Source organism: Sceloporus undulatus, chromosome 1 (assembly GCF_019175285.1).
Source record: "Sceloporus undulatus isolate JIND9_A2432 ecotype Alabama chromosome 1, SceUnd_v1.1, whole genome shotgun sequence".
In the NCBI taxonomy this organism is placed as follows: domain Eukaryota; kingdom Metazoa; phylum Chordata; class Lepidosauria; order Squamata; family Phrynosomatidae; genus Sceloporus; species Sceloporus undulatus.
The window spans coordinates 259,569,029-259,713,207 of record NC_056522.1 but is presented as its reverse complement, the minus strand read 5'-3'; the positions used below and the strand labels follow the sequence as shown (position 1 = coordinate 259,713,207).

Sequence of the window (144,179 nt, the reverse complement as noted above, 5' to 3'; positions counted from 1 at the left end):
GAGGGAAATGAAAATTGTTGAGCTATCTACATGTCCCCTTCAGATTGTGTGTGACAAACAATTGGTTCAATTTAGGATTCCACCCCCACCACCATCTAGCCCTTAGTTTACTGGAAATATAAACCATAAAGGTTTAGTTACAGGGTTTCAACAGGGGCCTTTCAAGGCGATTCAAACTGCCCCCTAAACTGAACACTGTCATTTCCTCCATCCACCCATCACAGAGTTAAAAAAATAAACACCTTTAACTGATGAAGAAAACTTAGTTTTTGAAAGCAACCACAACTTTTGTTCAATTTTAGTTGACGTAATAGATTAGTACTGTATTACCATGAAAGTCCCATCAGCATCATTTACTTGACTTTGAAATTCCATGGTGAAGGCAGCTACTCCTGCATTTGTATGGCTTTACTACCCACAATGTCAACCTGGTTATTAACACTACGTTTCATAAAACAGATGTTGGTTGCCCTTAAGAAAAATCTTGATATTAAGTAAACCAGTACTCATACACTGGATGAGTACACTTTGGTTTAAAAAGCTCCATTTGGTTAAAAAAGCTCTGTTTGTGACTCTGTGGTGGCTAAGAAAAGAAAAGAGTTTTGTTCTAAGATACAACCGTGTTCATCTGGGGAGTCAAGTCCAAAACACACATGAATATTCTGCAGGAGGCAAGAATTGTGAACTACATAACCAGTAGTCTTTTTAACTTTGGTTTCTTCAAGGTTAGCATCCTGGAAGAATAGAATCATAGAGTTGGAAGAGACCATCCAGTCCAACTCCCTGCCATGCAGGAGCTCTCAGTCAAAGCACCCCTGACACAGGGACGTAGCCAAGTGGGGGTCCAGGGGGTCCGGACCCACCCCTCTTCATTAGATACAATGCCCCAATATAATGGTGGCACTTAGTCTGGACCCCCCCCCCTTCCCAAAATCCTGGCTACGTCCCTGCCTGACAGATGGCAATCCAGCCTCTGTTTAAAGACCTCCAAATGAGGAGACTCCACCACTCTCCAAGGGAATGTGTTCCACTGTGAAACAGCCCTTACTGTCAGGAAGCTTCTCCTAATGTTGAGGTGGAATCTCTTTTCCTGGAGCTTGCATCTATTGTTCTGGGTCCTATTCTCTAAACAACAAGCATAGGCCACGAAGGCTCAAGTAATAATAATTGTATTGTTCCTTAGGGTGCCAGGGGGCTCTTGCCTAATTCTAAGAGAAAACCAGGAAAGGAACCCTTTGGAATGAATAAAACAAACTCCTTTTTCTCTCATGAAGAAAGAACGATAGGATTGTTGCTGTGTGCCTTCAAGTTATTGCTGATTTATGGCAACCCTATCATAGGGTTTTCTTGTCAAGATTTGTGGAGTGTTATGTTGAAGTGTGATTGATTTAGATTAAGAATGAGACATTTGTATTTTAAGAGGGGTGGGATTGAGGTATGTTTACTGCGTATTTTAATGTTGTAAGCCGCCCCAATTGTGCTGTGTAGAAGGGCGGGATAAAAATAAATTTTATTATTTATTAATGTTATAAGGAAAGAGTGGTGTGTTTTTTTCTTTCTGTTTTAATTATAAGATATTAAAATTAAAAGTACAATAAACTGAACACAGGAAACTTATATATGAAAGGAATGGGGAAAGGATTAAGAGATACACTGTCTTGGCAAATGGGAAGTCAATGTGTTATTTTTTTATTTACTGCTTTGTTTTGTTTTGAGAGGGATATATATATAGAGAGAGAGAGGGGGGGAAGGTTGTGGGTTGTAGTGTCTTGCGCTTCTATATGATTTATATGGTTACAAGTGTGTGTGTGTGTTAATATATCATTTAAAATACTGTTTATAAGTCGACCTCATGTATAAGTCGAGGGCAGGTTTTGAGGGCAAAATTATGGATTTTTATATGACTTGTGGATAAGTTGAGGGTAAAACTTAGGTTCATGCAACAAAGGACCTAAATGATGAAGCAAAGGAGAACAATGCCAAAGAACCTACAAAATTATGGCAGGCATAACTGTTTTGTCTCACACTAGAGGCTGGATGGAAGAGAGAGTAGGAGGAGGTCAGTGCTTCCAGGACAGATTGCACTCTTGCCTTTAATCAGGGGGTGGTTCTCTTTTTAATAAGATTTAAAGAATGGTACTGTGGATAAGTCGACCTAGGTTTTTGGGGTCACTTTTTGGACTAAACTTTCTAGACTTATAGATGAGTATATACAATATATATATATTTTAAAAAATTATGCACAGTCCTCTGAACCTGAGTGTGTTTCGATGGCTGAGGCTGGATTATGTGAACAATCATTAAGAGTTATTGGCCACATCTGCACTGCAGAATTAATCCAGTTTGACACCACTTTAACTGCCATGGCTCAGTATTACAGAATCCTGGAATTTGTATTTCTGTGAGACATTTAGCCTTCACTGTCAGAGAGCTCTGGTGCCACAACGAACTACAAACACCAGGATTCCATAGCATTGAGCCATGACAGTTAAAGCGGTGTCAAACTGGATTAATTCTGCAGTGCAGATGTAGCTTGTGTTCAACACTCAAACCACTACACCATGCTGTCAATCTGGATGGTATCATATACACACACACGCGACACACTCCTCCATATTTGTGGCACTGATTATTCACGGATTTGATTAATATGTCCTCTCTAGGAATATCTAATCCTCCAGCGCAATTCTATGATCAACCTTAACTAAAAGTTGCACTGTAAGACCTAGAGATTCCTAGATAGAACCCTCCATTAGGCATTTCTAGCTCCTCCAGTGCAGTTCTCCTTCCCTGGAGGTCTTTAAACAGAGACTGGATGGCCATCTGTCGGGATGCTTTGATTGAGAGCTCCTGCATGGCAGGGGGCTAGACTGGATGGCCCTTGTGGTCTCTTCCAACTCCACGATTCTATTCTATGGTCAATGTCTGGCAGATGTTGACCACAGAGTTGCACTGTAGGACTTAGAGATCCCTAGGGAGGTGTCTGCTCAGGTTAAAAACATGGTTGTTTTTGTTATTTGCAGTTTTCCATATTCACAGAGGTCTTGGGCCCTTAACCCTATCAAATATGGAGGGACAAGTGTGTGTGTGTTTATGATGCTATATGACAGTGATGGCGAACCTATGGCACGCGTGCCAGAGGTGGCACTTAGAGCCCTTTCTGTGGACACATGTGCCATCACCCCAGCACAGAGTTTGCCAGAGTTTGTTACAAGAAGGCCAGAGGGACATGGCACTTTGCAATAAAGAAGTGGGTTTTGGGTTGCAGGTTGGGCACTCGGCCTCGAAAAGGTTCACCATCACTGCTATATGATTTTAAAGTTGCCCACACCTTTTTCTGTTGTTGTGTGTCTTCCAGTCCTTTCCAACTTATGCTGACACTAATATAGTGGGTTTTTCTTGGCAAACTTTCTTCAGAGGAGGTTTGCCATGGCCATCCCGCTCTGAGGAGGCTGAGAGAGTGTGACTCACCCAAGGTCTCCCAATGGGTTTCCTATTACATCAAAAGGTAGTTTTTCTGAAAACTGCACTTTGGGCTTATGGCAACCCTAATAAAACTGTAAAAACATCCTTATAATTATTGGCAAATTTCTGGGGGGGGGGGGGGTTTGCATTGGCCATCCTCTGAGGCTGAGAGAGTGTGATTGCCCAAGGTCACCCAGTGGGTTTACATGGCCTAGATGGGCCCTCTGTTTATTTATTATTTGTTTATTTACTGTATTTATACCCCGCCCTTCAGCCCTAAAGGCTCTCAGAGCGGCTTATTATTATTATTATTATTATTATTAACTAGACGGTTCCCTGTCCTCAGGCCTGCAATCTAAAAAAAATTACAATCTACTGTTATGAGGCTAATGACCTAAACAGGGGGAAGTCCGAATTCCTCCTTAAAACCCCAAAACAGTCCTACCTGCCAGACGCTCACCTGGATGACAGGGATGGTGCTGAAGTGGGACTTCTGTGTGGTGGCTGTTTAAAGCCTTAACAAACGCGGCCTAGAGACAATCAAGGGAACCCTGCCTTGGACTCTTCTCACAGGTGTTGCCTTGAAGATACTGTATTAAAAAATATCCTTAACAGTCCTCTGAAGCTGAGTGGGTTTCCATGGCTGAGGCTGGGCTATGTGAGCAACCACTGTTAAGAGTCATTGGCCACATCTGCACTGCAGAATTAATCCAGTTTGACACCGCTTTAACTGCCAAGGCTCAGTATTACAGAATCCTGGAATTTGTATTTCTGTGAGACATTTAGCCTTCACTCTCAGAGAGCTCTGGTGCCACAATGAACTACAAACACCAGGATTCCCTAGCATTGAGCCATGGCAGTTAAAACGGTGTCAAACTGGATTAATTCTGCAGAGCAGATGTAGCCTGAGTCCAACACCCAAACCACTACACCATGCTGCCTCCCTGATGGGATGATATCATATAATCACTAGGGTTAGGGGCACAAGACCCCTGTGAATATGGAAAAACTGCAAATAACAAAACCACCATGGTTTTACCTGAGAGGACACCTCTCTAGGTATCTCTAGGTCCTATATATATATATATATCTGATAGGACACTATATGATTCTGAAGTTGCCGGTGCCTCCCAGTCCTTTCTGACTTATGTGGACCCTAAGGCCAAGAACCCATTGTGGGTTTTTCTTGGCCAGCGTTCTTCAGAGGGTCTTGCCATGGCCATCCCCTCCGTCCTGAGGGGGCTGAGAGAGTGGCTTCTTGCCCAAGGTCTCCCTAGGTATGGGCTTCCTGTTGTCCCTTTCCACAGTCCCTGTTACCAGGCTAAAATAAGCCAACTCCGGCTTCCTCCTTAGAAACCGCCTCTGTGCGTCCGCCACCAGGACGAGGACGAAGCCCTATCTCTAGCCTTACTTGCAGGAAGCTCCTCAGCTGAATGACAAATATGGTGCTCAGACAGGAGTGGCCCTTTAAGTGAGCCAATCAGCGTCGAGCACGCGAACGTTTGTCCCGCCCACCCCGCTCGCTCACTCTCTCTCTCTCTCATTCTCTTCCTTATTGGAAGAGGCTGTCTAGCTGGGGCTCGCGCGCGGGGCGGGGGCGGCTCTTTTTAGGCAGGCCGCGCTCTCTCTCTCTCTCTCGCGCATGCGCACGCGTTTCTTCAGGCACGAGGCGGGCAACGATTTTATTGTGGGGCGCCCTTTCTTTCTCTCTCTCTCTCTCTGGAGGCTGCTTTGGCTTCATTTCTGTGGCTGATTGATAACAGAGAGTCAGCCTCACTACGGAAGGAAGGAAGAAGGGGGTATTTTAATTGCTTCTATCTTTGGTTTCTCATAGCAGCAGCAGCAGCAGCAGCAGCCTTGGAACAGATTTCATTTATCTGCCTCCTTGCTTTTAGTCTTGACTTCTCCTGTGAAAAGCCACAGTTCTCTCCCCCAAAACCCAGGCTTGTCCTCCTTTTCCAGGACACGGCCCTCCATTCCAGCCTCCTGCCCGGGAGGAGTTCCAGAGTGCCCTCCATTTGGAGCAGGGCTAAGGAGCATGGCTTTATAGTTCTGCTAGTGTTGCTTTTGCTTAAAGAATTTTGGACTGGCCTACATTTTAAAACAGTGTTTTGTTTGGAATGGAGTACCTTTTCCTGGAATGGCTTACATTTTGGGGTGCCTCCTCGCCCTCCTTTGCAGCTCAGTTAAGATTGAACCCAGGTGCCCTCCATTTCAGCCTTCTGTCCAGGAGGAATTCCAAAAGGCCCTCCCTTTGGACCATGATTAACAAGCATCTATCTATCTATCTATCTATCTATATGAGTGTTTTTTAACTGTTATATGGTCATGCCCAACCTTTTTCTTGGATGTCGTCCATTTTGAGCACAACTCAGGAGCATGCATTTATATTTCCATGAATGCATTTTTATGTTCTCTTTTACCAGTCCTACATTTTTCTGAAATGTCCTCCCTTTTGAGCATGACTAAGAAGCATGAATTCACATTTATATGAGTGCTTTTACCTTTTTATTTTGTGGTGCCTTGTCCTCTTTTGTAGCCAGGACATCTGGCCACCCCGAATCCAGGAGGCCAAAGGTCCTCCTTTTCCAAGGCGTGTCCTCCATTTCAGCCTTCTGTACAGGAGGAATTCCAAAAGGTCCTCCATTTGGACCATGACTAAGAATAATATATGAGTGTGTTTTAGCTGTTGTTTGGTCATGTCCTGTCTTTTTCTTGGATGTCATCCATTTGAGCACAATTAAGAAGCAAGTATTCACATTTATATGAATATATATATATCCTCCGTTTTTCTCAAAGGCCCTACGTTTTGTGGCGCCTTGACCTCTTTTACAGTTAGGACATCTGATTATCCTGAACCAAACAGACAGCTAAACTTGGTTATCTGTAAAAGTAATTGTCCTCCGGCTCCTTCTTCTCAAATCACTTGAAAATTATGGCCATTCCCCTTTAGTGCTGCAACCTTGATCTTACTTGCTTTCTACAAGAAGGCCATTTCAGGTGCTGCACTTTGATTTTCTTTTACATTGCAATGCCATTATTTCCCTTGTCTATTCATTGTCTACTTTGCTTCTTCAGCTTTAATTGTTGACCTTTGGCAAGAATATTGGTCAAATGCTGTATTAGTGTTTGTAGGGGATATAAATAATGAATCAGACATAGAATTCAGCCATCAACTGACTTTTCTCCCTGTTTTAATCAGTGCCATGGCAGAGGCAAGAGGCCCCACTCACCTTCTGGAGGTCTGTAACCAGAAGTTCGCAGAATTCCTGTACAATGCTGAGTATAAATGCTTGATGTGGTTGCGGGAGATTGAGGAGGAAGCCCTGAAGATGTTTGAAAGGTAGGGCTTGTCTTTGAAAAGGATCATCCCTGAATTCTTGCAATGGATTGTTTTCTATTGCTGCCAGGGCAACTTTGATTTGTGGCAGCTCTGTGAGTGAAAGACATTCTGTCCTCAGCCTCAACATCCCTGGTCAGTTCTTGCAGCACTGGCTTCCTTGGCTGAGTCTATATACCTGCCTTGCTCTTTCCTCCTACGTGATAGAATTCAAAGAAATAGCCCTGTTAGTCTGTAGAACCAGTATGTAGAGAGATCTTGTAGCACCTTTGAGACTCACTGAAGGAAAGAAGTTGGCAGTATGAGCATCTGTAGACTTAAGTCTACATTCTCAGATGCTCATGTTGCCTACTTCTTTCTTTCAGTGAGTCTCAGGTGCTACAAGATCTCTACATACTCTTTCCTTCTGCTGTCCACTTTATCTATGATTATCACTTTTTCCCAGTGAGTCATAATCATCTCATGGTGTGTCCAACATGACAGTGGCCTCAATTTAGGCATTTTGTCTTCTAGTGAGAGCTCAGGCTTACTGTAGTATGCTCTCAGATTGACTTTTTGTTTGTTTGGCACTCTATGCCAAAAGAACTGTCCTCCCACACAACACTTTAAATGAGCTTATTTTTCTCTCTCTCCAGTTGCTTTGCACATTGGCTTTTTCAGTCCCACAGGACAGCATACCATACACAGTTCATCTTGGGGAGAAAAGCAAACCTGTCTATGTACTATGCATTTCCTATGCTACATCCTGCTCCTGGCCTGAGTTAAGCTTTTACCACAGAAGTAAACAATTATTTGTAACTGAAGGGTGTTTTTTACTTGATCATGTACATTCTATTGCTATCACTGTGATAAATAATTGTGTTTTGATCTTCCGTAACAGACCCATCATAGTTTTTCACTGTAGTCGCTAACTGCAGCTTTTCGGGGATTTTTTGGGGTTCTTTTTTTGTTTTGTTTTATTCTGCAACAGCAATTTCACTACTGAGCCTGAACTGATGCCCAAAACACCATCTCAGAGAAAGCATCGAAAGAAGAAGCGATCATCATCTTTTAAGGATGAAAATAAAGAATTAACTAGAAAAAGGTAGAAATTGTTTGTTTATTTGGGCTTTGTACTTTTGAAAAAGCTATACTGTATGAAAACTTTTGCCAGTATTATATTTTTCTCCTGATAATTATGTTTTAGCTATATACCCTGACCCATTTATACAGCAAAAATACTCCCTTTTTTGTTTTTTAAAGTTTTATGGAATGTCGCGTGTTATTTATACTTGTCACTCAACAAGAGTGTAGTTAATTTTGTCATATTGACGTCATACTGTCATCTGTTTAGTCAAGGGAGCATTCAAGAGCAGCTTATATTTTGAACATTTTCCTTTCCGAAGCCTCTCTAATTGTTCAGAGAACTTGTAGTACATAGAACTGTTTGTGGAGCATGAGGACATATTCAGTCTTGTACATTTTCTTCTGTTTACTAAAAAAATATGTTCTTCCATGTATCCGTTTAATCCATGCAAATCTCCATTTCAAGTAATGCCTATGTGAATTACCAAGCCTTTAACTGGATATAAATTCTGTAGATGGGATATGGGTTGAATTCCATGTACAACTCACGTTGCGTGTGTTGTTGTTGTGTCAAGTCCTTTCTGACTTAAGGCAACCTTAAGGCTAACCAGGGTTTTCTTGACAATAGAGCTACATTCTTATACTACAAGAAAGAAAAGGAATAGCCTTCAACAAATGTTTTATTGAAAACCAGACTATGTTATGAAACAAAACAACCAGGTAGACAAATTAGACAACCAACTAAACAAAAACATTCTGACCCTGAAGCTATTTTAAAAATGCATTCAGGGATGACTCTTTCTTTTACTAGCCTCCACTTTTCTTATGATTTCCATTTTTGTGGTCAAACTGTGCATTTTTAAATACATGTTCAGAATAGCTGGTGAGGAGCCTATCCCCTTTCTCCCATTTAATAATAAGTTTATTATTTGCTTTTCATACTTGATTAGAAAGTGATTCTGGAAGCAACTGCTGTTTACCTTGCCTGTTGTAGGCAGGTACATGCAGCTACAATATGATCAGATAAAGTAGAATCTCCTTCCTTCCCAGTTCAAGCTTTATTGCATTGTTTAGTGCAGAGATGCTGCTCCAAACCAATGCCAAACGTCTACATTTCTCCAGTCCTCTTTCACCATTCTCCCAGTGCTGATGCTATTTTAAAAACATTCCAGTTAGATAGGGGACAAGGAAAAAAGAGGGGGCTGGGACATAAGTTTTGTTTTGTACGCTTCAATAATATGTGCTTCTATATGCTTCTATAATATGCTAGTAATTCAAGTTTGCTCTTTTTTATACCCTGGTTTCTTGGCATACTGGTGTAAGCTTGCATTGAAAAAGCCTGACTATATTGGAATTCCATTGGCCCAGGGCATAATGAGACAGGCTAAAGTTTATAGCAAATGTGTCAATTAATTGGAAATTGATTAATACATCTAAGCCATTGGTGGGGTTAAGTACTGATTAAACAAGTAAAGAATGTATTTAGTAAATCATGCATTTAGAGGATTAGACTAGGGGGGAAATGGTATTTTAAAGTAGCAGGTTATATCAGGTTATGTTGCTGAACTCAGAAAAGAGGGGGAAATGTTTTGATTTGCTTTTATATAGTTTTGGTCAGGGCTCACCAGGATGATGTTATTTTTTCTTATTATTCTCTCATAAAGTATTGGATTGTTTTGACAACTAAAATCCTTTGTCTTGTATCACAAACTCTTTTTTAATAGACGGCCCTTACAGTATATTCTACATTTTAATGGCATCTTCACATTATTTCAGTAAAATACTGTAGATGTTTGTAATTAAATAACCAAAAATGAGGACAAATTAAGTCAAGATTTGTTGTACTTTTTTCATGTATCACTTTTATTTTTGTTCCCCAAAGGTTACATTTCATTAGGGTTACATATTGACCTGACTATGTGAGGCCCATTTCCCTTTTTCATGCTGTAGTTTCTAGACAAATGTATTTACTGCAAATCGAAACAAAACTAGAGCAGAAAAAATTCCAATTAAATACAAAATTACACTTTTGCTATGACATGATATTGCAAGACTGAATCAGTATTAAATTATAACAATGCTGTGATACTCACTTTCTTAAAATCAGTTTTGGCATGCCTTTAAAACACAGATACCGGTAGCTTGATCCTATTCATGATAACTCAAGTCACACTTTACATTGGAGCTTGTTTCAAAACAGGCATGCATAAGATTTCAATCTAAATTTGCTTACTGCATCTATTCACAATATACTCTTAATGTACATTTAGATATACTCTGGGCCCTTTGGATTCACAAATTCAAATGTCCTAGGATTGTCACGCCACATATTGTTAAATGGCAGTGATGTGAACACAGACACACTGAAGTTGTGCATTCATGTTACCACCATTTAATAATGCAAGGCATGCTCATCTGCCCTTTTTTGTATCCATGGAGGGTCTTGGAACTGAACCTTCACAGAGCTGAAGGGCCAGTTGTACATTTCCCTATGAATAAAGAATAGACTAACAACTAGAGAAAATACAGGAATTTGGTGAGGCCATGCTCAGTTGTAATGGAAACATATTAAAGCAGGAAATACCTGCAATTTATACTTGTTGTTGCTAGTGCCACCTTGTGGCTAGAAACAATTGTGTTGTATAGAGATTATTCTAATGTTACAAGTACATTGATTCTTGTTGTCTGATTTTTAAAAAGACTGTCTAAAAGACGAAGTGGTATAAAGACAGCATCTTTTCAAAGACCTTTTCAAAACAAAGAGGGATTGGGAAACTTTGACATGGGGATAATGGATTCCATATCTCATTGTATGACAAGTTCTGTTAAAGAAGCATCAGATGTACAGTGTGACATATCTCCAGAAGGAAGAACACTTGATACTAATTGTGGCAAAAATACTGAAATAAAAGGGAAAGAGCATGAGAGGATGACAGAAAAGACAGAAAAAGAAGGGGATGCATCCAGATTAAGGAATACTCCATCTCCCAAAGCATTCTTAAAAGGGAAACCCTCATGTCGAGTTGAAGAGATTCCAGCCCAAGGATTGATTAACAGTTTGTTGCCAGCAGGAGAGCTTTCCCAGGAAGTAAAGGACAGCCCTGGAACCCCTGCAAATTCCCAGTCAGGACATCACCCTCCAAACAGAGTACACAAGATCAGGAGGGTGTCTCTTGTGGAGAAGTACTCACTAACTAATAAAAGGAAAAGCACCATTCGGAAATCCCTCAGTAGAGCAATGGCCAAGAAGAAATCAGCTCAAGACACCTCATCTACCTGTAGTCACGCCAGCTGTAAGTAAAGACAATTCATTGTATGTCTCATAAGGCAGTTCTGTGTCAATATGTAACTTAATAGTGTCAGTATTTAACCCAAATGTTTGATGTGTGGGAAAGAAGTAGAACTCTCCAATATGTTTGCATGATACGTATCCCTATTACACACAATCCATTTACTGCTTTTCTGTAAAGTAACAACTATCCTGGAGAGAATGCTGATTTTTCTTTTTATAGTATCAGACTCCACAGTCACATTTTCACAGTTGTCTTGACAGCAATATAAAATCTTTTACATATTCTGTACAGACCATGTGCCATTGAGTGGCAGGGGTAGGGTTTGTGTTAGTGTACATACAGTTGAACAGAAAATACACAGATGGAAATCCCATAATGTGCAAATGGAAAAATGGGAGGGAAGCTAGACATATTAAATTTACTAAGTGTTCATTATGTGTATAAATGACAGGGACAGTATGCACACACATTAGCACTTAGTTTCAAAAGAACTTCCCCAACCATCTTATTCTTTTTCTCCTTTTTACCTTAACCTTTATGCGTAGACCTATCTGCACCCTATATTTCTTTATTTGCAACCAGTATAAAACAGCTTCACTGTGATCTCACTTTTCCAGAAGTGGGATCTTAACTGAAAGCCTGTACTGCAAATTTTATTAGCTGCATTATAAAATGAACTGCTTTTACATTGTGTGACAAGCACAATTCACCTCTCAATCTTGATGAAAGGAAGAGGAGCCCACTTCTGGAGAGGGATCAGTTCTTGCAGCACAGATTTGATGAGGCAGCAGGAATGGCTTTTGTATGAGTGTGTCACTGAGGACCCAAGCAGAAGGGCCGGGAAAACATGGGCCTGCACACTGCTCCTTACCTTGCTGTCTGTCTATCTGACTGAGAAGCATCTCAGTGGCCATGTCTGATAAGGGAAGTGGGGTGCTTGGCTGCACCCACATGGCCAGGCTTCCCATTTCCTTGTTTGACACAACAACTAGGGGGCTTCTCAGTCGAATCCATGACTGTTAAGCTAAGCAGTATGGGGGGGGGGGGCTGTCTGAACAGCCTGGTTTTGCTGCAGAGTTTCCTAGAAACTTGGCGCAAAACCAGGAATATCTTGGGTCAAAGGCTCTTTACCCCAGGTCAGGCTGGATCCATGTCTGGAAAGGTCCTGCCCCTGGGGTTTTGGCCTACATCGTCTATGAGCCTGGGGGAAAGCTGGACCTTTTGGCCTATGTGGACGACCTCTGAGTTAGGGTTGCCATCAATACACAATACACATATGCAAATTTAATAATAATAATATAATAATAATAATAATGTTGATCATAGAATTCATGCTGTAGAATCTATTAATGCCTAGAGAAGTGTTCTCTCAGGTAAAAATAATAGTATTGATTATGTATGGTTTTTGTTATATGTGAATAGATGTGGAACATATCCCTCACATTGATAGTCTTAATAGACTAAACAAAGTGCAGTTAAAAATGTAGGAGGACATTAAACAAGCAATCTTATTAAAAAATCTAATTTAAAACAATTTGACACACGTTTAAAACATAGTAAACAAGATAAAAGTATGGCACATCTCATTAAAAGACTCTTCTGCCACAAGTAATTAACAGCCAGACTTTAAAAAGTATTTGCCTACGGTCAAAAAGAGAGCAGAGAGGACCAGCTGAGTGTCCCATGGGAGGGAATTCCAAACCCTCAAATAGGTAGCGGGTTGAAAGAATAACCTTTACGTTTGTGTGGCTCTCTGTACATTTCCACCCAACATATAATAGTATGTCCTACTGAAGTATATTTTCCTCTATCGATCAGCAGTAGCTAATTAATATGAAGCAAGAAAATGTAGTCTCCCCAGGTGAAAATTCTGCATTGAAGAGGTGAGAATTCTACGTGCAGTTTGGAGCAGCACTCCATCTCAGTACATTAGTTCTAACTTTTAAAATGTCTGTTCATATAATTGTTTGCCTTTCTTATTCTTCAGCTCATAGTTCCCTTGAAGTGTTTATGGATGGTGAAACAAGCCAACATAGGTGAGCAAATTCTAGAAACTCATAGAATTTGAAAACTTTTGAAGGATTCTATTTCAAATAACAATTGATTGCACACTTAGTATTTCCCCACAGCAAAACATTACAGGATTTATTTTTGAGTTAACATGCAGAGGATTGTGTTGCCAGACAAATTTTCATTCTGTAATCATAGAGTTGGAAGAGACCACAAGGGCCACCCAGTCCATCCCCCTGCTATGCAGGAATACACAATCTGAAGCTCATTACTAAAGAAACCATGTTTCATGTTTTATATTATTTGTATACTACCTATTAATATGCTTAAAATGTCTAACAAAAGTATAATTGCACAACTTGTTGGAAAAACTCAATTCTGAATTGTAGATCATTAGAATTATCCTATGCAATACATATATATATAAATAATTTCCCATATAAGCTCAAAGTTGGTGAGGGGTTAGTAGAAAGTGTCAGTTGAAGCAGTAATATTTGCATTTTTGAAGAATGATACTAACTTTCAGAACCACTTTGCTTGAGAGAGAAAAATGTTGAGACTTATGCTGAACAAAATCCAAAAAACACTTAATTATTGCTCAAGCAATATATTTGATATTATGGCTCACATTATGATCAAAATTCAGTGAAACTGATTATAATATTAAAATTACTACTGGTAAATTTTTAAAAATTGAAAACAGAAGGAGAGTACAGCACTGTCCATTAAAAATCCCCTTTCTCATCAGCCAGCTGGTTGCTTAAAGCCTGCCTAAGTAAGCAATTCTTTGCCTGATGGCAAAAAGATCAGGGAGGTATCCTGGAAAGAAACTGGAAATTGCATAGCTGTTTCAAAAACCAGTGTTATGTGTCATTAGCAGTCCAGATCAGGCTGCTACATTTTGCATGACTGAAGCTTCTAAGATGTTCATTAAAATCAGCTCCAAAATCCATGGATGCTCATGTCCCATTAAATACAGTGGCATAGTAAAATGGTGTTCCTTATATCAAATGGAAAAACAACGTTTGCTTCTTGGAATTTATACTTTTAAAAAATATTAACAAGCCATGGATGCTTGAATCTGTGGATGAAAAATCCATGTTTAAGGAGAGCCAACTGTAATTGATGCATGAGGTCATTGTGTTTCATGGATGACCCAGTGGCCAGATTTGCACTACAATATTTGTATATACATGTTTTGAAAGATTTGCTAAACTGATAATACTTTTGATTATATTTCTGGCACGCTTGCCATAAAAACTGGCTACTGCTGCCTTGGCGCAAAGGAAAGACTTCATATAAGTGCATAACATGTTCTACATTATGCTGCTTGTTCTGTGGCTTCAGGTCATTTCCAACTTGTGGTGACCCTTATAACTGGTTTATTGTCAAGATTTTTTCAGAAGAGGTTTGCCATTGCTTTCACCTGAGGTTGAGAACGTGTGGCTTACCCAAGGTCACACAGTTGTTTTCCATGCCCGATTGGTGATTCAAACCCTGTTCTCCAAAGCTGTAGTCCAACATTCAAACCTCTACGCCACATTGGCTTTTTATTACATTGCACTACTTTAAGGTTAATAGATTTGCAGAAAGAGCTGACTGTCTCATTCTGTTCTCGATATTAAATTAAATGTCTTCTAAGAGTATTTGTATGCTATACTATGACATAGCCATGTTAGTGGAATATCAGTCTGCAAAGGGATCTTGTAACACATTTCAGACTGACTGTATGAAAGAAGTTGTAGCATAAGTTTTAGACCAAGTTTACCAAAACGTAAGCCACTACTTCTAATATATCTAATTTGGATGATATAATTGGAGTTTTGCTGCAGTACTGCCTCCAGTTTGTTTGAGTGGTTTATCAACTGCTCTTTTGAAATTTCTTAAAGATTAATCAGTCAGACAGCCATAGTCTGAGATGATTAACATTTTATCAAAATGCCTCTCTTCAGGCCTTTACTGACACAGAATGCTGAATCTGGTGAGGTAAGGTAAGGTCTTGGTGAGTTTTCTGCTGGGTTACACTTGGTGAATTTCTTACTGCCTTTCTTACAGCTATTTAATTTTGGTCACTAAGGTCCAAAACAAACTGCAGAAATAATCCATCTTGCGACTGCTTTAACTGCCTTGTCTCAGTGCTAGGGAATCCTGGGAATTGTAGTTTATTGTGGTACCAGAGCTTTCTGACAGAGAAAGCTAAATGTTTCATAAAGCTACAGTTCCCAGAATTCTCTAGCATTGAGTCAGGGCAGTTAAGGTGGTCTCAAACTAGATTATTTCTGCACTGTGTTTTGGACCTAAATTCCCAATCAGTTTGTAAGAATCTGTCATTTGGGATTACTGTTGCAATCATGTCAAAACTGCTAGTGATAATATGAAGAAAATGAAATATTAGAAGGCATGCAGCTCAGGTGTGTATATGTCCAAACCAATTGGACACCTCTAACTGCATAGGATCAGCTGGGTAGAGAAGAAACAAAAGACTTTAGAGGTTCTAGGTTCAACTTTTCTTCTCAACAAACTTTGGGTCTTTTCTTGAGAAAGTGTTTTCTGTTCAACATCTAAATTTTCTGCCTGTTTGTGTCTTTTTAATTAGATGACTCTTGCAAAATTATCTCCTTGCAAGGGTTTATGACTGTAAAGATGAACCATCTGTCACAGTGCAACAGAATTCTCAGTGTCTATCTCAAGCAGGGGTTAAGACTGTAGTAATTATCAATGTGGTAGGAAAGAAATACAAATTTGTATCATTTTATCTTACTTTTATTCCAAGATTTCTGCTCAACAGCGAATTGATTAGTTTTGGACAACTGCAGTTTGTTAGTGAATTTAGTGGTTTGCTGCTGAATTCTGTTAGTAAATCACACTATAGTTGTGCCTCCTTTTTCGCGGGGATCCGTTCTGCACTCTCTAGCGAAAACAGAGTTTCGCTTATATTCAAGCCCCATTGGCTTGAATATAGGTGTGGGGATGCAGGGGGTGCGCCACCCCATTCATTCCCCCTCTGTTCGTCCCTTGTGCATAAGTGAAGGACGTGAGTCTGACGACTGTGAGAACGGAGGGAGGGTTGTACTAATTTCTGGTAACACATCTGGCTTTTCATGTATCCTTTTTCTCTGAGCGGTTTCAAAAAGGAGTTTTGGGGAAGCACACTTTGCCCATCCTAATTAAATATGAGAAGTGTTTGACAATGAGTTCTGACTGCATAAGGCCATCCAATATCTCTCACCATTGCCATCATCATTACCTCTAGCAATAGCTCAATGTAAGAAAAACTTTATTTAATCTTCTGATTATATAATCTGGTTCTGACACTCATGTATAAATTGGTTTGGTGGGGTTACCCCAGTGGGTGCAGTACTGCTCCTTTCTTGGAAGTAGGAAAAAAGCTGTTTGCTACACTTCTTTTCTCTTCAAAAACAATGAGCTTATTCTAGGGGCTCATTCACACTGGCGGCATTGCTCTGGAAGGAACTGGGCAAATTCTGGAGACCCCCTCCCGAATCTCTCCGGAAGCAAGTGCTGACTACCAATCAGGGGCATTTTAACACGAATTACCTCTTGGAGAATTCAGGTTTAAGGTGAAGGTGCCTGTCTGTCAATCAAAGTTAGTTCCGCGATGGTCATAGGTGATGTTTCCAGCACTCATTGGGGCATCAGAAGTGTGCTTTCCACCCCTCCTTTTTTTAAAGGACCAGGCACCACTTGTCAAATTAAAAAACCTCTGGGGTATGTGTGTGTTGTGGGCATTTGGGTCAGTGTTGTAGGTTATGATCTGCCCTTGGCCCCATTTTCAACCCCAAAATGCAAGCTAATGCATCCAGTGTCCCCCACTCCTAGCCACCCCAGAATGCCTCAAACACAGGTAATAATAATATCAATAATATTAATTCCTCACCTCGGAATGCCAGAAAAGGATGCATTTTTTTTTGCTCTCCCTAGGCTACCCCTGAATTCCTAGCAAAAGCTGTATCAATTTGTCAGTTTACATAATTGGAAAGAGAAGCATTACATTCAATTGGTAACATTCATCCAGCAGTCATTCCGTAGGAAATAATAGGCTCCCCTAGCAAAAGCTGTAATTTGCTAAGTTGCAACATTACATTCGATTTGTAACATTCATTCACAATCCAGCAGTCGTTCCAAAGGAAAGTGCATAGACGGAGAAAAATAATTTAAAAAAAATACACATCAAAGGGAAAAGGTCCCTGATGGATAGGAGAGGCTTGTCTTGCTCTGCCCCCCCACCTGCCCTGAAATGACCCTTCTCCTGCTCACCATCTATCTATCTATCTATCTATCTATCTATCTATCTATATTGCCAAGAACATGCACATTTTTTGCCAAAAATAATTTAAAAAGGGGGGGGGGAAGGTGCCTGATGGGAGCTCCGTTCGTGCCCTGCCTTTGACCTGACCTGACCCCTTTCCTCCTGCTTACACTTTGCCATTGCCTTCCACTGAGGCTGAGAGAGAGAGTGACCTGTCTGTTCCAACTGACCCATGGAATCAATTGGGAATAAAAGGGAAATGCAGCGCAGGCATTCTGACTGTAGCATCTGCATATAACACTAATAATAATAATAATCATCATCATCATCCAGGAGCAAGAGGAAATGAAAGTAGAACAAACAAGCACCCAAAAAAATCATGCGCATAAATTGTCAAAAGAGGCTGCTTCTGCTGCATCCATTTCCCTACTTCCCCCAGCTTGGCCCCACAGCCCTATTTCCCTGGGCAATCCTCCTCCTCCTTCCTTCTGACCTTCACTTCCCTCTGCCTTGGCTCCTTCATCTTCCTCCTCCTGCTCCATTATAGGATGCTCTCCATGGCTCCCTTCTTCCCACGGCTCCTTCCACCTCCTCCTCCTCCTCCATCATCACTTTCTCCACTCCCCCCTCCCTCGTACAGCCCTTTGCAGCCCAAAAGTCACACTGATTTCCCCTTTTGCCTCCTCTCAGCCTCCAGTCCTTTGGCTCTTTCCTCCTTCTCCTCTTCCTCCCCCTCCCCTCAGATGAGGGGAGGGAATGCTCTGACCTCTGCCCGCCCTCCAACCCTAATCCCTCCCTGAATTTGCCCCGAACATGATCGAGGGCAAGTTCATATTTTGCGGAACCTGGGTCTTTTGGGAAAAGACGGATTTTAGCCCAATTTTGGATACCCCGGGGTAAGGGGCATTTCCTTGTGCAAGCCTCAACATGGATTGTGACAGAATTGGGCCCAATATGAACTTCATGTGCAAATTTCGAATCCGGAACCGAGTTAAATGGTAGTCTGAATGGCCCCTAGTACTCATGACCGGGATCAGGTATTACAAATGAAAAATTTATAAGCAAAACCATTTCATATAGTTACTTACCAAATAATTTTTTTATTTCTTGCATTTTTCTATAGGTGGGCATTAACACTTTTATTTATTTCTAAATTTTCTATTCAATTACCAGCTTGAAGCCTTGCAGTCATCATAGTATAAGAATCCATAAATGGGAAATTGATAAGAGGAGGGACTTTCAGGGGGGGGAAGGCTATAAACAACAAAGTACTTGTGGCTATGAATATTTTAGCTTTTGAAGTTTTTCTAGTAAGCTTTTAGAAGGAGCTGTTTTCCATCTTCCAGTCACTAATAAAAGATAGGCATGTACCAAAAATGTTAAAATACTTGCCAGTAAATCTTTTATGATTTATTTGACTCAAATATTTGAAAGGACCACCATTAGTGAGCTAAAATGTTGTTTTTCTTTAGACTCCAAACACTCTACAAAAAATGCCTTGTTCTTTGGATACTCCTAGTCCAATTGCTAGTTGTGTTGTGCAGAGTTCACCTAAACATGATATGCAGCAAGAAGTGTGCAGTAAAGGTAAGTAACAATGCAAATTTTGGCCCCATTCCCACTGGCCCATTTACCCTGGATGGAACTGGGCAGATCCGGGTCCCACCGCTCCCAAATCTCTCCGGAAGCAAGTGCCCGCTATAATTTACTTTAATTGGGGTAATTTAACCCTGAACGCCATTGCAGCTCTTTGCGGAGAGTTCACATTTGCAGGTATCGGTTTAAATGTTCTGCCCTCCGCCCTCCCTCTGACCTAAATCCCTCCACTGAACTTGACCTGATCATGATCGGGAACAAGTTCATATTTGCCGGACCTGGTTTTTCTCAAAAGATACGGGGCCAATATGAATTTCCTGTGCTTAATCCGGGTTCTGATCCAGGGTAAAAGGTAGTCTGAATGGCCCCAAATTTACATAGTTGCAGCAAAAGCTTCATAAAGCATAACAAATTTGTAATTGTCTCTACTCTATAATATTGCTATGAATCAGTACCATTGTATTTTCTTTAAAAATGTTATTGATATGGTTGATGTTCTACAATTTTGAAGAAATGTAAGTACAGTGCTCCCTCGGGTTACGAAATTAATTCGTTCTGCCGCGCCGTTCGTAACCCGATGCATTTCGCAAGCCGAAAAGGGCTTTCCGTTAGCGCTGGCAAGCCGCGCGTTTGAATTTTGCGCCGAAAAAAATTCGTAACCCGAAAAAACCTTCGTATCCCGGAACAGTTTTTTCCAATGGAACTTTTTCGTATCCCGGAAATTTCGTAACGCGATCAATTCGTATCCCGGGGTACCACTGTACCTCTTTGTTTATTACTCATGTGAATTAAATTGCTGGCAATAAAAATCCTAAAAATTTTCCATTACACTGGAAAGAAGTTTCCAAAATCTTTATGTAGTTTCTCTACCTGTGTTGGCATTGCTTGGAATACAGGCTGGGCCTCTGGTGTAAGTTTCGTTTAAGCATAGCTGGTACCAATTAGTAGTTTGTTATGATCCTGCAAGATTTGTTGCAGCAAATACACCTGATGGAACTAACTCTCTTTTCTGCAGAGAAACTTGAAACTGAAATTATGGACTTCCAGGTCAGTGGATCTGAAGATTCAGCCCACAACAACTGTATCCATACGCAACTGCAAAACAGCCAGTATGCTTTCTTTATTTCTTGGGACTGGATAATCTAAAGGAGGGTTTTTTTTTTACTTTTTTCCTCCTAGCTATGATTTAATCCACATCTGAATACAGTGCGCCCTTGCTATCCATGGGTGCACTGTACAATGTCAAATCAAGGTTTGCTGTTTGGAATATATACTTTTTTTGAATATTTTCAAGCCATGGATGCTTGAATCTGTGGATAAAAAATCAGTGGATAAGGAGAGCCAACTGTATGAGATATATAGTGGGCCCTTACTTTATGTGAGTATCCATTCCAGACACACACACACACACACACCATGAGGCAGAAAACATGTATGCTTGAGCCCCATTGAATACAATAGGGCTTGTGCTCGCAGCGCAGCACAGTGCGCATGCCATGGGCATACACACCATTCATTTTATTATGGCGCGGCTTTAGCGTAAGATGAAAGCCATATATGGTGCAGGCGCAATGTATATATCACCCCTGAAAGTTGCATTTTTTCCTCTTTGTCTTTGAGTGCATGATTGGAAAAATTATGGGACATCTTGATTTCTTAAGTTTCTGGAAACTTAAGATCTGAGGCAGCAAAGATAATTTATGTAACTGGATTCACTATATATATATATCTTGCTTGTTCTAAGGAAACAAAGTTACAAGCACAAACTTGATCAACCTCCTGTCCAAAGCATACAAGATGAAAAATTTTCTAGTCACAAAACTGCATCATCTCCTGCAAACAAGGTATTGTTCTCTTCTGGCAAATAAAGGCTAAAATATCAAGGACAAAAAAAGTCATCTTTTCTTTCCCATCACTGACAATGCACTAAAAACATTCATACTCTTTTGATAGATCATACGACCAATCAAAAACTTCTTTCAGTCCATGCAGAAAAATAATCTACTCAAACCCTCAGGGTCACCAGGAAAGAATAGTGTCAAACACAGCACACCCATTAGACCTGCCACCAAGGTAAGGACTTCTCTCCATTTAGGAATTATGTCTGGAATCATGTTAAGTCATGAATGCCTAAGTTCTGTGATACACAGTAACTCCCAACCTGATCACCTAAGTCCTTGTTTACTGGGCAGCAGCTGCTACAATTGAAAGGGGTCTGTTCCCTTTTCGATAGGAAGCAGCTAACTGAGAGTCCTGCCTCTCCTTTGAGTGATCTCTGGTGTGACAGGCAAAACCAGGACCCCCACTGCAATTCCTCTTCATACTAGAGCTCACTCATACAAAGGGGATGGGACCATCAGCCAGGTCCACCACCCCATTGAGCACAGCATCTGCTGCCCATAAGCAGGAATTGGGGCACATTCATGGTCCCTACGTATCACCTAAATTAGGGACAATGTAAGGATTGTGAATACAAAAAAGTCAGGAGTACTTAACTCTTGGTCATTCTACATGAGACCCTTTTAATATGAACAACCTCTCTGATATTTTTTTTTTAAAATAGCTGGAATCCTGTTGGGCAATGACAAATGTGTAACCTTGAGTTGCACAGTCGTGACTGTTTTGTATTCACAATCCCTTTGTGTGTATCTTGGAAGTTGTTCAAGTTAAGAGTTACTATAAGAGGACTAAGATGTCTGTATGAGATACTGGAGTACTGCAAGTTAAAGTAGCACCAGGTTATCAGACTAATGGTCTGTCTTTCTCAATGGAAAGTAGCTTTATAGGCTTATTTTATTTTACTTGGTTTATGAGATCAAGATTAATACTGTAAAATGGCAATTTGGTGCCAAGCAGCAAGACCAGTTTCCTTCTCCTGTATATGTGGTCTGATCTGTCAGTCTTGCAACTGTTGGAAACAAAAGGTGGAAGACAGAGGCCAGAGTGAACCAGCAAAAAGTTCTTACCTTGTTCACACTCAATTCTTGTCTGAAACAGAACTAATGAGGTGAAGTGAAGTTCAAAAATGTAATACTGAAGAATATCCTGTCCATTGAACATGGGATCTTGAACATCATAAGACAGTACAGTAATTAGAGGTTTTTCTTCACCCTACTACCTCGTTAAGTTACTATTGCTGAGGTAAAGAGGCCATTTATCTGGGTCCTGTTATATCTTACCACTGTTTGTTGCTTCACCAAGGCAAAAAGCTGTTTTTAAGTATCCGTTAGTTAGCCAGCAAGTAGATTTCTCTAAACTGAATAAACTCATATTTCTTTTTCATATTCATCCAACAAAGGGAGATTTTGTTGTAAGTATCTTTTCTTTTTCTTTGGGTTGCGGAATTTGTATGGTGAATGGTTTCTAAACATGACCTGAACAATACATGTAGACCCTTTCTGGGATGTTTCATGCGGATACTACCACACCACCTGGTCTTCTTTTTAACTCTTGGCATGGACATTGGTGAAAGTATATGTTGTGCTAACTCTTGGGAATGGATTATAACCTACACATGCTACATATTTTAGGAAAAACAGCGACAGCGTCTGGAGAGTCTGAGAAAAAAACAAGAAGCAGAACAGCAGAGGAAGCAGAAAGTGGAGGAAGAAAAGAGACGGCGATTGGAAGAAATAAAATTGTATGTAATTGTATCCAGACTGCAACTACTATGAAGGATTTACTGTAACTATAATGTAGGTGGGCGCAGCTATTATTGGCACTAGATGAATAGATACCTATTTGAAAATATGGCAGGACTTTGATAACACTGAAATTATGTTCCAGCTATGTAAGCTAAGTGGCTTTTGCATATCCTACAGAAAACGTGAAGAAAGGCTGAAAAAGGCACTCCAAGCTCGAGAGCGAGTAGAGCAGATGGAAGAAGAAAAGAAGAAGAGAATTGGACAGAAGCTGTCTCAACTGGAGGAGAAGAATGAAAAGGTAGAAAATAGTCCCATAGACCTATCCACAGATTCCATAGTTCCATCTTTTAATTTGATCTAAAGACAATTGAGTGGAATTCCACATACACAAGAGAGCTTTCCTGATTCCCCTTCACCTCCCCAGAACCATTCAGAACAACTGTAAATTTTCAGAACCATGATTGAAGGATAGGGCACAAATGATTGAAGCAATATGGGGGTGGTGGATTTGGTGGGGCTGCCTTATACAAGCAGATATGCTTGTTTCTTTGGATCCCAGCCTTTGTATACATGTGGTCTGCTAATGTCTTCCTCATACCTCCTAGTTGGTAGCTACTATCCAGCAAGTCAATGATATGAAAAAAAAATGGCAACGATATGAAAAAAAAAGTTTGGTGCTGAGGTTTGTATTTCAAAGGCACGTAGGGAGAATGGCTCCTTCCCTTGGCAGAGTTGCCAAAGGCCATGTCTCTCAGTTAAATTGAGATGAAGTCTAAAAAATTAGGTTTCATTTTTATTTCTCATCCTCTGCTATTGGTCATTAACTCTAAGAATTTTTATGCAATGTACCTTTCTAGACTGAAGTCTGGAAAAAGGAAAAAAGAGAATTTTAAATGATCCTTTGGACAGGTGAGAGAAGAGAAAGCAGCAGAAGAAAAGAACAGGAAAAAGAAGTCAGTTAAGAAAATGGGGGAAGCAGAAGCCCGAAAACAGAAATTGCTGCAGGTAGTAAGTACTCGATTTATTTCAACAAAAACTGTGAACTTAGAATAAAATAGAACTATTCTATGATTCTATGTATGAGGTGAGAGATAGAAATTATTTCTGTGAATAGAAATCCAACTTCTGAATGTTTCATTATTGCACTGGAACTACTTTTGCTGTTGATTGAAGTAGCAGAGCCTACAGGACACACTGGAAAAAAGGAGCTTCATTTAAGTTGCTGATTACTTTGTTCTTTCTGTTAACAATACCATGTCATAAATAGTTTAACAAGTAGAGTATGAAATCGGCAAAATATATTATTCACATTAAGTGATGAAAATGTGTGGCTTTATGTACCAGAATCCTTTTGTACACCAAGCATATTGGTGTTGTGTGGCTAAGAGTTACTGCTGTTTCAGAGACCAATAAATACGGAATCTCTTGGAATAGACATTGCCTCTCTATGTTCAGGAGTGATAAAGGAAACATACAAGCCCCAGTCCTGATTTCATTGCACTAAGGATGAAATTTAAAGAATATTGTCTGAACTGATTTTTTTCTTCTAAAATATTTGATTTTTTTAAAAATAAGCCTGATCATTGCAACAAAACATTTTTTTTGTATAATCTCCTGAGGGTTTAACATCTGTTTACAGTTAGTTTTTGCTTGCTTTGTTTTTTTAAATAAGTCAACTGTTACAAAATGCACTAATCAGAGGAGGAAGCATATAACATGCAGCAATCATACTTGCGTTATGGAAACCTAATAGTGACTGTACATAAGGCAAAGCTAAAAACTGTGGAGTAAACATCCTTGTCACTTTGCTTAGCATTATCAGAAATTTTCTATGGAGGGCCCTAATTTCATCTTTGTTGCAGGAAGAAGAGCCAAAGGTTCAAGAGCAGCCAGAAAAATGGAAGACAGTTGGAGAAATTAGGAAAATGCTAGAGCACAATAAGGTGAAACAGGAAAAAGGGTGAGTGGAAACTGGCAGCTTCCAAAACTTAGATGACCAATTTTGTAGCTTCTTCAGTCTATTGTCTTCAGAGGGCCTACGTGGTATGGAAAAAACCTTCATTTCTAAACACTCCACCAAGCACCATTGAATCCAGTAGGATTCAATTCCAAGTGAAGATACAAAGAACTGCAATGCAAATACGTCATTTGCCACTATTTCCCCTTCTTTTTAGGCATCGTGGACAGGAAGAAAAAGAGAAACTGGTGAAACCTCTGGACCTGGCAGTAGTTACTGAAGAGGAGGAAAATTTCAAGGTTTGGCAAAAAAAAAAAAACAAAACAAAACAAAAAAAACAAAAAACAAAAAAAAAAAGGGCTGGCAAATAGGCAAACAAATCATTCTAACTGGATTAGGTTTATTTTCGATATGCAAGGCTCAGTTTATTCTCTGTATTCTTGAGAGAAAATGAATGGATGTGTATGGGTGGGATTTATTATGATGCATGCTTGCCCATGTGATAATCTCCCCACCATAACAAACCAAGGTGTGTACACTACTTCATACTACAAGGTTGTATCCTGTTGTGCATTATATATTATTCAAGGGAATTCTGAGATTACAGAATGAGAATTCTAAATTGTAATAATAATAATAACAACAACAACTATTATTATTAATATTTATACCCCCTTCTTCAGCCAAGGCTATTAGAGCGGCTTATAATTTGTTAATTAGACATTTCCCTGCCCTCAGGCTTACAATCTAAAAAGACAAAACACAAAAAGAGTAGGGAATGGTAGTAGGGAAGGGGAAAAGTCCAGCAAATCTGTTCTCCCTCGGAGCCCTGTTGGAGCTGGCTTGCTTTTCTCTCCCTGAAGATGGTGGATGGAGGGAGGGCTCATCTTCTTATCAGGCAGGCCTGTTGGAACTGGCTTGCCTTTCTCTCCTACAAGGAATAAAGGAAAAGCCACCAGGAAAAAAGCTGTGATTATATGTCTTTTCAGCAAACATACAGCAATAATGTTAGGGTATAAGCTTAAAGTGTTTCTGTTTCTAGGCATTCAACTGGGTAGCAAATCAGTTTCAGGACTCATCAGTGGAACCCCTCAATTGATTTCTAAAAAGTGGTTCTGAACAACCCCTTTATCTCTAAAAAAAAAATAACTATTCCCTTTGAATGAAAAGGCTTTTGTATAAAAGAGCAGCACAAGATGGTAAATCTGGTCGTTTTTACAGGAGGAACAGAATCCTACCCCAGTAGCACATCAGGAAAAGAAAACCACACATTTGGAAGCAGTTCCTGCTGCCTATAAATGGCTGAGTATAACTGCTCAGGTGAGTAGTAGGTGTTTCGTGGTGGTCTTTAGAAAGATGAAATCACAACTAATGATTTAGGCTTGTAGTTAGGTAGGCTGTGAACAGAAAAGCAGCTGTGGCTGTAGTTGCCTACTGAATAGGGATACTTTTCAGTATCTAAAATTAGAAGCATACATCACTTCGACACTCAAGTGTTTTTTGCTGTGTCTGCTCCTGTGATATGAAGATGGGCTGGCACCTTCCAATATTCTGGGATTTGACACTGTTTTGGGCTGTTGTATAGGAATTTCTGGCACACTATCTTATTTTCTCAGAATGTCATGGTCATTCACTGGAATTAATGAAGTTCAAGAGCAGCTTAGTACTCATTATACTGATTGATAATGAATTCTACCAATCAGATTTTCATCATTTTGCTTTATTTTAAGACACATTCTTGCCTTTCTCTGGCAGTTGCTGAAGTAGGTTTCTTAAGTATGTTTAGTGATCCAAATACCACACTAATCATGTTTTGAAAGTACATACTATATATTTCCTTCTGCCTACCCTTGTTGAAAACAATTTCTAAAGGTCTTGCAGTCCTCACAAATGACCACAAGAGGGCATAAGGATATGAGGAATGAATATGATGAAATCAATAACTTATGTTAAAGGAAGATCCTGAGGGTTTTGTTGATGAGAGCATCTCCATCATTCTAACAATAAAACTGTCAGTACCTTTAAAAAAATCAGTGGATTTCTTTGGGCAGTCAGTATAAGACAGAAGTATGTACTTGGTCACTTGTAGGAAAAGGATTGATTTACTATTAGCCATCAAGGATGCAGTTCAGCATTGTTCTAGAAAGATCTTAAGTGGTGTCAGTGAGTTAAGTTGTGAGCTAGAGTATGAACAAATCAATGCTATATATAGTCTCTAAAGACAATGTCTTCAACATTTTACAGAGGCAGCATGTTGGAACAAGGACAAAACTAATATAGACCAGGATCTAGTGAACTGGTGGTGTTGATAGAACTGGTTTTATTAGCAGAACTGGAAAAGGTTAACTTCCACTTGTTTTTGCAGCTTCCCCCAATGTGGACACCCAAACCAATTCTGGGGGAGCCTTTTAGATCCAGTTTTTGGGCAGCATAGAAAGCTACTGCAGGATAATGCAAGAAAAAGCTTGGTCACACTAATGGATAACTACTACCATGACACTGGATGTAGGCCATAGTGTTTTATATGGTCAATCATTCTTGAATTAAACTCTCCTAAACAGTATTTGGATAAGCAAGCTGTCTCTTACTAACTTTGACTTCTTCACTTTGATTTCAGAGACCTGAATGGCGTATTCTTTTGGATTCTGATAGAGCTATCCTATATCTTTTCTGTATTGTCTCTGTATAATTTGGGCTTACTTGAGCACCTCTTTTCTATACAGACATTTCTGATATTGGGATTGCAAGGTTCCTGTAGTTAGTACTGATACTTAAGTACATAATCACAATGTTCCTTTGCAGTGCTTGTACAATGTAACAGTGAACAGTGACCAAATTATCAATGGGGAATTTAATTAGTCAAGGCACAAGAGGAGGCTGTTACTACACCTCAGGGATGCCCTCGATCTGTATACCAGGAACTAGAAATCACAGAAAGAAGCAGAGGCTCTAAGTACAATCAATGTCTCTTTTATCGGAAACGGGATCAAACACACAGGCACATTGCACATGCATTCATACAGACTCAGGAATAACGTGGTAGATGTGGGAGATATTAGGTTTTCTCTATGAAATACGACCTGATGTAGAGTTTCTATCTTGGGAAGTCCAATTTGTGTGAGGGTTTGTAAGTCTGCTTAATTTAAGGCTTAGCAGACCAAGTCAGAGGACTCTGACTTCAACTGACATAGATGGTGGCTGCAAATGACCTGAGACAGGCCGGTGACTGACCTGGGTGAGGCAAGCACTGAGAGTGGGCTGGCAGCAGCTCATCCCTAAATTTAGGAGACCTTTTAAGGGTTTAACAGGGTCTCTAGACAAAGGGCAATCAAAGGAAACTGTTTGAAGTGTATTTCACATCTTAGGTCCATGTTTGATCTCACCAAATGTTTCTGCCAGAGTAGGGACCCAAATGGCCATGCAAATGCCATTCCCTTTGATTCAAATGGCTCCCTCTCAATCACAAGAGAACACTTCCTTAAGACTTCTGCCTGATAGCATCTTTGAGGCAGCTCCTCCCATGATCTCACCCATCTTAGAGCTGGGAAAGGAAATTCGTTACATTCAAACCATGACTTCCCCTTGTTTCAGTGGGAACTCATATTTAGATCCCATGCTAGGGCCATACAGCTACTCAGGTCAAGATGCACTTTGATATCAAGTGCAGGTCAGAGCTTATCATTTAGATATATTAAAAAGTGCAGATCAATGCCTATCAACAACCGTAAATTAAAGTGAAAGAGTTTTTTAACAGTTAAAAACGCAAGCTTGTGATGCCACTATCCTTCTGACAAATGCTGCACTTACACCACTAATTCTGCGTTGTCTTTCAGAAACTCCTATTGGCAACTCCAACAAAGTAAAGCCCCAAGAGGTTGATGAAAGATATGGCATCCCTCACAATCAATCCAAAGATTATGGCATGGATCTGAACAGTGATGACTCTTACTGATGATGAAAATGAGCCCCGCAAACCTATTCCCAGTGGGCCAGTGTAGTGGATGTGTGATTCTTTAAGTGTGTGCAGGGGCACATACGTGGAAGATCAAAAGCCATTTTCTCTTCTCCCAAACCAGCATGAATTATGCCATTGGTTCAACAAGAGACGATGTTTAGTCATTTCTGACCATTGCTTGGAGTTTTGGGTTTTGGATTAGAGCCTCCTAAACATTGTTTTACTGTGAAACTGCACTCCCCCTCCATTGTTTTACAAAAAATATGTTGTGTTTCTTTAACTGGAGAAATTTCCATGGGTTTGAAGTGCCAAGGCTCACAATTCACACACATTTCACATAGTAAATAGTTAGCACTGAAACTGGGGGACTGTTGAGATTCGAATAGTCCTCTCCGCCTGTTACAGAGCCCAAATAAGTGCTTTGAGTCACAGTGGAGGTATGGTGTTTCATGATGCATTCGTCCTAAGAGTCCAGAAGTTACACCAAAGCCAGGCTCCAACTGGAGCGTGGCTTTGGTGTGGCTTAGGACTCTTAGGACGCATGCATCATTGAAACACCATACCTCCACTGTGACTCGAAGCAGCTTATCTTGGCTGTCCGTAACAGGCTCTTTGCTTGATGGCTCGGCCCCTAGTACATGAACGTGCACTTTTTGGTATTATACTGCATTAGTACATATAGTGGTTCTGGTACTGTATAATGGTACTACAGCTGAAACCTTATAGAAACAGTTCATGCCTCATTGCTCTTTCCACAAAGAGAAATCACCAAAGGGCCTGCTACTCCTTTTGTGTTTATTAGCTTGATACAGTTTTGAGTGTTGCAAGCAAAGCATGCCAGTGGCATGTTTAGAATAATAGAATCATAGAGTTGGAAGAACCACAAGGGCCTCCAGTCCAACCCCCTGCCATGCCGGAAATCACAATCAAAGTGTTTATGCCAAAGAGAAGGAAGGAAGGAAGGTTTGTTTGTTTGTTTGTTTGTTTTTTTATTTATATACCGCTATTCCAAAGACATAGCAGTGAACAGAGTAAGCTAATTAGCAAGTAGCTAATTTGCCCAACAGTCTGGGTACTCATTTAGCAACCTCGGAAGGATGCAAGCCTGAGTCGAGCTTGGCCTTTTGCTGGTCTTGAACTTGCAACCTGTGGTTCAAGTGAATGGCTGCAGTACAGGGCATTTACCACTGCACACACCAGGGCTCAGTGGTGAACTAGAGGGTAGAGGAGAGACAAATGTTTAGGCTGAACATGGAGCATCCATATCTGTACGGTCCTACAGTGCCTCTGTAGGACATCTGGCAGAAAATTTCCTTTAATTTCAGAAACTGTAATTTGTTAAAATATTTATAGAGGGGAAATGCTTGTAAGATGGAACCACTTTTAAAAAATTAAAGTACTTTTATCCCTCTCTACTACCCAAGGACTTTGTGTTTATGTAAAATCTGTAAAACAAGCATGTCCCTGTGCCAGGCTTACAGTTTAAAAGACAAAACAGAAGCAGAAAAGGAAATTAGAGGGGGGAAAGCACTGGTACAGCCCTTCTTTTCCCATCTAATTTCTCTCTGCTCATTCTGATGGTGGCGGTAGCTGAGAGAATATTCTTTGATGGGATTTTGCTTATTATGCCTGAAATATTGTAGATAGTGCCATATTTTGATCTATTACATCAGAAGCAAGAATGGGTGGAAAATAGATCTGTATCTTCTGGGAGAGTCCCAGATTATTTGAAGATCAGAAAGGGCTTCTGATTTCCAGTTGTTTAACAATAGCAGCAACAAAAGGATGCCCTAAATTACACTGCTGGAAAAAAAAGAGGAAAGCTTGATTTAATCAGGAATAGATGTTTGTGTAGAATTACTTGGTAGTACTCAGAACAAATTTTGGTGCTCAGAATTAACAAATGCTAAGTTTTTGGTGCCAGGCTTCAATTGATTGAACTTGGTGTTTTGTAAAAGATGAAGTAGAATACACAAACCTGCCCACCCCTTTGTTAGATATTACAGCTGAATTAATCTCTAACTGTAGTCCATCATAGATGAGGATTTACATTCTCTCCTTCTTAGAAATGCCTCAAGTAGAGACATGTTGTTGCTTGAAGGCTGATTCATGTGATAACTGTTGTTTCCTCAGGGCTTCAGCTTAACGAAGCTGTCACATACCAATACTACAATCCTCCAGACATCACCAGGTTATTTGGACTAATATTGAGCCCTAAGCTAGAGGATATTTTCTACAAAAGTAAGCCAAGGTATTTCAAGCGCACGAGTTCAGCTGTCTGGCAGTCCCCACCTCTTCTTGGTACCAAACCAGCACTGCGTACATCCAATAGCTTGAAAAAGTACTGAGGCTGCATAGGATTGCTTGTCAGCATTTTTGTATATCATATCTTTGTCAGATGCATCTGTAAATCATTTTAATATTTTATATATCCTGTAATAAAGATTTAAATATTGAAATTGTCCTGACTTTCCAGAAGAACATAGCAAAGACAATTTTGCTTCATATCTATCAGCCTAAGATGTTCACTGAATCTTCCAAATTATAATTTTATGGATAAAGTAAACAGTTACTAGAAGTGGATGTTGTAGACTACAGCATTGCAGAACAGAAGTTCTAGTATTTGGTACTGACAGATTCTTTGCATGCTTCACTCAAGTGACACACACTTTTCCTAAATCAAGGGGGAGCAGTGGAGTGGAGAGATACCTCTCTGCATGGATTGAGTAAGGAGTTTGGCAAGAATCATGCAGATTAAGTTCTTGGTTAGAGAACTGCAGAAAGCTGAAATGCTGTGGTAGTCTTGTGACCACCAAGCTTTGAGAGAGAGTAATACAGTTTGGGGAAATAGGAGTATCAATCAGATTATCTTCCCTCACTTCCTATAGGAAGAACTTAGTTTTAAAATATATACTTGATCACAGATCTACAACTTTGGTAGATTTCCCCTAGCTTGTTATTCCAAGCACACAGTCCCCAAAGGGCTTTAATACATTCACAGTATATTGAAAGAATAGGGCATAAAATCTTTCTAACATGAAGAAAGATATCTTTTTCCAAAGAAAATTTCAATTTTAGGGTGATACATAAAGCAGGACATAGATTTAAAATCAAGTAAGAGAGCTGATGTGGTGCAGTGGTTTGAATGTTGGGCTATGACTCTGGAGACCGGGGTCTGAATCATAGCTCGGCCATGTAAACCCCTTTGCTAACCTTGGACAAGTCACACACTCTCAGCCTCTCAGGATGGCAGTGGCAGGCCCTCTCAAAAGAAACTTGCTAAGAAAACCCATTATAGGTTCACTTTAGGGTTGCTGTCAGAGATTATTTGAAGGTGTATAACAACAAATAAAAGGGAAATATTTTTAGCAATAACTTTCCTAGAAAGTCAATATAATGATGGCCTTTACATCTCACATGACTACAGAAAGGGAGAAGGCACGTTATAAATCTTCTGTTCAAAGGAATTCTTCATGAAAGAAGTTGTTTATGGTTTTATTATTTTCCTCTGAAGCCATGCGATATTGGTGGCAAGGACTTCTCTCTGTCTGCATCTGATTGTGAAATTCCTTCCCTAGAGAGGTAGGACACGACCCATGTTTGCTTTAGTTTAAGTAGGCAATACACATGTTTTCATTCCACTTAGCATTTACTGACAGTCATCCTGCCAATTCATTTTGAATTACAGGTATACTTCAGTTAAGAAAGCCTCTGACAAAATGAACTTTTTACATATTCTTGTTAGATTTTTGGAGAGCCAGCATGGTGGTGTGCTTTGAGCATTGGACTATGACTCTGGAGAACAGGGTTTGAATCCCAGCTCAGCCATGAAACCCACTGGGTGACTATGGACAAATCACTCTCTGTCAGACTCAGAGGATGGCAATAGCAAACCTCTCTGAAGAAACTTGCCAAGAAAACTCTATGGCCTGTTACAGACTGCCAAAATAAAGCTGCTTCGGGTCTCTTTGGAGGTATGCTGTTTAAATGATGCATGCATCCTAAGAATCTGGAAGCTGCACCAAAGCTGCACTTCAGTGCTTAGGAATGGAGTGTGGCTTTGGCGCGACCTCCGGACTCTTAGGACCCATGCCTCATTTAAACAGCATACCTCCAAAGAGACCCGAAGCAGCTTTATTTTGGCAGTCTGTAACAGGCCATAGATAGGTTTGCCTTAGGGTCGCCGCAAGTTAGAAATGATTTGAAGGCACACAACAACAGTTCCTCTTTGTCTGCATCGTCTTCTGTCTTGCTCAACATTTTTTAGAACATTAGTATTGGGAGGATGGTGACAAAACAGACTTTTGGTGTAGGGTTGCAGCAGTGTGTCTATAGTAAACAATACCATAAAGCTTGAGCTGGGAAAGAATGGGATTCTGTTCCAGCCAATCCTGCTGTAACTGTGTGCCTGCCTGCAACGGGCAAACTAAATAGCAGCTGTCTCCAGGATGCATTATTGAATATGCATGAACAGCAGTAATAGAAAGAAAAAAGGACAGCAAGATAGGCTTGTCCCACTAGATTCCCTCAGCATGTTAAAAATTATAGATCTGTATGTTTGGCCACCAAAATAAAAATCACAATAAAATGAGGCTGCTAAAAGAAAGAAAAAAACTTCCTAAATGCATGTTGGAAGAAGCTATCAAGTGGTGACTAGAAGGTTCAAAATGTTTTTCTGTTTTTATGCAAGGCCTTCCTGGTCTGGCTGTTTCATTTCACATGTGTGCATCGTTAGCTTTGCATCAAAGGCTTGTTGAAATATGTTGAACTGTCCTTGTAGTAAATAGAAAATAGTAAAGACTTTTGTGGTTTAGGAACCTATCGCTATTTCCATATTTCTGCTGAACTGAACCCCAGCAGATAACAAGGACCCACTGTATAACAAAGAACGGGAAGTGGCAGCCTATTTTGATAACTAGAGATGGTCCTATCTGATTGCTATCCCAAAGAAGTTTTCATGGAAGAAACATATCAAGATGTCTGCTAACAGGTATATTTTATTTCAGAATCCAAAACAGCAGTTTGAAAGAACGATAGCTCACATTGTTCTGATTTGTGTAGACAAACTTTAATAAAAGAGTACCTGTAATAAAAAATTAATGCTCCCTTGTGAAAGTGAGCCTGGGCATTAATAACCCCATTGGTAGAGAATTCTCATTAGTTTATCTATCTAGTTCTGTAGATGTGGGCAAGCTTTTGAATTAATAACTTCTCAGACTTCTGCTATACATGCACCTTTAGCTAGATTGCTTTGAACCAAATTGGGCCAGAGCATCTGAAAGCATTTTAAAAAATAGAGATCAAGGAGGAGGAAGGAAAAAGGAAAAAATGCGGGAGAATCTTAGACTGTTTTTTACTTTCACGTGAGCTTTGATGGATGTAAACTCACTTCTTCTGTACTGTATTTGAAGAAGTAGGTTGATATTCATGAAAGCTCATGTGAAAATAAAAACAAGTTAGTTTTAAATGTCTCACAGGGTTGCCATGGTCAGACTCAAGAGCAGTTAACAACAACAACAAAGTCTTAAAGGTACTGCCACATTTCATTTTCTTTCTATAACAATTTTTACAAAAAATTAGAAAAGAGTTTCAGGAATGTAGAGCACAAAAAATATAGCAATTTGCTTGGGAAGTCTTGTCTTCCCCACTCAAAGACCAAAGGTAATCATAGTCTCCCCTGTCGTAAAGTGCCTTGGGAATCCTCAAAGTAGGTACAACCAAACAACACACCATGGCCACTATTTTCTGCAGTGACTTTGAATGAGACATTTACACTCAAAACTATTGAACCATAGTGGGGAAGGCAGTTGTTAATGGATTTATTCCAGTTTAAAAAATGAATTAGCAATCATGCCATAGCACGTTAACACCAGGCGATCCACAATGTTGTGTGATACATCTAAGGAAAAGGGATTAATCCACTGCTACAATGGTAAAACAATGTAGTGTGATAAGCACCTGAATACAAAGGCACACCAAAACAAAATTTGAGAAAGAAAGAACGAATATCTATATCATGGTTAAATATGATTATTGCATTTTACATATTTTTCCCTTTTACAAGTGTAAATATATGTGAAATATATATTGGCAGCTTGGATGTTTCTACATAGTTCCTAATAATAACCATTTCTGTTTAATCTCTTTTTTCCATAATCTGAGGAAAGAATTTGATAAATATTGCTGCATACATCACTGATTTATGTATAAAATAAGGCCATTCCATACAACATAGCGTTTGCTAATTTAACTTAACCGATACACCCATTTTTCTGCCTTGGCAATTTCCCACAGTTTCCCATACCAAGATTTCCATATTAGAAGCTCTGCAATCTTCTAGCTTTTAGCAATTGCCTGTAAGGTGCCAATAGCACAAATATTATTTCCTCTCATGTCACTTTTATATTTTCCTCTTCCCAAAATGTTAAATAGTGAAAATAATCATGTGATATGTATGACTGGACATGCAACATTTGCTCTTACTACAAATACTGTATTCATCATCCTCCTCCTTGCCAGATACACAGGTAATATACCGTTGGAGTAATAGTTTAATGGCATTTTTTATAAGGATTGTTGGTATGTTGTTTTACTTTAAATTATGAATTGAACAGTGGAAAAAAGTGAAAATAGTAACAAGACTAAGAAATAAAATGGAGGGGGTGGAAGAATAAGTTTGTCCCTGTCACTCACAAGCCTCTGCTTCCCTTTCTATCACTGCTTATCACCTTCAACCTCTTCTTGCATTGTACCTTTTGTAGAACCACAGAAATTGATAAGGCACCATGCCATCAGGCTTTGGATCACAGTTGTTTCCAAGTAGATTCCCACTTTCCAGGGCTGGTACTTGTGTTATTTCTTGTTTTTTTGTTTGTGAGGGAAAGTAGTTTGCAAGATTTTGGTGTTTGAGAAGCAGGAAGTCTTGACCCAAAGCAAAGACACTCTGCCTTGCCTAGATCCCAAGCTTGCTACCATCTGCATCAGCACATGGGCACAGGAAACAGAAGGTAAGACTATTCTCAGTAGTTGCAGCAGTAGCTGCCCACTGCTTAGTGACATCTTGCTTACAGTGGTAATACTTAAAGGTCACACTAATGTCTATAAATCATGCCAGAAGTATATGGGCCTGTCAGCTCAGACTGTCATATGCCCAAATGACAGCTAGAAGGAAGGAAATGGTGTCATCTCTATGGACTTTATCACATAGACAGAAAGGAAGCTGATTTGGTAACAAGGTCACTTAGTGGGTGAACTGTAAATGTACAAGGCTGCTTGTTAATGCCATGAGAAAAATATACCAGTTCCTGACATCTTTGTATTTTGTCTGAATAAAGTGGGCCATGGAGAATCAAATGAAATTAATATTTAATCTGTATTAAGACTGCAGATGTTAGAGCAGAGGTGATGTAATGTGTTTCTACTCCAGTTAGAACATGGTTAGTTCTAACTAGACCAGACACACTCATACAGAGAGAGAGAAAGAGAGGTCATTTCTTAAATTCATCAATTGATTCTATGGGTTTACTTATTGGCAATTTAGGTCAAAGTGCTTGTTTTGACATAAATGAAGTACAGAGAAGTTAGCTATGGTCATATTGGGTCAGGGGGGTGGGAGTCCTGCCCCAGAGAGCAATCCTACTGTCTTCCCAGCTTTGTCCTCTTCAACTAATATTTGTCTTGCCACTACTATTTGACACATATGTGGAATGTAGCAAATGGTGATGAGGATGCTTGGACCTTCATTGTTTGTATGCCTTTCTTTGCTTAGTGTTATAAATAAGTGCCACCAAGGCTTATCAACACTGAAATAAGGCCTGCTCTAGCTCCTACTTAATTTGACCAAGTCCATTTTTTAAATCCAATCTACCATACCAGCTTTTTTTGTTGCTGTTGCTATTTCTAACCCTGTACTCTTGTGAATGGATACTCAGAGTATGTTCTGCACCAGTCCTTCTCAGTTCCATGCCTTCTAGATGCACTGAACTACCATTCCCATAATCCCTGTCACAGCTACATCTGGAGACTATAGCTTTGGGGAAGGCTGTTCTGTATACTAACATTTCCTCTTGAACAAAAAGTTCCTTTTAGAGTAATAAATGAATGGTAAAGGTCTGTAATCTGCAGATTATGCCATAAACCCAAAGGGTGTGTGCACACACATAACTTCTGTGAGCACGTCAACTGAGACAATGCCAGAGTGTTAAGGCTTACCAGCTTTAGTGACCAAGCAAGATGCTAATTATGTCTGTCAGTTCACTAAAGCAACAAATAACTAATACTTCCTGGTTAAAAAAACCCTTAAGTGTCTATGATATATACTGACATGTTAAGCAATGCATATGAAGATACACGTGGATGGAGTAGTCAGTGTAGTGCCTCTGTAGAACCTGCCACATTATAGGTTGGTCAGGTGTACAGTAAGCAGATTTGAATCTCAGCCATATTTTTCTCCAAAATCCAGTAAAGCTACAAATCTTTCTGAAATACTTAAGAATGGAATAATGAGGTCTAATAAAAGTTAGAGAAAATACAGTATATGGACTAATGTTTTCTGGTTTATATTCATGAGAAAACACTATGAAATTCATGGGGTCACCATAAGTTGACAAGCAACTTGAAGACACATACACAAACACTATGACATTCTTCTGAACCTCAGATGTGTTAATGAGAACATCTGTAATGGCTGCTAAACATACTGGAATGAAAAAATGTATTCCTCTTCACATGGCTTCCCTTGCAATGCACTGATATGGGGCAGTTAATTGTAGGCTAAAGTGCCTGTTCAATGGAAACTGGGCCATGTTGAGGTCTATCAGGTGTATTTAGTGGCATGCATATGCAAGGAGGGCATGCATCCCCTATTGATGTAATATATTTCTATCCTGCATTTAAGGGCAAAACCCAACAAAACAGTTCACAATATACTCGTCCCTCCACATTTGCGGCTTTGACTTTTGCGGATTTGGTTCTTCACGGATTTTATTAATATGTTCTCTCTAGGAATATCTAGGTCCTCCAGCACAACTCTATGGTGAACTTTAACCAAAAGTCGCACTGAAGGACCTAGAGATATCTGGAGAGAACACTCCACTAGGCATTTGTCGCTCCTCCAGAGCAATTCTATGGTCAGTGTCTGGCAGATGTTAACCACAGAGTTACACTGGAGGACCTAGGGAATCCTAGAGAGGTGTTCTCTCAGGTAAAAACATAGTGTTTTTGTTATTTGCAGTTCCATATTCACGGGGGCCCTGTGCCCCTAACCCCAGCAAATGTGGAGGGACGAGTGTACAAATGTTAAACAACTATGAAAGACAATATAAACAACCTCAGATTTAACATGTATACAGGAAGCCTACAATAAGATTTAAAAATAGCTTGGCAGAATAAAAAGCCTCGAGGCTCAGTTTAAAGGCTGCTCCAGGGAACTAAAATACCAAGGAAAGATATTTTAAGAGAGTAGAGCCATTTAAATTGCCCTATCCATAGTACCCTACTACCTGACCAGCCTCAGTGGTGAGTCAGAGAACCCAGGACTTCTGAAGTTGATGTTAGAGCCTTGAGGTTTCCAAGGCGAGGGTGGCCAGACCTTCAGATAACCTGGTCCTAAACAATTTAGGTCTTTAAAGCTTAGTGCTAGTGCTTTAAACTGAACCTGGGAATAAATGGGTAAATAGTATAAACTGATGCAAAAGTGTGTCATAGGAAGCTAGCTTAAAAACAATGCACGTAGAAAGGATCTACTTGTCTTAGTAGATCACAATTTAAATGTGAGTCAACAGGGTGATGAAGCAGCCAAAAAGCAATGCAATTCCAGGCTGTATCAACAAGAGTATAGTGTCCAGATCAAGGGAAATAATAATACCACTCTGTTCTACTTTCATCAGGCATCACCTGGAATACAGTATCCAGTTCTGAGCATCACAGTTCAGCAAGAATACTGACCATCTGGAATGTGGTTGAATTGTCCAACCAAGATGGTAAAAGGTCTGGAAATCAAGTCCTATGAGAAACAGCTTGTGGATCTGGATATGTTTGGCCTGCAGAAGAGAGGTAATATCATATCCGTTTGTAAATAGCTGGTGTCATGTGGTGGAGAAGGTCAGAAGGTGGAGAATGCTTGCTCCTTGCTGCTCTAGAGACTAGGGTTCAAAACACACTGCAGAGATAATCCAGTTTGAGACCACTTTAACTGCCCTGGCTCAATGCTAGGGAATTCTGGGAAGTGTAATTTTGTGAGACATTTAGCCTTCTCTGTCAGAGAGCTCTGCTGCCACAACAAGCTACAATTCCCAGGATTCCCTAGCACTGAGCCAGGACAGTTAAAGTGGTCTCAAACTGGATTATTTCTGCTGTGTGTTTTGGACCTAGAATGCAAACTAATGGATTCCTATTTCAAGAAAAGAGATTGCCCCCAGAGATTATGATGTAAACAATTTTAAAAAAATTAAAATTATGCCTTTAAATTACAGTATCATATGCATAGCCTAAATGTATTTACACATACATAGTTTCATATGGTTAACATGAACATTTTGTAAAATGTGATGTTTTTAAAGAAATGTTTTAAAAGATTTTTTTAAACTTTAAAATTTTTAAGATTTTTAAAATGATAAAAAACATAAAAAAAAACCTGGGCCCTCTCCTTTCTCCTCCCATTGTGCTTCATCCCACTCAACCCAACTTCTTCAGCATTTTAATGGGACACAGGTGAATCCTACAGCCCATATCTGTGAAAAGGCAGAAGTTTGAGGAGCAGTGGTGTTCCCCCCCCCTTAGGGTGTCACCTGGTGCAGTCCACACACCCCACACTCCCTTAGTGATGCCACTGCCTCAAGTGCAGCCCCCAGTGAGTATTTCCTAGTACACCCTCTCCTTGCCACCACAATTCCACTTGACCAGGTGCTGGGTTTGTTTGTTTGTTTGGCAGTGGCAGCTGCAACTACTTCTTTTTGTTCTTTGTAAGTTCAATTTATTGTGGCTTTAATAAAATGTCAAAAACTCAATTTTCATATGTGAAACAAAGAGTTCACAGAGGGGACTCAGTCAGCCATTGTGTTAACAAAAGCAGGACACTGCCTATATGTAGGGTTGCCATAACTGTCAACCTCCAAACCGGAACAAATGGGAGAAAATGTAGGACAAAATTTAGCCCCTAATGTAGGACATATTTTTAAAACGGAGGATACGCGAAAAAATTTAATGCTTTAAAAAGTATTGATATAAACGCATGATTCTTAGGCATGCTCAAAATGGAGGACATTTTGGCATTATTCCTAGACAGATGGCAGAAATGTACTTCCCTTTCTGGCCAAACACCCCTCCCCCAAACTCCAAAACACACACAACAGCACAAGTCCAGACATCCTTAGCATTTGAGCTGAGATAGACAGGTAGCCCCTTGAGCTGGCAAACTACATGTTCCAAGCCTTCTTAGCAATTCCCCCCTTCCTCCTTTTCCTTGCCCCCTGCAACCCCCCCCAACCCTCACCCCCTCTTTCCCCCCAGGTATATCTCAACTTACTGTAAGGGGGATTTGTGGGTCAGTCTTTTTTTTTTTTAACATGGAGGCAAAGCCCTGAGAAGCCCTGGATCTCTGAGAAGAGGAGGGGGGCTTAGAGGGGGGTAAATTGATGGAGGATTAGATAGAAGGGGGTTAAATAAGGGGGTTGGAGAAAGGAGGGTTGGAGAAAGAGGGGCTAGAGAAGGGGGGCTAGAGGCTGGGTTGCCATTAGTCATAAAGGAGTTGGGCACACAACAACAACAGCAGCAGCAGTAGCAGCCAAGGAGGAAGGGGGGAGGAGGAGAAAAAGGAATGGGAAGGAGAAAGAAGAAAAGGAGGAGAAAGAAGAAGAACAGGGGAAAATATAGAAGGAGGAGGAGGAGGAGGAGGAGGAAGAGGGGAAGAAAAGAAAAAAGGGGAAGAAAAAGAAGAAGAGTAGGGGGAGGAAAAAGAAGAGAAGGAGGGGAAGAAAACAAAGAGTAGGAGGAGGAGGGGAAAGAGGAAGAAAAAGAGGAAGAAGAGAAGAAAAAACAGGGGAAGAAAAAGGAAAGGAAGAAAATAACTTGCCAGCAAAGCTCTTTCCTGCCCTGGGCCCGCGCGAGGGACCAAAGAGGAGACACTCCTCCTCTTGAGGTTGGTTGGCCAATGGGGAGAGTGGAGCTGGAACAGCCCCACCCCCTGCTAACAGTCACAGGCTCCTGCAGCAGGGGAGGGCTGTCCAGCCATTGGCCAGCCAGACTGAAGGGCAGGAGCTCCTGCAAGAGCACGCAGGGCCAGGGCAAAGCACAGCAAGCAGTGGAAAGGCTGCAGCAGCAACAGCAATGGTGGTGGCGGCTGCAGAGCGGCCGCAGTTGTTGCAGCGGAGGCGGCGGCAACCAGCTCAACCCGGGATAAACCTGGGCAAGGAGCAAAACCAGGGCGGGACCATGCCAACTGGCCAAAAATCGGGTTTGTCCCTCCCCCAGGCGGGTTATGGCAACCCTACCTATATGGGACAGTGGGCTTCATGGAAACTTTGGTTGGCAATTGGAATCCAGCTGGTCCTCCTTCTCCTCCTGTTCTATTTATTTATATCCTGCTTTCATCCCAAAATTGGGACTCAAAATGGCTTAGAATTTAAAAGAATAGTACAATTAAAAGCATACAAAAGTGTGTTCTTACAAGTGTTTCTTAAGAAAGATCCAAAGTCCACAGTCAGACAGTACCTTTGTTAGAATCAAGCAAAAATCAACCAAGTAGCTGGCTAAAACTTTGAGTATTTTTAGTGGTTTCTAACAAAGAGATTGCCTGATTGTGTATCATGGAAGGCATCCTTTCTGAGCCTCTTTAAACCCAAGAGAACAACAGCATTTGTTTTGCAGAAAAAGACAGCACCCTTTATGCCTTGCCTACTGCGTGTTTTACACAGCTGCTACTCTTGTTTTTTCCCTGTGTAGTTTACGGCTGTTTTGATCTTTGCTTAACTCTTTAAAATGCCAAATTACAACACACTGGTTTCCCTATCATTATACAACAAGGAAAAACAACTATTTTCTCAGGTGTAGAAAGCTCCAAATGCCCACTTTGGGCCAAGTTTTTTTTAGGTGGAAGTTAAAATTAGTGGCAGCAATTGTGTGGTGGGAGCCTTATTTGTGAAGACAAATAAAAGAGGCAAAGGGTGAACATGAATTAGCAGGAAGACTATATCGATCTCTTGATACTTGGAACTGTTGATGGGATTCACTAGACAGGAGGTTAAAAATCCTATACTCATGATACTAGTGGAGAATCTCATTGCAAATATTTGCTTTCCAAAAGTGATTTTTAGCAAGACACTACAGGAGAGGAAACAGTTACATTTCTCTTCCCCATCTGCTGCAACCTAGTGCTCCCCCGTACACACACACACACACACACACACCATGTTTACTTTGCAATGAAGAGCATCTCCAGGTTTCCACAGACATTAAATACTACCAGTCAGCCTTTCTGTTTACCTTTGGTATTTGCACAGTATTCTGTAAAGAAACACAACCACTTGGCTACAGCAAGTGGAAACTCTCCGTAATGATGTTTTTCAACAGAGATGCCTTTCCCCTGATTTGCTGAGTCCTCGTGGTTAGAGTATAGAATCTCCTGTCCTCTCTACACACAAGCATTTAATGCCCTTCTTCTGTTTGAAACCTGAGTGGTATTTTCCCCTCTGTTGTGCAGAGTTTTTGGGTTTTTAAATACATGTGTATAATGGTGGCTTAACACTAAGGCAAAGGCAAAGGCAAACCCCCTCTGAACAAATCTCACCAAGAAAATCCTATGATTAGGGTCCTCAACAACAACACTGAAATGCTCTACACAAACATCGTGGACGCAAAGAAGTCCTGAATTACTCTTTGATGAAGCAAGTAACAGGTGTACTTGATGCGATGTCTTCCTTCATAAGGCGACTTTTAAAATGTCTTCAAAATGAGAAGTTACACAACATGCTTGTAAAAATGCAGCATAAACCACACCTTGTTCATACGAGTCTAGATTCCACATGAGTCAATGACACATGAAAGGCAACAGTGGGTGTACAATCCTTTGTGGCCAATGCCATGAAAAGATATTAGATTAAGCACAGTGAGCCAAAGCTCTTAAAATACACAGCAAACAAAATAACATTAAAGTGGCAACCAGAATCATAAACTCATTTAAAGAAAAAGCAACTGGAAACTGCTGCACTTTGCAAATTATTCTGTGTAATTAATTGATTAACTGTATTAAGAAGTGCAGTATACTGCATTGATGCACACATAAAAAAGTTAAACCTAAGATTATGAGGAGTTATTAGAAAAAGGCTGAATGTTAGACTCTTGGAGAAATGCCAATATTGCATTGACTCATACAGAAGATGCAGATGAGACATTAACAAAGAAACATTCATTTCTAAACAATGCTATAAGATATTTACTTCTGTTTTGGCAAGCATATTGAAAAACATATTTCTCAGAATATCCATGAGGATCACAGTGAAGTTTTGTTAAAAAGGCAATTAAGGAATAATATAAGAAATGCTCTAAAAACCATTTAATGTTTGGAATATCATAGTGACAAAAAGGCTGTATTTATTTATTTATTTGGTGCAGAGAAAGTGTGTGATAACATTTCTTGGAATTACTTATTTCAAGTATTGGAAATAATGGACTTTGCCTTTATTGCCTGAATAATATTTTCACCAATCTACTCAGTTCTAAAGATCCAGATTTTGGTAAATGGTAATGAAATAACATCAATTGAAATACAAAAGGGAACGAGATATGGTTGTCCACTCTCACTTTAGCTGTTTATTTGGTATTAGAAACCTTACTGAGAGCAGATAAAATGACAGAATCTGTTGAGTGAGGATTAAAAAAGGAACAGTATAAACTGAGGGCTTATGCAGATGATCTTGCAATCATGACACAAAATCCATTGAATTCAATAAAGACTGTTCTGAAAAAAAAAGGCATGTGTCAAATTTAAAGTGAATTGTGATAAAAAATATTGATTAAAATATGTCTGCAGAAGAGGAAAATATGTTTGCAGAAGAGGGAAAAAAGAGGATTCAGTATTTAGAAGTTACAATGATAGAATGATCATTTACTATTTTAAAACAATTATGAAAAAGTCTGGAAAGAAATTTAAAAAAAAAACTTTAAAAAATTGGGAAAGTTAAATTTTACCCCTTTGGGGAAGAATTGCAGTAATAAAAGCAAATGTTTTAACCAAGGCTTTTATTTTTCTTTAACACAATCCCTATTATAAGAAACAGAGTATCTGTTGTTCAGTGGCAGAAAGAAATCTCCAGATTTCTCTGGCAGGCAAGGAAACCCAGAACACAATATAAAGTAATATATGATATTAAGGAAAAGGGTGGCTTGTGAGTTCTTAATATTAAATTGTATTATGATGAGAGACTCTTGGTACTTGAAGGTCATGATTTAAGATTTGGGTGGCATGCTTATCTTTGGTATGATAAAGTTAAGGTATTATATCTGCTACATTTAAAAATCATATTAGACATGCTCTCTTGCAAGTTTGGCTTAAGTACAATCAAAGGCTTTTCCTTAAGATAGTAAGCTAAGCTAATATTGGCTGTTTCAACTCATGAAGCTTTTTTCAAGAAAGACTGGATTAAAAGTCAAAGTTGATTATTGTATGATGATTTTTTGTATTTTGAACAAGATACTGGAAGCCTAAATTAAGAAAGATTATTATTATTATGCTTTATTTGTATAGCGCTGTAGATTTGCACAGCATTGTACATACAAACAATAAAACAGATAAGAGTAAACTAGCCCATGGCATACAATCTAAGAAATAATAGCATAATACATATAAATAATACATAACAATGCAGGAAAGGGTTCAATAAAACAGGCAATAAATTAAAAACATCAAATAGCAAATAATAGCCACGCAATGCCTGGGAACACTTCTCTGAACAGGATGGTCTTCAACTCAGTTTTGAAATTGGTTAAAGAAGTGATGAGATGTGTTCATGGGAGAAGGAGGTTCCAGGAGTGAGGGGCAGAGAAAATCTTGACCTTAACTGCCAGAACGGAGGACCCGAGCGAGAAGGTGAGGAGAAAGAAGGTCTGATAAATAAGGAGGGGCCAGCCCATGGAAGGCTTTAAAAGTCAACAACAGGAATTTATACTGAATACGGAAAGGGAGGGGGAGCCAGTGAAGGGATGACAGCAAAGGATAGATGTGGTCGGAGTGGTGGGCAGATGTAATCATGCATGCAGCTGAATGCTGGACAGAAATTAAAGGACGGAGGTGAGAAAGAGGAAGCCCAGCCAGGAGGATGTTACAGAAATCAAGTCATGATATCACTAGGGCATGGACCAGAATCTTGTCAGTAGAGGCAGAGACAAATGGTCGGATTTTGGCAATATTGTATAAAAAGAATCTACATGCATTAGCTGTGGTCTGGATCTGGGGGATACATGACAGAGAAGAATCAAAAATAAAACCAAGACTATGGGCTTGCTGGACTGGTCAAATAGAAATGTCACCAACAGAAACAGAACAGGAGTATTGAAGAGTAGACTTAGGTGGAAAAACAAGAACCTCCGTTTTGGACATACTGAGCTTCAAGTGTTGATGCCGCATCCACTGAGAGACAGCTGTAAGACAAGATGAAACTTGCTGTTCAAGACCCGGAGAAAGGTCAGGGATGGAAAGATACAGCTCAGTGTCATCGGCATACAAATGATAGGAAAAGCCAAAACAATTAATGAGTTTTCCTAGGGACAATGTGTAAAGATGTTAAAGAAGGTAAATATTTTAATTGGTTTGCTTATAGGCCACTTATAGAGATATATAATCAAGGCAAGAAAGAGCCAACTTTAGAGGCTGAAGAAAATATGGTTATTTTCATAATTGTGTAAAGTTGAGGATCATGTGATCAGAAAAGTGTATATAGGCATCCTCTACCTTTCAGCAACTCACTTTCTGACAACTTACTCTTTCAAAGATTGCAAATTACAGACAAGTCCCATCAATTCAACTATGGATCCACTCTTTCATCAGTTTTTCCTTCCTATGAAAGATTGCTTGGCGCTGTACTGTCAGGATACAGTATACTTGTCAGCATAGTAAGTTGTGACTGGATGAAGGTGTAGCAAATGGCAGGTGTAACCAGGATAAGGTAAGCCTGCAATTAGTAGTTAAGAAAGCAATTGGCCAATTTGGCCAGGTGGCTATGATAGCCAATCTGCAGACTATAACTGCTTTGGAAGCCTGCTGCAAGTTTGGGAGTATATTGGTATTGTTTGTTCTCCATGCTGCTGGAGCATACAGGGATCTGTAGTGTTCTCCATGAGGGTACATGCTGCTGGGAATGGTAATTCTGTTCATACTGAGTATGCTGATGTACTAGAAGCTATGCTATGTTTATTTTTGTTCTTTTGTACTGAGCTGTTCTATGTTTTTTGCTTTAAGTATTTTATGACTCTGCTGAGTAAAGCTATTTTTTTGTTAATGTATCTCCAAGACTCTGCTGTTATTTTTTTACCTCAACATACACCCCAACATGTACATGCTAAGGGTTACCTACAGAAAGAATGTATCCCTCCTTGAATTAATACAATTTGTGTAGTTTGCAAGTATGGAAACAGCAGAATGTCATAAGTTCTTCTTCCTACTAAGGTTCATTTTGTAGTACTTGCATGTGTGTGTGTGCGCTTGCTGCTTGCAAAGCAAGCTGAAAAGGGAAACAGGTGCCAAGCTGACTACAGAGGCTCACTTGCCCCAAGTGAGTTCTGCTTGGTACCTTCTTTACCCCCCCCCCCCTCTCTGTGCCCACCATCTTTGCTCTTTCAGTCTGTGTTCAGCCCAGCTTTCTAATCTGTAAAGGTCATTTTGAATGCTGATTCTGTTCTCTGGGGTATTGGTTACCTCTCCTAATTTGGTGTCATCTGCAAATTTGATAAGCATGCCCTCTGTTCTGTCATCCAAGTCCTTGATAAAGATGTTGAACAGCACTGAGCCCCATCTACCAAGCTTGTAACCAGATTTTAAAAAAAAATTCTAGCATGACATGTTTTTGAGAAACCCATGTTGCCTTTAGTGATCATGGCATTCCTTTCTAAGTATTCACAGACTGTGTTTCATGATCTGCTCTAGAATCTTTCCTGCTATTGATGTCAGGCTAACTGGATGGTAATTATTTGGGTCCTCCTTTCTCTCTCTATTTTGAAGATTGGGATAACATTTGTCCTCCGTCTTCTGGGACCTCTCCTGTCAGTTCTTTTAATGCTCTTGGATGTAGTTCATCTGGCCCTGGAGACTTGAATTCATTTAGAGAAGCCAGGTATTCCTATATTACCTCTTTACCTTTTCTGTGTTTCATTTGCTCCATCTTCCTCAGGCTGAGCATTGTTCTTCTTTTGGGAAAATACTTAGGCAAAGAAGATGTGGAGTAATTCCACCTTTTCTCCATTCCCTGTTAACATTTTGCAATCTTCTCCATGAAGTGGCTCTACCATTTCCTTGTAAGAAGGCAAAAGTTATTGGTCTAAGATTTATATATTATTTTTGAAAACTTAAGGGTATATTTTGTAATGTTACCATAAATGTTTCTGTTGAGCATTAAGGGTAAAGAACTGGATAATAAATATAGATTACTTTGAATCATAACGTTGGAAGACACCACAAGGGCCATCCAGTCCAACCCCCTGCTAATGCAGGAACTCTCAATCAAAGCATCCCTGACAGATGGCCATCCAGCCTCTGTTTAAAAACCTTCAAAGAATGAGAGACTCCATCACTCTCCAATAGAGTGTCTTCCACTGTCGAATAGCTATTACTGTCAGGAAGTTCCTCCTAATGTTCAGGTGGAAATTCTCTTTTCCTAGAGCTTACGTCCATTGTTCTGGGTCATGTTCTTTGGAGCAGCAGAAAACAAGCTTGCTCCCCCCTCAATATGCACCCCTTCAAATACCCCAAAGGGTGATACTTGATAACAGCAGCAAGACTATTATTTGATCAAACCTGGAAAAGGTTGATCAATAATAGTCTTGCTGCTGTTTCAAGTATCACCCTTTTGGGGTATTTGAAGGGTGTCATATTGAGGGCACCCTGGAAAGGACTGATGCACTGACGATGGAGGAATGGATATAAAGTTGCCAACTTAGCCAAACTGCCAAATGAACATGGGATCTAAAGGATAAGCTAATAAAGATTGGAAACTATTTATGGATTTTTTTCAAGCAAAAGGAAATCTAATGATGTAATAATTTGTGCTTATGGTTATTAGTAACTATGAAATTGTAGACTGACATTCTTCTTCTTCTTCTTTTTACCCCAAGCGAATGCTTTGCATAACTATGGGAAAAGTAGGGGTGTGCTTTGGAAGGCTTACATGCTAGTAAAACTAAGTGCAAGAATGATATTTCCAGCAGTGTAAGAACCTATAATGGCTCTGATGAACGAGTCAATGTGGGTTTTAGAAATAGTAATCACAACAAGTCCAACAAAACTGGTTAAATAAATAAATAAATAAATAAATAAAACAAAATAAAATAATTTTTTTGTATCCCAGCCTCTCTATTCTGGGATCTAGGTGAGTAACAACAGTCCCATAAAACAGATATACAGACAATAATAAAATTTCCCTAATCCCCTTAACCCTCCCTCCTTCTGTTAAAATTACACATAAACATCAAGATACAATACAATATCCTCAGTATAGTGTACTTAGTTACAAATTCTATAATTAAGGATCGACACAGGTTGAATTATTCCAAGAGACCATCAGTAGAGGCGGTGAAAGAGTGAATGGATCAATTTGGTCAATTCAGGTGGAGATTAGTCTGGAAAGGCCCGCTGGAAGAGATCCGTCTTTATCACCTTTTTAAACGCCTCCAAAGATGTAATATGGTGGATCTCTTCCGGCAGGTCATTCCATATTTTAGGAGCGGCAGGTGAAAAGGTCCTGGGGAGTCACCACCAGCCTGGTTTTCTTTGGCTGGAGTAGGTTCATCCCAGAGGACCTGAGTGCGCGGGGAGGATTGTATGGGAGGAGGCGTTCCCTCAAGTATGCTGGACCCAAGCCATGTAGGGCTTTAAAGGTAATAACCAACACCTTGTACTGAGCCCAGAAGCCAATAGGCAGCCAATGAAGAGATTTAATATAGGTGTAATAGGGTCAAATTTAGCTTTACCTACGACCAACCTGGCCGCCATATTCTGAATTAGTTGCAGCTTCCGAACGTGGCGCAAGGGTTGCCCCATGTAGAGTGCATGAAATCAAGATGAGAGATTGCCAGTGAATGTACAATCATTTCTAGGTCCTTCTGCTCCAGGTAGGGTCGCAGCTGGTGTATCAGCCAAAGCTGACAACAGGCACTCCTAGCCATCGCATCAACCTGGGAAGACAGCTGAAGCGACAAATCCAGAAGTACCCCCAAGCTGTGGATACAGTCTTTTAGGGGAAGTGTGACCCCGTCCAGGACTGGTGAACAAATCTCTATACCCGGTGCAGGGTTTCCTATAGCGAGTACCTCAATTTTATTTGGTTTCAACTTAAGTCCATTTTTCCTCATCCAATCCATTACTGACCTCAGTCATTCAGAGAGGAGATAAAATACCCTTCTCTAAGCTTTCTATCTTTTACTATGGCCAAAATACATCAGCCTCAATTTAATAATCTTGGCTTCTAAGGAGATATCTGGCTTGATCAGTTCCAAGGCCCTTCTATTTGTCATTTTGGCTGTCCATGGTATCCTCAGCACTCTTCTCCAGCAACACATCTCAAAATAGTTAGTTTTCCTTCAGTCTGCTTCCTTTACTATCCAACTCTTGCATACATTCATACATGATGATGGGAAATACAATGGCTTTTGTATTCAATTGTATATCTTTACTCTTCAGGAGCCCCTCTAGTACTTTCATAGCTACTCTCTCCATTCCTAATCTTATTTCTGGACTGCAGTCACCACTCTGATCTATGTTTGATCCTAGGTACAGGAATTTTTCAACTACACTCATCCCGCCACATTCACTGGGGTTAGGGGCACAGGACCCCCATGAATGTGGAAAAACCACAAATAACAAAAATACTATGTTTTTACCTGAGAGAGCACAGCTGTCCTCCAGCACAACTCTGTGGTCAGCATCTGCCAGACATTGAGCATAGAATTGTGCTGGAGGAGCTACAAATGGTTACTGTTCTCTCTAGGAATCTCTAGGTTCTTTGGTGTGACTTTTCGTTAAAGTTGACCATAAAGTTGAACTGGAGGACCTAGATATTCCTAGAGAGAACGTATTAATAAAATCCATGAATAATCAAATCTGCAAAAAGCTGCAAATGTGGGAAGAGTGTATTTCGATTGTCTAGGTTGAATTTATCTTTATTTATTTATATGCCAAATATATATATATAATATATATATCTATGTTCAGCATTAATCCTTCCTTTGCACTTTCCTCTTTGGAGGTGTCTCATCCACAGGGATGCCATGAGTCGAAGTCCACTGAAGGGCAGATAACAACAACAACAACAACAAGCTTTCTATTGTATCTTGACCCCAGCCTATAGTACATCATATGCTGTGACCTATAAAGTAGTGGCAACAGTTTTTAATTTCCAGGAGAGAACTGTGGCTTTTCTAGCCTCCACCTGACTTATGTCATGAGAATAACATGCCCATTTTCATCAATACTCCCATGAGTCACTGGACAAATAAATTGCCCAATAAGAGTGTTTCCCCCCTCTTTGCTGCACTTCCCATTCTTGTCTTACATAAATGCTGTGTTGGTGTCTCCATTCAGGTCTCTAACGGGCTCTAACATGGTGTAGCACTTGACTTTACTGTCTTTCACTTTACTGAAAGCCCTTTTTAAAACTTACCCTATGCTGTGCTCCTAGTTCCATAAGTATTTGATCCCAAGTTGATGTTTTCCAACATATCTTTTCTTCTTGTTACTTTTACAGCTCACTGTGTGGTTTCTGTGAAATCATTCCCTATTGCAATTACAGTGTGATTTTTTTCAAAAACAGGAACCCTGGTAAATGGACATTCCATCTAAAGCCATTTCCTGTCTGGTTGACATGATGATGTCAGGGCCAAAACAAATTGTCACACACAAAAAGAAGAAGAAAAAATTTACTTCCCTAACAACACATTGTGTGAAATCAAACCAAGTGTGAACTATTGATCCAAAGCCATAGAGCATATGATTAGTGTACTGTATTTATATTTAGACAAGGAGAGCCAGCCTTAGTATAGTGGTTTGGGTTTAGGAGTTGCACTCTGGATATTGGACTTGGCCATAGAAACCCACTGGCTGATCTTGAGCAAGTCACACATTCTCAGCCTCAGAAAACTGTGATAGAAACTTAGGGTCACCATAAGTCAGAAACAACTTGAAGGCACTCGGCAACAACAAAATTTGGACAAGAGAACTGCAGTATTTTTTATTTTATGTCTCACCTTTCTCCCAGTGTGGGACTCAAGCTGGTTTATAGTATAATATTCAAACAAGAATAATTAAAACAATATATGGTACGTTAAAAAAATAGGTAGACAATTGTATTAAATCATTTAAAATAGTTTAAAATACATATAAAATGTAAATCAAGGCACAGCACCCCCTCCCCCATTAAATAGCGCTTCTGTCACAAGCAGTGAAAGACTGAGGGCTATTTAAACAAACTGGACTTTGCCTGCCATCAAAACGAGATCACAAAGGGAGCCAGTCCTGTGGGAGGGAATTCCACAGTGTGGGAGCAGCCCCAAGATGACTGCGTTCTCATCAAATGTTCATGTGATAGTGGTGGGTCAGAGGAAAAATCCACAGTTCAAATAATTGTATGGCATTCAGCTTTTTTCCCCAATTAGTCTCTCTTGCGTCTCTCACCACTACCCCTTTTGCTTTCTTATCCTTTCCTGTCACCTTATTAGTCTTTCTTTTCAGGTGTCCACACAAACACCCAGCATCTGTTGAGTGTGAGAGAGGGTCATGCTTTATAGTACCAGCCTCCTCCTGCCAATGCATATGCTAGCAACATTTCCTGCCAGCTGCACATTTGCCCATTCGCTTCCGAGCGCAATACAAGGTGTTGGTTATTACCTATAAAGCCCTACATGGCTTGGGCCCGAGTTACTTGAGGGACCGCATCTCCCCATACAATCCGCCCCGCACACTCAGAACATCCGAGAAGAATCTGTTGGAAATTCCATCTTCCAAATATGTCTCCACATCCCAGATGGCCTTTTCAGTGGCGGCCCCACGGATTTGGAACAGTCTCCCCAAAGAGCTCCGTCTCATGACCCCCCCAGAAACAATTAAAAAGAGGCTTAAAACCTTTCTTTTTTGCCAAGCCTCCCCCCTCCGAGGAATGAAGTTGAGCACTCTTGATGCCATCGATTCTCTGCCTTACCCTGTGAATGATTGTGTTTTATATAATTGTATTACTTGTTTTTATCTATTTTTATGAGATGTTTGCAGTAGTTTTATAGTCTGTAAACTGTTTTGGTCTATGGAAAAACGGTATACAAATAAAAATTATTATTATTATATGTACCAGAGGAGGTCTTTACATGTGAGAGCTCTTCCATGTAAGAGGGGGATCAAGACCATCTCCTTACCTGTAGCAAATGTCCATCCCAAATTAAGATGGCACTACCAGCAGAGGCAGAAAATTTCATACAGACTTTCTGCCTTGGTGGTAAAATTAAAAAGGAATAAAGTAAGTAGCTATGGCCCCATACCGACAGGCCAAAATAAAGCTGCTTCGAGTCACTTTGGAGGTATGCTGTTTTAATGATGTATGCGTCCTAAGAGGCCAGAAGCCACACCAAAGCCACACTCCAGTCCTAAGGAGTGCCTTTCAAATAGGTAGCAAGGCTTTCCTGTACTATATGACATCAAAAACACAAGTTTTTGAGGATCAGAAGTGTACTTACCGTCACTTTGGATTTTTTTTCTTTATTTTTCAATAACCCATGCAGCCCCTGGGGCATAAAGTGGACCCTGGACCTGCCACAGTTGTCCACCACAATGTAGGTGCTCTTCTCAAGCTGGAAAGGGTCAATAGCTTGCTCATGTTATGACTAGGGCTGGAGGTGGGTGGCTAGCCCATAGTCAAATGTCTCCCTGATGCAGCTGAAGCACATGGGAGGTTATGTATAGCAAAAGGCATACTCCTCATTCAGTTTATTTATCATGACTTTTCAAATGTCAGCAAAATAAGCAAAAAATTATCCTGACCTTTAGAGCCCTACTTCAGTCAAATTTGTGATAGCTTAGACTATATTCCTGAGGACTATACATTGAGGATCAGTGTAAAATTGGTTAAGATTGAAGCTTCAGTCTTGATACAGAAGTCACTCTGTAATCTCTAGCCAAGAATTTTGGAGTAATGTCTGTGAAACAGTAACAGTAAGCAGAACTTTAAAATCTTAGCAGCCAGCTAAATGCATGGATATTTGTAAGTAACTGTGGGGAAAAAAGTTGCAACCGAATGTGACAATCCAAGACACTTACTAGATAGTAAATACCATCAAACACAGTAGGCCTTACCTCTGAGTAAACATACATAGATCAGAATATGGGCACAGATGTTGCAATAAAACTCAGAGAGACCTTTTTTATTTTTTATTTTATATTTTATTGAATTTTAAAACAAACAAAATAACAACACACCTGATAATGTAAAAGAAATGCAAAAATATGAAGACAAGCAAATATACACAAATTCATTCATACATTGTTTAGTTATCTAATTAATCTACTTAACCTTCTGCTCTACCACAGCTCACTTTCATTACTCTTCCTTTCATTTCCTTTCTCCCTCTAACCTAATTCCTTCCCATTATCTTCTTATCTGACTAAACGTACCTATTCTTATCTTCATCTACTTATTTTACCCTCTTATTTCCTTTGTCGCTTCTACCTAACTATTAATTATTGTTCTTTATTTCAATTTCCCTTGACAAACAGACATTCTCTTCACCCAAAATAAACTCCCTCACTGTCAGTACTGTGCTATATTTGTTTTACAAAATGACTTTCTTTACCTTCCTAAATATAATGCCATAAACCTGATTGATATATTCTTCTATTATCTTTCCCTTAATAGTTCTCATATGTGTGTGTGTGTACACACACACACATCAATGGGATTATAAGAGAGACCTTTTAAAGACTTTCCAAAGATCAGCAGTTTTTAGCCAAGCAGTTATATTGAAAGATTTCACTAAAGAAGAATTCAAACCCAAAACGACTTCAGGTCTGGAAGCAAACAAACAAACCCCTTCAGGTCTGGAAGCCATGCCCTATGAGGATCAGTTTAGGGAGCTGGATTTATTTATCCTGGAGAAGAGAAGGTTAAGAGATGAGATGATAACACTGTTTAAATATTTGAAGGGATGTCATATTTAGGATGGGGCAAGTTTGCTTTCTGACTTGTGTGGTTATGCCCTTTGAGAAGTTGGTACCATAAGCTTTCTCAAGTAGTCTTAAGTCTACAAAAGCTTATGCTACCAACTTTTTGCTCTCAGATAGGAATGGGGAGGGCAGTTATGAAAGAATTAGAAAAGATCCTAAAATGTAAAGATATACAACTGAGCATGAAAGTTAGAATCATACAAGCCACCGTTTCCTTATTACCATGTGCAGTTGTGAGAGCTGGACAGTGAAGAAAATGGATAGAAAGAAAATTAAATCATTTGAGATGTGGTGCTGGAGAAGAGTGTTGAGGATACCATGGGCAGCTAAAAAGACAAACAAATCGGTCCTAAAACAGCCTGGAAGCCACGATGATAAAGTTGAGTTGGTTGTACTTTGGTCATGCCATGAGAAGGAATGACTCATTAGAAAAGACAATAATGCTAGGAAAGGTAGAAAGCAGTAGAAAGAGAAGAAGATGAATAGAGTCTGTTAAGGAACTCATGGGAATGAATCTACAGGACCTAAGCAAAGCAGTGGAGGACATCTTGGAAACGTTCTCATCCAACAAGAAGTCTCAAAGGTGCTACAAATCCCTTTGCATACTGATCTAGACAAACATGGCTATGTCTTTGATTTCTACTGAGTGATGAGCTGCATCCATTCTCTATTCTGTAGCTTTGTTGTCAACCTTATCATTTAGGCTGACAAAAAGCTTACTCACTTGGGAACTTACATTCCATTTCACAACTATGTAAATGTGTGATTTTGAAATTTTAAAAATGCCAAGGAAGATAGAAAAAGCAGCACAGTTGCATAGCACACCAGTCTGAAAATGTGCTTGTGTGTTTAAGTAAATGTATATTTGAAAGTGTATATCTTTAAACATCATTTGGCAGAGCATGTAACTGGACCTCACAGAAGTGCCTTGTTCATTTTGGATTGCTGCCTACAGTATAGACAATGAGGGCAGTGTATGTAGCTACTGTATTTACTCCTGTCAAGCAGCTGGGTAGGTTGCAATCCTATAAATCAATTTGCAAGCCTTTTTTTAAAAGTGGGAAAACTCTGTTACATGATGCGATAGGCTCCAAAACCCCAATCTCCTTGCCTCGCTGCCCTACAAAGTAAGATGCAGTAAAAAGCAATGTATTTAATAGCTGTAAAATTCACATGCATGCATTTGTAATAAGTTCTTTTTTGTTGTTTTTTTGTTATTGTTAACTGCCATCAAGTAAACGTCAACTCATGGTGACCCTATGAATCAAATACATCACCCTATCCTCAACAGCTCTTATCTGGTCTTGCAGACTCAGGGCTAGGTCTTCATTGAGTCTATCCATCTGGAATGCTGTTATATTGCTGTTTTGTTGTTAACTGCCCTGTAATGGTTGTTGGATGAGACTCCTCTAAGACTCCCTGTCCTCCACTACTCTGCTCAGTTCCTGTTAATTCATGCCTATGACCTCCTTAGTAGAGTCCATCCATCTAGCATGCACCCTACCTCTCTACTTCCCTCCACCTTTCCCAGAATTACTGTTTTTTCTAATGAGTCTTCTCTTCTCATGATATGTCCAAAATATGACAGCCTAATTTTTTTTTTCATTTTGACTTCCAGGGAGATTTCTGGCTTCATCTGATCTAGGATCCATTTCTTAGCCTCTTTGGCTGTCCAGGGTATCCTCAGCACGTTTCTCCAGCACGACATCTCAAATGAATTGATTTGCTTCCTATCTTCTTTCTTCACTATCTAGCTATCAAACACAATAATAGGGAATACAATGGTTTGTATGATTCTGACTTCTGGGTTCAATTGTATACCTTTGCATTTTAGAATATTTCCTACAGTCCACATGACCTGAGTAGTGGGGAAAAAATCTGAAATCTTTAGAGGATGCTCATAGGACCCCAATGGTTCAGAAGAATGTGAACTGAAAAACACTGTTAGAAATGTTACATGCTCATGAATCTGTAGCACCTTTGAGATGACCAAAGCATGTTGGAGCATAACTTTTCATTGATGCATCTGAAGAAGTAGACTTAGTCCATGAAAGCTTATGCCACAATGTCTTTTGCCCAGTTAGTCTCAAAAGTGCTACAACATCTTTTTGCAGACTGATATTCCAGACTAATATGGCTATATCACATGAAATTTATGTTGCCCTTGCCCTGTGGACAAATATCAAAACAGAATAGTTTGTTGTTGTTTGTGCAATAATAAAAATCATTTTAGCCGGAGTCTTTTATTTTGCTTGGAATGAGCAGCAGTCCAGCAAGAGATCCACACAAAGTGGTCTGAGGTCAGGTCTTGAGTGAACTTAGCAGGGCCATCACACTTTTGAGAGTAACTAGAGTTGTTGTTGTGTTCCTTGTGGCAACCCTGAGGCACACCTATGGGGGTTTCTTGGCAAGTTTCTTCAGAAGGTACTTGCTATTGCCTTCCCCTAAGGCTGAGAGAGTGTGGCTTGCCCAAGCTCACATAGCAGGGTTTTACACTCCAGCAGGGAATCAAACCCTGATCTTCAGAGTCAAGCCACTCCGCAAAGCCAGCGCTCACTAGAGATTTTGCTGGGTCTAAGATAGGATACAGTTGCGTATCAGTATTTTTCCAGCCTCTGAGCAATAATTTATCACTCATGTCATCTGTAGTTACTTAACACTCCCGACTCCTGAAGTAATGTCATTATTCCTTTAGACTTTGTACAGTATTGTATCAAACATTTCCTCAAAAGGGTGGCAATACAATTGGAGAGCACTACCCCTTCAAAAGCAATAAAGGAGAACTGGATTTGGAAACCGATTTATTCTTTAGCATAGTGAAGGTCCCACATTGACTGCTTTGGTATGTTTTGCTGTCTCCTTTCTCTATAGTGGATTTTATGTGCATGTGCTTTAAGAAAGGATTAAGAATGACCAGTTGTCCTGGTCTTATTATGGATTCCCCCCCCCCCCCCTTTTTTTATGAGCAACTCTTCTCATTTGAAATCTAAGTGATCTTTGGTGTTGTGTGCCTTCATGTCGCTCCAGACTTATGGCAAGCCTAATGTCAGGGTGACCAGATATGTCCTCCTTTTCCAGAACACATCCTACATGGCAACCTTCTGTCCAGGAGGAATTCCAAAATGGCTTCCATTTTAAAGGCATGAATTTACATGTATAGGTTCTTAGGTTGGAAAATAACTTCAAGGCATACAAGACACACATGATCGGTTCACAGACACTAGGGCTAATGGGCAGGGTGACAAAAGCATCCTCCTTTTCCAGGACATGTCCTCCATTTCAGCCTTGCGTCCTGGAGGAATATCTAAATGGCCTCCATTTTGAGCATGACTAAGAAGCATGCATTTATATTTATGGGAGTGTTTGTAGCTTTCATTTGGTCATGTCCTCCATTCTTCTTCAGTGTCCTCCATTTTGCCATGCCTTGGTGGTGGTGGTGGTGTTTGGGACCTCTGCTGACCCTAGTCCTAAGGCAAACCCATCATGCCTTTTTCTTGACCAGTTTCTTCAAGGGCAGGCAGCAGGGTTGCCATTGCCATCCTCTGAGGCTGAGAGTGTGTGACTTGCCCGGAGTCACCTATTAGACCATTTCTTTCTGAGTTTCCATCGAAGCAGTCCCACTATTTTAAATATTAATTTAATATTTAATTATTGTTCTATGTATTGTAATATATATATATATATATATTGCACAGATATCTTAATATGTGTATTTTATGCAGCTTAATATGTGTATTTTATATAACGGTTGTGGTTTAACTGTGTTGTAACCCTCCTCAAGACGTGAGGAGAGGCGGGTAAGAAATAACATTATTATTATTGATAATAACATTTATTTTTACCCTGCCTCTCCTATAAGATTGAGGAGGCAATTTTACAACCATAAAAACCATACAATAAAAATAGTCCCGATATCCCTTCCCTCTTTAAAACAAACAAATCAACACACTATATTTCCAATATAATAATAATTATTATTATTATTATTATAAATAAAAATACAGTTAAAATCAATTAAAACAATAAGTAATAGGAAACAGGAAATTATTATTATTGTTATTATTATGTTTACCCGCCAGAGGAGGCTGCACGTCTCCCAAAACCACCATTCCCAGAATTCCATAGCACTGAGCCAGGGCAGTCTAGGTGTCAAAAGCAGGACGATTTCTGCAGCGTAATGAGTGATCTTACCTTTATGCTTATTTCTAGGGCTATTTGCGGGAGCGGAAAAACGCTGAGTCACGCTTACTCGAGGGAGGGGCAGATCTCGAGGAGGGAATGCGCGCGCGCGCGCGCAAGAACCCCCTCCCGCCCCCTCCCCAAGTTGCGTCACAAGAAGAAAGGGGCGTGGCTTCTCCGATTGTGACGCAGCCTGGGGCTATATATATCCGAGGCGCAAGGGGGCTTGGGTTAGAACGTTGTGCGCGACCCTAAGCGAGGGAGGTTCCTGCTTCAACAGTGATTGGACGGAACCCAACCCGCTCGGGCCTAAGCTCACCATCCTCCTCCTCCGCTGCAGCCTCTGCCTCGGCGCTCCCTCTTTGCCGCCAATAGACCGCTATTAACGCCGCTGCCATGGCCTCCTCTCCTTCCCAGGTGCGCCAGAACTACCACCAGGACTGCGAAGCCGCCATCAACAGGCAGATCAACCTGGAGCTCTACGCCTCCTACGTGTATCTCAGCATGGTGAGCGTTCCCCGGGGGCTGGGAAGAGGGCAGGCAGGCAGGCAGGCCGGCCTCCTCCCCCTCCTTCTGTTGTTGCTGCTCTGTGCCTACGAGCCATTTCATAGGGTCTCCCTATCAAGATTGATCCAGAGGGGGGTTGCCATTGCCATCCTCTGAGGCTGAGAGAGTGTGACTTGCCCAAGGCCACCCTCCCAGTGGGTTTACATGGCCGAGCTGGGATTCGAACCCTGGCCTCCAGAGTCATAGTCTGATAATAATTGTATTAATTATTATTTTATTAATTATATTAATTATATTTATTATTATTATTATTTGTTATTATAAAATAAATACAATAATTTATTTTATTAAATATTATTATTAATAATAATGTTTTATTTTATATAATAAAATCATATAACAATAATATTATTAATTAATATTAATAATAAATAAAATTTGGGAATTCCCCTTGGACGCAAGGCTGAAATTGGAGGACACGTCCTGGAAAGAAGGAAGCTTTTTGTCACCCTGCCCCGTTAGCCCCCCCAGTGTCTATGAACCGACCACGTGTGTCTTGTATGCCTTCATGTTCTTTTTCTAACTTAAGAGCCTATACATGTAAATGCACGCTTCTTAGTCATGCTCAAAACAGAGGACATTTGGGAATTCCTCCTGGACAGAAGGTTGAAATGGAGGATGTGTCACTATGGGACCAGATATGTCCTCCTTTTCCAGGACATGTCTTCCATTTCAATCTTCTGTCCAGGAGGAAATCCCAAATGTCCTCCATTATGAGCATGGCTAAGAAGCATCGTTCTCTGAAGATGCCAGCCACAGATGCCTGCAAAACATCAGGAATAAATTCATCTAGAACAAAACTTTTTTTAACGGTATTTATACCCCGCTCTTCAGCCCTAAAGGCTCTCAGAGCGGCATACAATTATTATTATTATTTTTAGTTAGTTGTTTTCCTTCCCTAATAATAATAGTCCAGGCTCAAACGACTACGCCACTCAAGAGGAAGGCAATGGCAAGCCTCCTCTGAACAGACCTTGCCAAGAAAGCCCCGTTAATAGGTTGATGGCCTTTGGGTCGCTATTAGTTGGGAAGGACTCAAAGAGGCACAGAGGAAGAAGAGGTGCCCTCCAGGGCTTCCTCCCCTCCTCCTCCTGACTGAGAGAGTAGTAAACAACAGCCCCGTCTCCGCCTGCATTTCTCAGGAAACCACGGTGGCGGTGAGCTCTTTTCACCGCATGCCGCCTTGATAGGGAGCCCATAGTTGGGCAAGACTTCCCCATCAAAAACAAGGCACACTTCTGTGGCTTTTTGGGTTAGTCTGGCTTGCCCAACAGGAGCCCTGGTGGCACAGTGGTTAAATGCTTCTACTGCAGCCACTCACTCACAAACACAAGGTTGTGAGTTCAATTCCAGCCAGAGACTCAGGATCAACTGAGCCTTGCATCCTTCTGCATGTTGCTAAAATGAGTACCCAGCTTATTGGTGGCAGTTAGCTTATACATTGTAAACTGCTTAGGGAGTGCTTAAGTGCACTAATAAGTGGAATAGACATGTATTTGCTATTGCTAACTGTGGTTTTTTTTCTCCACCCCATAAACCACTGACACGGCTATCTATCTTCCCATCCTTGTTAAGGATTTAGCTGCCTTTTCGGTGGTTTGAGTGTTGGAGACCACTTGGCCATGAAACCCACTGGGTGACCTTAGTCAAGTCACACTCTCTCTGCCCCAGGGGAAGGCAATAGCAAACCTGCTCTGAACAAAACGATTTAAAGGTGCACAATGCACACACACACACTCTCTCTCCTTGATATTTGCACCCCATGCAGATCCTGATGGGAAGAGGATGTTACTAAAATCCAGCCTTAGAAATGACACGGGACTCCTGGCTTTCTAGCTTACTGGTGGGCTGAGCCGGGATTTGAACCCTGGCCTTTTATAAAATGGCAAAATCAAGGTTTGCTTAATATTATCAAGCCATGGATAGTTGAATCTGTGGATAAAAAAATCTGTGGATTCAGAGTGCTGACTGTACCTTATGCAAAGGGATCTTGTAGCACTGTGCATCTGAGGAAGTAGAACTCGGTCCAAAACACACTGCAGAAATAATCCAGTTTGAGACTGCTTTAACTGCCCTGGCTCAGTGCTAGGGAATTCTGGGAACTGTATTTTTGTAAGACATTTAGCCTTCTCTGTCGGAGAGGTCTGATGCCGCAACAAACTACAGTTCCCAGAATTTCCTAGCTCTGAGCCAGGGCAGTTAAAGCAGCCTCAAAGTGGATTATTTCTACAGATGCTGCAACATCTCTCATACATTTAGTCTCAAAGGTGCTACAAGGTTCCTTGGCCTACTGATATTCCATGCTATCATGGCTGTGTCTCTGAAGACTTATGCTGTAGTGGTTGAGGCTTGATAGAAGGTGGTATTGGCTCCTGTTTGTTGTAGCTCCTTTGTGCGCAGAAGCCCTAGCGCTTATCTTTGTAGCTAAGGGTGATTGCACTTTAACTGACTTTGTACCTTTCCCCAGGATGTTTGTTTGCTGGCATTTGTGCTGGTTTTGAACATAACTAGAAGTTTTCTCAAAGCTGTTACTTGCCACTTCTGTAATCTCTAGTCCGTAACTTTGAGAGGAGGCTGAGAGGGCAGAGTGACCTTGTTGGGAATAGCAACCTTTAGTGGGATATTCAGTTGAAGAACAGCATAAGAAGAGCGCCCTTGGCTCAATCCAAAGGCCTATATGTCTTGTTTTTACTGCCCTCAACTCCACTTTGACTGTCCCTCATGAATGAGAGACTACCAAATCAACCTTCAGATCACACTGTCATCAACAGCGCTCAAGACTTGTGTTAACAGTATGGTTAAGGTATGGTTGTAAACATACCTTAGCAGTTGCATGTTAAAAGATGTTTTTCCAAGTTAGCTGTATGTTAAAAGCACCGCTTCCAAACATTAGAAGAGTTTGCAAATCTTAATTGGAACCAGATGGTTTTAAATACAGATTTTTTTGATACAGATGGTTAGACTTGACTGTCAGGGGACAGTCCAGCTCTTTCAGCCCTAGAGCCTTTTGTGATGTTAACTATTAATTGACATGTAGAATGCAACTTACGACTAACTCTTAATTTGAAGGACATATATAAGAAACTTAAGTAACCAAACTGCATTGTGCAATTAACTCCCAATAGTTCATCAGACAAATGACATCTAAAATGGAAGGTGTTTTCCCAGCACTTTTACACTTTTTTTTTTTTTTTTGCATAAATTGTATATTTTACAAGATCTAAATCTGATAGAGTGACTGGTTAGGAGTTTAAACCTGCTAAGTGAATGCAACAGTTGGATGCTTAGGATAATTTCTCAGACAGAGATGTTTGTTGGTAAATTATTTCCAAGCCACAATATCAGTATTGACCATCCTAACTTACTGAATTCCTAGAATGTAAGAAATTCTTACTTTATAGGCTCTCAGATCTGAGATGACTTTCAACCCTTACTTTTTAATGCATCTGCAAGAAAGAAATTGATTTTTAGACCTTTGGCACCAGTACATCTGAAACAGTGGTGGGCAAAGTGTAATGTCGTTGAACTGCAGCTCCAAGCATTTCTTACCTTTAATGGATAAGATTGCTGTTAGTTACATTCTTAACAACATCTGTAGGGTCACAGTCTGTCCTCTTGGAAGGCTTAGTTTTATATGTTGCACTAGATACAGATCATAGTAAACCCTGTAACACAGCTAGTTTGACAGGGTTGTTGTAAAGAAGTTGTGTGAGACAACAGGTGGTAGGAAAATACATGCACCAGATCAGTAGCAGAAAGTTCTGTTTAGTTAGCAGAAGAAATGGGGACATAGAACCGGGCCTCAGGGTTGATTGATTCCTTGAAAGCCCAAATCGAAACAATCTCTGCTTTCTTTTTCAGTCCTACTATTTTGACCGTGATGATGTGGCCCTAAAGAACTTCGCCAAGTACTTCCTGCATCAGTCCCATGAGGAGCGTGAGCATGCAGAGAAGCTTATGAAACTGCAGAACAATAGGGGTGGTCGCATTTTCCTTCAGGACATCAAGGTGAGGTAAACTGGTGGTGCAGGTGTTGCAATTGAGACATCGTTGTTGGTCTTTGAGTAAAGATCCAATTTTAAACTATGCACTTCATTGTTTACAGTTTCTCAGGAATTAGACATGGAGAGGGTTATGAAGAGAGTTATGTAAAGGATTATGATAATCAAATCTGAGGGAAGCTATACATATCAGTATCCACACTGATGTGCATCTTTCAGTGTGCAGAAAACTGTTAGGAGAGGATTCAAAACTGGATTTGCCTGCAAGGATGAATCTATACCATAGAAATACAGTTTGATACCACTTTAGCTGCCATGGTTCCAACCTACAGAATCCTGGGATTTGTAGTTTTGTGAGGCACCAGCACTCTGGCAGAGACTAAAGATTTTGCAAAACTACAAATCCCAGGATTCCATAGGGTGGAGCTACAGCACTTAAAGTGGTGTCAAATTGTATTAGTTCACAGCATAGATGCTCTTCAAGTCTGATGTGGTATAGTCTGGCAGCACATAATGCCATGTGAAGGTGCTTAAGGTGTCCTGCCTTGATGCTATACTTTATTCCAGGGAATCATGTGTTTGATCAGTATTATTCATTGATGTATAATAACTGGGCAGGCTTGAAATACAGATTGTTCAGCACACTGTTGATTAGTGACCTTGCTTTCCAAAAGAGTGTTGGATCGGTTTACACTAGCCAGCAGCGAGGCTTCTCCTGTACTGTAGACAACAGTGTTTCAGAATCCTTTGCAGTTCACATGGGTTCTTGACAGATAAGCTGACCTTGACAGGATTTCTAGAGAGAAGGAGCTAAAAAAACCCACTGAATTGTTGTTGCCAGATGATATGCTCCCCTCCTACAAGACTAGCATATTCTTATGAAAATGCAGCTTGAGAATGTGGCTGCCATGGAAACTGTAGCACTGGATGATCTCAGGGTAACTACCTAAACAGAAAGCCTTCCTAGTTCAGATACTGATAGTCTGTTGCACTTCAGCGATAAACAAGTGTATTATTTGGAAGGAAAAAAAATACCAGCAGGCTGGGAGAGCAAAAGGGGGATGAAGTTTGGGGAGGTCTGATTATAAGAAGCTTAGCACATATCAAGATTACCTTAAAAATTATTTGGTTTTTGAGCATAAGCTGTTTAGAGTTATGTTTAGCAAGCTGCTCAGCTGTCCTGCTGTTGTAGTTGGTGGCTGCACTTCCTTCCCTGAGTAGATTGTGGTGGAAGCGGAAGCGGAGATGGTTTGAGGCTGCAGTTCTTGGGAGTAGTTGTGGAGCTAGGTGTGTCACAAGGCCCTTGGGGTCAATAGAGCACTTTATCTTGGTACCTAACCTGAGAGTAACAATTCAAAGTTCTTTCTTAGCCGAAAGACTTATCAGGATACTGTCCAATTGTTCTGTAATAGTCGTACACTCTGTTAATTCTTAGTATTGCTATGCCTCAGAATTGATGATGGAAAGAAAATATTCTGATTATTTTATTAGAAACCAGATCGTGATGATTGGGAAAGTGGCCTGACAGCAATGGAATGCGCTTTACACTTGGAAAAGAATGTGAACCAATCACTTCTGGATCTGCACAAATTGGCAACTGAAAAAAATGACCCCCATGTAAGTATTGATTAACATAAGTTACACGCTTGGATATGTCGCTGATCATGCTGTTATTAAGAAATAGCACAGTTTGGAAATGGATTTGTTAAGTGAGGCCACACATGAAAATTGAGCTAGTAGAGAAGTAACATATCAAGCTAACAGGCAGAAATGTTTGTGCTCATTTACTCTGGGTATATAACAGAAGTATGATTAATATAGCTGTCCATTGTTTTAAATGGTCAGTAGACTAATTCAATAAATTGATCTGTGCATCTGTGATCTAATAGAGGTATTCAGATGTTGTACAACTTCAGCTCCCACTATTCTTCACCATTGCATGTGCTAGCTGGATCTCTTGAGGCTTTCAGTACTTCAGCATCTGGAAGGCCATGTGATTATTACTCATAGTGGACAAAGTGTATTGGGGAACACAAAGTTCAGAATCACAATTACTGCTCTGCGTTGATGTTTTAAAACTCAGACTGCCCACATGTTTCAGGATGTATGTACAAAGTGTATGAAGATTTCAGAAACCAAAGATTGTTATAAATAGATATTAATAGATGTGGCTTCAGATTCCTTGTTCTTTTATGATGAACAATATGGAAAAAAACTACCAGCAGAGTTTGCACATGCAGCAAATGTCGGTTCTTTGGTACAGAATGTGGATTGCTTGAGTGCAGAACATTTGCTTCTTAGCATGTATTATACACAGGTCTGTGTACTGTAAATCATGTTGGTTCAGTGGCTGCCATTTAATGGTGCTTGTAAATGTTTTGTACTACATCTGCATGAGGAGAAAAAAAGAACCGGAACAGAAACTGGCAGTTCCTCCTTGGCCTCAGGCTTTGCTCATTACACTTTAAGAAGCTCTTTACTCTTGCTCATGGTGAGGATAAGTCTGGCTTTGGCTGAATCAGTAGCGACATGCCTAATGCATCTTTTCTCTTCCAGTTATGTGACTTCATTGAAACTCACTACCTGGATGAGCAGGTCAAATCCATCAAAGAGCTGGGTGACCATGTGACCAACTTGCGCAAGATGGGAGCACCAAAATCTGGAATGGCAGAGTACCTCTTTGACAAGCACACCCTGGGAGAAAGTGACAATGAGAATTAAATGCTTTCCACGAAAAAGCTTCAGTGAGACTCATTACCATCTTCAGCTGTGCATGTTTATTTGGTTTCTCCCTTAACATTGTCCATAATTGTATAAAAACAACTTTTGTTCTTTTTTGTGTTATATCTTATGCCCAATAAAGTGATTTGGTTCCAATTTTCAGTTGTACTGGAGTATATAAGGAGTAAAAGTGGGAAGGCTGTAAGTTTGTTTGGGGGGGGGGGAGAAACCCTTCTGACTCACAGCACATTGAACTGAGAAGGCACACATAAAACTACTGTGCTTAAACTAGTGTGGAGCATTCTACTCCCACTGCATTCTCAGATGCCATGCCTAGGAGAAATGGCTGCCATACACAGAGACAGCCACAACCTCAGTATCTTGTATAAAGTAAGCTGTAGCCTACAGGATAAATTCTACAATACGTGAGAAGCCCTTAAAAACAACAACTCTGTTTTAGAGTGATGTTACCTGGTCTACAGTCTTTAGATGGCTTTTATTTCTGTGCATAGCTGTCTCCCAAGTGGTAAGCATGACTGATTCTTCATTAAAATGCAGTAGATTAGTTACTACATTATACAGTCATCCCCCCATATTTGCGGCTTTGATATTTGCGGATTTGCTTATTCATGGATTTCATTAATATGTTCTCTCTAGGTCCTCCAGTGCAACTCTGTGGTCAACTTTAACTAAAAGTTGCACTGAAAGACCATTTGTAGCTACACCAGTGTCATTCTATGATCAGTGTATGTTGGACATTGACCACAGAGTTGCACTGGAGGACCTAGAGCAGGGGTAGGTAACCTATGGCCCGTGGGCCGAATCCGGCCCAGCAAGGCCTTGGGACCGGCCCCAGCCTGGTCCTGCTGCTGATTGCCGCCGGGGCTTTTGGCCTCTTGCGCAAGGGGGCAAGGGGGGGCAATTGTCTATAGAAGCCTCAGAAACATGCATTTATATTAACATTTTTTTAAAAATCAACAAATGTTTTCACGTGTCTTCCATTCAAAAAAAAAAAAGTGTCCTCCATTTGAAAATTTTGTCCTACATTTGTCCTGGTTTATTTATTTATTTAATTTTTTAAAAATTATTTATTTTTTGCCTCCGGCCCCCCAGTTGTCTGAGGGACAGCAACCCGGCCCCCGACTCAAAAAGGTTGGCTACCCCTGACCTAGAGATTCCTAGAGAGGTGTCCTCTCAGGTAAAAACAATGTTTTTGTTATTTGCCGTTTTTCCATATTCATGGGGGTCTTGTTCCCCTAACCCTAGTGAATATGGAGGGACAACTGTATATTATCCTGATGGTTTATTGTGGCCTTAAGGGTAGGAATGTTAAGACAAGTAAAAATGGGACCTCTCTGGTACTATATATTGCAATACAGTTATGTAACATCTGGCCCATTTCTGGCAGATAGTACTGTAGCAATTTCTGATGGATAGTACTGACACTTTCATTGGTGGCCTGCATCCGCCCCTTTCCCAGACGGATCGAGGCCTGAGTTGCCACAGTGGCAGCCCCGGAGGCCCCAATCCACCGCTTTTCCTGGCCTTGGGGAAACTGCAAAAGGCCACTTCCCCGCGGCCTGGAAAGGGATGTCCTTGAGGCTTCATGCCCCAAGGACACCCCAACAGCAGTGGGGAGAGAGAGAAAGGGGCCACTTGGCCCCTTTCTATCGCTGGCATGGCAGTTTAAAGGCTGTGCCAGCGATACACACAGCAGAAGGAGCTCCAAAACGGAGCTCCTTCTGGTACCATTGAAAGGGTGCCACAAGTGCCCTTCAGCGGTGCCAAGACGTAACGGCTGTGCTGCGCCGTTTGGCCATGACACGGCCATTTTGTACATACTCCATCCGTACTAAGGTTGCGGGCATCTAAAAGAGACGCCCCCAGGCAATCCTAGTACGTACGGAGTACATACAAAATGGCCTATCTGGACAGGGCCATAGTTAGCTAAGTGGTAGATGTGATCTGTGCTTTAAGAGCTATAGTTTATTGCTGTTATATTCAACTGGATAGCTTTATAATAGCAGTCCGAGCTAGAAGTCAAATAGCTCCCATAAAATGGTGCCTTTCTGTGCCAAACTTTTGAAACAATGATTCATCTGAAAGTCTCATTTTGTTCATGTTTATCTCGCTTTTTTCCTGAAGAGCACTGAAAGAAAGTCCTGTGCTGTACACTAAAACAAATTGAACCACATGCCTGAATTTTTGCTGCCTTACAGAATTGTTAGAAGGTGGTGTAAGGAACTGGGGGGGGGTGGATTATGCTGAGGATCCTTCCTAGGCTTCTCAGTCTTCATCTTGGGTCATTTGTATAATCTCAAAAGTTCCCAATAAAAACAGAAATGGGATTGCTCCCCTTCTCCAAAATGAAACTGCTCTTGTCAGGTGTTGCTAAAATCTCTACTCATGTGGAATATAGACAGCCCTGCCTATACCTAAAGCTTGCCTCTGGCTTCTCCACCCTCAAAACAAATTGCACCCTTTGATATCAAGACTGTTCCATGACTTAAAGCCTCTCTGCACTTTGTTGCTTTCTAAATATTGCTTTCTTAGATTGTATGCCACAGGCAGGCTTTCTTTTATATATTTATGGCTTTAGTACAGTGCTGTGCAAATCTACAGCACTATATAAATAATAATAATAATAATAATAATAATAATAAATTCAGCTATATTCTTTCTGTAACTAGAATTAAGGGAGGAGACCATGCTCTTTCTAGGAGGACAGACTAGCTTTTTTCTTAGCTTGACTCTCTCTTTGTAACCATTGTTTGTGCATTTGCCTGGTGCATACTTGGACCAAAAAAGTATACTGGAAGTAGTAGGGTTTGCTCCCTTGATATCCTGATAACCAGAGCAGGGCCTTTGGTCCTCAGCTGCTAAAAGCTCTGGCTAACATGGCCATTGTGTGTGAAATTCTAGGAGCTGAAACCCCAGACATCTAGAAGTCAAGGGTTTTGAACCCCTACAGAGTCCCCCCCCCCCCCCAAGACTCGCTATGAGGTGATAAGATGCTCCAGATATTGCTACCTAAAATTCTACATTTACAAGTAGCAGTTGCCTGGCTTTAGGCAGCAGTTTGTTCAAGATCATAGATGAAATAAACACAATTCTGCAATTCCAAGTTCTGTATTTTAATGGGAGTGGGCATGCACATCTGATGTCATTTTGAGTTACTAGGAACTGCAACTTCTTCAGTTGGCTTCATTTGTCACTTTGGTTTTAGAAAGTGATAATAGACACATTTACATAAAAGCTTGATATGAGCATGACATTTCCATTGCTAATGCTAGTTTCAGAATGGAATGTAAGTGCAAAAACCCTGGGTATAATGACATCAAGGGGTGTGGGCTGAGTAAAACCTTGTGTATAATCTGCTCTGCAACTGACCTAGGCAGCCAATGTCATTCATGTTTATCCAGCAAAGAATTTATAACTGCTTGAGTCTTAAATCTTCCTACCCATTTATTTGTAATAAATAGTGCTGTGGTGCATACAGAGAAAAGCTTTAAGAAACAAGGCACATTTCCCCTGCAGTCTTAAAACTTAAAGCATATATCATTTGCTTATCCAAAAAGATAATCTATTTCTCAAAGTGCTAAGAAAACAGTGCGTGGGGACCTGTTTGTGGCAAAGGAGGGACTGATCAGTTAAGACTATCCCCCGGCATCTCAACATCTTTTCATGCAGTCAGGTAGGTTATAAGATTAGTTTTCTAGATCCAAAGGGAGGCTTTTTGAGATTCACGCTCGCTCCTGTTATCTGTAGCACACTGCAGAGTAAGAGACCCCATTGTTTCTTTTACTCTCAGGATCCTGTGGAGGCCCACAGAATGGGAGTGAGGGAGATCAGTACTGAACTAGATCTTTCTACTCTGTGGAGCACAGAATGGTGGTAACAGCCAGGCACACTTCAGGCATTGCATCACAGGTTGGGAATCTCTGATATGATCTATGTACTCCAGACAGTAAAGACTGATATGCCCTTGAGACAGGTGAAATTAGCTGGTTGTGTTCCAAGCTGATTCGTTCAATCCATCTCCTCCAGTGTGATAGTTTTTTGTAAATCCTAAGGATCTGTGTTGTGCTTGGCTCTTGCTTGAAGCATTGAACCCAGTTTTTATGCTTCCCAGCCTAGTTCAAAAGTTCAAACGTAGGTTGTGCAAATGGGGGTGGGATGAAAATCATTAACATGGTTGGAGAATTAACCATGCAGTTTGGCCCTTGATCCATATCTAAAACAAGGTTCACAGCACTGGTAATGCACTTCTATTCTTTGGTACATTCAAATGGCAAAACAAAATTTATCACACACTGAAATCAGTTGCTTACTGGAATTAGAGCTATCCTACCTTGTAAGGCTGCAGTACCATGAATGGCTCTTAACATGATTGTTCATGGAAACACATGTGTATTTATGGAAGGAACTATTCAGATTAAGAAAGTGGGTATTCTCAATTGTTTTTTGTTTTTGTAGTTCATAGTGATTCTGGTACCCCCCAAAAGGCTGAGCACCAATGAAGCACCCATTGCCCTAATGAGAAAAAAACCCAGAGAGCCCATTGCACCTAGTTATCCCTATCTCCCTTCCCTTCATCAGCGGTGTTCTCACTGGTTTCCATGATCACTTCCATTAGACCCACAAGGTCTCCTTCTGCTAGAGAGATGCCAGAGTCATTGGGTGAAGGGCTGGCTGCCTTCCTCTGATCCTTGGTGTGATAAGAAGCAGTGGTTCCTCCACTTGCCATATCTCTCATCATGGCCCCGGCTACCACAGGGGAATCCTGCTGTGTGATTCCAGGAGAAGACTCAGAGCTGGGACCAGCATTTGCTTTGCCCAGCTGGGCTCTCTCGAGCACTGGGGAGGTCAGTGGTGTGAATGAAAAGAAAGTAGTTGGGCCATTACTGTTAGGAGTCTTGATGCCATAGCTATGAAGGAAACTGGTGTGCTCTGAGTTTGGCGTTCCTGCATTGTCTGGAGTCCTTCGGAGTTGTTGGAGGCCTTTCATACTGTTCAAACTCTTGGCTTTGGTTTGCATCTCAGAATTGGGAGACTCAGTAAAGAAAGGAAATCTGGGACTTGCTGAGTCTCCTGAGGAGAGAGCTCCTCCTGGGCTTCCGAGAGGCAAAGCCTCTTTCGACCTATTGGTTGTGTTTTTTGCCTCCCCTTCGATGGTCACTGCCAGTGAGTCTGAAACTTGGTTCTTTTCTGCTGGCCAAACAAAGGTTTCTCTGCCTCCTGAGCCAAGGGAGTTCTGACTTTTGTCCATATCACTGGCTCTGCAGGGAGACTGGCTAGCAGAGTTGTCCCTCAAGGAAACTGAACAGGCAGCGATACTGGCAAGAGCAGGAGGCTTCTTGCGGCCTTGACGTCTGGATGGGAAGATCATCGGAATGGAGCTGATGGGCGTTTGAGGAGCACTGTAGAAGCCGGGCCTCTCATAGAATGAGGTTGACATGAAGGCATCAAGCTCTCTCAGTTTACTGGCTGTGTTGTCCCATTGATCTTGGGAACTGAAACCTGGTGGGGAGCAATCTTCCCTTTGCTGGTTAATACTTGTGGGGCTACCAGGTTTCCCCACATCTGGGTAAGCATAATAAGGGGAAGGAGGCACATTTTCATTTCTCCGACGCATCAGGTTCATTCTTGATGACCTGGAGAAACTGGGGGACTGGACATTCAAGAAGCGGCCAATGTGGCCTAACAATGGTGTTGAGTGATTTGCTTCCTCATTCTCTTTAATCTGTTCAAGGGGTTGGAATTCCATCTCTTCTCTCTGCATACTGAAGAAAGAAAAAAAAAAGGCCATGACATATAGTGATTGATATGCAAAACATTTTAAAAGTGAGATGGCTTAAAGCTGGATTTTAGAGAACTTTTGTCCAATCAGATGCTTTGGACTTCAATTCCTAGAAGGCCTAGCCAGCATGGTGATTGTAAAGGATTGTCGGAAATGTAGGCCAAACAATCAGGAGGGCCAAAGTTTCTCCACCCTGCTTTAAATTTTTACAGCTCTATTCAGGGAAGCATTCCCAGTGCATGATTGTTATCTGGTTATTTAAATTGTTGTCTGCCCTATTTTATTGAATGTTAACATTAACTAATATGTATTATTTAATTGTTTTTTGTGGGTTTTTTTTGGGCTATGTGGCCATGTTCTAGAAGAGTTTATTCCGTGTTTCTAGAACATGGCCACATAGTCTCAAAAAACCCACAAAAAACTATGGATGCCGGCCATGAAAGCCTTTGACTTCATTTTTTTTCATTATTTGTGTAGAATGTAAGCCATAGGCAGATTTATTTTATCTATTTTAATTGTATGTACAGTGCTGTGTAAATTTACAGTGCTTTATATATAAAGCTTAATAATAATGGGTCCCTTGACTGTCACTATTGGTGATCCCTCTCTGGAAAGACCACCTTCTCCTTGCAGCTATTGGAAATGCTACTGTTGTAGTGTTCCTACTATTGCTGCCAGTTGCTCACCAATCACAGAGCCAATGATCAAACTGTAGGTAGAAGCAGCTCAATTTAGGAATGTTACTTTTTGGGGATTGATACTCCCAGAATTCTCCAGCTGGCACTAACTGAGGGATTCTGTGACTTGCACTCCCCAAAAGGAACATTTCTAAATTCTTTTAATATAGTTCCCCATTCTTCCTCACTACCATGGCTTCTCATGCATCTATTCATCTACTCTGGGACAACGGGAGAAGTGAGTAAGCAGACAGAGGAGTTTATCAAACGGGAGGAATTTCTCTTAAATTCGAATGAAAAGAAAGTGGGACCAGAACGCATTCACTTAAAGTCGCTAGTTTCGCACAATTACGTGAATACGCATTGCATTCGAACTGGCTCCCCATTGCCCGAAAATAGCATGCCATTGCCCGAATTTGCATGTGGCAGTCTATCATGCAATAACGTGAAATCACATGATTGCATTCGGACTGACTTCCCATTGCCCGAATTTGCGTGTGGCAGTCTATCATGCAATAAAGTGAAATCACATTCGGACTGACTTCCCATTGCCCGAATTTGCATGTAGTGGGTTATCATGCAATAATGTTAAACCCCATGATTGCGTTCAGATTGCCATCGGATTATACTTCCAATTCCCCTTGTCTGATAAACTCCAGAGAAAGCAAGAAGAAGGAGGCACAGAATTAGAGGCCTCTCATCATTGGTCATTAATTGGTCACTGGCTTTGGTAGGATCTGACCGTGCCAATCCATCAAAACATGCCAACCCCTGATTCCGGTGCCCAATATGAATTCAGTGCTCTTTGATTATAACAGGCCCAAATTAATTGTTGCCTATTGCTGTCCAAAATACGTTTTTTGTAATTCAAGGAAAGAGGAACAATGGGGAAAGCAGCAAATGATATCCCTCCCCATTTTTTAAAAATTGAAATTTTGTATCTTGCTTTTTTTTTCTGAGATGAAACTCTGCATGTCTTGAAACTGTAAAATATTTACTGTTATTATGTGCCTTCAAGCTGATTAAGCTTAAGGCAACTTTCTCATAGGGTTTTCTGGGCAACATTGATTTAGAAGGGGTTTGCCATTTCCTTCTTCTGAGGCAGAGTATGTAACTTGCCTAAGATCACCCAGTGGGTTTCCATGGCCAAGATGGGTTTATGAACACTGGCCTCCCAGTTTTCTAGTCCAACCCAAACCACTCCACCACATGGGATCTGAACATTTTGTTTCCATCTGGAATGGAACGGGACCTTTCATATGTGTGGTAAACATAGTAACCAGTACACTCCAGAAACCCAACCTAAACAAACCAAACTGAAATTTTGCATCCAGAAAAGCTGGAGTGCATGAAAATGTTCATCTCTTTCTTAAGACTCAGAGCACCATTCTCATTCTAGTTCCTCAGGGATGATGAGATAAGTGTGTGGCACAACAGCTTATTTCCCAGTCAACGCCTTCATAACTTTGAGCAGTACTAATCCTTTTACTGCCTGTAGACAACAAGGTGAGGTGCTATAAACGTAGAGCAAAGGATAGGGCTTGGCAGCTCATTACACACAATTTAAGTATATGAGGGTTGGATGACTAAGGTTGTACTTGCCAAAAAAAAAAAAAAAATAAGCTTCAGTGTGCATCAAAACAGCCAAACAGAATGTTTTGATAAAGGGTGATCCACAAAGAGGGGCATGAGCTTTAGAAGAATTTTGTCTGTATTGTCAGGGATTGAAAAAATTACCTTTTTTGAACTACAAGTCCCCCAATCCCCCAACCAACATGGCTAGTTTCTGGGACTTATAGTCCAAAAGTCTTCTTTTCAAACTCTGAATCCTGTGTGCTAATAACAAAATCATTCTCCAATGGTAAATTCTTATGTAATTAGAATGCCACCATACAGAGAGAAATGGTTGGTGTCAAGAAACCTCAAAGTACTGTTGTGATGTTGTGTGCTTTCAAATCATTTCCCACTTAATGGTGACCATATCATAGCATTCCCCCTTGCCCAGGATTTATTCAGAGGGAATTTGTGATTGCCTTCTCTAAAGCTGCAAAAGTGTGACTTGCTCAAAATCACCCAGTGGGGTTTACACCATGGTCTCCAGAGTCCTAAACAAGCATTCAAAGCACTAGATCACACTGACTCCCAGCCCAAGTCCAAGTACTGAAGTACAAATTCCAGGCAAGCAGCTGTATCTGTTATAGCAAAACTGGAAAAGCAAAAGCAAAGAAAAAAACATCTATCCAAACCCAAACAGTTTTGTGGCACCTTACATTCTGATTAGTTTACTATGGCATAAGCTCTCGTGGGCTATAGCTCACTTCATCAGAGCCATTCAAAATATTTATTCCATGATTTAAAAAAAATGTCTAGTAATTAAAAAAAATACTAGGGGAGAAAATCCTAAAACTGCTCTGTGAGGACTGGCCATCCTCAGTGCAAATGAAATTCTGCCTGACTGAAGATGTCAGATGATGTGTGTGGTTGTATGTGTGGACGAATGCTGTAATGGGAAGAAGGCGTTGTTGGGTGGAGCAGCAAACAGGAACAATCCAAACAACAGTGTTTTATTGAAGTTTCCACTAATTTTCCCAACTGTTTTTTTAAAAGCTTCTCATGAAACTTTCAAGAGCAACACATTTATTGTGTCATGTATCCATAAGCAAGCGTCTACATCAGATATATTCCCTGTGGCAGGCAGACAATAAGCTCTACATGTTTTAAGCAACTTCACTTGCCTGATGTCAAAGGTTGAGCCAAGGAAAGATGGCCGCTTATAATCTGCTGTTGCTGCTGTATAAGGCGGTTGTGGGTCCGACTCATTCCAATATGGATCCTTCTGCAGGGTGGGCAAATCCCAGTGCATTTCATCCACTGCCATAAGGGAGACCTGCCAAGAGACAGAATGACACATACCATATGAAACATGGTAGCCCTAGCTATGTATGTGCTATGTGCTGTATGGAAGAGCAGTCTCTTCCAGTAGGCTTATCCAGATGATTTTAAATTGTGTTGAGATGCTGAATTTAAAATGTGGACTGTTTTAAAATGTGTATGTCTTGTTTGTCCTTTTAAACTGTTGTGTGTTTTAATTAATGTTGTTCATTGCTGATTTATTATTGCTCCCCACCTCAATCCATGCAGAGAGGTGGGTAAGAAATTAATATATTATTATTATTATTATTGTTGTTGTTGTTGTTGTTGTTGTTGTTGTTGTTGTTAGACTCCCCCCCACCCAACCATTTCTAGGAAAACATCAATTTCTAATAATTTGGAGGTAGTTAGAATGTTGCAAACAAAGACATTGTGAAGATGGGAGAGGTTTTTTTCAGTTGGGTGTGCTGGAGAGCTTACGATAACAAAGCAGCATGTAGATAACCATGTTTTGTGGCTTGCCACCAATATTTCAACAACTTATCCTTTGGGGAAGGTGAGAGTCCCAAGCAGACAACAGAAATGGGAGTTCTATTTCCCCATTGCACAGTGGTTTACAAGTTATGCAGGTTTGCTTGAGGACTCAGAATGGTGGAATGAGTTGCCATTGAAAGCTTAGGAAGCATCATGAGTTTAATAAAGTTCAAAGGGGGTGATTAAAGTGCAGGAAAGGCAGTAGGAGCAGAGACTGCACAGAGGAAGGTGAACATGGGAGACCTCAAGAGTGAATTTTCCAATCTGTGAAAATGATTTTGTTATCAAAGGAAACTCAAAGGTCATATATTGAAATAATGAATTCAGAGACATAGCCGTGTTAGTCTGGAATATCGGTATGCACCTTTGTAGCACCTTTGAGACTATGTGAAAGAAGATGTAGCATAAGATTTCATAGACTTGGTCTACTTACCTAGATGCATAAAGAAGTTAGCATGTGCCAGTCTTTAACGTGTGCATTTCTGGGAGATATGTGCCTTTCTGGGAGAAATATTAGCTAGAGCTAGAAAAGAAGTAACTTTCTGGGGATCCCCCAACCAGTCATTGAGGATTATGTATTCTGGGAGATGTAGTCCAAAAACAACTTTTCTGAGCTCCACTATTAACATTATACAGGTTGAGTCTCTCTTACCCAGAATTCTGAAAGCCAAAATTATCACAAACAAAACCCAAAACGTTTTTCATGGGTGGCGGAGATAGCGACACCTTTGCTTTCTGATGGTTCAGGGTACACAACCTTTGTTTCATGCATAAAGTTATTACAAATATTGTATAAAATTAACTTCAGGCTATAAGGTGTATATGAAACTTAAATGAATTTTGTGTTTAGACTTGTGTCCCATCTCCAAGATTATATACATATATGCAAATAGAAGAATTCCCAAATCCAAAACCATAATATCCAAAACCCAAAACATTTCTGGTCCCAACCATTTCAGAAAAGGGATACTCAATCTGTATGACATTTATTTTCAAAGCCATGTTTGAGGCCACTGAACTGCTAAGAATGAATCTGATAATTAAGAACAATATGACTAGCCCTAAATTCTGTCCTGATATAGTCTCTGCTTATTTTCACAGTATGTATACTGAGAACATCTGTCCCACTCGTCTGAGATGTCCAAAATGGGAAAGAGTTACCCCACAGGAAGATGTTCTTAAGAATAGGCCTCCAATTTACCTGAAGATTCCTGTCAATAAGCCAGTTGGTTTCAAAGTCATCATCATCCTCTCCAAAGGGATTGATGAGCTGTTCAGCTACCTGTGCAATGAGAATGATGAAAGCATGATGCACCAAGATTTAATAGTTGTATGTCCAAATGACACTCAGTCCTAGCTTTGGGACCCTAAGCACAGGCAAATACAGTTTAATCAGTGAACTGCATGATTTCCTGTTTCAAATTACAACAACTAAAATTAAAAAAAATAATTTCCAAATATCCTCGTTTGCATGATCACTTGTGTTTATTTTTAACAATTTGTCTAGGTTTTGGAAAGAGTCTAAAGCTTTTGCTTCTACAGGTGTTTTTTGGCATTGGGCATGATGCTAGGCTATTGGTGTGTGTAAATCTATTTGTATTTCTGTATTGATTTTCTCTTAAAAAAAAAGAACACACACACTTTCAACACAATCCAAATGTGTGTGGTTGTGTATAAGAGAAGCTTTTACTCACAAAACTTTTGAATAGGAGAATGGACGCCTAATTACAATTTATTTAAAAATGCTTTGTGATGTACCTTACATAGGAGGTTTCCTAAAATGATCCATGGTGACAGGAAAATAAATGGCTTTTGAACTGGGATGTGGGAGATCTACTCCTACTAGGTAACCCTGGGCTTGTCTCTTTCTCTGTCTCTCAGCCAGACCTAATTCACAGGTTTGATGTAATGTTAAAGGGGGAGAGCTGTTTCTGTCAACATGAGTTCATTGAAGAGAAGGTAAATATAAATTGAAGTAAAAATTATTTAGCAGTAAAATTTTGTATTTATGGCAATACAATATTTCCTTATCTAGAGAATGAGATAAAAGATTAACCAAGCAAAATGGCCTGGGATGTAGTGGAGAAAAGAGATGTGTGCATACGTGGTTGTGTTCATATTTTTTTTCAAGAAATAAAAGGTCAGCTGAGAATAATCTTGCATATTTCCTATCTTCAGTTCCTTTTTCTTTTCTTAAAAAACAGTCTCACTTCTGGTGAGCCTCTCAAGAAGAAAAGCTCCTTGTGGCATGATCTGCAGAGGCAAGGAACAGGGAGAGGTTAAGTAGATGAGATTATGAGTGAGGGGGAAAGGGAGAGGAAAAGAAAGTGTTTTGGTGGTGTTGATGAGAAATGGGATTTTCAAAAATTAATGTAATTTGTTGCAGTCAGCCCTTGGAATCAAATGCCAATGGATACCAAGGGCCCACTGTACTTCTCTCCCAAATTCAAAATAAAGGTGGTGGTGGTGGTAGTAAAATCATTGATGGCATTCTCCAACATCATTCTTGTGAGGGCTTCAGTGCAGGTTGTTAACTCAAGCATAAACACTAATTAAACATAATCATAAAATGATTAAAAATTTCCCACTTCTAATATAAATCTAATTAGATTTTTTGGCTTATTAATGATTAACAAAAGGCAGCAATCATTTTCTAATGTCTTTCCTATCTTTGGGCAGACCTATATTTGAACCAACAGGACTGCCCATTGTCTGTCATCTACTCTAGTATATCAAACAGGAGAAATTTCTCTTAAATTCGAATGAAAAGTGGGGCCAGAACGCATTCACTTAAAGTCGCAAGTTTCGCGCAATTACATGAATATGCATTGCATTTGAACTGGCTTCCCATTGCCCAAAAATAGCATGCCATTGTCTGAATTTGCATGTGGCAGTCTATCACGCAATAACGTGAAACCACATGATTGCATTCGGACTGACTTCCCATTGCCTGAATTTGTGTGTAGTGGGTTATCATGCAATAATGTTAAACCCCATGATTGCGTTCAAATTGCCATCGGATTATACTTCCAATTCCCCTTGTCTGATAAACTCCTAAGTAATTCCTCTGTGTAATGCACAAAAATGGCTGGGGTCTGGTGGAAATGGAAATCAATGCTTTTGCTTTTGCTACTTGAAAACCAGCTGCCCTAGGAGGTAGAACCTCCCCAGGAATTAATCATTTCCCCTTTGAACTGACCTTTAGCCATCCTGCATAAAAGAAAAACTGCAGGAAGGTGAAGACAGGCACAAAAAGGTCCATCTCATGGCCAGGATACCCCTTTGCTGGGTCCAGGAATTGACGTCCAATTAAGCAAGCCAGGAAAAAGCTGTAAACAGCTACTGTGACCACCTTGGAGAAAGAGACAGTTAGGACCCATCATGGTTTGCAGGAGTTAGGCTGTTGCTGCAAAATGGTTATGAACTGTGACTCATAATAACAATGTTCCTAGAATGGTTATCTACACTTAAGATATAATTCTTTATCCTCAACATATGTATAAATGTATTACATGTCACTTGCTGTACAGTAGGTGATTTTGTGTAATACAAATTTGCATCTAGGGACCAGATGTCATTAGGAATTTGTAGCAAGAAAATAATGCATGTTAACAAATTCAGGGGTAGCTGTGTTGACATAGAGCCAGGAGGTATAGTGGTTTTCGTTTTGGACTGTGACTTTAGAGACCAGGGTTCGATTCCCAGCTTGGCCATGAAACCCACTGGGTGGCCTTGGGCAAGCCATACTCTTTCAGCTGCAGGACAAGGCAATGGTGAACCTCCTCTGAACAAAAGTTGCCATGAAAACCCCATGATAGTTTTGCCTTAGGGTCACCATAAGTCAGAAACAACTTGTAGGCACACAACAACAACACCAGTACACATTACATGCACCCTCATGTTCCCACCAATGCCATGACTGTGAGTCTCTGTTGTGAAACCCATTTCTAGCTTGATTCTTTTTCTTCTTCCTCCAGTACTTTACCACATGCTTCATTCAAGTTATGGGGGAAAATATATCTTGGTATGGTTAGGACTAGTAAAACATCAAGAGGAAGCTGGGTTTTTCCAATGGAAGAAGAAAAGAAAATCCCCAGACGTTTGAAGGCTCACTTCCTTTTTTACTTTGGGCAATTTAGAACATTTGTCCTAAATTATTTACCGATTCGTCAGATCTGGAATTTCAGGGTTTCTATTTCTAATCTTTCTATACTTTTACCTGCCAAATATAGGAATCACTAAGCAATGTGATTGTTAATTATTCCATATAGTATCTGCATCATTTGAAATGTGAATCTTTCTCAGATTTGAGCTTTTGTGAATATCAGTTGTCATTATCCAGGTCCCTAATGACTGCAGAAACCCCCCCCCCCCACATAATTTATATAGTTTGCCTCTACTAGCATACAGGTTTCATTACCAGTTTTTTCAACATTGTTAAGTTAGTAGCCTAACCACCAAATGACATTGTTTGGGAAAGTATTCATTAATTCTTAGGGCTCTTTCACACTACACAGTTATAGCACTATGATTCCACTTCAACTGCCATGGCAGTATCCTATGCAATCTTGGGATTTAGGGAGAAGCATTAAGCATTTAGAGTACTCAGACAGTGTCCCACCAAACTACAGACCCCAGGATGTTGCCATGGCAATTAAAGTGTTCTCATAGTTCTACAACTATGCAGTATAAAAGGGCCTTTAGAAGCAAATCAATCTTCCACTGATCTGGTGCTGGGACTGGCATGTTATGGCAAAACAACCCAATTTGTTTGTCTTTAGCTGACTGAGGCTGCATCTGCACTGCAAAATTAATGCAATTTGACCCTGCTTTAACTGCCATGGCTCAATGCTATTGAATTCTGAAGTTTGAAGTTTTGTGAGATATTTGCCTTTTCTGTCAGAGAACTCTGGTGCCACAACATGCTACAAATCGCAGGATCCCTTAGGATAGAGCTATGGCAATTAAATCAGTGTCAAACTACATTAATTCTACAGTGTGGCAGCAGCCTGAGCTATTTGGTGTTGACTACCTCCTCCACCAGCACTAGCAAGCAGGATTCTAGGTATACAACCCAACAGGTGAAAGAGCAGCATGGAAGGAAGGCTGGAGTGGGAGATGGACAAAACCACTTGTGCCTTACAGGTCTCTTTCACACTAAACAGTTAGAGCACCTTAGAGCACAGTTAGACTTCATCCTATGGAACTGTAGGTCTTGTAGTTTCATGAAGTATTGAGTTATCAGCCAGAAAGTTCTAGTGTCTCACTAAACCAGGGGTAGGCAACCTGCGGCCCGCGGGCCGGATGCGGCCCAGCGAGGCCTTGGGACCGGCCCCAGCCCGGTCCTGCCACCGATTGCCGCCGGGGCCTTTGGCCTCTCATGCGCAGGGGCAAGGGGGGTCCTATAGATGCCGCAGAAAACATGCCAGTTATATTAAAAAAAAATTAAAAATCAGCAAAAATTTTTGCGTGTCCTCCACTTTTTTAAAAAAAGTGTCCACTATTTGACAGTGTTGTCCTACATCTGTCCCAGTTTATTTATTTATTTATTTATTTTAAAAATTATTTAATCATTTATTTTTTGGCTTCGGCCCCCCAGTTGTCTGAGGGACAGCAACCCGGCCCCCGGCTCAAAAAGGTTGCCTACCCCTGCACTAAACTATAAATCCCAGAATTCTGTAGGATGTAGCTGTGGCAGATGAAATATCAGATTGTATAGTATAAAAGAGCACAATGAATTTCAAAGCCCTGAAAGAGAATATGAGTGTTCCCAAACCTGCCCTACATGTACTCTGCTCTTTCTAGACCTTGCTCTAACAGAAAAGCTGTTCTTCTCACTAGTGATGCTTAGATAGATAATTATTCTCCTAGTTGTCCTAGCAAATTGACTACTCAGGAAACGGCAAATGGACAAATGAGTCTGTTCAGTATCCCAGAAAGACTGATTGGGTTCATCATGAAACCAAGGGCTGTTCCATACCATTTTGGTGTCAAAGGCTGAGCAGCAAATGATTCCTACCCCTCTGGTCACCCCACATCAATCCAAGTCAAGATACAGAGTCTCCTCAACCATGATAGGTAGCACATGGGACAGAACTTCCCACAAACATTTCTCCCGATTCCTGATTGTAAAACATAGTAAAAATAAAAGTATGTATTGTAAAAATTTTCTGCTCCCCATCCAAAGAAGCCTCTGTCTTTCTAATGATATTGCTAACTCTCACACTTATCCACAGTTGTCAGGAAAACAGCAAATATTGTTGTTTCTAAGTATGTTCTTATTTTCAGATTATAAACCCATTGGGACAGCTGGAACATCCTTTGTTCTTTTTAATTTTTGTAAAAGCACACAAATAGGATTGATAGGTACAGGAGTATAGATCTTGGACAAGAACTCCCCAGTTCTGCTTGCTCACAGGGCAAGTCATGTAAGATTTACTGATGAATCTGAATTTTGGGCCTCCTTTCTGGCTATCTTTGGCCACACAACTTTCAGTTTCATCTATCAGTTTGAAATTCTACCTTCTCCATCTGCCTGTGCCAAACCAAACCAGGCTTACTGGAACACAGATGTGTGTAAATATGCATATAGAAAGAAAGAAATTGAATGTCAAGGTCTCATCTCTTGCTCTTTTAAGAGAGCACCACATGGTGTATGATAACAATAAGGTCCCAATAGAGTATGGGGGGGGGGGCAATATCCACACTACACAATTATAGCACTTTGCTACTACTTAAGCTACCATGGTTCCATCCTATGGAATCCTGGGATTTATAATTTTGTGAAATAACAGAACTCTTTCCTAGACCACCCTTGTACTGTAATGCAGGGGACTTCAGTAGAGAATTCTTAGCAAAATGACATATCCCAGAATTGTGTAGAATGAAGCCATGGTAATTAAAGTGGTATCAGGCTGCTATAATTGTACATTGTGAATACTGTGTGTATGCATGCTTAAACACACATCTGTTGCTGCATGCATGCTCTTGTGTGTACACTTTCATGTCCATTCTATGTATATGTCCATAACGTTCATCTGTTTTGGATCCTGGCTTTCAGGAGTCTTTCGTTTTCAGAGAAATTTTTATTAACCTTAATGGTCTTCAGGGACAGGAATCCTTTGGTATACAACAGAATCTAACAGAGTACATTATCTAAGTAGCTGAATTTCAGAACACAAAAGTTGGGATGGGCACCATACGGTCTGCCCTGTGGCTGCAGTTTGGGTGGTGCTGAACAGTTAACATGCTTGGTGTCTAAGGCAGACCGTATGGTGCCCATCCCAACTTTTGTGTTCTGAAATTCAGCTACTTAGATAATGTACTCTGTTAGATTCCCCACAAAGTGGTTCATCCCACTGAATGTTGTGCTATGAATATGACAATAGCTAGTTCAAGCTAAAGCAACTGGTAGGTTTGTCATATGTTGATATGCACAGAGAACTGGAAAGGCAGAGTGGATCCTTGTTGGTTCTACTGGACCTTTCAGCAGCTTTCCATAACATCAACCATGGTATCCTTCTGGGCCACCTTACTGGGATGGGTCCTGAAGGCATTGCTTTACTGTGGCTCTGTTCCTTCCTGGAGGGGCAATAAGGTGGTGCTGGGCATTTTTGTATGGCTTCCTGGCTATTAGCCTGTGGGACGATTCAGGGTTCTGTTTTGCCCCCATTCTATTTTATATATACATGAAACTGCTAGGAGAGGCTGTCTAGAGTTTTCGGGTGCAGTGCCATCAATATATGGATGATACCCAACTCTAATACTCTTTTCCACTCCAATCCAAGGAGACTGTCCTGGTCCTAAACCAGTGTTTGTCATCAGCAATGGACTGAATGTGGGCAAAAAAATTGAAGCTTAACCCAGACATGAAAGAGGTGCTCTTCGTCAGTTGGAAGTCAGATGAGAAAATAAGACTTCAGCCTGTCTTACAAGAGGCTACACTCCCTATGAAAACACAGGTTCACAGTTTGGGTGTACTCCTGGGCTCAGTCTTGAAACTGGAGGCCCAGATTTCTGCCATGGCCAGGAATGCTTTTACACATTTAAAGGTTGTGCATCAACTGCACCTGTTCCTTGAGACACCAGATCCGGCCACAATGGTACATGCTTTAGTTATACCCTGTTTGGACTACTGGAACACACTATGCATGGGGCTGTCTTTGAAGGGTGTTTGGAAACTTCAGCTGGCCTAAAGAGCTGCAGCCAGACTGTCAACTGAGGCAGGTTACAAACACAATATTATGCTTCTGTTGAAACAGCTCCACTGGCTGCCAGTTTGTTACCAGGCATAATTGAAAGTGCTGGTTATGACCTAGAAAGCCCCATACGGCTCAGAATCCAGGCTCACTGGCAGACCAGATCTCTCTATATGAATTGGCCTGGAGCTCTGAAATCATCAGGAGAAGCCCTTCTCTCAGTCCCACCACCATTACAAGCACGATTGGTGGGGACACAAGAGAGGTCCTTCTCAGTGGCTGCTTATAGACTCTGGAACTCCCTTTCCAGGGAGGCCAGAATGCCCCCCCCCTCCTTATTGTCCTTTGTCAGCAGGCTAAAATCTTTTGTTCAGAAAGACATTTAAAACAGAAAGTTCTTAAAGAATGGGCTAGGGGGTGCTGTTTTGTTTCAAATGAACTATATTATAGAGCTTTAAAATCTTTATAATTGCACTTTATTCTTTTACTAAAGTGTGAATTGTTTTAATATTGAAAATAGTTTAATTCTATTTTAATCCTCTATTTCTGCATGTTTTATTTGTACAGTGCTCCCTCCGCTTACGTAGGGATCCATTCTGGATCCCTCTGTGTAAGGGGAAATCAGCGTATGCTGAAGCCCCATAGGAACTAATGGGGCTTGTGCCCATAGCACACGGTGGTGTGGTGGTGCGCACGCTCCATTAGTTCTTCCAGGGTGCGCAACGGGCTCTTCCGGCATGACTTTCAGCATATGCTGAAAGCCACGTATGGTGCGCTCGTGTAAAACGCAGGTGCACTGTATTGGTTTTTAAAATTGTGAATTGCTATGAGTTCCAACTTTGGGGGTAAAGAGGGATATAAATAAATTAATTAATTAAATTTGCTCAGATACAAATAAGGAACAAACAGCATTTGTCTTTTAAAATCCCTTCAAATATTTCTGACGAACTATAAGTGTAGGTGGAAAAATGCCCTTTGCATGTATCTACATGTGTGCCTATTGCAATTTGAGTAAATTGTGTTTGGCACACCAGGGATTTATTTATGAGATTCACAAATGAGGGGTTATGCTTGAAGATTATAGAGCTGTGATATGCTTGACACAAGTCAGTTTCTTTGGAATGCACGCTTTACCTTGTTGTTCTGTGCCTTCAAGTAGTTTACAACTTTACATCAGCATTTGTCTTTAAAAACCTCTAAAATCTCTGAGGAACTATAAGCGTAGGTGGAAAAATGTGCTTTGCACATATCTGTAAGTGTACTTATTGCAACTTCAATAAACTGTATTTGGCACACTAGAGATTTATTTATGAGATTTACAAATGAGGGGTTATGCTGGAAGATTATAGAGCTATAGAAACACTTAACACAAATCAGTTTCCCTGAAATGCATGGTTTACCATGCTGTTAAGTGCAGTAACAGTCACCACTTTTGTTTCCAGTTCATGGCAAGCTGTAATACAATAACCTCTGCTTGGAAACAAGGATAATTCATAACAAAATCCATTTCTCACCTGGGTATAGACCAATGGAATGCTGATCCAATCATACCCATAGAGTCGACCACACTGACTGCGCAGAGTGTTCATTTCCTGGAGTCATTGAGGAAGACCAAGTATTACTTGAGGAAAAGAGCATTCAACACAGTGCTCTCATTGTCTTTTGCAGAGTGAGCTATTGCATGTTAAGAGTTGTTTTAGATGCTGCATCATAAATGGAACCCCTGCTTATATCAGTCAATCTTGTCCTGATAGTTCATTCCTATTAATTTAAATCAATATTATTACGCATATTTAATAGCCATGCGTTACACATGGAATGTGGAATCTTGCACAGAAAATGGCTTCCTGAAATCTAACTTGATGCTAAACAATCACATATAAGTTTCTAGCAGTCAGAAGGAAAAACCCAAAAAACCCAAAAAAAAAACAAAACCCACAATCAGAAGGATGGTTAACCAAACATTGAAAATGGATTGTTTCTGTTTTGGAGGATCCAAATGCTAATGGATCTTGAGCAAAAACCCCACTTGTGAATAACACTAGTCCCTCCACAGTAGGCTAAAACATATTTCTCCCCTAGGCTTCAACTTAGTTTGGAGACTTGGTGAAAAGCTTGTGACACTGATCTGCTTTACAAGTTTGTGGTAGGATTTATCAATCTAGTGCATTTGAAGTACTTTGAATGCTATCTATTGCAATATTTAATTAAATCCTGATCTCAGCCCACTCTCAAGCAGAATGGCAGGTAGATCTCAAAAGAGTTTATTTTCTTTTTTATCCGCTTTCTTCACTGTGCAGCTCTCACATCCATACATGATGATGGGGAATACAATGGCCTGGATGCTTCTAACTTTAGTGCTCACTTGTATATCTTCACTCTTGTCTAAGAAAGCACACCATGGCCTAAATTTTGTTGTTAGTCCTCACTAGAGTAGCACCACCGAATCAATGGGATTTACTTATACTGTATATTGGCTCACCAATCAACAATTAATTGAGTGGGTAGATCCTAGTTGGGAGTAAACAACAGGATGCCAGCCACTGTGTTTTTTTCACATCCATTTACAAATATAGAACTCACATTCAAGATGCCTTGGAGAAGAACACTGTCACGGATCCGGCCATCATTACGGGCCTTCACTGCCAAGTTTGAGAACCATACACAGGGAATCCAAAACTTGTTATGTGGTGAATTCACACTGTCAAACTTCTTGTGTTCTTCTGGAGTCATCAGGCCTGTGCAGAAGAGAAGATGGAGGAAAGAGGAAGCAAAAATTACAGGTACCCTGTCCTTATACTTGAAGGGGAAAAATGTATTTGTTAGCTTTCAAAACACTTTGTGGAGACCGCAAAATGCTGATTTTCTACTTTGGGGCAGCACTCAGAAAAGCAACATTTTTGAACTGTGACTCTCAGAAACCCAAGCCCACTTGGCCAATGGGCATTATAGATCATGATTCTGAAAGTTATGGTCCAAAAAGTTATTTTTCCAAGGTGTGATTTGGGGCTGCCAGTCCTGAGCCTGTAAAGCCATATCCATGTCAGGAAACCTAATCAATACAATCAGATTATTGAATAGATTTTTACTACTGGACATGAAATGAGAGGGGAAAACAAGGAGGGAACCGAGTTCAATTAAATAAGCTCTGGGTGTGAATCAAGCCATTTTTAAAAAATAGTTCTACACCCAAATGGACACACTGGTTTCCACTCATCTGATCAATGGAGACAAATGAATGATTCTATGATTCTAACTCATACAGCTTAATCAGTGAAACATATGAGTCCTACCCCTGTTTCAATGCCTTTTGCAAGTTATTGCAAACCAAAAATAAAAATACAATCAGCCCTTGATATCCACAGATTTTTTATCCACAGATTCAACCATTCATAGCTTGAAAATATTCCCAAAAGTTATAAATTCCAAAAAACAAACCTTGATTTTGCTATTTTGTATAAGAAACACTATTTCACTACGCCATTTTGTTTAATGGGACTTAAGAATCCACAGATTTTGGTATTACAGTGGATAGAGGTTCTGGAACCAAACCTCAGAGGATATCAAGGGCTTACTGTAACCTCCAAATATGTATCTTTCCAATCTCTGATCGGTTATATTTTAAAGCAATTTTCTAAGCTTTAATAAGGGGTCTAGAAATTTTTCTGCTTTTAATTCAGGGCTGTATGCAGCTCCCTGCACTAGTTTTTGTAGCCCTTACCTCTTCCAAACTATTATTTGTCTCTGCTGCTCGCCCCCCCCCCCCCAAATAAAAAGGCAAATTTGGAAGCTTTCAGGAGTGGCAATTCACCTTTTAAATAGGTTACAGGATACCCCTCCTCTGTTTCATATTAAAAAGACATTTTTTAAAACCAGAAGTGAAACCTCAGTCAGTTCAAGTAGTTTGTTTTTGGTTTCTTCTTATTATTATAATTTTTGGCCGATTGCAACCCTTGAAAGTCCCTAGGAACATGAAATTGTCCCTGTATCCATCACAGTTTTCACTGTAAGGTTGTGAAAGCCGGACAATTAGGTGGAAAGACAATAAACTAATTTGCAATGTGGTGCTGCAGCTGGAGAAGAGTTCTGTGGGTACTGTGGACTGCTACAAAGAAAATAAATGGGTCCTAGAGCAAAGCAGGCCTGAACTCTCCTTAAAAGCCAGGATGACTAAACTGAAGTTATGGTACTTTGGAGAGGTATGTTTCACTAGAAAAGGTGATAATGCTAGGAAAAGTGAAAGACAGTAGGAAAAGAGGTAAAGTACATTATGGATGGGCAAACCCAGTCAAGGAAATCATGGCCCTGAGTTTGCAAGACCTTTGTAAGGCTGTTCATAATCGGATGTCTTGGAGGGTTCTCATTCATTCTGAACCAAATTTGATGACAATTAGCAATAATAAGAAATCAATTGAATTTGCCCATTCTTTCCTTAATGCCTATTTTTGCCTCCATAAGGAGTTTGATGTTGTTGCTATGTGCCTTAACGTTAACTTCTACTTATGGCAACCCTATCTAAGAGTTTTCTTGGGAAGATTTGGTCGGAGGAGGTTTGCCATTGCCTTCTTTTAAGGCTGCATGTACATTTATGATTTGCCCAAGGTGAAATCTTGGAACCTTGGTTGAAAACCAGTTGGTTTCCATGCCTGAATGTGGATTTGAATCTTCATCTGGCAAAGTCCTGGTCCAACACTCAAACCACGACCACACACTGGCTTTCATTCATAAGGGCTAGAAGGCCTTCTTTTCTTCTTCTTTGAATGGAAAACGAAGTATCTTTAGATTCAGAATTCTAAGCTTGAGGCTAAATCCTATTTTAGCAAAGAATGGTGGAATGCACACTGGCTACTCCTTACCGTGCATGAAAACATGTAATAGTGTAGTCACAGTTTGTGCTTGTTGGAGGGTTAGGCAGATAGCAGTAACTGTAAGCTACACACCATTTCAGTATTTACAAACCCAGTGTTCAGAGATTTAGGGAAATTCAGCTCACACTTGCTCCCAACATGCTCACTGGCAAAAAAGTTTGCAAGCCACAGAAAAAAATGTGTTCTTCAGCTTGCATACAGCTGTTTTAATAACCATCAAATCTGTTAGTCCTCTGTAGCTGGTTTGGACTTTAGAGGAAAGAAATGAAAAGCAGGTTACATGCAAAGGATCTGTTTTATGTCCACCTCCCCTTGCTGAAGAAAGCCATTACAAATGGCTTAAAATCTTTTTAGATGGCTGTCTTTTTATATCCAAATCAAATCTGATTACAAAAGTGCTAGTGCCTTGGTGGCAAAGAACAACATCAGATCTCTTGCATTGCCAGCTGGTGCTCTTTATTTGTCACAGTGCCTGAGTGTCGCCCACAGTGGAATATTCCAGTGCTTTAAAAAAAGAGAGAGAGATTCATACTCCCATGCAAACAGAAAAGTGTAGCAAGCAGAAGGAGAAATGGGCATCAGACTGTGCCACAATGTTAGAAAGAACCAGAAAGAAAGTTTTCACATTTTTGTTTGTTTGTTGCTGTTGTTGTTGATACACATGACTGCAACTTTATAAGTATCATGTCTTCAAGGCCAATGCAAATGTCTGCTTAGATCAATAGCAAGAATGGGCAAATATGGAAGGTTAGGGAAGAGCATTAGTCCTGCAGGAAACCTTGGGGAAAGAAAGAAAGAAAGAAAGACCCTCTAAAGGGCATGGATGACATTTTCACCATGTTTTAGTCATTTCCTGTTCATTTCTTCTTTCAAGAATGGCTTCTCCTGTACCTAAATTGGCCCAGGGATAGGGATGCCATATCCCGGCAGCCCCCGGCACAAATTTGCTTTTGGGGCCCCCCTCCCGGTCCCAGTCCGGTTTGGCCCCCAGCTTGGGGCCCGTGCGGTGCCAACCCACCTTCCCCCGCCTCCCTGCATGGCCGCGCCACCCACCTCCTCCTCCTCCTCCGTTCCAGGCCGCGCGGCCGCGTGGAGGAAGCAAAGGAGGAGGCGAAGGAGGAGGCGGTGTGCCTCCTGCGCGCGGCCGCGTGGCCTGGAATGGAGGAGGAGGTGGGTGGCGTGGCCGTGCGGGGAGGCGGGGGAGGGTGGCAGGGAGGCGGGGAGGGAGGTGCAGGCGCGCGCAGGAGGCGCACTTCCTTCTCCTCCTCCTCCTCCTCCTCCTCCATTCTAGGCTGCGCGGCTGCGTGGAAGAAGCAAAGGAGGAGGTGGTGCGCCTCCTGCGTGCGCCCGTGCCCCCACCTCCTCCTCCTCCTCTGTTCCTTCCAGGCCACCCAGCAAATGAAGGAGGGGGAGAAGGAGGAGGAGGAAAAGGAGGAAGGGGGAGGAGAAGGAGGAGGAGTAAGAAGAAGGAGAAGGAGAAGAAGAAGAGGAGGAGGAGGTGGTGGTGAGTGAGTGGCCAGAGGCCTCAAGGTGGCTTTTTTGGGGGGGTCTTTTAATGCTAACAAGTCTCCCTTATTTTGACAATGATAGTGTGGTGGTGATGATGATATGAGTCAGCTTCAGAGACATGCAGGCACTGTTTCTGAAGCCGAGAGAGTGTCACCTTCCAAAGTGCATTTTCGGTGTGTTTTTGTACTTTAATGGTGATACTGATATCAGCAAGCCTCTGAGGCATGACCAATGTAAGTTGCTGTGATTTTTACAAACTCATGACCAGTGAAGAAAAACCAAAGTCCCTTGACCAAGTACACATTTCAGAGAAGTACAGTTGAATCCGAGGGCAAACCCACTTCTTGTTAAACCACCTTGACATATTCAGTATGAATGCATAGCACGTTCAGTGTGAAACCCAAAGAGTTTGGTTATCGAATAAGCCTCTGAAATATGCAAGGGGCCATGTTACAATAAAGCCATCTTCAATGCCCAAATGTGCTGTTTCGAATGGGGGGAGGGGAGGTTGGCCAAAAAGGAAAGTACATTTCTGTCATCTGTCTAGGAATAATGCCCAAATGTCCCCCATTTTGCTCATGCCTAAGAAACATGAATTTATATTAACATTTTTTTAAAACCATCAATTTTTTTGTGTGTCCTCCATTTTTATAAATGTGCCCTCCATTTGAAAATTTTTGTCCTACATTTGTCCTACATTTGTCCCAGTTTGGAGGTCCAGACTTATGGCAACCCTACCCAGGGAGGCTTCAAAATGTGCACCTTCCTCACTGGATATTTTGGGGCATTTGGGGACAAAATATTATTTTTAAAATTTTGCCTTTTTTTAATCCTATGGGGCCCCGAAGGCCACACTTTGGCCACCTCTGCTCTACAGGTTAAAGAACCATTCATAAACATTTTTTAAAATGCTGAGGTGCTTCCTAAGAGTGGAAAGAAGCCCAAAACATATTTGGGGCATTCAAAAACTACAACAAGGGATTGGTATAGTATGGAGACCATGTTGCCATTGAGGCAGGACTTTGGGGTACACGTCTAAGGCCCCACTCAGCAAGAGGAACCCACAGATATAGCAGGTCTGATTATCCACATTTTGAAGCAAGAAAAGGAATATGCATAAGTTCTCAGAAGATCATTCTCTCCAGAGTCAAGAAAATGATCTTACTGAAAGGCAGTGTGATACTTAAATTAGACTGTTGGGCTGGACTTTTGGAAATTCAAGTTCAAGTCTTCAGTGGATTGTAATAGCTTGGGGGCCAATTTATTCTATATAAGAACAATAGTGAGTAACCTTGGGGCCTAGCTTCTTGCTCTCAGACCAATCTATTGTTTATACTCATGTATAAGTCTAGAAATTTTAGTAAAAAATGACCCCCAAAACCTGGGTCAGCTTATCCACAGGTGACTGTAAGTACTATACACACACATATATAGAACCATCCCCTTCTCTGAGTAGAGTGGTGAAAAGTGAGAGCTTAGTCTGTCCTGGGAGAATCTAAAAGAAGCACTGATCCCCTCTCCTCTCTCCACCATGTTGCCACTTCTGATCCTTTTTGAATGTCTTGGTGGGGAAACAGTGATGGCAGCAGCCCTTTGTCAGTTCCCTTCAAATATTGCTGAGAGGAATTGGGTTTTGAAGGATGTGAATAAGAGATTTGTGTATGTTTGTCAGCTTTTCTGGGTTAAAATCAGAATTATGACATTAAAGTTAAAGGCTGTAATCAGTGCTAACATCATTGACTTTTTTTTTTTGCTTTGTCATTATATCCTTTTTGACATGCTGCATTTTGTTCGCTCTGCTTGCACCTGGTTGCTTCCCCCACATATTGCACAGCCACCATTTACCATAGTTCTCTCTTCATCCATTCAGCCTTTAGGAACGGCACCAACAGTTATTCCTGTCAGAATTTTGTAAGTTCTTTGGCATCATTTTCCTTTGCTTTGCCCTTTACATCTTTTGTTACATGCCCCTAAGTTTTACCCTCGACTTATCCATGGATCATATCAAAAACCCTAATTTTGGCCCCAAAACCTGCCCTTGACTTATACATGAGGATGACTTATAGTCAAGTATATACTGTATTTCATACGTCTATTTTGTAGGTCAAGTGTGAAGGAGGCAACCATCTATGCTATCTTAAGCTCAATGGAGGAAAGACCCTTTAACACCACATACTTGTAGCACTATGAGTTTACATTAACTGTCATGGTAATGTCCCATGGAATCTTGGGATTTCCAATTTGGAGAGGGGCATTTAGAATTTTCAGCCAGAAATAAGGAAGACATGAGACACAATCACAGCAGTATGATTCCACTACCATGATTCTGTCCCATGGAATCTTGGGATTTGCAATATATGGAGGGGCCTTCAGAATTCTCAGTCAGAGAGCTCTTGTGACTCTGACCAAACTAGAAATCCTAAGGCTCCCTAGGAAGCAAGCATGACAATTAAAGTGGAATCATAGCACTATAACAGCATATGTATTTAGGATCTTAAGTACTACCGCTGCTACTACATACTATCACTTCCATACCACAACACTAGGGCTTCTTTTAGGCAGCAAGACACTTATCTGGCTTACCTGCTTACCTCCTAAGAGCCAGCTAGAAAACAAATAAAGGAACAGTCTTTCAGCCAGCAGTGTTCATGGTATTATGACAAACCTCAGCAGAGAAACCATTCTGGCAAAGATGTGCAGATTCAGGTGTTATGGCAGAAAGCACAGGTGTCTACACATTAACAGAGTGTCTCTGTGGTGGATCTTTTGTTGTTGCTATGTCATCTGGACCAGCATTCTTCAATGTGGCACTCTCTAGAGGTGGCTGGGGACAACAAACCGCATCACACTCAGCCATCATATGCTGCTGCTTGTCTGAAGATGGTGAGTTTGTAGTTCATTACATCCAGAAAGCATAATGGAACAAACAATGGTTGTAAAGAGGTTCCATGTCTGCTGTTAGCATCAATGATGATTCCCCATGGAGCACAGAGATAGGACTTCTTACATAATCTATGTTTTGTATGCTTCCTTCCACCTACATGAGGCAGGAATCATGTGGCCCACCAGATATTCCTGGATTGCAGCTCCAAACATTCCTAGCCAGCAAGGCCACTAGTAAGGACTGCTGGAGCTGAAGTTCAATAACATCTGGTGGCTCCTCAATCCTTCCGCCTTCACTAAAAAAGAAAAGAAAGGAAAGGAAAGGAACAACAGCAACAAAACCAATACAGGGTGTAAAGCTCTCAAATTGCACTGAGCTACTAAACGATGACTCCAGCATGGAAACACTCATTGAGCAACAGATATTTCTAAAGGCCTGAATTATTATCCCAGTAAAACTACCTCCTCCCACTCGCTCCAAACTGAAGCATCTACTGGTACTGCTCTTTTGTGTTACCAGTTGTGGAGATATTTGTGTTACATAGCTGGCGGGGAGAGGTTACATGTGCAACCCCCTCACATCAGAAGGGTTTGTACATTTCAAAGGAAAATTGCTCTAACTCTGCTTCATTTTCCATAATCAGCATTTGAGGCAGTGCGTTTTTTATCCAGCAGGTGGCAGGGTGGCCTGGCATCATCTTGTCAGATGAGCAGTGCTGCTGTTGCAACTGCAGTAGTGCTGGCATCTCTTTTCTTTGCTCCTTTGTTGCATGGAAGTTTTATAATATTCAGTTAACATTTAATATGTTCCTTTCATACCATGGAATTTTTTGGGGGTGGGGAGGGAGTGTGCCTCTTTTAGTCCCTACCAGACCACCAGTGCAATCCTGTGCATGTTTACTCAGAAGTACTGTAATTCCTACTGAATTTAGTGGTGGAACATACCCGGCCTAAAGGAAGCAGATCTCATCTGATCATGCAAGCTAAGCCTGGTTAGTACTTAGTCAGCCCTGGTTAGTACTTACTATGAAATTAATGGTGTCACCATAAGTCAACAGGTGACTTGAAGGCACATTCACACACACACCTCCCAGATATGTGTGTATAGGACAAAAGTCTGCCTTGTCACTTTTCTTTTCTTGATGTTTTGTGCTGCAGTCTATGCCCACTTATTTCAGAATAATCCCCATTGAATTCAACAGAGTTTTATCATGAATTTAAGGAGGAGATCAGCATGTGTTTCATAGACTATAGCAAAGCCTTTGACCGCATAGATAATGAAAAACAATGAAAAACTCTTAAAGACACGGGAGTGCCACTACATTTGATGGTCCTGATGAGGAATCTGTATTTAGGACTAAAAGCTAATGTTAGAGAATATGAAGAATAGCTCCAAATTGGCAAAGGGGTCAGACAAGGCTGCATACTATCACACTATTTGTTCAACATGAATGCAGAAAATATCATATGAAGAGCAGGCTTAGACTCAGAAGAAGGTGGAATGAATATAGAAGGAAGGAACATCAACAAACTAAGATATGCTGATGGCATCATACTACTACTGGAAAACATCACAGACTTGGAACAATTACTAAGGAAGGTAAAAGAAGAAAGTGCAAAGGCAGCCTTACTGCTGAGCATAAAGAACACAAAAATTATGACCATGGAGGAACTACATAAATTCAACTTAGATAATGAGAAAATTGAAATAAAGAATTCCCTTACCTTGGTTCAAACATTGATCAGAATGGAGACTGCAGTCAAGAAATCAAAAGAATACTGGGGATAGGAAGAGTAGCCAGGAAAGAACTAGACAAGTTCCTAAAGAATAAAAATACTGAACACTAAGGTTATTAAAACACTAAACACTAAAGATATATAAGAGAATATTAAAGTTAGAATTGTTCAATACATTGTGTTCCCCATCAACATGTACAGATGTGAGAGCTAGACAGTGAAGAAAGATGATAGGAATAAAATCAACTCATTTGAGATGTAGTGCTGGAGAAGAGTGCTAAGGATACCATGGACAGCCAAAAAGACAAACAAATGGGTTCAAGAACAGATCAAGCCTGACCTCTCCCTGGAAGCCAAGATTATGAAACTGAGTCTGTTGTACTTTGGCCACATCATGAGAAGGGAGAACTCATTAGAAAAAATAATAATAATAGGGAAGGTACAAAGCAGCAGAGAGGGAAGAAGACTGCATACCAGGTGGACCTACTCAATTAGGAAAGTCATGGCCCTGAATCTACAGGACCTGAGGGCAAGGGGGCTTGAGGATGTTTCATCCACTGGTTTACCATGAGTTGTGGTCAACTCAAGGGCAGTTAACAACAACAACAATAACATATATGGAAGCAGACTATGGCGGGTTACAGACCGCCATTTAGTACGTATTCTATACGTACTAGGGTTAGGAAGGGGCGGTGCTTCCGCACCCCCCCTAACCCTAGTACGTATAGAATATGTACAAGATGGCGGTGCCCTGTTCATACGGGCGCCACCATCTTTACGTATCGGATGCTGTGCGTCCGAATGTGTCGCGGCGCTAATGACGTCGCAAATGTGCCCCTGGCGCCTCGCGACGTCATTAGGGCGCCACAAGAAGAAGCTCCATTTTGGAGCTTCTTTTTTGCTCCGTAAGGGAGCCGTGCGGTGTGGCTGTGACGGCTCCCTTACGGAGCAAAAGGCGGCGGCGGCAGACCGCCTCAAAGCGGCGGTCTATAACCCACCCCTGTCTACGAAAGCTTATGCTATAACCTACACAGTCTTAAAGGTGTTACAAGATCACATTGTATTGTGCTATTGTTACTGCTTTTGCTGTTAGATTTCTGCGAATAGGATAGGACTATGGCTGCAGCTCTGCCTTAAGAAAATATCTGGCTGAAATGTTTGGACTATTAACAAAAGAATACTAATAGCCCAGGATATTCAGCTGTCTTAGTGGGAGCTTATTGTTAGGACCTGAGCAGAACACTTGATAATAGGGTGACTTGGAGGTCTCTCATTCATAGGGTCGCCATGGGTCAAAGTCAACTGGATGGCAGTTAACATCATGTGGCCCTCAAAATGTTGCTGGGTTGCAACTCCCGGCAGCCTTGGACAACATACTAAATGGTGAAGAATGCTGGGAGATGTGGCCCATCTGGAGTGGCACGCAGTTACCAGAAACACAAGATGATTATGTGTGAAAAATAATAGAAGGTGCAGTTCTTGAGGGTCACAGTGAGAAACTGAGTTTTGGGGGTCCAGTAAGTTAGCAGGATCAAGGCACAAATGAGTGTTTCTCTGCAGATTTGATGTAGAGAAGAAGAGTATTTGGTTGTCTCTTGTAGAGTTTCAGCAGTGCCTCCATCTACATCCATCCTATAGATTTGTAAATCAAGCAAAACACCAGAATATTCTAGTGACCTTCTTCAAAAGGAAATAAAACCTAGGGAAGTGGTGCGGCCCTGTAACTTTTTCATTATGCAAAAAATAGGGAGAGTACAAGTAAGTCCCATAACTGGCTGTAACTTTTAACAAAGGATGAGAGAGAGGCAGGCACTCCCACCCACCCACCTCCCAGTCCTCCTGGTGGGCTGCACTGTTGTATTTGCGAGCACATAAACTCCAAATCTGACATCTTCAATCTGTTCTCCCACAGTTGGAGTACTACTCCCTTCAACCTCACCACTGGATTGGACCTGATGGAAGTTATAATCCAAGACATATGGAAGGCAGCAAATGGGAGAGATCCAGTGAAAGTATTGAAGTCACCATGGATATCTTCACTTGCAACATAAAAGAGTAGACCCACATCTAGTATATTTTGTAGGTCATGACCATGATGTCGTGTACCTGCTGTCACAATATGGTCTATGCTGGGAAACCGCTTGAAGACAGCAGTGCTGACAGAGCGCAAGATGAGCACACTCAGTAGATTGATGTAGCGCATCAGTGTACGTCGCAAAAGGCGCCCATACTCATCCTTCCCATCCACACTACTGGAGACCAGGTTCATAATGCGGTCAGGCCATGGGATGCTCTCATACTGTCCCCACCAGCGGGACACCACTAAGGTAACATAAAAGCCTAGAATGGAAATGTGACAGTCAGTCATAACAAAAGCATTGCCTGTTACCTGTGGGCATCTATCATGTATCCAATTATTCTTTAACTGTCCTGTTTCTGTGGCTGGTTCTCTACCAATGGAATTTAATTTGGGAGAAGGGGTGAAGGCCCCAAATTTCTTCGCAAAGCAAACAATAAAAAGTAGAAGTTTAAATCTATTGTTAACTTCAACTAGAACAGAATCATTTACATAAAAAGAATCATATTATTAGTGATGCTGGCTAATAAATCCTATTATTTTCAATGAGCTGGGACCATCACTGTATTTAGCCTGCACTGTACCTATTTATGTGGACAGAATTTGGCATGAAATGGTAGAAGAAAGGAGAGTAGAAGTAGAGGTAGAAGAAAACACTCTGGGTTTTATTCCAGACTTTAAATGAAATATCCAAAGTGCTCAATCTGTTTTAGAAATAGAGTTCAGCAACTTGGACAGATCCTTTAAAATCTAGAATAAAACATGAAGTAGATTCACTGAATGCTTGACATGGAAGTCACTGGCTTTCATTGAAAGAAATATGCATACACACACACACCCTAGCAACAACAGCAACATCAGACATCTTATTAACAAGACTTTCTCTTTGTTTGTTTTTGAATATTCACAAGATGCTGCCTGTGCATGTTCACGGTTTTTTCTGTGACAACAAAGAGTAGCCACAGGACTAAGCTGCAAATGGTACCCTCTCCCCAGTGGCATCACTGGGTGTCACCCAGTGTGGGTGCCTGGAAAGGCCTGCTGAGGAGGGAGCAGTGGTAGCCTGCCTTGTCCTGCCCTTCCTCTCTCTCCTCCTGTTGCCTTGCTCCACAGCTCCCCTGGCTGCCCACTCAGCCACTCGCCTACTACCCAGCCAGACCTGGAAAGGGCTGCCAAGTGGCAGCAGTGGCCTACCCTGCCCTCCCTCCCCATCTTCTGTTGCACTTGCTTGCCTGCCCATTGCCCAGCCCCCTCCCCAGCCACTGCCCACCCAGAGCCGTAAAAGGCTGCCAGGGCTGAGCAGCTGGGCAAGCAAGACAGTGGGAGAGGCTGGAAGGGATGTGTGTTCACTTCTCCTTCTCTGGTGTCTTGGCTCCCTTGGTTGAGAGACAGGGCAACTGAGAAGCCAGGAGGGGCATGCACTGCCACTCTTTCCCCCCTGCCTTGGCTCCCTTGGCTAAGAAGCAGGGGGCTGCCAGCAGAAGCACTGTGCACCACTCCTGAACAGCAGGAGTAGGGCCTGGCCATGTGTTATCCTCCTCTGAGGTGTCACCTGGTGTGGTATGCAGCCGCTCACCCTCCTAGTGACACCTCTGCTTCTCCCTGCTGCTCATGGAAGACAATCAGTCATTCTGGCCCATGAGGATGTAAAACTCACAAGCACCACTCTCCCATCCTGGCGGTAACAATACAGTAACACAACTAAGTGAGTAGCTAGTGGACTGCTGTCCTCTGAAGACATCCCAAATCTGCTTTCTAGCCCTTATTAATGGTAAGAACAGCCCTGAGTATCCTTTTCAAAGAAAGAAAGCAGAAATTCATTGGAAACCACATTATTTGCTTGGCACTTGATGACTCGTGTGCTAACTCTCGATGTGGTAGTACCTAGATTTGTGAGATCTTCATTTGTGAGGACTGCTGAGAACCTGTTATTGTGAAAGAGATCCCTGCCTTTCTTTTATTTAATGAGACTTGGTTAGAAAGGTCACTGTCATTCTGTGTCATCTTCGCAGACTGGGGATCACTGTGGAAAAGCCCAGAAAAATTCCCCAAAAGAAAGGCAAAACAACTGTTTGTAGGTAGCTACATTTCAAAGAAGTAATGCGGGAAATGCCATACCCTCAGACTGTCCCAGTTTAACGGGGCAATCCTGATGAATTAGCTGCCTTTAAAATATCCCAGGGGCCATTCAGACTACCTTTTGCACCGAACTGCAACCCGGTTTAAAAGTGGGAAGTTCCCCATGGCACTGGGTTTTGCACAACCAGATTGGAGTTTTGCACACCAGATCCAGGGAAAATCCTCCTCAGCATGAGGCTTCTAAAAGCAGGGTATTCCCCGTTTCTTTTCAGAAAACCTGGTGCAAGCAAATGTGAACTTGGCCCCAATCATGATCAGATCAATTTCAGGGGGGAGGGATAAAGGTCAGAGGGTGGGCAGTGGGCAGAACATGCCTCCCCTCTCGCACGTCTTTTTTTTGGGGGGGGGGGTTTAATTTATTTTGACAGATTATGTGAATGCTACATGCTCCAGGGAGGGAACCCCTCAGCTCCCTCTCTAGGCCCCTGGCTCTTACCCATCCTTGGAGGCCTCACTGGCAGGGAGCCTGGGCTGAACAGTCCTGGGCCCTCCTTCTCCTCCTCCTCCTCCTCCTCCTCCCTCTGGCTGAGAGAGTGTGACTTGGTCAGAGAGTGAGCCTTGAATTGACACTGTGTGGTGCAGCGGTCTCTCTTCCTCCTCCTTCTGCTTCCCCTGCCATCTGTCTTCCTTCCCCGGGCCTTGCTTGATCAGCCATGGCAGAGGGGGATCCCGAGAGTCCCCAAAAGACCCCTGCCATGGCTGGATCAAGCAATCCACCCATGTGAGAGGGGAGGGAGATCTCCAAGGGTCCCCAAAAGACCCCTGCCATGGCTGGATTGAGCAAGGCACGAATAAGGGAAGACAGTCGGCAGGGGAATCTGGAAGAGGAAGAGGAGGAGAGGGAAACGGAGTGCTGCCTCACTTCACAGTGCGGGTTCAAGTCTCACTTTCTGGCCAAGTCACACTTTTTCAGCCAAAGGGAGGAGGAGGAGGCATTGGAGGGCCCAGGACTGCCCTGCCTAGGCTCCCCACCAGTGAGACCTCCAAGGGTGGTAGGAGCCAGGGGCCTGAGAGGGAGCTGAGGGCTTCCCCCCATGGAGCATGGAGCATTCGCATAATCGGTCAAAATGACAGAATATGCGAAATTCCCACTAGATTTTTTTTTTTAAAGGAGGAGGCAAAGCCTTTGGCAAATGACTGCACGACACATCACCACTGATGACAGCAGAAGTGAATTTGATTGACAACAAGGACACTCCATCTTGAAGTGCTCTTTCTGGAAATATGAATGTCAAGCGGGGTAAATTGCACTGGGGATCTTCCGTTGGAGTAAAGGTAGTATGAACTTCTTGCCGGAAAGATTCAATGCTGGCTTAGCGAATCTGACCCAGATCTACTGAGGGCAAATGCACAAGTGAGAATGGGGCCCCAGTTTCTTTTTCCTCCTTCCAGTCGGCTTATTTCAATTGCAGCAAACTGAATTCAAATTGCAATAGCAGTTTCCACTCAATTAACACAGCAGGGAGGAGAGGAGAGGAAGAGGCAGAATGTTGTCCTTTTTAATAGACTCCAGCAAAAGCAAACTGCTGCAGCCTGTCTTAGCTTGCTCATTAATATTTTTGCCATCTTGAACACACGCTGATAGCTAATAGCTGCCACCATTGTTTGCAAAGATGCCTGACTTTGTCATTTTAATTTATACATTCTATGGATTAAAATTACAAATTATATAGTCTATAAATTAAAATAGCAATGTCATAGTCTGCCTGTTTTTGTTCCCCCAAGATTTTGTAAACTTAAAGCATGATAGACAACTTTAGGGGGGTCTGAAAGCCATTTTTTCTGGCTCTGGAACTCTTTATCAGCCATCCAGACTACCAAAAAGGGAGTGCGGAAAAGCAAGAGAGAAAAAACAGTGCAAGAAGATAGAGGTCCCTGATGGATTTTGGAAAAACACCTTTTTTGATGTTATAGGAGGGAGAACTGCAGCCTATTTAAAAGGTGAATTGCTGCTATTAAGAGTTAATTCACCCTTTCATCCCATTCCACAAAGCCATAGTAGTGGAGTCGAAGACCACAAAAGCTGCACTGGGAAGTTGAACACAACACCAGGTCCACATTTTGTCTACCTCTAACTTTTTAAATAAAAAGTAATTAATACATTTATCTTCCATACTCTCCAACATTTTGCAGATGAAAACCAAGACTTATGAGAATGCAACATCAGAATGCAATCAAGATAGCAAAAGCTATTAATGAGGAATGTTACACAAGCTGGGAGAGGCTGCAGCAGTTTGCTTTTACCTGAATCCACTGGGAAGGGCAAGACTCTGCCCCCTAATTTCCTCTCGCGCTGGCTCAATTAGCTGAGCACAAGCTACTTTTCTACTTTGAACTTAGGTTTCCATCAACTGAAATAAGCTGAGAACAAAGGGGAAAGTGAGGGGAATAGACAGAAAGCAGAACCTTTCAAAAGTATCTGAAACAGTGCAATAGCATGACAGAGGATTAATCAGGACTGTCCCTGACAAATTGGGACAGTTGGAGGGTATGATATTCAGATTCTGGTGAAGCTAATGTGAAATGAGCCCACAAGAGAGCGTGAGCCAAAAATAAATTCAGCGCAGCACACCTTCCAAGGCAGTCACTACCACTAACTTCATTAAAGGGGATATTATTTAATTATTTAATTTAAAACAAAGTCCAGGGGAGGATGGGAGCCACTTTGGTTTTCCTTCTTCCACAACCCAAGTACTTTGGTTCTGGCTGTTGTTATGAATATGACAAACAGAAACAAAATAAAGGCCAAAGTTTCATACCATTCTCTTAATTTCCCCATTCCTTACCAAGCACAAAGGACACAGGTATCAGTTCAGCATAACTATCGCAGTACAGAGCCAGTTTCTCGAACATCAGCCTTTGGCTCTCATTCAGAATCAACCTGGAATGGAAACACAGGAAAATATTCCCAGTTTCAAAACAGCAAGGGGGATTTCTTGCAAAGGCCAGTGATGAAATCCTCATTAAGGATCTTCCTTCATATCTAGTGGTTTTTTAAATTATTTTTTTAAAAAAACTGTCTTTGCAGAAAGGAAGGCAACAAATGCACATATATTTTGATTTACTATGTGCAGCTGTGGTATCATCTATCAAAGCAAAACCTCTGTTGTAAAAATGTCACCTTTTTATCTGACCCACTCCAAAGGCAAGACTTTGTACCTGAGGAAAAAATGGTAATTTTTATGGCAGCATGTTTATTTGTGGTTTATTATAGGGTATAGTTGTTCACTGATTCCTATCAGCTATTATCCCTGAAGTTCCTAGTGACAACAAGTAATAGGACTGCATTCCTCAATCCCAGTGCTGGCTTTTTGTTTTGTCCTGAGTTTCTTAAACCAATGTTTGATGACTGTGCGAGTACTTATTGTATAGCCTTAGTGCAAGACTGGACATATAACCACACCTTCTGTAATTACTGTGGATCCTTGTTATCCACCGGGGTTTGGTTCCAGGATCCTCTGTGGATACCAAACTCCGTGAATGTTCAAGTCTCATTCAATACAATGGTATCCCTTACATAAAATGGCAAAATCAAGGTTTTCTTTCTAGAATTTATATATTTTTAAAGTATTTTCAAGCTGTGGGTGCTTAAATCTATGGATAAAAAATTCATGGATAAGGAGGGCTGTATTTAGTTTGGATTTCTTTTTTATTGCTTAGGTTGTGTAAATAAGGTTTTGAGGTATGGTCTGTTGTTGCTTTTTAATTGTACTTCTATAGGGTGAGGAGTACCATTGCTGCCTCTAGAAAAATGCATGTGCTGAGGGAAATGGACCCCAGTTTGTGACTGAGGGTGCATCTACACTGTAGAAATAATTCAGTTTGGCACCACCTTAACTGCCATGCCTCAATCCTACAGAATCCTGGGTTTTGTGGGGGGGGCATTAAAAAGTGGGCCTTCCCCATTCACTGGGATTAGGGGTGCAGAACTCCCATGAAAGTGAAAAAACTACAAATAATAAAACACTTTTTTTTTAACCTGAGAGAACACTTCTCTACGAATCTCTAGGTCCTCAAATGCAAGTCTGTTGTCAACATTTGCTGGATGTTGATCATAGAATTGCACTGGAAGACCCACAAATGCCTAGGGAAGTGTTTTTTCTAGGAACCTCTAGGTCCTCCTGAACAATTTCTGGTGGATGTTGACCACAGATTCAAGCTGGAGTACCTAGAGATTCCTAAAGAGAACATATTAATCAAATCCATGATTAATCAAACCCACAAAAGTCAAAGCCCCAAATGTGGATGGCTAACTGTAGTGAGGGGGAGGAGGGAAAGAGGAGAGGAGGGGACAATGATACTACATGACTGGCAATCCTGCAACTTCCTTGCAAATGACTTTTCACACCTGTGGTATTGTACAATTACCAGTTCATTGAGGGGTTTCCTCCGTGCATGCTTTTCTCTTCTCTTGCAATTGTGGCTGAATCTTTTTATAGAATGATGTTTGAATAGGCAAGCAACTGCCAAGCTGACCTGCAGAGGGAGATCACTTGGGATAGTATCCCTCACCCATCTCAACTTGTGTGACTTAACCTGCTGGCTAGAGAGCTTACTGGCTCATTTCTTCCCTCCCTCTCACCCTCGGCTCCTGCTTCTTCTCTGAAGGTCTGGGGAGAAAAGAGAAACCTTTTTTTACTTAAAAGTCAAAATCAAAATCTGCTATCTTTTAAAAGAATGGGAAAACTCCAAAACTGATGCATTTGTCTAATGGGATTATTTCACTATTTGTTTTGCTGTGTAGTGCATTATGTTATGCCATTTTTCTACTCATATGTGTGGGAAGTTGTTGATTTTTTGGAAGGGGCTGACCTCACTTGCTGTTGCCTGAAATTATTCCTGGAGCAGGGAAGGGAGTCGCAGATCTAGTAACTGTTGTCTAAGGGTCACAAAGCCCTTTAGATGTTCTTGGACTGAAACTAACAGCAGCCCTTGCCGGCATAGTCAATTTGAGGAATGTTAAGAGTTGCAGTTTAACAATATTTAGATCAGTGCTACCCAAAGGCTCATGAACCAGTGCTAGTCTGCCAGTTTGGGGCACATTTCCAGGGGTAAAAACACAGTTGTAGCCTATGGGTACAAATAGGGTGCCAGTCCCGGGGGGGTGGGGGATGCTGTCTGTCTCCTACATCAAGCAGCATGAGAAGTGCTGATTTGGAGGGCAGCATGGTTTTCATTAGCCAGCATGGTAGGGTGGTTTGAACATTGGATTATGACTCTGGAGACCAGGGTTTGAATCTTGGCTCAGACAGACATGTAAGCTCACTGGGACAAATCACACTCTTTTAACTTCAGAGGATGGTCAGGGCAAACCCCCTCTGAGGAAGCTTACCAGGAAAACCTCATCATGGTGTTCATCTTACAGTTGCCATAAATTGGAGATTTTTTTGCTGCTGCTGATGCTGATGATGCTGGGCAGGTGCAGCCCATGTAACTTCTGAATAGAATCCAAGTTCAGCTGACCGATTTGCAAAGGAACTTTCAACCGAGCTAAGTTTGAAACAGAACATGTATAAGAAATGGAAAAAGGGGGAAATCACAAAAAAGGAATTCAAAGAAATAGCAGGCATTTGTAGGGGTAAAGTCAGAAAAGCTAAAGCGCAGAATGAACTCAGGCTTGCTAGAGAGGTTAAAAAGAATAAAAAGGGATTTTTTGGATATGTCCGCAGCAAAAGTAAGAAGAAGGAAACGGTAAGGCCACTGCGTGGAGAAGATGGCAAAATGCTAACAGAAGACAGAGAAAAGGCAGAATTACTTAGCACCTTCTTTGCCTCAGTCTTCTCAGAAAAGGCAAAGGGTGCTCAACCTGAGGATAATGGAGCAGAGGACAGAATAGGGGAATTTCAGTACAGAATAAGTAAAGAGATAGTAGAGGAATACCTTGTTAATCTAAATGAATTTAAGTCTCCAGGACCAGATGAACTACATCCAAGGGTACTAAAAGAACTGGCAAATGTAATATCGGAGCCATTGGCAATCATATTTGAAAACTCCTGGAAAACAGGAGAAATCCCAGCAGACTGGAGGAGGGCAAACGTTGTTCCGATCTTCAAAAAGGGGAAGAAAGAGGATCCCAACAATTATCATCCAGTTAGTCTGACATCAATACCAGGAAAGATTCTAGAGCAGATCATTAAACAGAGAGTCTGTGAACATCTAGAAGGCAATGCCATAATCACAAAAAGTCAACATGGGTTTCAGAGAAACAAGTCATGCCAGACAAATCTGATCTCTTTCTTTGATAAAATTACCAGCTTGTTAGATGAAGGGAATGCTGTGGATATAGTATATCTTGATTTCAGTAAGGCCTTTGACAAGATTTCCCATGACATTCTTGCAAACAAGCTTGTAAAATGTGGGCTAGACAAAGGAACTGTTAAATGGATCTGTAATTGGTTGACCGGCCGAACCCAAAGGGTGCTCAACAATGGCTCCTTTTCATCCTGGAGAGAAGTGACCAGTGGGGTCCCACAGGGCTCTGTCCTGGGCCCAGTGCTATTCAACATCTTTATCAATGACGTGGATGACAGAATTGGGAGCATACTTATCAAATTTGCAGATGACACCAAATTAGGAGGAATAGCTAATACTCCAGAGGACAGGATCAACATTCAAAATGAATAGACTAGAAAGCTGGGCCAAAGCTAACAAAATGAAATTCAACACAGAGAAATGTAAGGTACTGCACTTAGGGCAGAAAAATGAAATGCACAGATATAGGATGGGGGACACCTGGCTGAATGAAACTACATGTGAAAGGGATCTGGGAGTCCAAGTAGACCACAAGTTGAACATGAGTCAACAGTGTGATGTGGCAGCCAAAAAGGCCAATGCAATTTTAGGCTGCATCAATAAAAGTATAGTGTCTAGATCAAGAGAAGTAATAGTGCCACTGTATTCTGCTCTGGTCAGGCCCCACCTGGAATATTGTGTCCAGTTCTGGGCACCACAATTCAAAAAGGACATTGAGAAACTGGAGCGTGTCCAGAGGAGGGCGACTAAAATGGTGAAAGGTCTGGAAACCTTGCCCTATGAGGAACGACTCAGGGAGCTGGGGATGTTTAGCCTGGAGAAGAGAAGGTTAAGAGGTGATATGATAGCCCTGTTTAAATATTTGAAAGGATGTCATACTGAGGAGGGAGCAAGCTTGTTTTCTGCTGCTCCAGAGAACAGGACCTGGAACAATGGATGCAAGCTACAGGAAAAGAGATTCCACCTGAACATTAGGAAGAACTTCCTGACAGTAAGGGCTGTTCGACAGTGGAACACACTCCCTCGGAGTGTAGTGGAGTCTCCTTCCTTGGAGGTCTTTAAGCAGAGGCTAGATTGCCATCTGCTGGGAATGCTTTGAGTTGGATTTCCTGCATGACAGGGGGTTGGACTGGATGGGCCGTGCGGTCTCTTCCAACTCTATGATTCTATGATTCTATCCAGAAGTTACACAGGGTGCACCTACCCAGTGAAGGCAAAAATCCATGTGATAGGATCTGGATGCTGGCCGGATTAGAGTTCAATTAGGGAGTGGTAAATCGATTTTAAAAGTTGTGTGATAAACTCCTTAGTTTGCCACAACTGAAGTAGCTGAGGGCAAAGGGCAATTTGAGAGGAGGAGAATCAAACTGGGGCATTTTAAAGGCAGCTGAAAAAGTGGGGTGGCAGAGGATTATTTGGGACAGTCTCCCAGTTGGCAGGTACAGCTGTGTCATATTTCTAGTGATGCTGCAGAAAGAAAGGAAGAATCTTTTGGGCTTAGCCAACATACTGAAGCTCACCTGTAGACGAGGCTGATGCCAAAGTAGAAAGAGACGAAGATGAAGAATTCACAATAAAGGAGCTTGTAGATGCTTCCTTTCCATCGAAGCAGGAGCTGGGAGAAAGTGCCCAGGCGTGCGTCTGCGACACGATATGTATATGTCACTGTCATCACAAGACGTGCTAGAAAGAAATAGCAGTGAGGTGAGACTGAAGGCCCACTGAGATGAAGGAGGAGACACTGAAAGTCTAAACCTGTTCTGGTGAGCTGGGCAATGGGACAAACTGGGTGAACTTGTATGTGCTTTAACTTCAGAAAAGGATGCGGGAATGTAGCCTCTAGGTATCCAACAGATTGGCAAAGAATGTTGATTTAGGCACACTTGAAGCCTGACTTATTCCTATACAGAGATTGCTTTGATGTGACTGTATTGTGAAAATGTTTCTCAGGAGATTGCAACTTGCAGCCCTTGGTTCATTTCCCAAAGTGCTCTGCGAGCACTAACCCTGACTCTAGACCTTTAAGAAAAGTGATATTCCTTCCCTAACAGCTCCTTAGATAGGAGGAAAGTAGGGAGACATCTGGGGAGAAAGAAATGGGGGTGGCAGAAGTAGAAGGAAAAGAGTGGTTCTATCCATTTTTGGCTTTGGCTTTGGCTCTGCCCATCACTGCTTTTGACTCCTGCCACCGGAAGCATATGGCTTCTGATATGCTATTGCTAAGGGAATATGGTTCTTGAGGGGCGGGGGGGGGGAGGAGTTCTTTGTATACATTAATTTATATGAAATGCAGGAAAATGAGTGGCTTTCTATTATCATGCATGATGATATTTGTTCACATACAATTTCTTATAATTTTTTTATTATGCCATCTAAGTATTTGAAGGGAGTCCAGGGCTTTCTGATTTTCATATGCAAATCACAGCCTTTTCCAAAAAATGAGGACATCACAATACATATGGACATATAAGGCATTCTAGAGGAATCACAAACCAACTCGCTGACCAATTTGGTGCTTTTACAGTACTTGGGAAAACCAGAGCAGCTGTTATTGTGGATGGAGTTCATGATAAAACTTAAAAACAGCAACTGCTACCACAAACTGACTTCAAAAAGCTTTTGTTGAACGGCAGAGAATGAATTTAAAAATAATAGTGATAGGAGGTAGGCATAATAATGGAGAGGTAACATTGGGGGAGAAATGCAGGATACAAATGGGGGGAATCTAATGGAGTGGGAAATTGGGCCATGGGAATAAAAAAAGCCTAACAAAAGTAGTTTATTAATCAGTATTGTAACTCTTGACTGGACTGCTGCCCAGGCAATAGTTTACACTTGAAAGGGAACATTAAAGCATCTTGATCCTCAGAAGAGCCTTTCCCACAAAGCTCTAGACAGGCCCTCTGTAACATTGCTCTGGATTGCTGGTCTTGGATGATGGGGGACTGGGAGGGGACTGCAGATTTTGCTGGACTCCAGCTCCAGGCAAATCCTAGCCACTGTGGCCAATTGTGAGGGATGACAGGCATAGTAGTGCAGCATCTGGAGGACCACAGGTCCACCTCCCCCTGTAGAGTGGAGAACATGGAGCATGTAAAGAGGTGGGAGAGACCTACTCCATCTTCCTTCCCATCCTCCACACTTTTGAGATATGCACAAATGATTCCTGACAAAGAGAAAGAGTTAATGTAGAAACTCGATGAAGCACTGTCTGTGGCTCAATGTTTTATATCTTGTAGGTTTCATAATATCCCTCTGTGAGGTGGATTTCCTGGCTCAGCTACATCATTGCCTGGAATTGCTCAACATGATGAATAGTCCTCCCAAATAACTAGTGTTTATATTCTTGTAGATCTACCCACATTTTCGCTGAAAGTGGCTTGAAGATTATTCCGACATGCCATGCCAAAAAAACATACCATAAAGTTGCTGTGTGGCAGTCAATCTACCTGTGAAGAATGGCTCAGGGCCCAAAATAAGCTTATGAAAGAAATATCCATCTTCTTCCCTACAACCATCCTGCCAAATAATCCTTGGGTACTGACTGTATTGGTAGCAAGAGAAGACCAGTCTAGTCAGTGGCTGTTATACTGTAATGCTGCAGCCAGATAACTAATTTTGATTCCTCAAGTGATCCTCAATGCTACTCAACAGGATTTCCCACCATGGAATAAATTAGAATATGCACATGAACAATGCCCCCTCTCTCTTCTCCTAGATGGGTGGTAATGGCAACCATCCTAATGAAATACTTGCTATGCTTAATTACCATTTAAACAAGGGGTAGGGGAACATGCAAGATAGCCAGGGCTGAAGTGAGAGAGAAAGAAGCTGCAGTCCTGATGATATCCATATGACCACAAGTTGCTCACCCTGATTTAATCTAAGAACAACAGTATTCCCCTTACTTGCTCTGTGTTTTAAACCAGCCGTTTCAATTGGAAGCTCACATCAGTTCCCACGAAGATCATACCTGGACAGTAGGAGGAAAGTCATACACATATGGTCTATAGTATTATAACACCCCCTCTCAAGCAAGCTAAATATATTGGCACTGATTCTTCTATGATAACAGGAAAATGAATTGTGCCTATAGTATTGGCCCCATGTATACAATACTGGGGAGCCAGCATGGTGTAGTGGTTTGAGTGTTGCACTATGACTCTGGAGACCAGGGTTTAAATCCTGGCTCAGCCATGGAAATCAACTGGGTGACTATTGGCAAGTCACAGTCTCTCACCATCAGAAGATGGCAATGGCAAAACCCCTCTGAAGAAACGTGCCAAGAAAACCCCATGATAGGTTTGCCTTAGGGTCGCCATAAATCAGAAATGACTTTAAGACATACAACAACAACAACAACAACAACAACAACATAATATTGTCCTCAGATCCAGATGGTCACTCCCATTAGTATATTTGCCTGCTTGTCTATAATTGATATCCCACTTTTTTTCCCCAAATGGGACCCAATGTGTCTGATAAAGCAAGGATGGTAAACCTCTGACTTTCCAGATATTTTGGACTCCAACTCCCTGAAGCCTCAGCCAACCTGGCCAAAGATAAGGGATTATTTAGACTATAATCCAAATATCTGGATGGCAAAAGGTTCAGTAGGGTACTTCTGTGTGGGCAAGGATGCGTGTCTGCACTGGGAACAGATGTGGCAAATGACTTATACAGAAAGATCTGTCTTACAGGATTTGGAGGACTAAGATACAGGAGGTAAAGTAGTTTAATAGGAACAGGAGGAAGATGCCTTTTACCATGCCTACCTAGTCCAGTGTTGGTGATACTATCACCTGCTCTCCAGGGTTTCAGGGAGTATTTTACTGAGTTCTGCCAGTAGATGCCACTGACTGAACCTTGGATTTCTGTTGCTAAAATGAGGCCGCTCAGTTTGAATAGCACAAAATGCAGGATATGCATTATATCAGATAGTCACAGCATCTAGTCTTCGGAGGTTCACTTATTTTTTCTGTGTTACCGACTGAGAATAGCTTTAATAAAGAGACTGAACTGGAATGAGACTTAATCTTTGGACCACAATAACAGAATATTCCATTTTTATGGGTATGCAAGTGACTGGCAATATTCAACACATATGTTATCCAGGTCAGCACTTTCTAAAATAGGTATAGTATAGTACTCTAGACAGACACGCTAAAGAGCGGTATCATCATCATCATCATCATCATCATCTCCTGTCTTTATCCCAACTCAGGACTCAGAGTGCCTTATGATATTTAAAACAAACATAGTTTAAAATGCACAACATACAAAAGTTTAAAATTCTGATTGTTTAAAGAACTAGCTCCAGCTCAGGGTGAGATTAGACCTGACAACTGATTTATTTATTTATTTTAAAATCATTTTTATATCTTAACACGATGACAAATAAATTTTATACATATATCTGAAACAAGTGTATATAAACAACAACACCAAAACAAATTGACAACTGATTCAGAGCTGCACACACACACTGTTCTGTTTATGACAATTTCAGTGATGAGAACACATTTGTTTTTTCCACCACTTGGAAAAGATTTTTCACAGTACAAACTCCCAAGTCCTGCAGCTAACATGTTCAGTAGCTGTGCTAGTGGAGGAATTCTGGGAATTACAGGTTAAAATTTTTTCCAGACTGACTGAAAGTATGGAATGGAGACTGGCTTAGAAATGTCTAGACACAAACCAGGGCAAACTTTCCTTCCCTTTGGTTGCACTATTTTTTGGGAAGTCTACTCTGTTCCTTTCTATTGTATTTTGTACAGTACGTCCAAATAGCGTGCTTACATTAAAAAAAAAAAAACAAGCAATTTCCTGTGCTTAGTACATGACACTTAATACTAGAAAGGATTGCAAAGATAGTTGTCCTGGCTGACATTGGGATAGATTTTTACAGAACTGAAGCCACTTCTATGATCATCATGCAGAGATGCCAGTCTTCAGAAACATTCTAAATGTGAAGGGAGCTTAGCACAGGCAGCTTAGTTGTTATTAGTTTTGCCTACTTCCAGGTACTTACAAGAGAAGAGCAAATCACTTCCCCTTCTGTTATCAAACATGCTTAAATAAGAAGACTCTTGCAAGGTAACTTGAGAGTAAGCGATACTGAACATACAGAGGGCACTTCTGCATAAATGTGGAAGAGCCCTCCATGGGTTTAGTGAAGCCTACCTGCAAGTAAAGGCACATAAAATAGATTGCACACACTGTATTATTCCTAGGGACATTATCACATGGGAAGAATGTCTCTCAATTTTGAAAGAAAAGAAAGTAGGGCCAATTCAGAAATGAACACAAGTACATCGATGGTTATCACACTACAGAAGAACACAGCGCCCATCCCAAAGCCAAAGTAGTGCAAATACAAAAGAAATTATCATATGAGTATGTACTCTTCGTAGTCTAGAATTCGAATTAGCATCCCTGCACATGTGCAGTGAGAGCAGAATCGGATTGTGATCTTTTTTGCACTTCTGGCGCTTGCCACTAGTTCCCGTGGTTTTGCCTTGTTTCACATTATTTGTTCATTCATTACTCTTTATTTCACACTACTTAGGTAATTCATGTTATTTGTTCATTTATTACCCCTTATTTCACATTATTTAGGCAATTCACCAATTCAAAACCAGGCCAAAGGAACCTTGTACTTGGTTTGAGCATTGGACTATAACTCTAGAAGGCAGGGATCAAATCCCACTGAGTGACCTGGTGTAAGTCATACTCTCTCATTCTCTTCAGAAAATGGCAATGGCTAACCCCACCTGAATCAACCTGCCAAGAAAACCTTGTGACAGGGTCGCAAAGGAGAGCCCTGGCCAATCCCTTCCCTCCAGTTGGAGAGAATGAATTTGCAAAGGGAAAGAACCGGAAAGGGCTGAGAGGAAGAGGGAGGGAGGCAGAGCATGTGTGTCTCTGATAGGAGGGCAGCTTCATCCCCCAAACAGCTCCAGAAGTACTCTGAGAGGAGAGAAATGCCCCCCACACACAGAGGGAGGGAGGGAGGGAGGGAGGGAGAAAAAAATTGCAGCCAGCAAAGGAATTTGAGAATTGTAGTCTGATTCGAAGGCAATCCAAGGGCAACTGGGACATGCATTCTATACTGGCAAATTCGAATTGAATGCAACTTTGGAGTGGAACAGGATTTGTAAATTCTGTATTTCCCCGAATTTACACATCTCTTGGTTGACCCTGGATTGGGTTCAAATTGTCCTAGCATTGATTTTGATTACGTGTGATAACCTCTCATGCATAAACGTGAATCCGGGATCACACTGCATTGACCTTCCAATTTCCCTCAATTTCCCCTGTGTGATAACGTTCTTAGTATTTGATCATTTAATATACTTTTAATGTACATTTACTATACTGGTAACACCTGGGGAATATTAACTATATAGGAGTCTTGGTTGCCCAATTTTGCAAAATTATTGGGAGTGGGGGGTATTCAGCTTTCCTAAACTAGTTGGGGGGGGGCAAGCCCCCCCCCAGTCCACCTAGGGACCTTATCACACTAGATGAATCCCACTCAGAAATGGTGTTTAAAAGTTAAAAAAAACCCTGCAAATGTGGGAGGTTTTTCAGACAATGTTTCTACCAAACAGCAATAATGTGAAAATAGACCTAAAAGAAAATGGACAGAAATGACACCTTTTTACTTTCGGGAAGTTCCCCCCCCCCCCCAAAAGGTGGGTTTTTTTGGTCCACTTTCTGTTCACTTTATTTTCACGTTATTGCTGTTTGGTGTAAATGTGTCTGAAAAACCTCCCGTATTTGCCAGGTTTTTCTACTTTTAAAATCCTGTTTCTGAGTGGGATTCGTCTAGTGTGATAGTGTGATATACCAGGAATCATAGCACCCAGGCTTTATTGCACATGTTATTTGGAGCTAGACACTTTGAAGAGCATACCTTGTTCAGTCTCTCTCTCTCTCTCTCACTTTCTCTCTCTCTCTTTGAAATGTGTTGCACAGGAGAGACAAAGAGATGCTATATCTTTCCTATGCCCACTGCACTTCCTCTGTGGGCTCTTTCACACTGCAGAATTATAGCACTATGATTCCACTGTAACTGTCACAGCAATATATTCCTGAGGAACCCTGGGATCTGTAGTTTAGCAAGAGAAACTAAAGGAATTCTCTGGCTGAGGATTCTAAATGCTCATCCCTTGACTGCCAGTCCCAGGATTCCACAGGATGGACCCACAGCAGCTGGAGTGAATCATAGGACATAACTGGGCAGTGTGAAAGAACCTTGTTTTAAAGGGAATGTGCTAGTATTCTTCCAGGCAAAGTCACTGTATGAAAGTCAGATACCTATACAAGGTTTTGGGGATGTCAGGTATGTGTGTGTGTGCGAGAGAGAGAGAGAGAAAATTCCTAACCTTCCTGACAACTTCTTTGTTGTTCTGTTCTCTGTTGATAAGGGATCCAGCTGAACTGGGGTGTTATGACTTCCCATTTCATCAGTTCCATAAGTGTGGAATAGATCTAGGAAATGACCACACATAATCACTGGTTCTGTAAGGGCCATTCTCAGATGCTGATTGTGTGGATGCCTTATTATGGAAAACTCTTTCCTTGCCTCCACTACACCCAGGTAGATTTTCTCTCTCTCTCTCATGCATCTCAAATGCAGAAAACACATCTTTACCAAACATGGAAAACTCCAAGCCCTTGCCTGTGTAAATAACACTCATGAATTCTTCTGCAGTATATATAAAATCTAAGATGTCCTCGGATGCCCTTCTGTTACTCCTAATCTAGAACAGTTTTGTTCTATATTCTCATTGTTCTGAGATTAACATTGTAGAAAGAGAGCACACAGTAAAGCTAGAATCCCTTCTCTATAGAATTCAGTAGCACTATAGAGCACTCTCTACATATGATGCAGGATGATTTCAAAGATGGAGACTTCATAGACAGACAGACAGAGGCAGAGGAAACCCTTGAATTGCAACAGGAATACTGGGATCTCAGGTAGAAAAGATTAAATCGCCCACTTCTCCTTTTTGAAGATTCTGCGCAATCTACTGAGATAGCCAGATTGAACAGAGGCAAGGGCCACTGTCATGGTTGTATAAAAGAGAGAATTCCAGAGGTGGTATCCTAAATGGTTTTATTCCAAAGATAGCAGGTAAACAAAAAGTACCAGAAAAAGTACCTTTGACATCTGGCCAACCTGACTCCAGCATACATCCACACAGATATTCACAAGGACACATACATGAGTTTTCTTATGAAGAAAACTGAAAGTCTAAGAAAAGATGATGGACAGACAGATATTCTCCTCATACAATTATTGTGACAGGCTTGGTTTTCTCCTGCCAGGCATCTCCCTCAGTAGCAAAAGGTTCTCTAGTTCACAAGCAAGTAAATGCCACATGTTACTGAAGCTCAGCTATCCCACATAAACTCTGACACAGGCAGACAGACAATCTTGTGTACATCTTTTTTTAAAAGAATAGGTCCATATCTAAGGTCACATAACATGGCTTAAGCTCAGTTTAGTTTCCTTTTGTTCCTGTCACTGGATTGTCTAGGCTGCCATCCTATACCTGCACCAGGAAACTCGGGTACTTATTTCTGAGTACATATTGGGAATGTGGTGAAAAGCTGGGTTTCTTTTTTCTTTTTACATGATATGGACTGCAATTTAAAATATGGCAAACAAATGGCACAAGAACTGTGTTGTCTTTGCAAGGCAGAACAATGATGAGTGGACTGGCTGTTATTTCAAACTCATCAGTTTATAATAAAAGGTTGTCACCCCCCATGAACAGCTTTTACAATCAGAATCCTCTCTAGGTCATACCAAACAACAGGTATCTGGATAAGAGGGGTTGAAAGCATATTCTATTGCTTATGATTTGTGGAAGTGTGGGAGGAGACAGTTCTCAAAACTGTACACCCTTGTAAGCATAATGTATGCATTTCAAAATAGCATCCAAACACAGTTGTGACCTGCTGCAAAGGAAGGCAGGGCTTTACTTGTATGCAGGATAGAATAATTGCATCTGGAACACAGTTCAACCTGCATGGACAAGGAGAAGATGCATTTGCTGAAGTTCCCTCTTAGGAAAAATGCAGGAATAAGTGATGGGTAAACCTAAGGTTTGTGAAATTTACTTATTTTTTTCATTTATTTTTACTAAGCCTCAGGATCCGCTGATTAGAGCCTGGTGTGGAAAGTATGTATTTAGAATTAAATAATTCTGAGAATGGGACCTTGTTTCAGGTGGCACAGCTTACTATCCTTCCCCATGCAAACCTACCCTGAGTTACTCCAAACTGAATTCATTTCAGTAGCTTAATGGCCTAGATGGGTGGGTTATCATTTTGTTCCTGCAAACAACTGGGAATCCTTGACAATCTCCTGTAAATTGCCCCAACATTTCTGAGTAGGTCAAGTTCTCTTCATCCTATCAGTGACCTAGAATCAGTATAATTTGATTTTCAGGTTGTGCTTCTTATAATGGCTGAGCATCAAAATTGGTAGCCAAAAGATCAAAACTGGTGGTCACCTCAGAGATTAAAGATGTCCATTCACAACATGCCCAGGGGAAAACAAAAAGTGTCTATCAAGAAGGAACTCTAGTGCATAATGCGTAATGGAGTTGTGGATTGCAGAGGTACTTACCGAAGCCGGCTCTGGTGCTGCACCTGGGATTTGAGAACTCTGGCCTTGCATGTGTCCTGGTGGGGTTCTTTGTTGGCACGCTCCACACTCCACCTCTTCCCACCTCTATGGCTTGTGGGTGATTGGACCTGACAGTGACACGGTGCTCTAAGAAGCCTGAAACCCACTTGGGAGCTGCAACCGGTCACTTGATGCTTTAATCCCACTCCCATTACAAAAGGAACTCTGTGGTGCTTCCCCCCCCCCTTGTGTTCTCTCCTAATCTTCAGAGTAAGCCCTGCGTGTTTAGAGAGGCAGCCTGGGGGTGTGGGGGAGGGAGGGGAAATGGGGGTGGCCCCTTGGCTGCCGGCATGCCTGCTTGCTTACTCCTGGCACAGCTGTGGTGGCTGCAAGAAGAAAGGCATTTCTCCTGCTAATTCTTTCCTGTTTGGATCTTTTCTGAAATGTCAGTTTTTGAGAAGCCCCAGGGATTAAGTGGGGCTGGAATTTTCCACAATATTTATAAGGGGTTTGTCATGCGGGATCAAGCACAAACCCAACAGGCCTTGATCAGAGCACCTAAATTGTTTTTTGGGGTACTGCGGCTTCCAAATACCTTCCATTGGGCCACATTCACATAATTTCTTGGTAATATGTTGTCTCATCATTTGATGGATAACACAGCACCCAACTGTTTGCAAGTGAATGCATGATGAACTGCTCAGCTGGATCACAGAATGATAGCACTGGGAAGGATCTTGAAGGTCACCTGCTCCATGCACACCACAGCATCTCTGATTGAAGGCCAGCCTGCTTAAATATTTCCAATAAAGAACAGTTAGCTGTCTCCACAAAAGCCCCTGTAGTGTAGTGGCTTGGGTATTGGACAAGGGCTCCAGGAGACCAGGGTTCAAATTCTCACTGGGCAGGGACGGATTTTAGGAAGGGGGGGTCCAGACTAAGTGCCACCATTATAATGGGGCTTGGGTGCGGTGGCGCAGCAGCACACACCATTCATTTTTTTAACGGAAGGGGGGGTCTGGACCTCAAGACCCCCCCTTGGCTACATCCCTGCACTGGGCCATGGAAACCCACTGAGTAACCTTGGTCAAGGCATGCTCTCTCAATCTCAGAGGAAGCAATGGCAAACTTCCTCTGGATATCTCTTATTTAGAAGACTCTGTAATAGATTCAATTCACAGTTACCACAAATTGGAAACAATTTCAAAGTACACCGCAGCAGCAACAAACTGTCCCCAGCCTGTCCACTATTCAGTAGTTCTTTTCCTGTTAATAAAATTTATGCTAATATTTTTTTTTTTTGCCAAAGCCTACTTCCTTACTATATCCAACAGTTAGATCATGGACAGAGGACCTTACCACACAGGGCACAGAAGTAGGGTCATTCGCATTGGTCGATGCATATTCAAATTATATCGCATCGTTCATTCACACCCGCGCTCTCTGAATACGCTTTGCCAATCCATATTCGCGTCATATCGCATTGTTGGGCGGCCTTCCAAATCGAGGTTTTGCGAATTGGCCAATGCATATTCAGGCAAAGTGAGGCAAGTACAGATTGGATTACACCAGCCCAATACAATGTGTATTGTCCGATGCGCATCGGCAGCCTTGCACATGCTCTGTGGGGCTCTGAACGGGGCACAACATTTTTAACTTCCGGGATGAAGAATGAGGTCACTGTTTAGCACGTAATATTGCGAGAATTGCTGCCTTTAGCCACTTACAAAAGGGGTATGCACCATCTCTGTGTGTGTGTGTGTGTGTGTGTGTGTACATACACAAAATACACACATATATACAAAAACACACACATAAATACATACATACATACTTATATAAAGTGTGATGCCTTTTTTATGTGTACACACACATTTGTCTGTATGAGTGTTTTTATATATATATATATATATATATATATATATATATATATACACACACACACACACATATATATACACAAACACACACATATATACAAAAACACACTGTGCCACAGCCAAAAGTGTGATGCCGTATTTATATGTGTACACACATATCTGTCTGCTTGAGTGTTTGTATATATATATGTGTGCGTGTGTACACACACACACAGATATACACACATATACACATAGTGGTACTGCCAAAACTGTGAAGCTGTATTTATATGTGTACACACACAGCTGTCTGTGTCTCTCTCTGTGTGTGTGTGTGTGTGTGTGTGTGTATATATATATATATATATATATATATATATATACACATACACACACACATACACATACACATACACACCCACACACACAAACTGTGGAGCAGCCAAAAGTGTAATGCTGCATGTATATGCTTACACACACATCTGTGTGTGTGTGTGTGTGTATACATACATATATACACACATATACATATATATACACAAACACACACACACACACACACACAAACTGTGGAGCAGCCGACAGTGTAATGCTGCATGTATATGCTTACACACACATCTTTTTGTGTGTGTGTATACATACACACATACATCCCCCCGACACAAAAGGTTTCTGCTTTATCTCGTTCAGTGGAAAAACCGCTCCCCAGCCCCGGCGGTTGTCCTGAAAGGGGAAAGGGCTACCGGAAGGAGAAGGGGGAAATTCCAGCGCAGCATCATGGGAAATTTGTAACCCGTTGGTCTTCAGGAGAACCAGCGGATTGGATGTACACACCAGCCAAAGCAGCAGAGGTTTTGCACTGGCCATCAATACGGATCCCATGAATCCACTAATTTTGCGGACTCGCAAAATGGAGGAGCTGGCTGCCTTCAGTTCGGAACCCTGCTGTGAATACGGATTGGTCAAAGCGTATTCACGTTATATCACATTGGTCAATAACGTATTCTGAGCTCACAGGTGTGAAACACCAATGCGATATAACGCGAATACGCATCGACCAATGTGAACTGACCCTACTTCTGTGCCCTGTGTGGTAAGGTCCAGAGAAACAAGTCTGCTCTGTCTTAAGCATGAGAGTCTTTTGGATATTTGAAGTCAGCTACCATGCCTTCCTTTAGTATTCTCTTCCGCTGGCTGAAAATATCTAGCTGAGAAGAAGAATTTTTGCGGAGCTATCGAAAGCTCTTTTTGTCCTGTTTGATCTTAGATTTTTCTTTTGTTTATGGACATCAGTAGTTTAGGGTTGCCAGCTGAACAAGAGAAAATAAGTCAGCCTGTCCTGCTCTTGTGTCTGTAGCAGCAGTTCAGTTGGCAGAGATCAAGTACATGAAGCTTTTCTGTGCAAAGAGAGCAACATGATCATCTGAAGATGTTTGTGTACCACTTTCTGGGTTCTATGGAGACATCTGTAATTGAATATTGCAAACACATTCATAATTTTTATCTTAATATATATTTTAGTAACAATACAACAAAGTAGGGACTATGAAGTCGAAAGCTTTCATGGTCGGCATCCATAGTTTTTTGTGTTTTTTTCAGGCTATGTTGGAATAAACCCTTCTAGAACATGGCCACATAGCCTGACCCCCCCCCCCCAAAATAGGGACTCTTGAATTTCAAATTAAGAATTCCTCACTCTCAATTTATTGACTAATCTTTGTAGCTATACACTTGCTGTTGTACTTGCAGTGCAGTTGTGCCCTCTAACTAAAATATATTATACCTTATTAATCCTTAGTAATCATTAATCTCATTAAACAAGGCATTAGAAGTGGGAGTGAAGTGTGCATATTGGTGCAGTTGGAAGGAAAAGAGAAGTGTAGATGAGTGAGCAACTGAAATGAAAAAGTTGTAAGATGAGATTCCATGCTTTGCGATAGCCTTCCCAACCTGTTAGTTCCTAGACATGCTGGACTTCTGCAATTCCCAGGAACAATCTTATTATGGCTTTTATAAGCCATGGGAGAATCTCAAATAGGGGAAGGAAATTTTGAAAAGGACAAAAACTAAAAAACTTTTGAAGAAGCCAGTAACAAAATATGCTTCTTAAGGTCAAGAATAACAATCTCTGTGCTGTTCTCTGTAATTCCCATGGCTTCACCAAATGCTACTCTTTTAAGTTAATTAATGATATGTGAAGTCGAAGGCTTTCATGGCTGGCATCCATAGTTTTTTTGTGGGTTTTTTGGCCTATGTGGCCATGTTCTAGAAGGGTTTATTCGTGAAGTTTCGCCGGCCACAGATGCCGGAGAAACGTCAGGAATAAACCCTTCTAGAACATGGCCACATAGGCCAAAAAACCCACCAAAAAACTATTTATTATTATTATTATTAACCTTTATTTATGAAGCGCTGTAAATTTACACAGCGCTGTACATGCAATCTTTTTAGTTAGACGGTTCCCTGCCCTCAGGCTTACAATCTAAAAAGACATGACACAGAAGGAGAAGGGAGTGGTGGAGGGAAAGGGTAAGAGGTCCAGCAGTTCCTCTCAACCTCCGAGGTCTGGACCAAGGCAGATGGACTGGAGGGAGGGCAAGGCTTCATAATGGATGGTTAATCATTATCCAGAGAAAATACATAATCACAAGTAGGATAATACATATACAGTACATAGGAATACAGGAAATGGATCGATAAACAGCCAACAACAGAACATCAGATAGTAAGCGACAATTATGCGATGCCTGGGAAAGCTTCTCTGAATAGGATGGTTTTCAGCTCCGTTTTGAAGCTGGTTAAAGAAGTGATGGCTCTTGCTTGTGGAGGAAGAAGGTTCCAGGAGTGAGGGGCAGCAAGTGAAAAGGGGCGAATCCGGGATGGGGCAGAGGAAATCCTGGGCTGAGACAGGAACCCTTGACTACCAGAACGGAGGGCCCTGGTGGGAAGGTGAAGAGAAAGAAGGTCTGATAAGTAAGGAGGGGCCAGTCCATGGAGGGCTTTGAATGTCGACAGCAGGAGCTTATACTGAATGCGGAAAGGGAGAGGGAGCCAGTGAAGGGATGCCAACACAGGAGAAATGTGGTCAGAGCGGTGGGTGGAAGTGATAATGCGTGCAGCTGAATGCTGGACAGAGATTAAAGGACGGAGGTGAGAAAGAGGAAGCCCAGCCAGGAGGACATTACAGTAATCCAGTCGTGAGATCACTAGGGCATGGACCAGGATCTTGGCAGTAGAGGCGGAGAGATATGGTCGGATTTTGGCAATGTTGTACAAAAAGAATCTACAAGCCTTGGCTGTGGTCTGGATCTGAGGGATACACGACAGAGAAGAGTCAAAGATAAAGCCAAGACTGCGGGCTTGCTGGACTGGTTGAATGAAAATGTTGTCCACAGAGACAGAAAAGGAGTGTTGAAGGTTGGGCTTAGGAGGAAAGACAAGAAGCTCCGTCTTGGACATGTTGAGCTTCAAACGCCGATGGCGCATCCACTGCGAGACAGCTGTAAGGCAAGATGAGACTTGCTGTTCAAGCCTTGGCGAAAAGTCAGGGGCAGAAAGATACAGCTGGGTGTCATCGGCATACAGATGGTAGGAAAAACCAAAAGAGCTGATGAGTTTTCCTAAGGACAGTGTGTAGAGAGAAAACAGAAGGGGACCCAGAACAGAGCCCTGGGGAACTCCAACAGATAAGGGAACAGGAGAAGAAGTCAGACCCCCTGCAACTACTGCAAAAGATCTGCCAGACAAGTAAGATCTAAACCAGTCGAGAACAGAGTCTGAGAACCCAAGGTCAGAGAGTATGTCAATTAGGAGACAGTGATCAACAGTTTCAAAGGCTGCAGACAGATCGAGAAGAATGAGAACAGAGTAAAGGCCATTAGCCTTGGCCTGTAAAAGGTCATTCGAGATCTTAGTGAGAGCTGTCTCTGTAGAATGCCTTGGGCGGAAACCAGACTGAAAGGGATCAAGGATGGAATTGGCTTCAAGAAACTCAAGACAGCGCGAATAGACAACCCGTTCCAAAACCTTAGAAAGAAAGGGGAGAAGAGAAATCGGACGATAGCTAGACAAAGAGGAGGGGTCAAGAGAAGGTTTTTTCAGAATTGGGGAAATGAGAGCATGTTTGAAGTCCGAGGGGAAGGAGCCTGTAGAGAGAGAGAGATTGAAGATATGGAGAAGCGAGGGCAGAAAGGAGGGAGCTATAGAGATTAGAAGACGAGTAGGAATAGGATCAAGAGGACAGGTAGCAGGTTTGGAAGAGTTCAGAAGTGTAGAGAGTTCATCCAAAGAGGCAGGAGGAAAGACAGAAAATTTGTTAGGCGAAGGTGATAGAAGATTAAGAGCAGAAGAAGAATCAGGAGGGACTATCTCAGAGCGAATAGTGGTAATCTTAGAGATGAAATAGTTAGCAAAGTCATTAGGAGAGAAAGATGAAGAGACTGGAGGAGAGGGAGGTTTAAGCAAAGTGTTGAAGGTGGAGAACAAACGCTGCGGGCTCCTCTCATTGGCAGAGATCAATGATTTGTAATAATTCTGTTTAGCCATAGAGAGGGCGCGTGAGAAGGAAGAAAGAACAAATTTGAAATGGATAAAATCAGCCCACTCTTTGGACTTTCTCCAAAGACGTTCGGCCGCTCTAGAGCAGGACCGGAGAAACTTAATGTTGGGGGTAAGCCAGGGCTGAGGCCTAGTCTTAGAGGAAGAAGTGCGGACAGAGACAGGGGCAAAATGGTCGAGAGTTGAGGAAAGAGTGGAGTTAAATAAAGACATAGCTGAATCAGCAGAATCCCCGAGATTTAGGGAAGAGAGAGATGAATCCAGGGTCAGACCAAGTTGGTTAGAGTCAACAGATTGAAGATCACGAAAAAGACGTTGAATAGTATGGCGAGGAGGAGGAGTATAAGTGAGAGCAAAGGAGATTAAATGATGGTCAGATAGTGGAAAGTCAAGTGCCAGGTAGTCAGAAATGGCGCAGTTTGCAGCAAGAACTAGGTCAAGACAGTGACCAAGAGAATGAGTTGAAGAGTTGGAGTGTGGTTGGAGGCCAAAAGAAGCTAGCAGAGAGTTAAAGCGAGATGTTGGAGGGTTATTGGAATCGTCAACATGGATATTAAAGTCACCTAGGATCAAAGTGGGGACTGAATCTGAAAGGAAGAATGTCAGCCATGATTCAAAGTCAGATAGGAACTGGGTGGCAGAACCAGGAGGGCGATAGATGACTGCAACCCAGATTAAATGATTTCATTTATTAGTATTTATACTAGTGAGTTAATTTTCCAATTTCTAGTGATTAACATTATCAAATTATTTTTCAAACCTAACATTCAATGCTCTGCATTTGTTTGATGCTGCGCTTGTTTGTTAAGTGGAGAACATTAACCTGAACTGATCCTAAGGACCTGAGCTGATGTTATTCTGAGTTCTTCTAGATGTGGCTTTTGGTATGTAATCACTTTGGGTCATTTCTGGTATTTTCATGTTGGGTCCACGTGACATCGCCATCAATTTGTAATAAGCCCATGTCTTTCTTACACATGTCCCATCTTTTTTCGTAAATTTGTAAAATCACTTTGTTTGAGTTATTCCCCCCCCCCCCCGAAAATTCTGCAACATTGGTATTTTTCTTCCAGAGGTGGGGCTTTCATGGCTAGCATCCATAGTTTTTTGTGGGGTTTTTGGGCTATGTGGCCATGTTCTAGAAGAGTTTATTCCTTACCTTTTACCAGCATCTGACTATTTTTGGAGCTGATGCTCTTTTTATATGTTGTGGAAGAAGGAAAGTGTTCTAACACAACACACCTCTTTCTGTCACCCTACATCTGAGAATACCTTTACTGTTGTCATTTAGGCACTGGCAATATCAAAGTTGCTTTTGTTTTCAGTACTGGAATGGCTGGTCATGGAATTGAATTGAATACCTGTGATGGCAGCGGGCTTTGTTAAGAACCCACTATAACTTGACAAGTTTGAATATATGCTAGACAGAGGACTGTGAACAGCTGTAAGTGTTCTGAATAGCTGGATGTTGTTCCAAAGTTTTATAATTGGAAAACAAACATTCTGTACACAGTAGTCAAACTGTGGTTGCATCATAGATTTGTGTTAGAGCAGTGCGTTGTTGGCAATTTTATTTTAAATTTGGCTGCATCTGCACTGCAGAAATAATCCAGTTTGACACCACTTTAACTGCCATGATTTAATGGTATGGAATTCTACAAACTGTAGTTTGTTGTGGCACCAGAGCTCCCTGACAGAGAAGGTTAAATGTCTCATAAAACTACAGTTCCCAGAATTTCATAGCATTAAGCCAAAGCAGTTAAAGTGGTGTCAAACTGGATTATTTCTGATGTGCAGATGCAGCCTTTCTTTTCATATTCTAATTCTATCCAATGAAGAATTTTGTGGTAAGATTTGTTCCAAGGGAGACTGCCATTGCCTTCCTCTGAGGCTGAAAGAGTATGACTTGCCCAAGGTGATTCAAGGGGTCTCTGTGGCCAAGTAGGTATTCAAACCCTGGTCTCCTGGAGTCCTAGTCCAACACTCTAAACACTATATCCCACTACACTGGCTCTCGAGATACTTGTATCCCACCTTCTTTCAGAACTGGTCCAAAACATTTTTCTGCTTAAACCTCCTGTACTGGCAGCTGAATCTTACTTCATCAATAAGTAGTTGCTCCTAGGCTATGGAACATCTTTCCAAGGAAGTCTAGGTGGAATGGTTCCTTACTTCTTGTCCTTTTGCCAAGAACTAGCTTTTTTTTCTTTTCAAAGTGGGGTTTTGGCAATTAACTGTTATAAAAGAGCCCTTGAATAGACTAGCACTGTACTCACTATTCATGAATTTTTACACTGCTTTAAATTGTCTTTTGTTGTTGTTTTTGTTGTTGTTGTTGTTGTGTGTGTGTGTCTTCAAGTAATTTCCAACTTATGGTGATCCTAAAGTGAAACTATCATGGGTTTTCTTAGCAAGATTTATTTGAAGGAGATTTGCCATTGCATTCCCCTGAGGTTGAGGGCATGTGCCTTGCCCAAGGTCACCTGGGATGTTATCACATGGGGTAATTGGAAGGTCAATGCAGTGCAATCCTGGATGCAAACATGCAGATTCACGTTAATGCACAAGAGGATATCACACGTAATCAAAGTAAATGCTAGGTCAATTCAAACCCAATCCAGGGTCAACCGAGAGATGTGTAAATTCGGGGAAATACAGAATTTACAAATCCTATTCCACTCCAAAGTTGCGTTCAGTTCGAATTTGGCAGGTATGGAATGCATGTCTTGGTTGCCCTTGGATTGCCTTCGAATCAGACTACAATTCCCAAACTCCATTGCTGGTTGCAATGTCTCCCTCCCTTCCTCCGGGTGTGTGGGGGGGGGGCTTTTCTCTTCTCTCGTAGCTGTCCTGGAGCTGTTTTGGGGATAATAATAATAAATTTATTTATATACCGCCTTTCTAAAAAGATCAAAGCAGCTTTCAGAATTACATAAAAACACATAAAATGCATGAATGATTTACACAAGCAAATAGATAAAATACCTAAACAGTACATAACGTATACAAACTAAAATTCCATCCCTTGTCCGGTAACTAAAATATAACCATCATTAAACATTAAACAAAATTACATAAACAATTACATAAAATAGGATTTGCATAAGCAAATAAATAAATAAAATACCTAAACAAAACATAATATATATAACTAAAATTCCATCCCTCATCCCTTAACTAAAATACAATCATCATTAAACATTAAATACTAATAATAATAATAAAAAAAACCCAGAGGTGCTTTCCTCTCTCTTGCCTCCTTACAGTCTCTTCTGCTTGCAAGGTTTTAAAGCAGAGCAGAAGGGCGGGGCCAGTGGATGATGGGATGCTAGCAGCCCTCCCCACAGAGACACACACACATTGCCTCCCTCCCTCCTCCTCTCAGCCCTTTCCGGCTCTTTCCCTTTGCAAACTCATCCTCTCCAACTGGAGGGAAGGGATTGGCTCTCTCTTTCTCTCTCGCAACCCTGTCACAGGGTTTTCTTGGCAGGTTTATTCACATGGAGTTTGCCATTGCCATTTTCTGAAGAGGCTGAGAGAGTGTGACTTGCATCAGGTCACCCAGTGGGATTCGATTCCTGCCTTCTAGAGTCATAGCCTGATGCTCAAACTAAGTACAAGGTTCCTTTGGAATGGTTTTGAACTAGTGAATTGCCATAAATAACATGAAATAAAGGGTAATGAATGAACAAATAACGTGAAACAATGCAAAACCATGGGAACCGGAGGCAAGCCTTGCCAGAAGTGTAAAAAGGTCACAATCTGATTCTGCCCTCACTGCACACATGGAAGGATGCTAAATTGAATTCTAGACTATGAAGGGTACGTACTCCTATGATAATTTCTTTTGCATTTGCACTACTTTGGCTTTGGAATGGGAGCTGTGTTCTTCTGTGGTGTGATAGCCATCCACGTACTTGTGTTCATTTCCAAATTGGCCCTACTTTCTTTCCTTTCAAAATCGAGAGACATTCCTCCTGTGTGATAATGTCCCCAGTGGGTTTCATGGCCAAAATGGGAATTGAACCCTGATTTCTAGAGCCATAGTCCAACACTCAAACCACTATGCCACTTCTTTGTATCTGTACCAATTTTGTTTTTGTTTTTAAAATCTTGTGAGCTGCCTTGAGTACAGATTTAGGAGAGATGTGGGCTATGAATAAAATAAAACTAACATTGGAAGAGGACTCATGCAGCCTCTCAGATATTCTTGCACTCGCCCTCATAATATTTCCCACCATTGGCTAAGGCTGTGGGGACTTGTAGCCCAACAATATCCAGATGGCCACTTGGTTCCTAATCCTGTAGTCAACAACTAAATAGTGGTGGGGATGGCATTCTCCCCTGCACCTGAACAGTACCCTAGTTCAGGGAGGTAAAGATAAGGCACAACAAAGGCCTAAAGCAAAAGAGCATAGGTGGGATAAACTGCCATGTGCATTATGCTCCCCCCTCCAGCATCCACTACCTGAGCTGATCACCTCACTTTGCCCACCAGGAGGGCTGGCCCTGCCTTTCATCCATCATGGAACTTATGTGGGAGTTCCCAGGCACTCTTCCATCCAGGATGTGAGCAAATGCAGCCATTTTTGGGTTTAGCAATGACAGCCCATGTAATTAGGGTTGCCATAAGTCAGTACCTCCAAACCGGGACAAATGTAGGACAAATGTAGGACAACATTTTCAAATGTAGGACACATTTTAAAAATGGAGGACACACGGAAAAAACGTTGATGCTTTTTTAGAAATGTTAATATAAATGCATGTTTCTTAGGCATGAACAAAATGGAGGAGTACTAAAAGAGACAGAGCCCTCCCTCCACGGCCAACTGTCATCATCCTGTCTGGAGGGAGTGAGGGGGCGGGTCCAACACCATCGGGACTGCCCTGAAGTGACAGCGCTCTCCCTCCACGGCCAACTGTCATCATCCAGCCTGGAGGGAGTGAGGGGGTGTGTAGGGGCTAATTTTGTATTGCAATTTTTACTGTACACCGCTATGATCATTGCAGAATAGCGGTCTATAAATAAAACATTATTATTATTATTATTATTATTATTCCTAGACAGATCGCAGAAATGTACTTCCCTTTCTGGCCACCCCCCTCCCCCCATTATTTTAACATTGCCTCTTGCATATTTCAGAGGCTTATTCCATAATCAAACTCTTTGGGTTTAACACTGAACATGGGTTAACATGGCTATGCATATCGAACATGGTTAAACAAAAGTGGATTTGCCCTCGGTTTGTCTTGCACCAACTACAGTATACTTCTCAGAAGTGTGTACTTGGTCAAGGGACTTTGGTTTTTCTTCATTTTGACTAGTTTTGTCTGTATTCCTCCCCACTAAATAAAGGAGACATGAAATGGAGTTAATGGGTACAAGTTGTTAAACAAAAAAGTCTTGTGAGACTTTGTAGGCAAAAGATGCACCATGTTAAGAACTACTTTAGGCACACTTAGGCTGCTGCCACCTGCAGAATTAAAGCAGTTTGACACTACTTTCACTCTCATCACTCCATCCTATGGAATCCTGGGATTTGTAGTTTGTTGTGGTGCCAGGGCTGGGCTTTGAAATCTCAGGCATAAGAGAAGCAAAAGGCTTGGGCTGCATCTACACTGGAGAAATAATCTGGTTTGAGACCACTTTAACTCCCTCGGCTGAATGCTATGGAATTCTGGGAATGGTGGTTTGCTCCAGCACCACAGCAGAATGGCAGTTAAGCCCCTGTAAAGCTCTCTGACCAAGGTGATCAATGCCCTCACCCCAAAATGTAGGGCACCCAAGCAAAAAATGTAGGACATGACCAAAAATAAAAGCTAAAAACACCCATGTAATTATAAATCCATGCTTCTTAGCCATGATCCAAATGGAGGACATTTTGAAATGTGACAGAAGAGGACATGTCCTGGAAAAGGAGGAGGATGCCTGGTCACCTTGTCTCTGGTCCAAAATACACTGCAGAAATAAAACAATGCTGGACTGAAATGCCCAGAGTTCCTCACCAAAGCTGCATCCACACTGAGGAAATAATCCAGTTTGAGAGTGACTTAACTGTCCTGGGTTAGTGCTGGGGAATGCTGGGAATTGTAGTACACTGTGGCCCCAGAGCTATCTCTGGCAGGGAGTCCCATAACCCTCCAAACGTAGTTGAACTGCAGTGCCCAGAATGCCTCGCCAGGTGCATCCACACTGAGGAAATGGTCCAGTTTGAGACTGCTCAGTGCTGGGGAATCCTGGGAATTGTAGTCTATTGTGGCCTCAGAGCCATCACTGACAGAGAAGTCTCAATGTCTCCCAAACACCAGCATTCCCAGGATTCCCTAGCACTGAATTAAAGCAGTCTCAAAGTGGGTTATTATTCCTTCAGTGTGTGTGAGAGATATAAAAGCTAGGGACTGGATTCATCTGGAGGATATCTGTGTCCAAAACACACTGCTTTGACTGCCAAGGCTCAGTGCTATGGAATCCTGGGAATTGTAGTTTATTGTGGCACCAGAGCTCTCTGACAGAGAAGGCTTAATGGCTCACAGACACCAGAATTCCAGAGCATTGAGCTGGGGCAGTTAAAGGGGTCTCAAAGTGCAAAAGGGGGGGGGGGGGGGAGAGGAGAGAAAAGCGAGGAAATGTGAATGAGCAGCTCACCTCGGCTGTGGCTTCTCTGAAAGGAGGAGGAGGAGGAGGAGGATAAGGAGGAGGGATGGAGCCAAGGGAAGTGGCCAGGACCATCTGGAGGAGCCCCTGCTTTTCCTCATCATCGCAGCCTCCTCCCTTCCACCGCAGGCCCCAAAGGGCCAAACTGCCAGCAAGAGGCTCTGCCCCCAGGCAACGCCTCCTCCTCCTCCTCACCTCCTGGCCCTGAAGGCTCTTCCTGAGTCTGGCAGCCTCCTCAACCTGGGACAAACCTGAGTCAAGGAGGAAACCATGCAGGGACGCCCCCTACTGGTGAAAAACTGGGAATGTCCCGCCGGCAGGAGGGTTATGGCAACCCTACGATGTAATGTAATAGTCTGAGTGTTACTATACTGCAAGACAAGGGTTCAAATCCAATCTCAGGTAATGAAAACCACCGGGCTGATCTTGGCCAAGTCACACTCTCTCAGCCTCAGAAGAAGCCAATGGCAAATCTCTTCTGAATAAATCTGGCCAAGAAAACCTGAGGATAGAGTCATCAGAAGGTGGAGTCAACTTGAGGGCACACAGAAGCAGCTAATGTTACTTCAGGTGGTCTCAGATTATGCAGGTTTGAGAAAGAGTGCAGCATTTTCACTGTGTTGCTATTTTCTCCCAGCTTTGTTTACAAGAACCTGGCCTGACATTCCGCCTGTCACTAGACACAGCAGCCCACTCTTTTATTCTTAAGTCCTTGCCAAAACATTGGGCTGAATCCAGAGATTAATCCCAGCTTGTGTAGACCCACTGAATAAATGAGATTTCTACAAGTGTTGATTTACCAAGTTCCTGTTGATGCAGTGGGTCTATTCTATTTGAGACTGACAAGAGGATTTGGCCCATTATTTTTCTTTTTTCAAACAAACAAACTTGGAAGCACATTACAAAAACTGAACAAATTCCTACATATGTATATTGTTAGCATCATTTATTCTGATCACATAATACACACACATACATACGTATATGTTTAGGACACAATTTTGGTTGAGAGCCATCTGTTTCTAGTCTTATATTATGTTGCTATGCCATCATTCCTTTCATCCCCATCGTGTACTGGCCCTTTGTTCAGTACTAGTCCTGCTTGGAAGCCCACTAACAGGCTACGTTCTGTGCACTTTGGTCAGTGGCATCTAGTGGTGAGATGGGGAGTTTCATGGCTTTCTTTAACATGCAAAAAATGAACCATCCATACCAGCTTTCCTTACGTCTGGTACACTTGTATAGAAAGAACAGTCACACAGTTTACTTGCAAAATGTTGCACATATTTCACTCTAGGCAGTTGATTATATCAATGGAGAAATTACTTAATATGTAATACATTTTATTTTATTTTATTTTATATTCCTTTCAAACAGAATATTTCTAGCCAATTAGAGAAAAAGGGAGATTCCTGATATGGAATGCAGATCTCAGAGATGTTTTGCTTCCAAGAAAAATAAGTCAGAATATAAATAAATGGGCATTTTGCTCCAGTATTGTCTCATATAGGATCATATAGACCAGTGTTGGGATTCATGTGGCACTCTAGATGCTGTTGGACTACATGTTCCAGCAGCCTTAGCCAATGGAGCCAAAAATAAGAAATGCTGCCAGTTGCAGTCTAACAACATCTGGAGGACCACACAGTTGATATCTGTTACAGGCTATCTCTTCTGGCCGTTGAGGAGAGGATATGTTAGCCCTGGGGAAAAACTGAGTCCACACACAGAAAACTGCTAGCCAGGAAGATAAACACTACTGCCGAGTCTGGAAGTAGTTCACAGAGGTTCTTCCAAAGTGGCTTTTAATCTTAGTCGCAGTAAATATTTGCAATCATAACAAAGAAATATTTACAAAAATCAGCATAATGCTTCAACATCAACTGACATCCACACCATCACATTGTGTACTGGAGCATTCATCCTTATACAGTGTGCCTGTGCCATACGCAGGTGCACTAAATGCAGCTTCCAGTTTACGTAGAAGCCGTGCGGCAATTAAAGTAATGGCATGTGCGCTGCCCTATGCCATGAGCATACGTAGATTTTGCCTTTACAAGGGGGAATCTGGAGCAGATCCCCCCGCATAAAGGGAGGGTTCTTATACACAAGTATACACAAACATAGCTAGGATTCTGATCCAATCCCCTGCTAGTATTTCATCAACTTCTTGTCATGTAGTCACTGTGACAATGCAATTTGGAACTCCTGTGTCTCATCTCCATGCTCAAGTTGCATCAACTTCCTCTGAGTCAGCATTTCCTCTTTAACCCATTGCATGCACCTGAGACATTTTACACAGCCTGGGGCAAAACTATTCTGACAGGATAGACTTCAAATATGGAGCCAATTTATGCAGAAATTGGACACTGTGCAATCTCTGCTGCAATTCAGAGACATAGCCATGTTAGTATGGAATATCATTGTGCAAAGGGATCTTGTACATTTGAGATTAACTGAACAAAAGAAATTGTAGCATAAGCTTTCATAGACTTGGTTTACTTTCTCACATGTATGCAACTTCTTTCACACAGTTTGCCTCAAAGGTGCTACAAGATCTTCACTGGAATATTCTTCATTTTGGACTGTGTGTTGGGGACAATATATCTGGAGCATATTCTCTATGCCTGGAAAACAAAGGTAGCATGTTGGAAACAGACATATTTACAGACACTAGTTACAGACTGTTACAGACATTAGTTACGTCTCTAATGATATCTGTGAATCGTTAACTATCTTTTCTGCACTGTATCCTTGTGCACGGCACTTTAACATTGTTATTTAGTTAAATGCACACAGAAGATAGTTTATTAAGTGACAGAAATCTTGACAAGATTTTTTAAAGAAAAAGAAAATATCCTCATAAGGAAGACAATGTAGTATAGTGGCCAAGACATGGGGCATTCTATAATATATTTTTTTGGTGTGCGGGTGGGTTCATCTTAAAAAGGGCTGGCACTTGTTTAGTGAAGTTTTGCCATTCACAATAAAACCAGATGTCAAAACAAGCTGATCCTCTTGGCAGAGGGAATCCTGACAGACAATGCTGTAGTTGAGAAATACAATTTATAATACCACCAGGTGCCCCTTGAACTGGATGACACACACAAGTAGTCCTTACCTGAGGATCTTAGTAGGCCAGGACCATGTGGGATCATGTCCTTTCAAATACATAACAAGAGAAGCCTGGCTGACAGAGACCTACCCACAACATATGTACATACAATAGGTTTCCAAAGAGGAACAGCTATTGCCCATGCTGCATGCTCCTTTGCAAGTGCACATGTATGTGCTCTCTCATAATCTCTGCTCAGTCCAGTTTTGTAGATTTTACTTCAAAATAATACTCTGCATAATTTCCAACTAGCCTTATTTGGATAGGCTTTCTGAAAGTAAAACCTCTGTTATCATAGTTATTTCTTGCTGTCTTTATTAAAACAAGAGCCAGAGCTCAGAAAAATTACATTTGGATTACAAATACCAGACTCCCCCTGTGGCCATGCTATGTGAGAGTTTATAAGAAAGTGACTTTTTCAACATCTGTGCTGGTATACTTAATCCTGTATTGTTGTTGTGTGCCTTCAAGTAGTTTCCTACTTACAGTGCCCTAAGGGAGCTGGGGATGTTTAGCCTGGAGAAGAGAAGTTTAAGAGGTGATATGATAGCCCTGTTTAAATATTTGAAAGGATGTCATACTGAGGAGGGAGCAAGCTTGTTTTCTGCTGCTCCAGAGAACAGGACCCGGAACAATGAATGCAAGTTACAGGAAAAGAGATTCCACCTCAACATTAGGAAGAACTTCCTGACAGTAAGGGCTGTTCGACAGTGGAACACACTCCCTCGGAGTGTAGTGGAGTCTCCTTCCTTGGAGGTCTTTAAGCAGAGGATTATTTGGGAGTGTAGTGGAGTCTCCTTCCTTGGAGGTCTTTAAGCAGAGGCTAGATGGCCATCTGCTGGGGATGCTTTGATTTGGATTTCCTGCATGGCAGGGGGTTGGACTGGATGGCCCGTGCGGTCTCTTCCAACTCTATGATTCTATGAAGGTGAACCTATGGTTTCTTGACAAGATTCATTCAGAGGAGGTTTGCCTTTCTCTCTTTCTGAGGCTGAAAGAGTGTGACTTGCCCAAAGTCACCCAGTGCCTTTCCATGACTGTGTAGGGATTTGAACCATAGTCTCCAGAGTCCAGTGTTCAAACCAATTCACCATGCTGGCTGGGTTTCTTCCATAGAATATCTTGGTTTCTTCCACAGAATAAGCAGTTGGTGTGAATCATGAATGAAGGTGCTTTGCCAAGATCTCTTGCTGTTGGCATTGGTACATAACTCTCTGTGGTGTCTTTGGGACCAGGGCATTTGACACGGGTGAGCAAAGTGTAGCCCATGGACTACATGCAGTCCCAGGATTGTGTTTGTGTCTCCAGGGCTCCTCAAGGGTCTTTGGGTTTTGTGTGGTTGGGGGTTTTCACCAGGCTTTTGTCCCTTTCCAGGTCAATTTAGGCCCCGAAAGGGGCTTTTTAAAATCAGGAAGTGAAAAACATGTGACATTCTGTTTTAGTGGTCCTCCAAAACATGGTGAAAATGCCCCTCACTCCCACTGTTTGGGTGGCAGACTTTTATGGGGAGGGTAGTAGGCTCTATGGCTTTCCAAGGTCTCCTGGAGGGCTGATGCATCCCCATGTTTTCATGGTTGCCCACCCCTGGAATTGGAAGCCAAATTTGAGGGAAGAATTTGACCTCTGGGTTCTATAGTAGCCCTTTCCCCAGCATTGGGCAGCGGGGTGGGGGTGGGTGGGGAGGGGGGGAGGCTATGACTAAAAAATCAGGACCAACAGTGTGTACAGCCTGGCCCAAGCAAGCTCCCCTTCCATTCCTGTTACAGTAACTGGGCTGGCTGCTAATCTCTAGTTGAGACAAAACTGCAAGAAATTGGTACCATTGCTTTACTGAGACTGCATCTGTACAGCAGAAATAATTCAGTTTGACACCACTTTAACTGCTGTGGCTCAGTGCTATGGGATTCTGGGGTATGTAGTTTGTTGTGGCACCAGAGAAGGCAACATATCTCACAAAATTACAGCAGAGTACCACAGCATTGAGACATGGCAGTTAAAGGGGGGGGCCACCAACTGGATTACTTTTGGCCTTCCAATATCCGTGGATTCTTTATTCATGGATTCAAACATCCATTACTTGAAAATGTTGGAAAATATATATAAATTCCAAACTGAAAACCTTGGTTTTGCTATTTTATATAAGGGATACCATTTCACTACACCTTTGTATTTAATGAGACTTGAACATCAATGAATTTTGGTATTCACGGAGGGACCTGAAACTGAACCTCAGTGGATATCATGGTTCCAGTGTATTTCTGCAGTATGGATGCAGCCGGAGATGCTCACTGGAGCTCAGCCCAAGTGCAATCACTTGAGTTATCACTAGCAAGTATCAGATCTACCATTAGGTGGCTCCAAAGCACAATCGAAGATGGCTGTACAACAAGAATATGAATATTCACACATGAGGGAGGGTGCGGGGTTGTGCCACCTCTGCCCATTGCAGCACACTGCAGATTAGCCTGTCTAGGATGGATATTCATAGTTATGCCACAGTCACTTTTAAAAGATTCAGTAGTCACATCACAGTGACTTTGAAACAATGAATAGCAATTTAGACAGCTTCCCAAAAAGTGAGACATGGAGGGCAAGACCATCAGATGCCAATTACTCATATGTAGCACTTTCAGTATCAGACACATAAGCCCCTGATTACAGGTTGTATGGACCCACAAACAGGAGCCTTGCTTGTGAATGTCCCAGGTTGATCACTGTGAGAACAAGATGCTGGATTAGCTAAGTCTTTAGTACATATGATACATCTCAGCTTGTAGGATCTCAACCTTTTCAGAGCTTGGGAAGCATATTTTTCTGGATATCAGGTACATAGCCTCCAACTGTCCCAATTTGACAGGGACAGTCCTGATTAATGCTTACTTTTTCAGCTGCTTTTAAAATGTGCTACTTTCTCTCTCCTCCCTGCACTTTCCTTCTTTATCCTCACCTTACTTCACTTGCTGCAAACTGAGTTCAAAATGTGTAAGTTGAATCTTAGAATCTTAGAAGTTTATCATATGGCACTTGCAGGAACAGAAACAGAATGGAATGGAACGGCATGGAATGGGGGAAGAATGGGCGTTACCAGCCATTCCTGGCAGCCAGTTCAACATTGTCCTTCAAAATTGGCTGCCATGGAACAGACAGGGAACGGCTTGGGGACTCCCAGTGGCATCGGCAGCATTTCCCCATGTGGTAACACCTGTTCTCCCCTGTTCTGTGCCGTTCCATTCCATTCCCGTTCCTGCAAGTGCCGTGCGATAAACTTATTAGAGTCCAACCCCAATCTGCCATCCAGGAAAACACAGATGGCCATCCAGCCTCTGTTTAGAAACTTTCAGAGAAGGAGACTCCACAATTTGAGAGAGAAAGTAGTTTGCATTCAATTAGCTCTACAGGGGTAGGGAAGAGGAGGGAGCAGAATTATGCCTTTCCCAGTATGCTCAGGCAAAAGAAAACTGCTGCAGCTTCTCATCACCTGTCTGTTCTTCCTCTTTAATAACTTTTGCTACATTGATCACACATGTCCCAGTTTTCATTTGTGAAATGCTGGAGGGTATGCAACCTTAGTCGATCACCCAGCAGGAAACAATGGGGCTGAGCAGATGGGCCATGATAGTATGGGCCAAGATTTCTTGACCTGGGAGGGTGTTTACACACCTGCCCACTGTAGCGTTGTAGACCCACTACTGCCGTGTACCCCTTAGCGTCCTCCATTGTCACAACTACTGAGAAGACCCCTGTGACGTGAAAATGCCTGACTACATCCACCTGGCCAGGTGCACCATCTATGTCAGAGGCCATGACAGAGGTCTTTCCAACAGCAACGTGAATGGAGGACATTAAGGGCATGTGGGACTATCTTGTCTGCCAGATGTTGCCATGGAATTGCTATGAAAATCAGCAACACATAGAAGTTCTTATTGATTCATGCGAAGGCCCCTTTGAGCCAGGATCAGATCGGAACACCGGGATTGTTGTCTGGTTTGCCCAATCCTGGCCCAGGGGTATTGGCTTGCACTGTGTAAACATGACAACATAAGGTCAGGAGGGACACAGGGCTTTTGATCCATGTGGTCAGCCCCATAGTTCCGTATGATGAAAGCCTCTGGACTGGGATTTGCTAAGTGTTATCTTCCTCTAATTTATAATCTGGAGCTAACTTCCTATCCACATTGTAAGGCCCAAACTGAATTAAAAGCAAGAGGAACCTTCTTTATATTGGACTGAGGAGCTGTTCCACAGCCCCTGTAAGATCTACCCCTTTTCTTTCTCTGAAATCTGTATCTCAGAAATTGCAAGATTTTTTATTGTTGAATACATATTGCAAGTTATTCATATCCTGTATATTAAAAAAGGACCCTAATAGTGGTGGCACCCCATCTGTGGAATATCTTCCTCAGGGAGGCTTACCTGGCACTATATTATAGCCTTTCTAGTACCTTTGTATTCTCCTAGTAATTTCAAAAACTGCCATAGTGTTTTGTCCTTTGCACTTCTGTTCTGATCCTGGATTAAATTTTTGGTTGTGTATTCTTCAGCCATTATTTTACTGTACTATTGCAGCATTTACAAGCCATAAATAGTGAAGACAGTCAAACTAATAAGTGACCTGTGTTAGCCCATCAGGTCAGGAGAGTTACACAAAGGTGAGGAAGGTTACTAAACAAACAAAGCTCTTGGGGTGATAATCCTTTCTTTACTTCTTTTTGGACACACCAAGAAACAGCATGGTAAGGCTTGCAATGGCAAAGTTTCACCCTCATTAATATTTACTCAGCCATGAGTAACAGAAGGCCTGTTTGAATTCCATTTTAAGTATGAGAGCAGCACTTTGATATACACTGCTTGATTGCAGTTTATTTGTAGCCAAGCAGACAATGGGTTTCATGTTAATTTTAGTTTTTTTGGAGCATCATTTGGGTATCATTTTATTCACACTTTCCCCAACACTGGAACTCAAGGAATGTGACAAAGATTAAAACAGATATAGCTAACATTCAGAGGCCCTTTCATACTAATTATAGTGGCTGCATTCTAGTGATGGCTGCATCCTATGGTATGACTGTATCCTACAGAGTCCTGAGGTTTTTAGCTTGGTCAGAGACACCAGAGAACTCTGTCTGAGAAGTTTAAATGTGTGTGAGTGTGCTGTGTGCCTTGAAGTCATTTCTGACTTATGGTGACCCTATCATGGGATTCTAAATACCACTCCCTAAATGGCAAATCCTGGGATTCTATAGGATGTTTCCGTAAGCAGCTGCAGTGGAATCATAATGTTACATAATGCTATGAAAGGGCCCAAGCTGATTCAATACACACATTTCTGTTGTTGTTTTAGCTGTTCCTACTATAAGCAGCTAGTCTTATCTGTACCATATCATTATGTATACTGCTTCAGTATTACTTTTCTTTACTTAAGTGGGCTAAAGCCAGGGACACTATCCAGGAGGAATGCAAAAAGACACTTTGTTGTTGTGTGCCTTCAATTCATTTCAGACATGTGGCAACCCTAAAGTGAACCTATCATGGAATTTTCTTTGCAAAATTTGTTCAGAGGAAGTTTGCCATTGCCTTCACATGAGGCTGAGAGTATGTGACTTGCTGAAGGTCACCCAGTGGGTTTCATGGACAAGTGGTCTCCAGAGTCATAGTCCAGTGTTCAAACCACTACACCACGCTGGTGGATGAGAATAGTGCTGGCCCCAGCACTTCTTAAGCCGTTTGATGTGGGAAACAGGCAACATCCCCCCCACCAGTGTGCTGAGACTGGCACCCTATTTTTACCCATAGGCTACAATTATAAGGCCACTGTGGGATTCGGGAAATTGTAGTATTAAAAAAAAAACATTTACCAGCTTGATGGCAAAGCAATACTTAGGTGCTAAAAACATACTTCCTATAGGGTATGTTCCATTGAATGCAGTGGAGCTTACCTCTGAGTAAATGTCTATATGAAGCATATTGGGACTGAGATTTTCTTTGCACATGTCTCATTCTCCATCCCTTTATGTGTTTTAAGGATACAATTTGGAAAAACAGAGCTTGGCATTTCATTGCCACATACTGTATATTCACAGATGGCCTACAAATAATTGTGTTCTGGGAAATGATCCCTTCAGATATATTCTTGCGTGCCCTGGAAGGCACATTGCATATAGTAAAATGAATAAATAAATTAGAAACCTGTGGAGATAAATTCATCCTTCCTTGCCATTAATTCACTTCTAGGTGTACTGCTATGCCTGTAAAATGCATTTTTCCCTCATTCTTTCCTGCACAATTACAAGCAACAGGGAAGTTCTAATCTGCATAAGTGATGATCATGAATGTGGAGCCAAGTGATGATCATTAGCAAAGGTGCAGATTTCTCATCTGATGGCAAGCAAGGAAGGCAGAGTCTTTTTTTCCTATGGAAAAGAGAAATAATGCAGAGAGCTTATCTCATTTGAATGAAGTACTGAAATCTATGAAGGAGCTAGCAGGCAGCAGGGAACTAGGGGCAGGCGGTATCATCAAGTCCATTAAACAGAGTGAGGCCACTTTTTCAATTATTGGGTTTGGGATACCACAACAGGGCAACATAACATGAGCTATTTTATGTGTTATTATTTATGGTGAATCTGCTCCAGTCTCAGCTTTCAAGGAGATGCCCAAGCTGCGGAACCCACTTCCTCTCAAATAGGTCCGGAACCTTGGAGAGCTCCTGTACAAAGATAAAATGTAGAGTAGATTCACCACCCCACTGCCATGGAGGGCACCAGCTGCCCTTGTTTACTGTCAGAGATGCGGAGCAGCAGTTTCAGGATTTTCAGCCCCTTGCATCTAAATAAAACCTCTGCTTTTGGGTACTTTGCACCTCAATGTGGGAGGCAGGGTGCATCATTTGCTATTTTGCCTCAGGCAGCAACATGTCTTGGTGTTCATGATATATCTCACTCTGTTTATTTATGATACATATTTAGGATATATTTTACTATATTTATTTAAACATCTGTCCTATATTAGTCTGCAGGCTTAGGGTGCAATATTTGCAATATTTCCTGGTGAGAGGGAGGAAAATACCCCCAGCATCCTCCTGCCTAGTAGCAGCAATTTTCTTCTATCTCATTCCCTGGATAGAGTCCCATCTGATCTCAGCAGGAAGCAAGTTGACGGCTACATGCATGCAGGGTTCTCTAGTATAGTCATAATTGTTCTCAGAGCAAGAACTAAAATTAAATCAGTGACAAAGGAGAGTAGAAATTCTTCCCCTTTTAAGCACCACAGAATAAAGTAAAATCTAGTGTTTATATTGCCTTTTCAAGTGTTCAGTCTCATTTACATTTTTGCATATATTGTAAATTTTGAGTCCCATTTGGGAAGAAATGTGGGATATAAATCAAACCAATCAACCAACCCATCAATCAGTATCTGACTGTAACTTTTACAACAACCATGTAAGTTATGTTAGCCTTATTGTTATAAAATGGACCAACTAGGGCTTGGAGAGGGAGAGAGACCTTGCCTAAGGTCGATTGCTGATTCATTGGCAGAGGTGAGGTTCACACTGATGGTGTTCTGATTCATGGCTTCCTCAGAATAGAAAAAAAGTTGGAAGCATTTCATATACGAGAAGCTGTGGATTCCACCATTCCCTCATTTAAATGCCTATTAAAACCTTTCTTTCCATTCAGTCATTCTGTTTTCACATGCACAGAGACAGACATTTATGAAGGATCTCTTATGCTTCTGAGCTAAGCCATGAAAACAAGTTTTGAAACATTTTACACCAGCATCCAGCAAATCAGTGCCCACAGGCCACATACAGCTTTCCAGTGGCTTTATTGCAAACCCCCAGATCTCTGCAAGAACCATCTCTGGAGTCCCCACAAATTGTTTGGAGGACTGAAAATAACTAAAATGTAGTCAAAAAGGCATTCCTGAAAGTCTCCAGAAATGGCAGATATGGTCCACCAACTGCCCCGTCCCACAATATCATGGAGAAAGGGCCAAAAGTGGAAAGAGTAACTGTCAATTTTGTTTTCCATGTTTGTTGCTTTTTATTTATTTATTATGTTTATATCCTACCCTTCTTCTAATGAAAGACCGAGCTTACATAAATTACTTCTTTGAACCACAGCTCCCAGAATCTCACTGTGGCTGGTTAGGGGATTCTGGAACCTGTGTTCCCCCTCAGATCCAGGTTAATTGCAAGACTGTATTCAGTCTTTCAGGTCTCTCCCATACAAACTTGCCTGTGTTTTGAGATCTTCTGGGGAAGCGCTACTCTCTGTCCTGTCACCTTTATCTGGTGAGAAAGCCGGAAAGAATCTTCTCAGTTGCTGCCCCCAAGATCTGGAACTCCCTTCCCAGGGAAGCTAGACAGCACCCTCCTTACTATCTTTCTGCAAGCAAGTAAAAACCTTTTCATTCTGCCAAGCCTTTGAGAACTTAAAAGGGGAAACAGGATTTGTACTGTATAATGTGCTGTACTATTAGTTGCTGTTGTTTAATATGGTTTTAACTGGCATTAATTGTATGGTGGTTTAATTGCTTTTTAACTTTTGTATGCTGTGAATTTTTACCTATGTTTATTTTAAGTCTGCCTTGAGTTTCAAACTAGGGAAAAGATGGGAAATTCATCCTCATCATAAAAATATAGATAGATAACTTTTCTAAGCTCTGATGAATCCACTTTTAACTCTGTTTCAAAACAGTTATCTCCTCAACATCTCTCCTTTTTTTCCAAATGTGGCTCTGTTCTTCTGCACTCTACATGATACGCTGGTGCCCTTTCACACTACATGATCATAGCAATAGAATTCCATTTAATGTCCAAGGATGCATCCTATGGAAGTGTGGTAAAGCACTAGAACCCTCTGGCTGAAAATACTAAGTACTCCTCCCAGTAGTGTTCCCACATTTGGTGCTGGGGAGGGGGGGGGGTTGTCAGGGTTGGTAGCAGTGGCCAGAAAGGTGTACTGGGCCCTCTCCTTTGCTGCAGTGGTGGAGGTTTCCTCGTGAGGAGGCTGTTGCCACCATGGCAAAGCCAAGAAGGGTGTAGCAGAAGGAGGGCCTAAACAGGTGTCACCCCTCTTCTGGGGTGTCATCTGGTGTGGTCTGTAGCCCCCGCACTTCCCTAATGACACCACTGACTCCTTCCTAAATTGCAAGCCACAGAATTCTGTAGGATGGACCCACAACAGTTAACATGGAATCAGAACACTATAATTGTGTAGCATGACTGCAACCATGGAGTTTATCAGACAAGGAAAATTGGAAGTATAATCCAGTGGCAATCTGAACGCAATCAGGGGGTTTAATGTTATTGCATGATAGCTTACTACATGCAAATTCGGGCAATGGGAAGTCAGTCTGAGTGCAATCATGGGGTTTCATGTTATTGTGTGATAGACTACCACATGCAAATTCGGGCAATGGCAAGCTATTTTCGGGCAATGGGAAGCCAGTTCAAATGCAATTCGCATTCACATAAATTCACTGGACTAGCGAATTCACGTGAATGCATTTTGGCTCCACTTTCTTTTCATTCGAAATTAAGGGAAATTCCTCATGTGTGATAAAGTCCCATGTCTAGTCTATTCTCACCTGTCCAGGGTGACCCAATGTCATAACCGCAAAGGAGGACAAGGCATTGCAAAATGCAGGACATTTGAGGAAAATGTAGGACATTATAGAATAAAAGCTAGAAACTCTCATAGAAATATAAACCCATGCTTTTTAGTCATGCTCAAAGAGGAGGACATTTCGGAATTCCTCCTGGGCAGGTGGTGGAAATGTAAGATGTGTCCTGGAAAAGATAGGTGCTCGCCCCGTTCTGTTCCCTGGTTCTAGCCTCCTCTTTCTCCCTGATGCAGCAGTTGTTTTGTAGTGAAAGTGAATGATTTCATGCTGAGGAGGATAGAAGTTTTCCTTGCCTTGAACCCCCACTTTGAAATGAGATCTGTGGTTTTGAGGGCTCCCAGGGGGATTCTCCAGGAAAACATTCAATCCGGTTGTGCAAACATTCCACTCAGCTGGATGAGGGGAAGGTGTGGGCGGTAGGAGTTCTGTCTCTTCCAGGCCCTTGTTTTTGTTCCAATTTGGCAGAGACTTTCTCTGAATTTGGGGTATTTAAAAAAACAAACTTTTGGGACACAGTTTGTATCTTCAAATCCAAATCTGGGGCCTTGAAGCCCTATGTTCCAATATATATATATATTCACATCTCTTCTCTGCTTCTGGCAATTTGGGAGGCAAGTGAAGCATGGGGTGGGTGGGGGGATGCACCAAGCTCTGAAGGCCAAGTTCTCCTTGGCACCAAATCAGCCGTCTGGTGTCAGGCACTATGTCCTGGCATAGACAGCTGATCTCAGAGCTGAGAGAATTAAAAGCCAAACGCTTCCAATTGTCTTTTGCAGCAAGTAACTGATGCTGAGTCTGACTTGCTGCTTGACTCCAGAGAGGGTGGATGCCCCACACTGTGTGTGAGAAATTGGAGTAAGCACATTTTTTTTATAAACATAGGCTGCAGACGTGGGCTTTGAAAGTGCTCAGATCTGGAAAAATGAGAAACAAATTAGAAGGCGCCAAGACTCTGTTTTCCATCAGCCGTTTCGACGCCTTGCCTGGGTACGTATGCATGCCTGCATGGCCTCTGAGGACAAAACGTCACATTAGGAAGCATCAAAGTTCGGAAATGTTATTTTGGAAGGGGTTGCAACCCCACAGATTATTCAACCAGCATAGACAGTGGCAAGACTGGCTGTAGGATTTGAGGAGCTGCCACCCAAAAAAGGAGCCTGTAATCCAAATCTTTTCCAGGCCCTGATTTTCCAAGCCTTAGGTTTTTTGTCTCACAATCCTAATGTGGAGGAGGGGGGATGGATTTATTACTAGAGATCTTTTAGTGGGGGGAGGGAATATTTACCATTTTCTCCTGTTTATTTATTTTATTTCTCAGAATACCTTCAATAATTCATGTGCAGGATATTACTTGCATTAGCATAAGCAATCGAACAATGACCAGGAAAGTATTTTATTCTTTTTCATAGAACTCAATACTTTAATGATTCTCCACTTCACATTTCTCCAACATTTCTTCAAAAAATACTTGGATACATTTCATTTATGTTAACTCCATATTGTTTCCATTTATACTGATGTGTTTGTTGGACCTCAGCAGTACTATTTAGCAGCTAGTCTATGACAGCTGAACTGCATAAGCACCTACAATTCTCTTTTTCCATTCCTACTTTTGTCAGCGTTAATTTTCTGTACTCCCAATCACCCCAGGATCTTCTAATTTATACACGTTTTAGACTATTTGATCACTAAGGTCCAGGAGTTAATTATTACAGGGGCTATAAGTTACAGGAATACCATGTAGGCTGATCATTAATTTCCCTTCTTTTGGGCCAGAAACTAGAGATAGCAAAGACTGAATCCTATGTTCTGATTCACCCAGGGAGATTGGTTAAGAAACAGGCTCATGTGTGCATAGCTGATGTAGACCTAGATCCACATTAATATCTACATCATGTTGCTCATCTGATTCCTACTGCACCTGGATGAATTTTTAGATAAACATCTTCAGCATCATGCAGGGGTAGCTGTGTGGCCATTTAGTAAATTCAAACAAAAACCCACCAAGCAGTGATACCTTTATTGGCCAACTGAAATGCACAAAAATGCCTGATGAAGAAGGTCCACTGGCTTCTTCATCAGGCAAGATGTTACATACCAGGCAGGAGAAAAATTAGAGATGTTAGTAAGATGCCTACATTTTGTTGTTTTTGTCCTTAGTCAAGATGGTATGGGGAGGGCATCAGCTGGCCCATCCTCCTCTGGTCATGCGGCAATTGGGCAAAGTCCAGGAAATTTAAAGTCCATTTACATATCACCAAGGACTCCTCTTTTGCAATCCAATATCTTCAGCATGAATACTTGACAGCCCTTCTTTTTACACCCTTGAAAAAGATCCATGTTCTAAGCAACTGCTGTGCGGGACCAGCGAGTTTTCCCCCTTTAATGTGCAGAGACTGGTACCATATTTGTACCCATTGGCTACAGTTTTTTCTTTCTTTCCTGGAAACTCACCAAAGACTGGCAGCCCATGGCTCATGGACCAGCACTGTTCCATGGATCACAGCTTCAAACAGCACTGCAGTAAATCACAGCCAACATTGAAACCAGTGTACAGGAATAGTGTACAGAGGCTGCATAAAGTGCAAGGAGATAAAAAAGACCAGTAGAAACATTGTGCCATTTCAAGTTCTTTTGTGGGAGAAAGGTGGGCTATAAATCCTGGAAATAAATAAATAAGTAAAATTTTGCATGTGAATCTGGGCTGTGGT

General features: G+C 41.4%; 4 protein-coding genes across 4 annotated transcripts in view; 2 read left to right on the top strand and 2 right to left on the bottom strand.

Moving 5' to 3' along the window:
• The window catches only part of LOC121918980 (inner centromere protein-like), a 34,157-nt gene extending 30,212 nt beyond the window's left edge, over positions 1-3,945 (bottom strand). Inside the window, 1 exon segment of the mRNA XM_042445119.1 lies at positions 3,911-3,945. The gene's annotated coding sequence lies outside the window, so the exon portion shown is untranslated.
• LOC121918981 (inner centromere protein-like) overlaps positions 1-25,960 on the top strand; it is a 73,823-nt gene extending 47,863 nt beyond the window's left edge. Inside the window, exons 2-17 of the mRNA XM_042445120.1 lie at positions 6,668-6,808; positions 7,776-7,889; positions 10,571-11,163; positions 13,151-13,199; positions 15,126-15,159; positions 18,916-19,030; positions 20,055-20,148; positions 20,784-20,883; positions 20,993-21,112; positions 22,338-22,349; positions 22,570-22,679; positions 22,861-22,981; positions 23,593-23,691; positions 24,546-24,626; positions 24,858-24,939; positions 25,862-25,960. Of these exons, the coding sequence (XP_042301054.1) occupies positions 6,668-6,808; positions 7,776-7,889; positions 10,571-11,163; positions 13,151-13,199; positions 15,126-15,159; positions 18,916-19,030; positions 20,055-20,148; positions 20,784-20,883; positions 20,993-21,112; positions 22,338-22,349; positions 22,570-22,679; positions 22,861-22,981; positions 23,593-23,691; positions 24,546-24,626; positions 24,858-24,920 (1,846 nt within the window). The 3' untranslated portion in view covers positions 24,921-24,939; positions 25,862-25,960. The remainder of the gene's footprint in view (positions 1-6,667; positions 6,809-7,775; positions 7,890-10,570; positions 11,164-13,150; positions 13,200-15,125; positions 15,160-18,915; positions 19,031-20,054; positions 20,149-20,783; positions 20,884-20,992; positions 21,113-22,337; positions 22,350-22,569; positions 22,680-22,860; positions 22,982-23,592; positions 23,692-24,545; positions 24,627-24,857; positions 24,940-25,861) is intronic.
• Positions 25,961-58,388: 32,428 nt separating this feature from the next.
• LOC121915671 (ferritin heavy chain) lies at positions 58,389-65,621 on the top strand. The gene is made up of 4 exons (XM_042440095.1): positions 58,389-58,683; positions 62,605-62,751; positions 64,236-64,361; positions 65,301-65,621. The coding sequence occupies exons 1-4, from the start codon at positions 58,573-58,575 to the stop codon at positions 65,463-65,465; spliced, it is 549 nt and encodes a 182-aa protein (XP_042296029.1). The 5' UTR covers positions 58,389-58,572; the 3' UTR covers positions 65,466-65,621.
• Positions 65,622-68,514: 2,893 nt separating this feature from the next.
• Positions 68,515-128,961, bottom strand: LOC121923224 (bestrophin-1-like). The gene is made up of 11 exons (XM_042453851.1): positions 128,922-128,961; positions 108,919-108,983; positions 106,531-106,693; positions 101,545-101,639; positions 96,649-96,882; positions 86,129-86,283; positions 85,060-85,137; positions 78,547-78,699; positions 76,549-76,629; positions 74,678-74,829; positions 68,515-71,248 (listed from the first exon to the last, which is right to left on the bottom strand). Exons 3-11 carry the CDS (start codon positions 106,680-106,682, stop codon positions 70,033-70,035), a joined length of 2,316 nt encoding a protein of 771 aa, XP_042309785.1. The 5' UTR covers positions 106,683-106,693; positions 108,919-108,983; positions 128,922-128,961; the 3' UTR covers positions 68,515-70,032.
• Positions 128,962-144,179: the final 15,218 nt, after the last annotated feature.

What these genes read in the sequence shown, in the direction of transcription:
- LOC121915671 (XM_042440095.1), top strand. Translation starts at nt 58,573, where the DNA reads ATGGCCTCCTCTCCTTCCCAGGTGCGCCAGAACTACCACCAGGACTGC. An exon ending in CCTACGTGTATCTCAGCATG is followed by an intron (nt 58,684 to 62,604) that starts GTGAGCGTTCCC and finishes TTTCTTTTTCAG; the next exon opens with TCCTACTATTTTGACCGTGA. An exon ending in TTTTCCTTCAGGACATCAAG is followed by an intron (nt 62,752 to 64,235) that starts GTGAGGTAAACT and finishes TTATTTTATTAG; the next exon opens with AAACCAGATCGTGATGATTG.
- LOC121923224 (XM_042453851.1), bottom strand. Translation starts at nt 106,682, where the DNA reads ATGACAGTGACATATACATATCGTGTCGCAGACGCACGCCTGGGCACT. An exon ending in GGCATCAGCCTCGTCTACAG is followed by an intron (nt 101,640 to 106,530) that starts GTGAGCTTCAGT and finishes TTTCCATTCCAG; the next exon opens with GTTGATTCTGAATGAGAGCC. An exon ending in AGACCATATTGTGACAGCAG is followed by an intron (nt 86,284 to 96,648) that starts GTACACGACATC and finishes TCTTCTGCACAG; the next exon opens with GCCTGATGACTCCAGAAGAA.